The sequence below is a fragment of the Triplophysa rosa genome, linkage group LG7, assembly GCF_024868665.1.
Source record: "Triplophysa rosa linkage group LG7, Trosa_1v2, whole genome shotgun sequence".
Lineage (NCBI taxonomy): Eukaryota > Metazoa > Chordata > Actinopteri > Cypriniformes > Nemacheilidae > Triplophysa > Triplophysa rosa.
The window spans coordinates 16,844,816-16,968,617 of NC_079896.1; the positions used below are offsets into that span (position 1 = coordinate 16,844,816).

Consider the following 123,802-nt stretch of genomic DNA (forward strand, 5'->3'; position numbering starts at 1 on the left):
TCAGTGTAATGTAAACGCAATCCAGACAGTTTATATACATTTACCGGTACGATTTAACAGAAAACCCCGCCCGCTATCATTATTCTCTCGTCTGGCTGAAACCTGTCAGACTGCGGAGCAGCTGACAAATGCAGCGGAAAGTTTACTCTTGCTCCCGAACGTTTCACAGTCGTTCATTTTCCCACAAAATTATCATGGATACTTTAACCTACAGAGGATTTATGTCAAATCACACGAGATGTTTTACTTGACCACTTCAGCTGTATCATCGCTGTATTTGTGACTGCCATGAATGGCGTTGACTCGCGCACACACAGCGCCTGCTTAAAACGCATTATTTGTTTATTTTCATGTCACAGACACGAATGGCAACACTATATCAGCTTGTTTCTAACATACGTGTGTGTGTTTACTGTAGCCTATACGGCGTAATCAACTCTCCGGTTCCCCGAGGTCTGCTGCCGCTTGTGTCTCGTACGGCTCTCACTAAATCCTTGGTGTTTCGAGTCTGACGTCATCACCCAAACGTGTTTTTTCATCCATTTTAACAATCATAGGTAGTTTAGATGGTTAGAGTAAGGTTAGAGTTAGGGTGTGGGTTAGGGTAAAGGTTTAGTAAGACTTGAAACACCAAAGATTTAGTCAAAACCAACAAGCCACGCCCACGGATCTGACTCGAAAGTACCGTCCCCGGAAAACAGATTAAGCGGCAGACGGGAAGCTTGAAACGGAGCTCTGAGTACACGTATATCGTTTACACACAGAAACAAGATTGTATTGTTGCTAATAGCTGATGTCAGTAAACACGATATTTAGGGCGCAGACCAAAGAAACGACGCGCTGTCACTTTCAGCCGAACCAACCCAAATACACGAGAACGATGTAAGTGGTCGCTTTTGATCATAGGAACTTCGGCCTACTTATGTGATTATTTTATGTGTCCAGACATGAATAAACAAATGATGTGATTAAAAACAAAGTTAGAGTCTGTGTGTGCGCGCGCGGTATAGTGAAACCCGCCACAGCTCAAGTACAAAAGCTTGTGTCATTTTACAAACGTCCTCTGCTTATACTTTCACATATAAGATCATTAATCGTTTTAACCATGGTTTACTTCCCACCGCTGCCTCGAGTTCAACATGGCTGCGTATCAAATCTGTAACATGCTCATCCTCCCCGTAAACGCGCTGTGTCCTGATTGTCTGAAGATCCGATCTGCTTGTTCGGATCACCGAGATCGCATGTTAATGCAAAGTGTAAACGCACCCTAAGATTGCAGCAGCTCCAGATTGGATACAGCATCACTTCAGATGACATAGATGATATAGATGGACATACAAAACTGCCGAATATGTAGGAGCTGATAGCCTCGTGGGCAGTGCTCCGACACATGGCGTGGTTGTGCTATGAGCGACCCGAGTTCGATTCCCGGCTTGTGGTACTTTCCCGATCCCACCCCCTTCTTTCTCCCACTTCGCTATACTGTACTAATAAAGGCAAAAAACCTGCCAAATATTGTATTACTATGTATTGTATTATTGTACTACCTATGAAAGTGTAAGTTTGCTGATTGTCAATCCACTTTGTATTGTTACAATAATGGCCGTAAATGGACAACGTTTACCCTTATTTTTTTAGTTACTTACTGAGATATTCCCATTTACTTGTCCACAAAAAATGTCGGATATGGGTTGAAACTCTGCAAACTTAACCTATAATAATATTGCCTGTTTACCTGAACATTACGTAAACACATGTGTGTTGTCTTTCAGGTATAAATTCGAATGAACTTTTATTTTGAAGAGACTCTTAATTTGAAGGGTTTTGTCTCGACGAAACGTTCCTGGTTCTCGGGTTGTTTTTGGTCAGTAGTTGAGGAGGCTAGCCGGATTTACTCAGACACATTTCTGTGTTCTACTGCATGTATTCAACACTGTAAACGCCACAGAGGCAACATCGTAAGTGAATAATTTCGTAGTTACATTCATTAGTTAGCGATAAAAAATATTACTTATATGACGAAGGCATTTGATTTATTTGCATTTAAAAACGTTTTATTTTCACTTATTTACATGAGAAAGGCACGTTACAGAGCTAAATGGTAATTTTTATAGTTTTCTTTGTTACAGTTTTCACTCTGACCTTGTAAAAGAAGAAAAAGAGCCACAGTAAAGAGCATCTAAAGCTTACTACGTCTCGAGTCTTCATTTAGACGAAGAGTTTAGCTAGTTGTATAGCTGCAGTTGCTACACTGCAGTGAGGACATCATAGTGAAAAGACGTTAAAAGGCTGGCGTCATACATCGTGCTAAGATGGAAGCTAAACGAAGTGACAAGATTTCCGTGGCTAGTAAAAGAAGTTTGCGGTCATCCGCAGCATCCACTAGCTCATTAACACGTGCACGAGCCAAAGTGGAGGCAGCTAGAACACGTCTTGCATTTGCTGAACAAGAAGCTAAAGCTAAAATAGAAAGAGCTGCTAAGGAAGCAGATCACCAAAGAGAAAAGGCTGACAGAGAAGCTACATATCAGCTGGAAAAAACAAAGAAGGATGCTGAGCTAGAAGCGCTCACTATTCGCAGAGAGGCAGCAATAGCCGAAGCGGAAGCAGCAGTGTGGGAAGCGGCAGACGCTACAGAAAATTACGTGGTGTTAAATGAAGTAGGCCCATCAGAAGAGGATAAAATGGAACGGACAGTAGAATACATTACATCTCACTTCAACCCTCAATCATATAAAGGCCACCTTTCTACTGACTCCCCAGCTCAAGCAGCCATTAAAGCTAGCCAGTCACCAAATCAGCCTCCCGGTGTGTACATCCCGCCATCAGTCAAGAAAGAAAATCAGGCTCCGCGTGGAGAATCTGAGCCACACCAACTCGAACAGGTCGACACAGCCCTTCTATCCCCAGGGTGCACCAACAGCTTCCCACAGTGGACCCACGACTGAACACCTGGCACAGTACTTAGCTCGTCGGGACCTGGTGAGTTCAAGTTTATATCAGTTTGACGATCAGCCTGAACAATATCGTGCTTGGCAGTCATCGTACAACAGTGCCACTCAAGGGCTAGGCCTCACAGCTACCGAGGAATTGGACTTAATGACAAAATGGCTTGGTAGAGAATCCAGCAACCATGTCAAACGTCAACGGTCAGTGTACATAACTAACCCATTCATAGCACTTATGAAGGTCTGGGAACGCCTCCAGGAATGTTATGCAGCACCTGAAATAATTGAAAAGGCTCTCTTCGAACGGCTTGATAATTTCCCAAGAGTTTCAGGAAAAGAACAGGTGAAGCTACGAGAACTACCAGACTTGTTAATGGAAGTGCAGTGTGCCAAGGAGGACGACTACCTCCCAGCTCTCTCCTATCTGGATACTGCACACGTCATTGAACCCATAGTTGCAAAACTGCCCTATGGGCTTCAAGAAAAATGGATTTCAGTCGGTTCAAAGCATAAGGAATAAAATAGGGGACAGTTTCCACCATTTGAATTCTTCAGCAAGTTTGTGTGCAGTGAAGCTCGTAAAAGAAACGACACTAGCTTTGCTATTCCATGAACTAGTAGCTTGCCCGCAAGGTCTGAAAAAACCTTCTTCAAAGGCACAAAGTACCCTATTTCGGTCCACAAGACAGACGTCGCCTCAACAAGCCCAAGCATAAACAAAGGTGTCAGCGACCTGAACAAAAGCTGCCCAATACATGGCAAGCCACATCCTCTCAAGCGCTGCAAAGCCTTCAGGGCCAAAACGCTGGAGGAAAGAAGGGCCTTTCTCAAAGAAAAAGGAATCTGCTTTAAGTGTTGTGGTTCAACTACTCACCTCGCTAAGGACTGTCCTAACGCAGTTAAGTGTTTGGAGTGCGATAGCACCTGGCACGACTCTGCCATGCACCCTGGACCCGCACCTCAAGTCAAAACCCCCTCAACTCCACCACACAACGGAGGAAGAAAGCAGCATCATTAAAGCGGTTGTTAACTGAAGCTGCACCAAGGTCTGCGGCACAGGAAACATCAGCTGGTCATGTTCCAAGATTTGCCTTGCGAAACTATATCCTAAAGGTCAACCAGACAAAGCTATCAAGGCCTACGTCATCCTGGACGACCGAAGCAACCGGTCGCTGACAAGGTCCAGCCTTTTCGAGCTGTTTAACATCGAGCGCAAACCGTACTCTTACTATCTAAAGACATGCTCTGGAATAGTGGAAACATATGGGCGCAGGGCTGAAGACTTTGTGGTCGAGTCACTCGATGGAACGATCATGATCCCTCTCCCACCACTTATTGAGTGCAACGATATACCCAACAATCGGTGCGAAATCCCAACCCCAAATGCAGCTCGTCATCATCCACATCTTGTCAAGGTAGCAGAGCACATCCCAGAGGTCGACCCTACTGCTGAGATCCTCCTGTTGCTGGGTAGAGATATAATAAGAGTACACAAAGTTCGGGACCAAGTCAATGGCCCCCACAATGCCCCTTTTGCCCAACGTTTAGACTTAGGATGGGTGCTAGTTGGAGAAGTCTGCTTGGGGAATGCACATAAGCCAACAGTCAACATCTACAAGACAACTGTGCTCGACAATGGCCGGCCCTTCCTACTCAAACCCTGTACAAGCTTTTTGCACATCAAAGAAAAGTTTCATCATGGCAGAGAGGCAAGAGACAGGTTTTCAGAGACTAGCAAGTCTGCAGAAGAAACGTTGGGGCAGACTGTTTTCAGTCACACCGAACAGAACCACAAGCTGGCATCTTCAATCGAAGACGACATCTTTCTGAAACTAATGGACAAAGAAGTCTATAGAAATGAGTCAAATAGCTGGGTAGCTCCTCTCCCATTTAAGCAACCTAGACAACGCTTGTCTAACAACCGAGAACAAGCAGTCAGGCGCTTCGCATCACTCCAACATAGCTTGAATAAGAAGCCGGAGATGCAACAACAATATGTAGCTTTCATGGGGAAAATGTTGGAGAACGACCATGCAGAGGCAGCTCCACTACTAGGAGAGAATGAAGAATGCTGGTACCTGCCGACCTTTGGAGTGTACCATCCTCGAAAACCTGACCAAATAAGGGTGGTATTTGACTCAAGTGCCAAACACTTAGGTGTGTCTCTCAACGATGTACTCCTTACAGGTCCTGACCTCAACAATTCTCTCCTCGGAGTTTTGATGCGGTTCCGGAAGGAAAAGGTGGCTATCGTGGCAGACATACAGCAGATGTTTCACTGCTTTTTGGTGCGAGAGGACCACAGAAACTATCTGAGATTCCTGTGGTACAAGGACAACGATACAACAAAAGAAATCGTAGACTACAGGATGAAAGTTAATGTTTTCGGCAACAGCCCATCCCCTGCTGTGGCCATCTATGGACTCAGAAGAGCAATCAGAGAGGGCGCACAAGAACATGGGACCGACACAGTTGACTTTGTGGAGCGCCACTTCTATGTGGACGACGGCCTTCATTCTGTGTCGACTGATGCTGAAGCTATCGACCTGTTAAGCAGAACACAGACATCACTGGCCGAATCAAACCTCAGGCTCCACAAGTTTGCCTCAAACAGCCAAGCAGTCCTGGAAGCTTTTCCATCTGAAGACTGTGCTACAATCGCGAAAGGTGTGGACTTAGGTGGAGAAGCTGCACCCGCTCAACGCAGCCTGGGTCTCCTGTGGGAGATAGCAAGCGACACATTCACCTTCTCTGTGGCAAACAACATCAAGCCATTTACTCGCTGTGGTGTCCTCTCCATGGTCAATAGTGTTTTTGACCCCTTGGGTTTCCTGGCCCCCGTCACAATCCAAGGCAGACTCCTCCTCCGGGAACTCACCGACGAGCTGTCTGAGTGGGATGTTCCGCTACCCGAAGATAAATTCAGCAAATGGAAAGCTTGGCAGGACTCGCTTCAGGAGCTGAGACACCTTCACGTACCACGGGCATACACAGCAGCTTCGCTAGCAAAGGCAGTGCATACAGAGCTCTGTGTGTTTTCTGATGCTTCGATCAAAGCCATCGGAGCCGTGGCGTACTTGAAGGCTGTACCAGAAGATGGACAAACTCACATTGGATTTGTCATGGCCAAGTCAAAACTTGCACCTCAGTCGGAACCAACTATCCCAAGACTCGAACTTTGCGCGGCAGTCTTAGCAGTGGAAATGGCAGACCTGATTCACGACGAACTAAATTTGAAGCTGGATTACACAAAGTTTTACACCGACAGCAAAGTGGTCCTTGGCTATATCTATAATGAATCCAGACGATTCTATGTCTACGTCCATAATAGAGCGCATTCGCCAAACCACAAAACCTGAACAATGGCAGTATGTGCGCACAGAAGATAATTCTGCCGACCATGCATCAAGGTCTATCTCTGCCTCATTCCTGGCACAGACAACATGGTTAAAAGGACCTAACTTCTTGCTCAACCCTCTCGACAAACCAGATCCAGTTCGGTCATTCGACTTGGTCAAACCAGAACTGGACACAGATATCCGTGTACAAGTGAGAAGCTATGCCACAAAGCTGCAAGAGAAAAGCCTTAGCACAGAACGCTTTCTAAGATTCTCCAGCTTCGACAGTCTTGTTCAAGCTATAGCACTCCTCATTCACATTGTGAGGTCCTTTAAGCTCTCTAAAAACACGGACAAGTGTAAGGGGTGGCATAAGTGTGATCTGTCTCGTACCCCAGATGAACTATCGTTAGCAAAGGAAGTCATCATTGCAGCTGTTCAGAGGAGAGCATTCTCAAAGGAATTTGAAACTTTGAACGCAAATAAGTCAGTCTCTCCAAACAGCAGCCTTCATCGCCTCAGTCCAACCTTGCAGAACAATCTCATCTGCGTTGGAGGCCGACTGAAGAACGCTAACCTGGACATTGGAGAGAAGAACCCCATAATCCTCCCAAAGGATAACCACATTTCCCTGTTGCTCGTCAGACACCATCACGCTGAGGTCAAACATCAAGGCCGTCACCTGACGGAAGGAGCTGTCAGAGCGGCAGGACTATGGCTCTTGGGAGGAAAAATGCTCATCAATTCAGTCTTACACAAATGTATAACCTGCCGCAAACTAAGAGGCAAAATGCAAGAGCAACGCATGGCAAATTTGCCTCAAGAATGCCTCCAAACTTGCCCTCCCTTCACATATGTGGGATTGGATGTCTTTGGACCCTGGTGCATTACCACCAGACGAACAAGAGGAGGACAAGCTGAGAGCAAGCGGTGGGCTATATTGTTCTCCTGTATGAGCTCCAGAGCCGTGCACATTGAGGTCATTGAGTCAATGGACACCTCAAGCTGTATTAATGCTCTCAGGTGTCTCTTTGCCATAAGAGGACCTGCCAAACAACTACTATCTGACCGCGGCACAAACTTCATGGGAGCATGCAGGGAACTGGGAATGAGTGCTGTTCAGAGGTATCTAAAACTACAAGGGTGCTCATGGGAATTCAACCCTCCTCACGCCTCACAAATGGGTGGTTCTTGGGAACGACTAATTGGGGTGGCCCGAAGAATCCTGGACTCAATGTTTCTTGAACAGCACACTCGGTTGACCCACGAGGTTTTGTGCACGCTAATGGCGGAAGTGACAGCTATTATAAATGCAAGGCCACTAATTCCAGTTTCAAACGATCCTGAAGATCCTTTCATTCTGTCACCATCAATGCTCCTAACCCAAAAAACTGGAGTTCCACCTCCACCAGGAGACTTCACAGATAAAGACCTCCTCACCAAGCAGTGGAGACAAGTACAATCTCTTGCCAACAAATTCTGGAATCGTTGGAGTCAAGAGTATCTGCCAACCTTGCAGCGTCACAAGAAATGGACCAAATCCCACAAAAACCTGCAAGTGGGAGATATCGTCCTTCTCAAACACAGCGAAGCCACCCGCAACAACTGGCCCATGGCTATGATCACAAAGGCCTTCTCTGGAGATGACGGAAGGGTGAGGAAGGTGGAATTGAGGACCACAGATCAGGGACTTTCAAAAACTTTCTTCAGGCCAGTCTCACAAGTTGTCTTACTTCTTACCAAAGACTGATGTACACAGACTCTCATAATTCTTAGGAGTCAATTAATGACCTCGCAGAGGTCAGACGGGGAGTGTGTTGTCTTTCAGGTATAAATTCGAATGAACTTTTATTTTGAAGAGACTCTTAATTTGAAGGGTTTTGTCTCGACGAAAGGTTCCTGGTTCTCGGGTTGTTTTTGTTCAGTAGTTGAGGAGGCTAGCCGGATTTACTCAGACACATTTCTGTGTTCTACTGCATGTATTCAACACTGTAAACGCCACAGAGGCAACGTCGTAAGTGAATAATTTCATAGTTACATTCATTAGTTAGCGATAAAAAATATTACTTATATGACGAAGGCATTTGATTTATTTGCATTTAAAAACATTTTATTTTCACTTATTTACATGAGAAAGGCACGTTACAGAGCTAAATGGTAATTTTTAGTTTTCTTTGTTACAGTTTTCACTCTGACCTTGTAAAAGAAGAAAAAGAGCCACAGTAAAGAGCATCTAAAGCTTACTACGTCTCGAGTCTTCATTTAGAGTAAGAGTTTAGCTAGTTGTATAGCTGCAGTTGCTACACTGCAGTGAGGACATCATAACATGCCTTGTATTGTCTTAGAGCTATTATGATATGAACATCACTTTGTTGTTTCTCAGTGAGTCACAGCCACCTCTGGCTGATTAAAGGATATATTTTTTTATTGTAACATTGAAACATGCATTTTTAAGATGCTTTGAAATTATATGCATTGTTAAGCTCTATGCCCTTACCACAGCTATCCTGAGTTTTACTATGATAACACTGCAACCATGTAATCATATTTTTTTCTTTTTTCAAATCAAGGTTTTAAAAATGGTTCTGATGCTTTTGAAACCATGGTGAAAGTCTGTATAGGTTTTCTATATGTTGTAGTAATGTCATGGTTTTGCTACAACAATCAATCATTGCAGTCATTACTGCAAATGCTGTAAAAAAAAAACATGGATAACTTCCATAAAACGATGAGCAAAAAGCCAGTGGCCCGCAGGTGGTTCCCGCCGGTGGACCGCCAACTTTGCCACCGGTGGCCCGCCACTGGTCCACCAGCCTTATGTTAGCTGGGCAACGTCATATGCCTCCTCGGTCTCACGCATGCGCGCTTTGGTCAGACCAATGCACGGTACGTCTGACCAAAGCACGCATGCGCATGTGCATTGGTTTCTACCGACCATTCGGAAGCTCTTGAAAGCCATTCATATACGGGTGAACGCTTAAAAACCACGAGCAGCTCCGTGAATGACATAAATCCAGAATTAGACCCTCGAATAGAAAACAATATTTGCCCAGCTTCTTTGTGAAGAAAAGAGAAAAAATCACATTAAAACAATATAATGAAATCGCTTGTGTTTGGCATCACACTTAAAACCAGCGTAGGTCCACGCAGAAAAAAAGATTCCGTGCTTTTTGAAATGTAACCGGCTGGAAACCCAATGAATTCGTTATTTGAAAATGTTTGTCTGTAACATTTTCGCCGGTTTGAAATCCACATAAGGTAGGCTATTAACATGTGCCATTGCATTTCTTCAAAACCTCGAAATTAGGATCTCTTCTGAATGCCATCCACATAAGGGTGGCCGGCTGAAAAGCATCGTAAAGAATTCGAATGTTTAAATAAACGCATTTGCCCAGGCAGCTATTTATTTTAAAGGACTGATGTCGGCTTTAAACATGCCGGGACGTTGTTCAGATATAATTTCTTAACTGGGAATGTACATTCATTTAAGGAACCGAACTTCCACATAACGAAAGGTACGCCTACATCTCACGCATGCGCGCTTTGGTCAGGCCTATGCACGGGACGTCTGACCAAAGCGCGCATGGCATGTGCATTAGTTTCGTCCGACCATGCGGGAGCTCTAGAAAGCCATTCATACACGCGTGTCCGCTTAAAAACACTGATCAGCTCCGTGAATGACTTAAAACCAAAATTAGACACACGAACAGAAAAAAATCACATTAAAACAATATAATGAAATCGTCTGTGTTTGGCATCACGCTTAAGACCAGCGTAGGTCCACGCAGAAAAAAGATTCTGTGCTTTTTGAAATGTAACCGGCTGGAAACCCAATGAATTCGTTATTTGAAAATATTTGTCCGTTCACCCAGCTAACATTTTGGCCAGTTTGAAATCCACAATTGCTAGGCTATTAACATGTGCCATTGCATTTCTTCAAAACCTCGAAATTAGGATCTCCTCTGAATGCCATCCACATAAGGGTGGCCGGCTGAAAAGCATCGCAAAGAATTCAAATTTTTAAATAAACGCATTTGCCCACACTGTTAAAAAAATGTAATTTTACAGGTAATGGTCTGTATTATTTTACAGAATTTTTCCTTTTTTCCATTAAAAGGTTAATGCATGTTATTTTACAGATTTTTGTTGTACTAAAAAATACTACTTATTAAATTATAGTTAATTTCCTGTAATTTTAAATTACAGAAATATTATGTTTTTTTAAAAGCAATTTAGAGTATTTTTACAATTCCCAAAATGCAATGAAGTAAAAATTGACGGATCTTCTCTGTAAAAAAATATGTAAAATTGCAACTGCTTTGTAATTAAATGCAGTTGAAGGTCATTATATATTTAGGGTATTTTAGAGGTCAACTGGTAATTCAGACACAAATGTAATTTATTTTGACATTTATTTTTGTTCTCACCTAAACAACATACAACTTTGCATTTTGACAACTTAAATATAGTAAACTGTAGTAAAACTGCTAGATCCTATTACGTTTTGAAACTTTGCCTAACATATTAAATATTAAAATAAAGTATTTACGTGTGCAACGGTTATCGATTCACTATAGCTAATACAACATACAGTATTTTAACAATTTGTAATAATTGCTGTAATATATTAAAGTACGGCAGTATTTGTAATTTAAACAACAATATTGTAATTAATCTGCAATCAAATGTATAACTCTCCTTCTGGGCATATATATTTTAGTTGCGTAAGACTTCCATCATCCAATCAGAGGCTGCGAATTTAAATTTGGCGCACTTGCGTCCTAACGGCTGTGAGTGGCGGTACTAGTGCGAGCAGCAGAGCCAGAGCGGGAGTTTTCAAACTCCAGTGGATTCCTATGGTAGCCAGGCACGCACCGCGGGAAACATCTCTTGAGAACAGCAGTGAGCAGTAGCGTGCGAGTGACAGTGAAGAAATTTCTTCCGCTCCGATGTAAATATATGACATGTAGGCTACATTTAAAGCGCCAATACTTTTGAAACTGTGAGGAAAACAACGCACCACTGATCCTCCGGCCAACCCCTCGTGACCGCTACCCGCTCAAAGAGACCAAGGAAGGCCTCGGGATCATCCTGTGGGCCCATTTTCTGGAGGACCAGGTCGGCGCGAGGCCCCGTCCGAACCTCCCGATGTACCCAGCTCCGGAACGACTCACGGTCCTCTTGCTGAGCCAGGAGGACCGCCTGAAAACGTACATCCTGGTCCTCCCTGAGCTGCAGCAACGCTCTGTGTTGTTCCTGATGGAGGACCGCGAGTGACGAAATCACCTCCGCAAACGGCGAACCGGACAGACCAGACCCCCCGGCCGCGGCACCCCTACTTCCTTCCATCCCGGGTTTCGGCACCAGTGTAACAAGACTTCAAGGGAACCGGAAGGAAGAGGCTGGAATCAGGGTAGAGCTGACGACTATGAACTTTATTACCAACAAATATCACAAGCGCTATACGCGCTTAAATCAAAACACCCTCACTTGAGGGCAAGAACAGTCTTTTTATGGTCAGAGCTTCCCGCTCACAATCCTCCGCTCACTCGCTCGAATCCTCTCGTCTCCAGCCATCAGCTCCGGTCTCTCTTCCCGACTGTCTCTGCCTTGCTGCTTTTAAGCCTCTCCACGCCAGTTACTGGAACAAGGCACAGGTGTTCATTATTTGTGCGAGCGCCACTCACTCACCGCTCGTCTCCTCACTCTCTCTCCTGCTGCAGACTTCGCTGAACCACGCCCACCTTGCCACAGCCCCATTGCGGGAAGTTTTTCTTTTGCATTTTGTTACAATTAGTCCTGTCTGTGTTTTCCCCCATCGTGGGTGTTTTGTTTGGTTTTATTAAAGTCTTTGTGTTAACCCCTTCATTGCCGCTGCCTGCATTTGGGTTCTTCTTTTATGCCAGTTCGTGACACTATGCCTCTCATACACTCTACTGTTGGTTAAAGCTGTATAACTCCTTACTTAGGCTTATAATGACCCTTAATAGGCTTTGTCCATTATTTACCTATGAGAGTCCCATTAAATAAGTTACGAATGTACATGCCACACGTAACACTTTTGGCACGGCTCCCATAAGTAGCTAATGGACACACCATTTTTAAGCTTCTGGAGCACAACTGTGAGCCTTAATGCACGTCATAGTGAAGGGCTGTTCCTCTTATACACTCTACTGTTGGTTTAAGCTGGATAAATCATTGCCAAAGCAAACGAGACCACTGACAGGGGTCTTACTCTGTCTACCTAATTTTGGGCCCTTCCAGTGAATCGCAGATGTGAGAAAACATGGTGTAGATGCACACCGCGCTTTTATGTGCACGTTCGACCCGAAAAGTCAAAGAAAATGGCTTTGGGCTGTTTAAGCGTGTGTCACACAGCCGCTGGGCTCAAATGAGGCAGTCAGCTCCGAGACGGGGTCCCCCGGGGCGTCGGGTGGCGTCCGGGTCTTCGGGCAGGCTTCGGGGGCGTCGGGCAGGCCTCCCTCAAGTTTAGGCTGCAAGGGGGATGCGCAGGCGTTCTGTGGATGGAGGCGTGGCCAGCGGGAATCCCCGCCCAAAATAGGTTACAAGGGGTAGGTTAGAACGCGTAGGCTTCTCGTGTACGTCGGGGTCCGGAGCCGGCCCGTAGGCTGCAAGGGGGTTGCTTAGGCGCTCTTTGGGAGGCCCGGTCGCAACCTGATCGGCGCGCGTGGCTTAGGGTGGGACCGTACGTCGAGTCGCCCCCTCGTGGTTCTGCCCAAGAGAGCGCCTAACCCTTCGTTCCGTGACTCAAAAATTAGGCACTTTGGGCATTTTTCTGGGGTCCCCCGGGCGTCGCCGCCGCCCCATGACGCTTCCGTTCGATCGCGGGCGCTCTCCCCTTCGTTTCGGCACTGCCGGGCGACCTGGGAAAAATTTGGGGTCGTCGGCGCGCAGCGTCCATAACTAGCCGTCCGGCGCGTGTCAACTAAGTTACACAATACGTTTGATGGCCTTAGGCATGCTAGGTTACAATAAACCTGTGGAACTGCATGCATAGAAGACCCTAGTTGATCAATTGCTCTATGAGAGGTTGGATCTCTCGGGTTGATCTCTGCAGACATCTGGCACATGACTCGCACACCATCAGCAGATATGTCTTTCCACTCTTGTTTTTGGACAAACGGAGGATGCGGTCGGCGGGATAGAGCATCCGCGTCAATGTTCTGATCTCCTGACCGGAACTTGAGATTGAAGTCGTAATTGGACAAAGCAGCAAGCCAACGGTGACCCGTAGCGTCCAGTTTGGCAGAGGTCAACACATAGGTCAACGGATTGTTGTCGGTCCGCACTTCGAACTTCACTCCATACAGGTAGTCATGCAGCTTTTCAACAACAGCCCACTTCAAAGCTAGGAACTCTAGTTTGTGTGCGGGGTAATGTCGCTCGGATGGGGTTAAGCTTCGACTGATAAAAGCAACTGGTCTCAGACCTTCACCTTGGTCCTGGTATAGCACTCTGCCCAGAACTTCTTGGCTGGCGTCCACATGAAGTACATAGGGAAGCTGTGGGTAGGAAAACGCCAGTACAGGAGCTTGAGTGAGTCTCCGCTTCAGTTCCTCAAAGGCTGCTTCACACTTCCCATCCCATCTGCTACCGAATGGCTCCGACGGGTTTAAGTAGGTGTGATTCTTCTTCACCTTGTATTTCTTTGCTGCCGGTGGGTAACCAGACAAGAGTTGATTCAACGGGTAAGCTACTTTGGAATAGTCTCTCATGAAACGTCGGTAATAACCACAGCAGCCAAGGAATGACCGTAGAGCAGCCACTGTGTTTGGTCTGAGCCACGTAGTTACAGCCTCGGTCTTCTCTGGGTCTGTGGACACTCCAGCTTGAGATACAATATGGCCTACGTAGGTTACTGATGGTTGGCAAAACTGGCATTTATCCAGCGATAGCTTGAGACCTTCGTCCTTCAAATGATCGACCACCTTTAGCAATCTTGCCTCGTGCTCTTCAAGCGTCGCCCCAAACACGATTAGGTCGTCAAGGTAGACTAAGACTTCCAGCAGGTTCATATCTCCAACGGTCTGTTCCATTAGCCTCTGGAAAGTCGCTGGAGCGCCTGACACTCCCTGCGGCATCCTCTCGAATTGGTAGAACCCCACTGGGCAGATGAAAGCCGTTTTCACTTTGTCACTCTCCTTCATGGGTACCTGGTAAAATCCACTCCGAAGATCTAAGACGCTAAACCACTTGCTTCCATTTAAACAGGCCAGCGCATCTTCGACCCTCGGTACTGTGTACTGATCAGGAACAGTGCGGCGATTTAAAGTCCTGTAGTCCACACACATCCTTATCTTTCCATTCTTCTTCTTCACCACCACTATGGGTGAGGCGTAAGGGCTTCGTGACTCAGTGATGATCCCAGCATCTTTAAGCTGTGTCAGGTGCTGTCTCAATGCTTCTACATCAGCCGGCGCCAGTCAGCGAGATCGCTCTCGGAAAGGCTTGTCTTCCATGGTCTTGATAGCGTGGTGCGTACCTTTACAGCATCCTACGTCGAACTCACTGCGTTCCATCAGCTTACTCACTAGTCTTCCTTTCCAGCTCTCAGGGACAGGTGAGTCTCCAAAGTTGAAGGAAGATGGGGTCAGTTTCCCTGCAAACTCAGTGCCAGTCTCTCTCTTCACAACAGGCGAAGACATCATGTCGACTGGGAACAATTTGGCGATCGGCGTTCCTCTGGTCAAAGTGATTTCTCGTGCCGACACATTCCTGACCAACACTGTGATTCTTTTGGACAACACACTATCATTCGGCTGCAACTCTGGTCTGACGAGAAGTCCTTCTGGGAATCTTGGCTCCTCTGCAAGTTCGCTAGGAGAATCTACCAGAATGGCCTGGGCACTTGCCATTTGCGGACACTTCGGCACACCCGTAACTCTAACTACTCCTCCAGGTTGTAGGGTAACTGGGTTCGGTTGGAGAAACCACACGGTGCCTCGCTTGTGATCAACATCCTCTGGTGGGTACTCAGGCAACTCGTCGAAAGCCTTTTTGAAAGCAGGATGAATGTGCATGGTGCGAACAAATTTATCTCCACTCTTCTCTCTACAGCGACTAGACTAAGCAGTCTCATCACGGTGGGCGTGTTTGTGCCAACAAGAAGGGAGGTTTCACATCTTACTACGGGATCGGGACACACCAACACAAGGGCATCGATGGTCTCAGCAACTCCAAGGTCAGCCTCCAAGAACTCCAGCTTGAGCGATAGGTAGCCATCGTAAGGATAATCAGTGGAACTGAGGCCCCATATCTGCAAGGCATCGATGGATGTCAATGGCAGGTGCTTCAAATATCTGTCATAAAAGGATCTGTATAGCAAGGTCACTTGAGAACCGGTATCGAGGACAGCTTTGGCATAGATGCCTTCAATCTGTACTGGTACAGCAGAACTTGGGCCGACTAAACCTTCAGGTATAGCGTTCTTCCCCTTTCCATCCGATGTAATGCACTTGGTGGAACGTGTTTTCACCACCGGGATACCAGGCCGTTCCTTTACTGGTTCCCGCGGTAGTTTCCCGACTTTGTCTGTTTAATGAGGCGCTTGTTGACTCTCTTCAGGTTTTCTTCACCTCTGCACTCCCTCTTAAAATGTCCGTCCTCTCCACATCTGTAGCAGAAGAGTACAGGCCTGTCTCCAGCATTGGCAGTTTTCTGTGAGGTATCGTTCCTCCGATATCCGACTTTAGTTTGGAATTCAGGCTGTGAGTTCTGAACATCCAGCTGTGGAGATAAGGTTGCAGCTCTCAGATTGATCATTTCAGCTTTCATTACACTGATGTCTTTTCTCAACTTTTCCAATTCAGGATCATCGCTGGTCTCAGGAACAGGCTTGAAGACAGGATAGAAGGTTTTAGACGCCACTGCGCTCTTAACATCGTTCCGGCTTTGGAGCATGTCCTCTTCCTCCCTTACCTCTTTCAATAGGTCGTTGAAGGTAGGCGGTTCACGCAATTTATGTGTCATGCGAATACGAAGGGCGACCATGTCATGCGGCAGTGCACCTCTCACAATTTGTTCAATACGAAGTTTGTTCATTTCAGCTAGCGGCACTCCACCTTTCCTGAACACACAGTGTAGCAGTTTATCCAGTCTCAACAAGTAAGCAGACAAATTCTCACCTTCCCATTGAAATGTGTGTCGAAACTTAACTAGGAGGTCAGCTGAACTTTCAGTGGTGCCAAAAGCAGTTTCCAAAGCTCTCATGTAGTCATGGGCTGTAGCGATGGGGTTTTGCACTTTCAGGAACCTCAGTATGTCAGCAGCAGGGCCCTTTAAGCTTTCCACAATCCTTTGCTTCTTCACACTGTCACTGCATTGCCACTCTTCAAGTAAGTGCACTGTCTGTTCTGCCCATGCATCGTACTCTTCTTCTCCACTGGGAGTGGGCTTCACACCAGAGAACATGCGTAGCTTCCTGTAACTCTGAGTGTCAGCAGGTGCGGCATTACATTTCTCCACTAGAGCACTGATGGCATTGACCAGAGCAGTATTTGCGTCAAGAGGCGAGGGATTTACATGAGACATGGATTTTCCCTCGTTTCAGAAATGACATCAACTTGGCTTCGAATCCTTCGACTTCTGCAGAGACAGAAAGCACATGAGCAGGCCAAGAGCTAACCCCTCCAGTAGACCTTACATACTCTGGTATAGTTTGCTTAGAAAGGTCAGTGGACGATTGAATTAGAACAAACTGAGTTTTGGAAGCTACATCCTGACAGCGATCAACTATCTTAGCATTACCAAAAGCTTTAACTGAATTCAGAGCTTGAATTAGATCATCATCTGTAGTGTTTGGATCAACATTGCTTATCACTACTGCCTTATTTCACGCTATTTGCTTAATTTTGCACCAAGCCTCAAACTCAACGGTATCCATTTCCGTTTACAACAGGGGAGGAAACAACTTCAGCCTACAAAAACATAGACTATCCCGGACGAGCCCCCAAATGTAACCCTTTTACCATCGGCTCGAAATGAATAATGCCTCGAACAATAACGATTCGAGCATTAAGCACTTATTGACTCTCTTTCCTCAATATGGCGAAGGGAACACCTCAATGTTAAATTAATCAGTCTAGGGTATGATTATGATTCACGCTTTGTCACTCTTTATGAGAGCTAAGGGGTATTCGACTCTGACCCATTAAATTAGTACAGCAATTAAGTAATGCTAACTCACATAGATTCAGAGCAATGTAGGCAAAGTAAACATACACACCATTTGTAAACTTGCGCATTTATATTTAAAACACAAAACATAAACAGTTGTTTGTAAAATAACTAAAAGGTTGCACAAATAGAAAACCAAACCCCGGGGTAAAACAGTATTTAGGGTACCTCTTACAATTTAACGGTCTCTTAAACACACACAGCTTGCAAGCTAAACCGTTGGCGCTCGTGTTTGTTGGAGCTCAATATTCACAATACTCTCTTTCCGGAGAGCGTGTGAACACAATCCTACCACTTCCGTAGTAAACGGTGACTCGGTTGTAATCCACAATGTCGTCAGACTGCAGCTGTATAGATGAATTGTCTCCTGGAAAACCGGTGTCCTCTCGTAGAGCCAGGCTTGTGTGTGTGTGCGTTGGGCCTCCGTGCGAGCTAAGCTAACTCGGCTAAACATGAGCTATACGGGCCAAAGTCTCGGCACAGTTCAAAGTCTGCTTTTTCCACTCAACACTTTAAGAATGTCGGCGCATAACAAAATCTCTGTCCATAAAGAGTAGGCTAGACGCGAGTTAAACTCTCTTTGAGAGAAAAATCCTCGGCAACGTCTCGCTCGCGGTGAAACGCCATCTTCTTTTCTCTCTACAGTCCCAAGAGGGTTTTCGTTCTCGCATGATCTCTCCAACGTAAACTTTATTTAAACCCAAGTTACTGACCTCAACTAAATGCACTGGTACTGCGAATTATGATAGAATATAAGCATTTTAAAACATATTACATCCATAAACCCATTCTCAGTAAGCATTTGTCAATTAAAATATTCAGTACACACGAACATTAACGCATCAATATAAACACAGTCTTCAAAGAAATATGAAAGGGGAAAAACCCACAACAATGTCTAAAACAGAAAACACAATTGAAAAATAATGACAATCCCTGATAAATTCTGATAGTAATAATGAGTCTAACCATTATGAATTTATCCAGGTTGTTACACACGTCCAAAGGAAAAGTGACCATGAAAGCTAAGGGAATAACCCTGAACGCTAAAAATTCTCAAGCCATCCGATTAGACACTCTGATTGGTCTGGTTGACAGCTATGCGACTTCGCGTGACAGCTCGCGATACCTCATGGCCCATACCGAAAACATTGTGAGGGATAAAAAGCATCTCACGTTGCACAACAAGTCAGTCGTTAAAAGGTTCAAGGTGGTGTATGATAAACGGAGACTTTTGACCGATTTCACCACGGTACCTTATGGCTACTGACCCCAGGGGCATGCGGGATGTTTCTGATTTTGATTTCAGACTTCAGCATCCGTTCTCATGCGTGATCAGCGGTCCATCCAATTCAGGAAAGTCTTATTTTGTAAAACTTTTGTTGGAAAATGCTGCTAATGTGATTTCTAAAAAGGTTGAGCACGTTGTTTTTCTGTACGATTGTTGGCAACCTCTGTATGATGAACTGCTTAAATTGTACAATATTAAATTTGTCAAAGGAATACCACAGAGTCTGAATGACGATCATTTACTGCCTGCTGATAAGACATGTCTTCTGATAATCGATGATATGATGCAAGAGGCCAGTGTAAACAAGGAAATTCAAAAGGTTTTTACGCAGTATGTACATCATCGTAATCTCAGAGCTGTTTACATTGTTCAGAATCTATTTGTTCAAGGGAAATCTAGCAGGACCATTAGCTTAAACACCAATTATTTGATTTTGTTTAAAAAACCCCGCGACGCCAACCAGGTGGCCGTGCTAGGTCGTCAAATGTATCCTGGAAATGCAAAGTACTTTATGGAGTGTTATCACGACGCGACCAGTCAACCTTTTGGATATTTATTGATAGACTATAAACCAAAAACTCCCGAACAATATCGCCTCAGAACGGGGCTGCTTTCCGACCGCCAGGTGGTTTGCTGCACAGCCAGTACTCTTTTATGGTAAAAAATTTTATGTAAATACAGGCGTTTTTAACTCTGGTGATTTCTATTTGCTGTCATTTTACGCTGCTGTGCGTGTCAAACATGCAATGCACAGTAATGTAGATTCCCAAGCTCTATTGCTGGGCTATTCTGGTTCATGTTGGAGTGTTCAGGGTCATACGTAAGGTGGTGCTATATGCTGTTGTTTAGCTAATCATAAAATGTCTCTTGTATGCTGTGTTTCTAGAAGATGTTAAAAGCAAAATCCCTGTTTCCACAGACTAATTCTACTTCAGGGTGATGGAGCACCACCTCAGGTTGTCCCACGTGCAATATCAGGATAATATAAAGCAGAGTTTTTTATTTATAAGCCCATGAAATGTCTCTTATACGTTGTTTTTCTACACATTTAGACAGATATTCCGATGCTGGAGTAATACTATAAGAGCTCGTACTTTGGGTGAACAGAAGATAACACTGGACAACACTGGAGACTGACCCTTGCACTGATAGTTGCAGGTATTAGTCGGTTGCTCAAAATGAGATCAGACAATTGCTGTATCCCAATCCGCATACTCTCCGTCCTAAATAGTCTTTGAAAGTAGAATTAGTATGTCCCAAAATGTTATCTAGTCAACAACGGCCAATTCCGCTTCCTGTTAGTATGTCCCATTGCGTGCATATTGTTTTGCTACACAGTAAAAAAATATATACTTTTCCATTACAAAAACAATACATACTTTTTTGCATAGCATAAGTAGGTGAATCGGGACGCAGCAAATAACAGTGATTTGATGAGTGTATATTCAGAATCAGAAAGAGCTTTATTGCCAAGGAATTTGTCTTAGTCACAGAAGCTTCCAGTGCACATACAGGTTAAAAAAGTGACAAGGCACATGTAACAAAACGTAAAAAATAAATATGTGAGAGACAATACACATTTGACAGAAAGGACAATATTAGACAAAAGGACAATAGGCAGTATATTGGATGTACAGATGTGCAATATACAAATTATACTGTTATGTACAAGTTATGCAGAGGATTGTGGATAGCTGAATATTATATCAACAACATATGTATAATAAATACGAGTATATAGTTGTGTATTGCACGTGTTTTTATTGCACAGTAGAGCATTTAACTGTTCAAGAGGTAGATGGCCTGAGGGAAGAAACTTTTCCTATGTCTGACTGTTTTGGTGCTCAGTGCTCTGTAGCACCGACCAGACGGCAGCAGTTCAAAAAGAAAGTGTGCGGGGTTTTGCCCCGCACAAGAAATTTTGCGAGTTCTTTTACTCACTCTGGATGAGTACAGTTCTTGTAGATTGGGGAGGTTTGTGCCAGTGATTCGCTCAGCAGTCCGGACTATCCGTTGTAGTCTTCAAAGGTCAGTTTTTGCAGCTGAGCCGAACCAGACAGTTATAGAAGTGCAGAGGACGGATTCAATGACAGCTGAGTAGAACTGTAAGAGCAACTCCTGTGGTAGGTTGAAGTTCCTCAGCTGGTGAAGGAAGTACAGCCTATGCTGGGCCTTTTTGACAATAGAGTCAATGTGAATGTCCCACTTCAGGTCCTGTGAGATGGTGGTGCCCAGAAACCTGAATGACTCTACTGCGGCCACAGTGCTGTTCATGATGCTGAGTGGGGGGAGTGCCGAGGTGTTTCTCCTAAAGTCCACTATCATCTCCACTGTTTTTAAGGTGTTTAGCTCCAAGTTGTTATGACTGCACCAGACAGCCAGTTGCTCAACCTCATTTCTGTAAGCAGACTCGTCACCGTCCTGGATGAGGCCAATAACTGTAGTGTCATCTGCGAACTTCAGGAGCTTGACAGTAGAGGTGCAGTCGTTGGTGTACAGGGAGAAGAGCAGTGGGGAGAGCACACATCCCTGGGGGGCACCAGTGCTGATGTTGGATGTGAATTTACAAATTCTAACTAGATGTTGCCTGTCTGTCAGAAAGCTGGTGATCCATTGACAGACAGAACTAGGAACAGAGAGCTGGTTTAGTTTGGTCTGGAGGGGTGTTGGGACGATTGTGTTAAAGCCTGAACTGAAGTCCACAAACAGGATCCTTGCATAATTCCCTGGTCTGTCCAGATGTTGTAGGGTATAATGCAGTCACATGTTGACTGCATCATCCACAGACCCGTTTGCTCGGTAAGCAAAAGTGTTGATGGTTGTGTAGAGAGGTGGTCAGTGTGGGGTGTGAGACCGGGGGTTTCAAATCTACAGTAAAACTCATTCAGGTCATCATCAAGCTGTTGATTTGCCTCAGTGCTGGGGGATGGTGTCTTGTAGTTTGTAATGTCTTTCAGGCCTTTCCACACCGAGACAGGGTCGTTTGCTGAAAACTGGTTTTCCAGCATTTTAGTGTAGCTCTTCTTAGCTACTCTAATTTCCTTTATCAGTGTGTTCTTGGCCTGATTGTTCAAGATTCTGTCCCCACTCCTGTAGGCATCCTCTTTGGCCTGGCGAAGCTGTCTGAGTTTAGGTGTGAACCATGGTTTGTCGTTGTTGTATGTTAAATATGTCCTGGTAGGAATGCACATGTCCTCACAGAAACTGATGTATGATGTTACAGTCTCTGTCAGCTCGTCCAGATCAGTGGCAGCAGCTTCAAAAATACTCCAATCAGTGCAGTCGAAGCAGGTTTTTAAGGCCCGCTCTGCTTCGTTGGTCCATCTCTTTACAGTCCTTACTACTGGCTTAGCAGATTTAAGTTTTTGTCTGTATGTTGGGAGAAGATGAACCAGGCAGTGGTCAGAGAGTCCTAAAGCTGCTCTGGGGACAGAGCGATATGCATCCTTTATTGTGGTACAGCAGTGGTCCAAAATATTACTGTCTCTGGTGGGGCATGTAATGTGTTTTGACAGTTCACGTGTGAGTTTTGCTTTAGTAAAGTCTCCGAGAATGATTATAACAGAGTCAGGGTGTTGTTGTTCTGTGTCTGCGATCTGATCAGCCAGCTGTTAAAGCGCAGCGCTCACGTGTGCTTGCGAAGGGAATGTAAACACTTACGAGAACGAACAAGGAAAACGTCTCTGGTTACTTGGCTGTAAACCTGTTCCCTGAAAAAGCGGGAATGAGATGCTGCGTTTCAAATGCTATGGGAGAACGTTCTTTGTTCGACCGGTTGTGAAGCACGTGTGTCAAACAAGCCAAGAATTGGCTTTAAATAACCTCGGCAGGTGACGTGGCTTATTACACTCACCTGCAGGTTATAAATATGCGTGAAAGCGGACGCGTCTTCAGGTTCCAACTTTGTCTGAAAGGACGTCCGGACACGCCTACAGTGCGGCATTGAGGTGCAGCATCTCGTTCCCGCTTTTTCAGGGAACAGGGTAACAGCCAAGTAACCCGAGACGTTCCCTATCAAAAGCTACACTCGATGCTGCGTTTCAAACGCTATGGGAACGAGAAAACCAACGCCGCCACACTGGAAGTGTCTGGACACCCCCAAGGTTGTGTGGTGTGTGTGCACAAGCCGAGAGGCGGTCTCAGAAGTGAGTCTGGGATGTAGACCCCAGGATGCATGCGCCTGGAGTAGCATGGACATCCAGACTATAAAATCTCACAAATGTGTGCAGAGAGGACCGGCCTGCCACATCACACACTTGCTGCAAGGGGACACCTCTTGCTAAGGTCATAGAAGATGAAACCCTCCTTGTTGAATGAGCTCTGACTCCTAGAGGTGAAGCAGATGCACGGTGGAGAATGGAACTTTAGGCAGATAACTCGGGTGAGGATGCAGAATAGCTTTGACCATCCCAGGGGCAAAAATTAAACAGGAGGGCGAGGTTGAGAGCGCCTGCAAATCTCTAATTCTCTTAAGAGAAGTGATCGCCGTTAGAAAAACCATCTTAAGGGTCAGAAACCTGACAGGTGCTGACTCCATAGGTTCGAAAGGGGCGCCAACCAGGCCCTCGAGCACTTTTGATAAGTCCCATGAAGGGACTATCTGTCTAGAAGGAGGCCTCATCCGCCTCGCTCCACGAATAAAGCGGGTGACTAAAGGGTGTTTTCCCACAGAAACCCCATCAATCATGGCATGGCAGGCCGAAATGGCGGCCACATAAACCCTGAGAGTACTGGGGCTTGTTCCTGAGGACAGTTTCTCTTTCAGAAACTCCAACACTGAAACAATCTGGCAGTGAATTGGGTCTGCATGGTGTGCCATGCACCATCTGTCAAAAACACTCCATCTAAGGGCGTAGCTCCTTCTAGTGGAGGGAGCCCTAGCACTTAGAATAGTCTCTACTACATCGGGCGGAAGCCCAACACCTCTCAGCTGGTACCCTTCAGGGGCCAGACATGAAGATTTCAGAGCTCGGGACGGGGATGAAGTATTGTCCCGTGCCCTTGAGACAAGAGATCCCTCCTGAATGGGATCACCCATGGCGAGTTGTCGAGAAGGGATACTAGGTCCGAGAACCAGACTCTGGTTGGCCAACGGGGAGCTACCAATAGGAGGCGAGACCCCTGTTGACGGACCTTCGCCAGGACTCCCGGGAGCAGAGCTATCGGAGGATATGCGTAAAGACGCAGTCTGGGCCATGTATGGGCCATCTCGTCCAGACCCAGAGGAGCTGGATGAGTCAGAGAGAAGTAGAGGGGACATTGTGCTGTCTCCTGCGTAGCAAAGAGGTCCACCTCTGCTTCGTAAAATCTTTCCCATATTTGTCTGACTATCTCTGGGTGGAGTCTCCACTCCCCGTTCGTCACAGCTTGTCTGTACAGCAAGTCTGCTCCCACATTCATATGCCCTGGGATGTGAATCGCTCTGAGGGACAGGAATTTGCCCTCTGCCCAAGGCAGGATCTGCTGGGCCAATTTGATCAGGTGGCGCGACCGCAAACCACCCTGGTGATTTATGTACAAGTAGCCTCGTAACTCTGGGAGGAAGTATTTCAGGGCCCGGAATACAGCCATCATCTCGAGGTAATTGACGTGCCAATTGTTCTCCAAGCGCTTCAGGTGCATCATTTGTAAAATTAATAAATCTCTGTTAAAATCGAGAAGTTGACCTCTCCAGACCCCCTGGGCTGGATGGCCATCTAAGACCGCGCCCCAGCCCGCGAGGGAAGAGTCTGTCATTAGCATCTTGCGACGACAACACGGACCAAGAGTGGGACCTAAAGTCAGAAACCGAGGTTTGAACCACACAGAAAGGGTGCGAAGCCCCTGGCGCGTCACCCTTATCTGCCTCTGGGGGTTGGCCCTTGGATGAAACCCCCTGGCTCTGAGCTAAAACGGTCTCATATGCAGGAGGCCCAGAGGTATCACTGTGGAAGCCACCGCCATGAGACCTAGATTTCTTTGAAAGTGATTGTAACAAAGTTCAATGTAGGGAAGGAAGGAGGCGGGAACCGGCGAACATTCATAAAATAAACTTTTAATCGTGAAAGTAAATAAACAATAATAAAACAGGCCGGCAGCCCCTCACGGCCGACTGCCGGCCAAACAAACTGACTCCACTTAACTTCCGGGCCCGGGTCCTCTCTCCTCGGCAGTCCCGTCGCTCGTCCTCTTATGCTCCCTAGCTCCCCGTGAGGCATGCGGGACCAGTGCGCGTACAGCTGATACTCATAATCACTCACGCCACCGGCCCCGCCTTCCTGCCCCACGGCTCTCGTCCCGCCTTCCTCGCTACAGTGATGAAGTGACTTTCCGGCCTAGCCTGATGCTCCTCAGGGTGCTCAGGATGGATTCGACGCGTGCTGGAGACAGTTGTGCCTGCATCGCGGTTGAGTCCCATATTATCCCTTAATACGTTGGATTTTGCGTAGGGGAGAGAACGCTGTTTGTGGCATTGAGTCTTAACCCCCGAGAGCTTTGAGATGAGCTAGGATGACATCCCGATGTCGAAGCGCTAGCTCCCGAGACTGAGCTAAAACCAGCCAGTCATCTATGTAATTCAAAATGCAGATGCCCTGGAGTCGCAGAGGAGCCAGAGCTGCATCCATGCATTTTGTGTATGTGCGGGGTGACAAGGCAAGGCTGAATGGAAGAACCCGATACTGGTACGTTTCGCCGCCGAAAGCAAACCTCAGGAATTTCCTGTGTTGTGGCAGGATCTCTATATGAAAGTATGCAACTTTCAGATCGATCGTCACGAACCAGTCGTGCAACTGAATTTGAGACACAATCATCTTGATTGTCAACATTTTGAATTTGTGCGTCTTCAAGTAGCGGTTTAATCCGCAAAGATCTAGAATCGGACGCAACCCCCCATCCCTCTTGGGAACTAGAAAATACTGGCTGTACTAGCCTGTCTCTCTGTCGAGTAGGAGAACGCGTTCTATGGCTCCTTTGTCCAGCAGAGCTTGTAATTCTTGTGCCAACAGATGCGCTCGCTCCGGTTGCATGGAAGTTGAAACTACGCCGTTGAAACGCGGAGGGCAATATGCAAATTGAATCCTGTAGCCCACAGTCCTTTCTACCCATGGAGAGATACCTGGCAGTAGTTTCCATGCTGCCAGCTTCTCTGAAAGAGGTATAAATGTCGACACTTTGACACTTGTTGGGGGGGATGCCAAATGCCCGACGTCCTGAGGTCTGGCAGGAGACGACCGAACATTTAGCATTCTTTTTGAAACCGCTAATCCCCGAAATGCCAGTGGAGGTGGAGATTGCAAAGCGGCCCTGTGAGGGTGCCGAAGAGGAACCTCTAATTTCACTTGGAATTTTACGCACCCCTCCCCGGGGGGGCACACCCCACAGTCCCAGGCACACATGTCTCAGTATCTCTTCTTTTTGGCACAGATGAAGCGCCTCAGGTCCGGCCCTCCCGAGGCGGCCTGAGGGGCGTGGTGGCCCGCTCCCCTGCCTCTGATTCGCCACACTCTCCCTGATGGCCTCGCGCCTCAGGTAGACCGGACCCACCGGAGACCGTGTGCCTGGTCGGGACTGGGCTGGTCCGGAGTGGGTGGCCGACACTCCAGACGCTTGAGCACGTCGGGGGAGATACCTCACAAATGCCTCCTCGTGGCGTTTCACCTCCTGGAACCTGGTGACCACGGAGTTCACCGCATCGCCAAACAGTCCGGAAGGCGAGATCGGGGCATCAAGGAGGAACGCCCGGTCCCTGTCCTTGATGGGCTTATAAATAAAAAACTCTGCTTTATATTGTCCTGATATTGCATGTGGGACAACCTGAGGTGGTGCTCTATCACCCTGAAGTAGAATGAGTCTGTGGAAACAGAGAGATTTCTTTTAAGATCTGCCTAAACTTGTAAAAAAAACTATGTTTAATAGACATTTCATGGGCTTATAAATAAAAAACTCTACTTTATATTGTCCCGATATTGCACGTGGGACAACCTGATGTGGTGCTCTATCACCCCGAAGTACAATGAGTCTGTGGAAACAGGGATTTTGCTTTTAACATCCTCTAGAAACACAGCGTACAAGAGACATTTTATGATTATTTAAACAACAGCATATATAGCACCACCTTACGTATGACCCTGAACACTCTAACATGAACCAGAATAGCCCAGAAATAGATCTTGGGAATCTACATCATTGTGCATTGCATGTTTGACACGCACAGCAGCATAAAATGACAGCACATAGAAATCACCAGAGTTAAAAAAGCCTGTATTTACATTTACATTTTTAAGAGCTGTTTGCACTTGTTTAGAATGTATGGAATAACATTTTAATTCCTTTGTTTATTCAAAGAAGTGCTCCCTTATGGACACGGAGTGATAGCAAAGAGCTTTATCACAAATGACCTTTCTAAACATATTTTGCACATTTCTCATGGTGTGAGCACTCATATATTCAAGCGGATCAGAAATTATGAATCTGTAATAATAACTACACATGACAAAGCCACATTTGACCAAGTTATATTTTATTAAGTTGCACTTTCACCATTGTGTTGTTTCCAAGCTTAGAAACATATCGAATTCCGTTTTGACCTCCGGTCATGTGAGCAGATATGGCAGTTCGTATAATTAAGTAACAATTTAGCAAACACCTAAAATACACAAACTGGTGATTTAAAAAGAAACCGCGTTCTCTCACGCTTTTACCGTAATGCCTAGTATATGCGCGCACAACAAAACCGCGTGAGGGCTGACATGACCGTCGTTTTCAAAGTGGAGGCTGGCCTGACCGCAGTTTCTCTTGGAACGTTATTCATCTCATCGCCATCATCACATCATATCATCTAACTCTGAACACTTATGAGAAGTTTCCTTTATTATTGACCATCTTTAATATGCTAAGACTGCTAGGGTGTTTATGATGTTTATTTCTATTTGGCTGTTATATATATGCACTGGGTAATAAAACACAAAATAGATTATTTGTTTGATTAAGTGGGTTTATTCAGTTATCGTCAAACTTCTGTTGAACCCCCTCAGAGTAATATCTTAACGAAAAGGAGGTATTACACGTTATTATCCAAATCGGAAAGTTTCATGAAAAATGATAAAATACCACTTTCCTTCTCTGCTGAGAAATTTAAATCAACAAGCTTCTGTTAACATACACAGCCACCTAATTAACAACCCGGCTACTTGTTTATAAAGAATTAAAAGATAGACTTACTTGTCGCCGTGGTGTGGCGTTGCCTTGATATGCTATTCTTCTAACATGTGTTTCCTCCGTGAATCTATCCCATCCAAACTGCTAGTGCATGAGATCTTGTGATTGGTTGTCAAGCCAGCCAATCAGAATTTAGCAGTCTCATTGCCGATTGTCTGGAATTATGACACACTGTAACAATTGGTTGCGTTGAGCGAGCGAGCTGATGGATCACACGGATACAACGTGCTCGGAGGGGAGAACAAGTTTTATCTTCACGAAAATTAATTGGTGCGCATGCGATGTGCCCTTTTATGTGCACAAAATGTGATTTTGTGCACGCATAATTGTGGCACAATTCTAACGCCATAGTACATAGTTACCAAAACTTACACACTAAATTCAGTTTACTTAAGCAGTTCTTTGCGGTCGTAATCTAAAGAGTTACCGACGAATGTTTCGTCATTCCGGTTTTGTTATAAACATAGTTTGTTTGTTTATTTATTTATAACAGGGACAATGCATATTAATAAACATTAGGCCTACTGTAAATATGCCAGAGTTAGCTAAAAGGCTATTTTTCACTTGCAGTCCCTAGACAGATGGTAAAAGTCAGCCTAAAAGAGAGTCAAATTACATATTTACATAACAATATAGCAATTACAATACAATACAATACATTGAAAAAAAAGGACTATGAGCTAAAATGTACAATAAAAACACAACAGACCAACAATCATCAGACATATACAAGAACACATAGCCTACCCACACACAGCAAGAAGCCAGCAGAGGGCAGCGAAAGCAAATCTATAGTAAACTAATGTTAACAGCTCTGATTATCAACGAGCCATTTCTTTAACTAGATCTTAAATGTACTATGTGTTTAGATTTCTGATGTTTATGGGTGTGCGGTTCCACTCAGTAGCAGCTGGAACACAAAAAGCAGTTTGGCCAAATACACTTTTCCTAAAGGGAATAATACAATCTCCCCTCGCTGCACCTCTGGTTCTGCTATGATGAGCTGTTCGGATGTTGACAAACTGATGGAGAGGAGGGGATGATAAACCGTGAATAATTTTATAAACAAGACATAGATTTGAATATTTTAAATCTATATTATCAGTTAGGACTGATAACGAGAACGGACAGAGAACAGAGAAACGATTGTGCAAGAGCTTTATGGCTGTATTTCCAGACTTTGACATTCGATGATTATGCACAGTTTTTAAGGAAAATATATTTAGTATTTATTTACACTGTGTTTTGCAGTTATCGTATTTGATGCTGTCCCTATTCAGTCGGATCATCTCCTCATGCGCTCATAGTGTGATGGTGAGATAGCGCTGTTTAAATATTTCGATTAAATTTTTATTTAAGATTTGAGTTGGATTTTACAAGGTGCGTGAAACAATTATCACTCAATACAAGCGCAAATAACTCTGCAGATATAATCTTCATGATAATGTGGATCTTTAATGGATATGAGGTCAATTTAAATGTGTGTGAGGCATTAATGCTTATAATCGTTTTATCACACTTACTTTCTGCAATCTAAGTTCACCAACTCACCATTTGTGTCGCCCCTTTGTCTTCAGAATGTGCGTACGCATGGGTCAGAGTTTGCTTACAGGTGCACACGTTCTCCCGTTAAGTTTGCTTTTAATAGATCACAACCTTGGAAAGTGGCGTGCGCACGTTTCAAGACCCATTTTGTGTGTACTCAACTTTTATAAATGAGACCCCAGCTGTTTCCTCACAAAAGAGATTTATTCAGTTTAGTGAAGCTACTCTTCCATTGACATCCATTAACAAAAAAACTTCCTCTGGTCTCCTTTCCTGCGTACCAGCGTTAGCAATAGTCGTTTTTGGCAAATGGTTGTAGGCTTTCCTTTCAAAAGGGCTTTGGTTTAGTCGATAAAACACATCCGCAAAGGAGACACTTTTTAAAATCCTTTATTATGATTTATGATTAACAACAAAAAGACAATAACAATATTCAGCCTTTGTAGTGAATTGTACCCCATAAATTCCCACATATGGTCCGCTCCAGATACGTCTTCAGGAGGTAATCACCATGTCCCAGCAACGTCGTCACGTCGAAAATGGGAATCACAAAGTTACGTCGCAGGAATGTTATTTGGTACCTCTTGGCAACGAATATGACTAGGTACGTCGTCACAATATAACGGTGTTAGCTGGCAAGTCAGCCATTAGCATCCCTCCCCATTCCACTCCCCATCCCCCGTGAACTGAGAAGTGGAATCTGTTTTTTGTGCTTGTCATTTAAACGCAGGTCAATACATTTTGTTACACTTTAATATGTTTAGTATTCAGGACAGTTAAAGGGATACTTCATCCAAAAATGAAAATTCTGTCATTTACTCACTTTCGAGTGAGTGTTCTAATGAACAAAGAGAAAGATATTTGGAAGAATTCTTATAATCAGACAGATTTTACCCCCCATTGACTCCTATAGTAGGAAGAAATACCTTATATGTTTTGTGTTCCACAGAACAAAAAAATATATTTTAATGAATGTAGGACAGCAAACAGTTCTGGGGCACTTTTGACTACTATGGGAGTCAATGGGGGGATCTGTCTGGTTATAAGCATTCTTCCAAATATCTTTCTCTGTGGTCATCAGAACAAAGAAATTTATACAGATTTTGAACAACTCAAATGTGAGTAAATGAAAGGGTAAAGTATCCCTTTAATTGCATATTTAGGCAAATATGATCATTTTTCGTGCATGAAGCACAGCATGTATCCTCGCTCTCTAATAATGATGTTAAGTTACGTTCTTGTCTATAGTTCACTCTCTCCTGTCCGCGTTCAATAATAATAATAATAATAATGCGTCACATTCGCCCTCACTTATTGGCTGAAAGACTGTTTTTACAGCTGTCACGTTTATACATTCATTTCTGGTTTAGCTGTTTGTCACCAGTCGCACCCGTGCTGAGCAGGCCTCAAACCAGCAATCGGTCAGGCATGGGAGATTGGTACTGTAACATGAAGCTCCGCTTGATTCTACACAGGCAAATTGACATAGTTGCTGCAAACTGCCCATTCCTGTTTATATGTCACTCTGCAACACGAAGCAGAAACTCATAATTTCTTCATATTTCCAGTGTGTTGTTTGTAATATCCACCATGTGTGCTGTAATAAAGTACCAATAGTTAAAACATACCCTTAGTTGCTTATTTATGGGTGCGTTGTTATTACAAAAAAAATCTCCTAACCATAATATTGCTGTCATAGTAGATCATACATACCATTTAATTTTGAAATCGTTACCCCTTAGCTTTAAAATATTTACAGTAATAAATTAAATTTTCCTTACTATTACCCCTTTATTCCCCAAACTTTGCACATTGTTCCCCTGCACCTACAGATATGTTCAAGTTCAAGTTTATTTATAGAGCACATTTAAGCATGGACCAGGCCAACCAAAGTGCTGTACAAATTGACAATAATTTTTCACACCAAATATAAAAGTTAAAACAATAATAAAGACTATAATAATAAAAAATTATAAAACGTGTTAAAAGCCAAGAAGAAGAGATGGGTTTTTAAGGAGGCTTTGAACTCAAATAAGGTGGAAGCCGATCCAATGTGAGTTGATAAGTTGTTCCAAAGAGTGGGACCGGCTACTTCGAAAGCTCTGGATCCCCTAGTCTTTAGACAAGTTCTGGGTATCTGGAGGAGAAATTTGCCCTTGTAAATCAGATAAATACAGGGGAGCAATATTGTTTAATGATTTGTAGACAATAGCAGCAATTTGAACTCGTTTCTATAATGAATCGGTAACCAATGCAACGATCTCAGGAGAGGAATGACATGATTAAATTTCTTGCATCCTTTTAAAAATCTGGCAGCCGCGTTTTGGACTATTTGTAGACGTGAGATTTTGATATGCCAAAGTAAAGGGCATTACAATAGTCCAGTCATGATGTGATAAAGGCATGGATCGCAACCTCTAAAGAGTGAAAGAGAAATTGCTTGACTTTCAAAAGAGAGTGAAGACAGAAAAAACTAGAGGCTACGACAGTACTAATATGTTTATCAAATACCACACCCAGATTTCGAACTTGGGGAGAGAAAAAGAGAGTTAGGAACTCAAGGTTCTGCTGGTTGATTGTACCAAGTTCAGAGGGGCTAAAAACAATGACTTCATATGTACTGTAGAGGTACATTATTATTACAATTAGTTACAGTGTAAATTCTGTTTAATTATGCAGTAATATTGCGGGTCGTAATCTAAAGCATTTCCCACATACAACAACAAAATATTTTAGTACATACACTAATAATGCTGTAAAAACTACAGAAATTTGTAACTGTAAAATGATCAAATCCTTACTGTAGAACCTGTATACAGCAGGTTGCTGTAGATCTGCAAAGCATTGTGGGAAAATTTTGGTGGCGGGAAAAATTCTACAGTAAATATGTTTATGCTGCGAATCATTATACAGTAATTTTTAACAGATTTTTTTGTCCGCACAAATCGGAAGAAACTCGACAGATTCTTCAAAATCTTGACTTCAGCAAAGTATTTTTTTGTAATTTTTATCATTATTTGTTGCTATTATTGTTTATTTGGTGGAGTTTCCTCTTGTCAAGTTATCTGTGCGTTGTATACGAGTGCGCTGGGAGAGATAGCGAGAGAACAACACAGACATGAGCTGGTATGATAGCGTGTGCATAAAATAAACGTTTTGCTCATATAATGATATATTTTCTTATCTGGCAATATTTTATTGATAACATCTTCAGTTTGGCAAAGGATTCATGCAGCTGGATAAAAAAAAAACGGAATTGTGTAACTTACAGTAAATACAGTTGTGCTCAAAAGTTTACACACCCCTTGCAAAGATTGTGGAGGACCTGGGTGATGGTTTTGAAGATCAGTGGACAGTCTAATGACTCATGACAAACAAGAAGCCCTTAAACAATATGACTAAACATAAAAACTGTCATTGATTTTTTAGGTAACATCATACAGTATTAAGAATCAGGGGCGTGCAAACTTTTGCCCTGGGCTATTTTTAGAAATTCTGTTATTATTCTTTAGTGAAATAACTTGCTCAGGGCAGGACTAAATTAAAAATAAACCTTAATTTTCAAAAATCCTCTTATTTTTCCAAAAGTTTCAGCTTTTTCCAGATTCTGCAAGGGGTGTGTAAACTTTTGAGCACAACTGTACATTTATCCTGTGAATCATTATACAGTAATTTTTAACAGATTTTTTATCAGTACAAATCTGAAGAGACTCCACATATACAAGTATTATTTGTTTCCATTATTGTTCATTTAGAGCAGTTTCCTCTTGTCAAGTTGTCTGTGCGTTGTATCTTTACGAGTGCTCTGGCTGCTGGGAGAGATGGCGACAGAACAACAGGACAGGGAGCTTAGCTGGTAAGCTAGCGTGTGCACATTAGTACAAAAATAAATGCTTCGCGCATATAATTATATATTTTCTCATCTGGCAAGATTTGATTGATAACATCCTCAGTTTGGCGAAGGAGTAATGCTTTTGGATAAAAAATAATCCGGAATTGTGTCCGTGTGTATGTAATGTGTGTGTTTGTGCGTAGCCATTGTGAAGGAAACCGATAAGTTAATGAAGTGTGCTGAGCTGCAAGAAAACGCAATAACAGCAAGACATTTAAAGAGTTTTAATGATTAGACATTTTATATTCTTTATCACAGGGCAAGCTGCAGCAACCAATGTCTGAGAATAACGTGGGCTTTGTGCAAAAAATGCCCTCAAAATTCAACATAAAAGGCAAAAAATGCCCTTGAATAATACAACTAAAAGTGTTATAACGGTTACGATTAAAATGAAATGTGAATAAAGTGTCTCATTACATCTGATCACTGTGCATATTTCTTTTACATGTGTTATTTACAGCGGTGAGGCTTACAACCTGTCATAGTCTCGGAGTCGGCGCATGAACATAATGGCCAATCAGAAGTTTACATGAGTCACTGCTTTCTTATAAAAACAACAGGTTGCAGATACGATGCAAGTCAGATTCATTTATTATAATGGAAGTTTGATGCAAGTCAGATTCATTTATTATAATGGAAGTTTAATGCAGTCAACTTCATTATAACACAAGATTATAACTGCAGTCATTTACTTTTTCAGTTATGAGTTTTTAAGTATTGTTTATTCCCAGTTTGAAAAAAAATGTTTTTTGCTACTAAAAGAAGATGTATTAATGCAAAAACCGCAATATCACCCATGAACTATTTGTATTATATTAATAATAATATTCTATTATTTGACAATAATCATGATTAAAATATCAACAGTAACATTAAGATGTTTTTAATATTTCAGTCCACAGTAAAGAGTGCCCGTTTCTTATATTTATTACATGTGATATGCTCCTCTAACTCAGTTTAAAGACAGCTTCAGCCTTAAACTTTATTTTTTTGTCTTTTATCTTTTCATAATGTATACACATACATTTAAAATGACATTAATCTTTATTGAGTTGTGGTGTAAATACAGTTAAATACAGATAGTCTGTGTAATAAGCCAGATGCAGCTTCTGCAGAATGAATATAATGAGTCTATGTCTTTTGTCTTTTACTGCAAGGAAGACTTCAGTCCAAGAGGATGACTCCAGTTCAGGAAAAACATACAGGACCAGAGTCAGTTACAAATAATGCTTTTTTCAATGATATATTGTATAGATCTAACAATGTAGTTTTTTTTATTATAAACATGTAATGTATATTATATGATTTTAAAATGATTGTGCTTTATACATTTCTAATTTTAATTTTACAAAATAAAAAATATATTTACAAAATAAATAATGTTTACATGTTTACAATCTATTTTTATGCCTTCATGCATTGTCACATGAGAAATGTTGTAAGTCAATAAATGTCACTTTTGTGGTAAAAGTGGTGTCTATTTCACAGTACACAAAAATGAATGCAGTAATGCATGTTACACTAGTGCTATAATTGCTGTGATAAAGAACACAGCATTCTAATACTCTAATTGCAATTACAGAACTGTGATTATTACTGTAAAAAAGAATTACAGTATTTAATAGTTACTGTGATTAAACTTACAGTCAGCATACTGTGGAATGTTTTACAGCAACTTACTTGCCAATTGCTCTAAGCAAGTTGCTGTAAAATTCACAGTATTCTTTTTACAGTGTAGGCTATTTTTTCCGATCAATAAGATTTAAGAGCTTGAAAAAACAAATCTCATTAAACTAAAAAAAAATATTTCACACTAAAAAGCCTCTGCTCTGCGTGGACACAAAGAATGCGTTCATAAATGTATTGCGAGAGTTGTTTAACTGATGTATATAACGGATAAGAAATATATTTTAATCATCGAAAAGCAAGAAACAAGTTTACATCGCCTGTCCCACAGTCATGTAGACCGCTAACCATTTTCTTTATACTTGTTTACATGTAATGTTAGACAAAAACTCTAATAAGTCATACTGTATATATTCAACATGAAAACACTGGGTGTTGATTAAGGAAGTTATTTAAAACACGCAAATAACAGAATATCCAATTTATTTACAATCCAGTGGGCATTACAAACAAATTATCCAAAGCTAACGAACATAGTGGTGCATTTTATAACGATTAACGTAATGTAAACTTAACTCTTGTAGCACACATTTGATTTTTCTAGTATACAGTATAGGTTTTATAGATAAATATGTTGAAACGAACCTTGTTTCTCCAAAAACATCCACCATGTTAGTGTAAAAACCGTTACCTCAGACTCTACCTGAAGCAAATTCAAACTACCCTTCCTCCTGTACTCATGCGCTGAATTCATTTGACTCGGGTGCTGGGTAATCACATTGACCCGGCGGTTGGATTACACAAACTACCCAAGGTTTAGAAAACAACCCTGAGTTTGGCTATAAAAAATAACCCAGCATTTTTTACTAGTTGAGTACATTCGACCCAGGTGCTGGGTTATCATAATGACCCAGCCACTAACCCTGCAGTAAGGGTACACAAAATTAACCAGAAAACTACCCAAGGCTTAAAAAACAACCCGACTAAACAACCCAAAAGGTTAAATCCAGCGTTGGGGTATAAAGAACCCAGCATTTTTAGAGTAATAATCTCCATTCTCTTAGACTTCACTACTTGACCTTTCTCTGTATGTAATGTATTCATTCTATTACTGCACATTATCGGTGCATGCAGGGGCGGATTAAGGTGGTCAGGGGCCCATTAAGGTGGTCAGGGGCCCCTAGGATGTTTTTTGGGTGAGGCCTCCCTTAGGTCCCATTCACGCTTGGTTTAGTTCTGAACAGGGCACAGTTTGCATGAAAAATCGCTAATGTAAAAGCTGTCACGCAAACTCAGCTGCGCATGCGCGATAACAATGTATTAACTTTCATAAAACACATAAGAGATTATAGCGTTGGTAATTTACATTGGATTTGAGCAAGAGTGAGCCTGAATGGTTTTGCGCGTTGAATCAGAGCTGCAAATGAATGGTAATACGATGTTTCCAGATTTAAAAATAGTCCTGATAAATAGTCTGTTTGCAAGCAGCAGAAAGCTCTGTAAGCAAACATACAGTAAGACCAAGTGTTGTTTACTCCGCGCATAATAGTATCAAGTGAATAAAAAACAATATATTTACCCATGTACTGTTTACCATCAAGTGTCATGCATGTTCGTGATGAACTAAGATGAATGAAAACGCACCAGGGTTCAATAGAATCAAGCCGAGACACCAAACCAACGCGTCGGGAACAATCGCACTCGGATACACACACATTGAGACGGCAAATACTAGTGTTTCCTCTACATTCCTGGTTACTTTTCAACGGCAAACACCACGAGAGCGCAAGCTCCAGTTTTATGCAAGTATACGCAAAATATGAACGGCCCTGAAAAACGCCTCAGTAAGGATATTTCCTGAGACACAAACCACTGTGCATTACATAAACTGTGTATAAAACAAAGCCAGTTGTTTCAACCGCAGCACTGATGTTAGCCAATGCGAGCTGCCAGTCCTCCTGCTGCTAACTTTGTCACGTTGTTCTTTTAACCTTTGTATTTTCCGTTTTTGTGCTCCACTATTGTACTTTCTTTCTGACATTTTGCTACTATGCCATCTAGCAATAGCAGTGACGTAAATGAAAATGATTGACATGATTTCACCAGCAGCTGATTGGACAGATGTGACCCAAATGTCACATCTATCCAATCACTGGCTTATTTTTTTGTTATATTTCTTATGGGCCAATGTGGGTCTATTTTTTGTTCATGCTGAAGTAAATTTAAAATAAAAAAATCTGGCCAATCAGAGGCCCCTAAACAGGTGAGGCCCCTAGGCTGCAACCTAGGCAAGCCTGTGCGTTAATCCGCGCCTGGGTGCATGCTAGTGATGCGCGTCGTCTCATAACGCGCAGGTCGGGTTGGGGCAGGTAAGTAAATTGTCACTTTATTTGCGAGGTGGGTCATTAAAAACAAAATAAAAAACATGTAACCTAACTGCAGGGTTAGTGGCTGGGTCATTATGATAACCCAGCACCTTCCCTATAGCCTATATGAAATATTTGGGAATATATATATTTTTATATTTTCATATTTTATTAGGTTCTTTGATAAGGTTACAATACGTAGGTCTACGTAACTTGCATGATGTCCTCAAACCGAACACGTCACGAAAGCGCCAAGCAGCTCCCGCCGCCAGCCACAACAACAAAACAAATGGAGAAATGAAAGTGAAGATGGAAGACGAGGTGCGGGAGAAATTAAGGTTGGGAATTTACATAATTAAAATAAAATTAGGTCAAGCTGCTAAATCTAATGTTTTGGACCGGTTCTCATAAATAGTTGCAGCAGGAGACAACAGCAGTATCGGCTACGTGAAGTGCAAGTTTCTATGGTTCATAAGCATATGTTGTTGCCAGTTTACAGAGCGATGGAATCTAATAGCTGTTTCCAAGCACTTTTAGGCTGAAATAAAGCCTGTTTTCATTTACATTAAAATGCCTAGTATGTCTATTTAATGGTCACGGCCCGGGTGCTGAAAAAAAAACCCGACCCGCGCATCACTAGTGCATGCCACACTCCTGGTAACGGTATTATTGCTAATTCTGCACGTTACACTCACATTCTTAAACAATTTTCTCTTTTTTTAAGCGAGGGGGATAGGCATGTCTGGTTCAATATGATATACAGTGAGGGAAATAATTATTTGATCCCCTGCTGATTTTGTAAGTTTGCCTGCTTACAAAGAAATGAAGGGTCTATAATTTTTATGGTAGGTCTATATTAACTAATAGAGACAGAATATTAAAAAAAATCAGGGGCATTTTTTTATATAGAGGTTATAAATTGATTTGCATTTCAGTCAGTGAAATAAATATTTGATCCCCTACCAACTAGCAAGTTTTCTGGCTCCACAGATTGGTTATGTGCCTATATGGACCACAGATTAGTCCTGTCACTTTAAGAAAGTACTCATAAATCAGCTTGTTATGTATATAAAAGATGCCTGCCAACAGAATCTGTATCTTCCATTTCAACCTCTCCACCACCATGGTCCAGACCAAATAGGTTTTAAAGGATGTCAGGGATAAGATTATAGACCTGCACAAACCTTGAATAGGCAACAAACAGAAGCTTGGTGAGAAGGAGACAACTGTTGGTGCCATTATTTAGAAATAGAAGAAATACAAAATAACTATCAAATGCCCTTGGTCTGGAGCTCCCTGCAAGATTTCCCCAATGGAGTAAAGATGATCATGAGAAAGGTTAAAGATCAGCCCAGAACTACACGGAAGAACCTTGTTAATGATTTGAAGACAGTTGGGACCACAGTTAGCAAGCAAACTATTGGTAACGCGCTATGCCACAATAGATTGAAATCCTGAAGCACCCGCAAGGTCCTCCTGCCCAAGAAGGCCCGCCTGGCTCGTCTGAAGTTTGACAATGAACATCAAAATGATTCAGAAAAGGCTTTGGCGAAAGTGCTGGCACTGCTGTGAGACCAAAATTGACTCCTGTTTTTGGAGGGAGAGAAATGCTGACTATGACCCCAAGAAAAACCATCCCTACAGAGAAGCACAGTGTTGGAAACATTATGCTTTAGGGTTTTTTTATCTCTGCTACGGGTACAGGATGACTTCACCACATTGAGGGGCTGAGGAACGGGCCCATGTACCGTAAAATCTTGGACGAGAACCTCCTCCCCTTAACTAGATCACTGAAGATGGGTCGTGGATGTGCCTTTAACATGACAAAGACCCAAAACATATTGCCAAGGCAACCAAAGAGTGGCTTAAGGAGAAGCACATTAAATGTCCTAGCCAGTCTCTAGACCCTAGTCCTATAGAAAATCTGTGGAGGCTAAAACTCCAATTTGCTGAGCGACAGCCAAGAAACCTTAAAGATTGACAGAGGAGTGGACTAAAATGTATCCTGACATATGTGCAAACCTGGTGACCAACTATCAAAAATGTCTTACCTCTGTGCTTGCCAACAAGGGTTTCTCCACAAAGTACAAAGTTATGTTTTGCTCGGGGATCAAATACTTATTTCACTGACTGAAATGCAAATCAATTTATAACCTTTATATAACATTTTTCCCCTGATTTTTTTTAATATTCCGTCTCTATCAGTTAAAATAAACCCACCATAAAAAATTATAGACCCTTCATTTCTTTGTAAGCAGGCAAACTTATAAAATCAGCAGGGGATCAAATAATTATTTCCCTCACTGTATATTATTTATTAGATGAATTGACAAAACGTCCCATAGTATCACAAAATATCATTTTAGTGGATTACACTTTTTCTATGGAGACAATAAAATTTGCAATTATTCCATGTATAATCAAACATATGCTATATAGTTCTTTTTTTTATTTCTCCATTTTCTTGTAAAGCTGTTTTGAAATTATGCAAAATTATAAATAGCACTATATAAATGAATTCGTATAAACATAAATAAAACACTTTTGTTAGTATTAGTTATTTTAGTTGTATTAGTTATTTTAGGTTAAAACCCCCCTGCAACATAGAAAAAGTTATTTTATGGCTGGAAAAAAATCTGAAAAGAACAACTGCATTTTGCTTTTATAGATGAACATTCTATAGTCCTTCGTTGAGACATTTAAAAAATGAACCCATTCTTCAAAAAATACCCCTCCATATAATTTTTATTTCACAGAATACTAAACAAACTCAAATGCAGTTTAAGAGTAAAACATAAGGAATGTAATTTTGGTGATTTACATTGTTTATATATTCTTTTGCACAAAACGGAAACATTAAATTGTTCAAGCTAAGCTTCTTTTGAAAAATTTTGCACTTCAGTTTTAAAAGTTGGGTAACACTTCCTTACATTTTCGCTTATGACAAATATACTCCAATAATCATGCTTCCAGTAGAACAAGTGACATCTGTATAGTATTGTAATTGTCAATTTAAATAGACAAAGCAAAAATTCACTGATGCTTCACAGAATATTAAAAGACAAAAATCCCATACAATCCCAAAGCAACAAACAAAAAATTACTGTATGGCCCTTTTTCATGACACACCAAAAACGGACAGGTTTATAACAAACACAAACAAAAAATGTAATCCTGCATTTCCAAACTAAACCAGGGTGCTTGGATCTTACATTGATAGGACAAAGCTTCTGCACTTTACAGCATTAATCCATGAATCTATAATGCAGACCTTCTAATGATGTTCATTCACTTAACTTACTAACCTGGTATCTGAAATGGGGAAATAATCAAGTATAAATTACTAATTGTCGACTACAGTCCAAGGGTGTCCAAACCTGTGCCCTGCTGAGTTTGGGCTTGTTTGATTTCATGCAGCGCTACTGAGACCATTCAGACATCACAGTACAATACGAGAGAGCCAAGAGCTTTGTTAACTTTGAATTGCTCTCACCGTACTTTGATATCATGTGCCAATCGGTTTGCGTGGCACTGCATGAAGTCAAACAAGCTCTTTAGCTCCAACGCTAATAAAAAACACCTGCCTAAGTAATCCTGAGGACCTTGATTAGCTGGTTTAGGTGTGTTTGATTAGGGTTGGAGCTGATATCTGTAGGACACTGGCATCCAGGAGCTGGACTGGACAACCTTGCTTTAATTCAGTGGTTTTCAATCCATGTCCTGGGGACCTACCGCTCTGCATATTTTGTATGTCTCTCTTATCAGACACACAGACAGTTCAGTTCATGGAGCTCTGACCTTATGAGCTTATTGTCAGAGTTAAACATGTTATATGAGGGAGACAAACAAAATGTGCAGAGCCATTTAAAAAAGAAAAGAGGTCGAGTCCATGGGTCTGGAATGTCGGTCCTAGAGAGTCCTGCAGAGTTTAGCTCTAGCCCTAATCCAACACACCTGAACAAGGCTACAGGTAGTGTTGTTTTTGGCGGCCTGTTTTAATTTTAGTTTTAGTCTAGTCTGTGTCAAGCTGTCATTTTAGTTTTTATTAGTTTTAGTCACGTTCATACTCTTTTTAGTCTAGTCTAGTTTGTCAATGAAAATTTTATTGTGGTCTCTTTTTAGTAATGCAATTCTATTTAACCCAGTCAATATAGTATAAGTACCTAGTCGTATAGACCTTTTTCCTATACAAATTTTCTTTTTCTTGCTGTGTGACTATTAAAATCAAAGTATTTGTAATTACCCAGACTGATTTTACGTCCAATATCCTTTATAAATAAAACAAATGGAAGTGATTTCGCAAGTCAACTGGAAGGTTAAATTTGCCAGCATTCCAAAGAACCAACAGGAAAAGAGTAACTGCCCTCAGTGCCCTGTAGTAGCATACAGAATGCAGTAAATTAATGCAGACTTTTTTTGCACATAGCACTGGAGCTAGAGAGGTTTAAAGTTTGGGAGTACAGGCCAAACAGTAGGAGCACAAGTATAAATTGTCGGTTGTCATCATAAAAAAAAAAAGTGCAGTTCATCATGAAAAGGCAGGTAACTGACAAAAGACATTCATGTTACACACAGATGGAAAAATTAGGGCCATATAATTTTTACACTACCTAAATTTGTTTTAATTTTTCTAATATGTGTTTTTCCTTTTTTACTATACAATAGTGGTATATTTGTCCACATAAATTACTGTAGTATACTATAGTATTTACTATAGTAAACTGCAGTACAATTCTTCGATACTATCGTGTTTTTGAACTTTACTATAGTATACAGTGCTTATCAATTTACTACAAGGGCACTACAATTTTCAATAGCAAATACTATAGTTCACTAAAGTGTTCAATTTAACTGGACTTTTATTTTGACGGGTCTTTGGGAAGACGCTTGAGTTTTTGTGTTTGCCGTTAGCTTCACTCAAACAGTAAACGCTCGTAAAATAAACTCTCAGAGAAACTATGGAGATGAAGTTAATTTGTTCATATCCTCATACAGTGCAGATGCAGATAAATCCTCGACCATCACTCGTGTTGTATGTTAAACTGTGCACATAATTCACTCAGACATGCAGAACAGCCAGATGACATTTAAATAACAGGATTCAGCTCCGCATCTAGGTTAAAGCATCAGACGAAATAACATTATAACACTTCGTCTCGTCTCGTTTTGGTCAACGAAAATGAAGAGACATTTTAGCATAGTTTTTATTTTGTAAACCACATTTAGTCTCGTTTTTATTCGTCAACAATATTGCATTATACATTTAATTATAGTCATCTACACATGACCAGCATCTACGTTGCTTCTCGTCTCGTTTTCATCACGTGATAAAGGTTCGTTGACGACGATATTTAGTCATAATTTTCGTTGACGAAAGCAACACAAGCTACAGGCAGTTGAGTTTTTTTCCAAAATGGAGCCAAACTCTGCAGGGACTTCAGCTCTGTACAACTAATGTGCAGGCCCTTGGTCTAGTCCATTGCTGAGAGTGAACTAAATTAAAATTATTTACATTTGTCACACTAATTGTCAAGGAATACTCAACATGAACAAATGAGTGTTGTTCTTAAGTCACAACACATTCTAAGCCATACTTGTAAAGCACAAACTAAACCACTGATAATGTAACTGATGATCTAACAAAGCAGCAGTCAGTCTATATCATTCTTTTGCAATCTTTTAATTTCATTGCTTCATACACCACAACATTCCAAAACGTTTCCAAAACACTGGTGTAATCATATGGTAGCAGAACCTTCTACCTTTTCATTGTTGATCATTTTAGTAAAGAAATCAAAGCTGGTATATGGGATGTGTACTCTGGCCCAGCAGTAGAGACTGATGAAATGTGATTTAAAGTGTGGGAGGCTTGAGACCATACTTTTTGGCCACTTCTGTCTGGGCATAAGCAGCATCGCAGAGGGAGTAGAGATGGGCCATCTCCATCTCTGACTTAGCTAAGTTGATGGCCTTGTTGAACATATCTATAGCCTTGTCCAGATTGCCTCTGTGAAGACAAGTCAAGTGTTTTTTTTAAAGTACACTTCTAACAATTTCTTTCCAATCGTAAAACATAATATACATAATATAATAATCAATAACTGAGCAGGAATAGCATTAAAAGTTATTAAACCTAGGGCCCTATGAAATCCCTTTTCTCCAAAGTTTTTTCCATTTTAATGTTTAATTATTGTAGTATTTTTAACTACTACTGTTTACTACTACAAACCCGATTCCAAAAAAGTTGGGACACTGTACAAATTGTGAATAAAAAAGGAATGCAATAATTTACGAATCTCATAAACTTATATTTTATTCACAATAGAATATAGATAACATATCAAATGTTGAAAGTGAGACATTTTGAAATGTCATGCCAAATATTGGCTCATTTTGGATTTCATGAGAGCTACACATTCCAAAAATGTTGGGACAGGTAGCAATAAGAGGCCGGAAAAGTTAAATGTACATATAAGGAACAGCTGGAGGACCAATTTGCAACTTATTAGGTCAATTGGCAACATGATTGGGTATAAAAAGAGCCTGGCAGAGTGGCAGTGTCTCTCAGAAGTCAAGATGGGCAGAGGATCACCAATTCCCCCAATGCTGCGGCGAAAAATAGTGGAGCAATATCATAAAGGAGTTTCTCAGAGAAAAATTGCAAAGAGTTTGAAGTTATCATCATCTACAGTGCATAATATCATCCAAAGATTCAGAGAATCTGGAACAATCTCTGTGCGTAAGGGTCAAGGCCGGAAAACCATACTGGATGCCCGTGATCTTCGGGCCCTTAGACGGCACTGCATCACATACAGGAATGCTACTGTAATGGAAATCACAACATGGGCTCAGGAATACTTCCAGAAAACATTGTCGGTGAACACAATCCACCGTGCCATTCGCCGTTGCCGGCTAAAACTCTATAGGTCAAAAAAGAAGCCATATCTAAACATGATCCAGAAGCGCAGGCGTTTTCTCTGGGCCAAGGCTCATTTAAAATGGACTGTGGCAAAGTGGAAAACTGTTCTGTGGTCAGACGAATCAAAATTTGAAGTTCTTTTTGGAAAACTGGGACGCCATGTCATCCGGACTAAAGAGGACAAGGACAACCCAAGTTGTTATCAGCGCTCAGTTCAGAAGCCTGCATCTCTGATGGTATGGGGTTGCATGAGTGCGTGTGGCATGGGCAGCTTACACATCTGGAAAGGCACCATCAATGCTGAAAGGTATATCCAAGTTCTAGAACAACATATGCTCCCATCCAGACGTCGTCTCTTTCAGGGAAGACCTTGCATTTTCCAACATGACAATGCCAGACCACATACTGCATCAATTACAACATCATGGCTGCGTAGAAGAAGGATCCGGGTACTGAAATGGCCAGCCTGCAGTCCAGATCTTTCACCCATAGAAAACATTTGGCGCATCATAAAGAGGAAGATGCGACAAAGAAGACCTAAGACAGTCGAGCAACTAGAAGCCTGTATTAGACAAGAATGGGACAACATTCCTATTCCTAAACTTGAGCAACTTGTCTCCTCAGTCCCCAGACGTTTGCAGACTGTTATAAAAAGAAGAGGGGATGCCACACAGTGGTAAACATGGCCTTGTCCCAACTTTTTTGAGATGTGTTGATGCCATGAAATTTAAAATCAACTTATTTTCCCCTTAAAATGATACATTCTCTCAGTTTAAACATTTGATATGTCATCTATGTTGTATTCTGAATAAAATGAAATTTGAAACTTCCACATCATTGCATTCTGTTTTTATTCACAATTTGTACAGTGTCCCAACTTTTTTGGAATCGGGTTTGTATATGTTAACTACTATATTTACTTCTAACTTCTAACTTACTCAAGTAAACAATATAGTCATATTCGTTTTTTTAACTAGCAATTTTCATGATCTGTGACTTTTATCTTAAAGGGTCATTGCAAAGACCTTTTCAGTGCATTTACTAGCTCAAATGAAATTAAGCTGCTCTCACAGCTATTTTGAAGATGCAATTTATGTATTCCAGTTAATTAAACTGTTACACATTCAGTACATCAAACTGTGCCACTTATTCACTCGGCAGAGCAAGGACATTACATATTACAGCTGAATAATTATTGTCATTTTATTTTTATAGCACAATCTGAATTTTATTAGCTATTCAGTGCTACATTGCCGAAAAATTGACTATTTGATGATTCCATGCCATTTAGCTTTATACAGCAAATTCAATTTGTATGCCTGGATCCCTCGATTCTGTCTGCATTTTTCACATTGCAGAAATTATAGGGCCCTAGGAAGTAAATTCTGGCCTTCACAAACCTCTGCACTTCAATGGTTCCCATAGTTTCGTAAGCAAAATCACATTTGTTATCAATTTCAATGGCTTTGCTAATAAGTTCAAGGCCCATTTCAAGATCCTGTTTCCACTGGAGCTGCAGCAGACTGCTTGTAGAAAAACACACAGATGTAGAAAAACACACAGATGCTTAAAAACATATGATTAGGATCATTTCAGTAAAACACACTTCTTTAAACCACAAGAGGCAAAAACTAACCCTTTGTGGACATATGTTGTTGCATTGTCAGGCTCTAGTTCAATACATTTGTCATACATCTCATCTGCTTTACCAAACTGTTGCTGGTCAGTTAGTGCCTACCAAACGAAAACGAAAAAGGATGCAACACATTAAATGTCAATAGATGATTTTTAACCTAAAATTATATTGAGTTAGCAATACCTGTGCATACAGAGCGTAACCCTCAGCACACTTTGGAAACCTCCTAATAACATCCTCAAACCCATCCATGGCTTTTTGAACTTGGGATGGGTTGTTTCCAGTGTAGGCCTGTCTGTACTATAAGAAAACAATTTGGAAAAATGTGTAAATGTCTTAATTACTATTGAAAACCAAAACAACCTTATATGAGCAGGACTGAAACAGAGCCAGAGCAAGGTTTTGATCTGGTGGTTCTCACCAATGCAAAGCACTTCTGAGCTTGGGCAAGTGCAGAGTCTGGTCGAAGTTTTATACACTCATCAAAATCTCCCACAGCCTCCTCTACCTGATCCAGCAGAATCTTCAGCTTCAAAATAAAAACAAGCAGAGTTTGTTAACAAGATACTCATAATGCAGAATTTTTTCTACAGACATCACATTGTAAACATTGTAAGAAATGAATACCGTACACCTCTGCTAACACGAGCACTATACATAGAGAAAACAAAGCATAATTTTTGTACAATTACTTGCCTGTCAGTTGAATTTGTAACAAAACATTTTTTTTTGTTTACATATTGTTTATTACTGCATAATATAATTCATTAAAATAATAAAGTAAAGTATTTTTATTTTTAAATATTTTTATTTTTCAAGTTGATTTTAAAATGCCTACATTTTCCTTTATATTTCATAATTGAGGCTTTCTTTAAAAATGTATAAAAATCTTGTCTCGTTCACGTCAACCCAGTCTGCATATGCATTTGGCATACAAGCGACTTACATTGCATTATACTATACGTTGTTTCTTAGTATGTGCAATCCCCTGGGATCGAACTCATGACCTTAGTATTGTTAGCACCATGCTCTAACCACTGAGCCACAGGAAAGCTTATCGAAATTGCAAATTCCAGAGCTTGCATTTTTCACAAAACCCTGAATAGCCGACTTCCAGTTGGGCGGAGCATATGACATGAACGAAAGTTGTTTGATTCAGTAAGATTTACATGTGTATCGAGATTCATATTCCTATGTGGAAATATGCATGATATATGGACCACCAGATTCCTTAATGCGTGCCAATATTCAAGAGTTTTTGAGCATGTTAGCGCCCAAAAAGTCCCAATTGTTTAAAGAATAAGAAGAAATACAGCTGCAAGCAGCTATGAGAGCCCAAGCCATTTACATTTAGTCATTTAGCAAACGCTTTTATCCAAAGCGACTTACAAAGGAGGTAAACAATAGAAGCAATTGGAACAACATAAGGACAACAATGCACAAGTGCAATAAAGACTGGTCTCAGTTAGCCTACCACAGTATGCGAAACCAAGTCTTTTTTTATAAATAAAAAAGTAGAAAAGAAGAAATAGAACGCCGTACTAATGGGTCAAGATGGCTACAGAATCTGCTGATCTTGTAGCAACAGGCAAATCATACCACAATCGTGGAGCAGATCCAGAGAAGGTACGTGAGATTGATTTTTTCCTTTTTTGGGATGGCATCACAAGACTTTGTTTGTTTGCACAGCGCAGGGATGTGCCGGGTACATAACGGGCTGCCAAACCAGTAGTGGTTTTGTAGGCCAAGAGCAGAGCTTTGAATTCAATGCGAGCGACTATAGGGAGCCAATGTAACCTGACGAAGAGAGGAGTGACGTTCGCTCTCTTCGGCTCATTGAAGACCACTCTTGCTGCTGCATTCTGGATCATCTATAGATGTTCTGTTGTACAAGCTGGAAGTCCAGTCAGTAAAGCATTGTAATAGTCCATTCTCGACAGTACAAGAGCCTGGACTAGGACTTGCGTAGCATGCTTGGATAGGAAATGTGTAATTTTCCTAATGTTGTAGAGGACACTTCCAGTTATGGCGCGCAGCCGTTAAGACGCACGAGGAGGGCTCACTGCTTAATTTCTGTGGAAAAATTCTTTCAAAAGACCCAAATTTGTATGTAATAATTTGAAATCTAACATAAAGAACTACGGGACGAAATGCCGCCAAAATCTGTTAAACCGGGACAACAAGCAAAGCCTCCGACACAAGTTGATGGAAAAAAGCTAGCGCAGGCTAGCAAACAAGTGGATGAGGTACAGATCGTTGCTAGTGCGGCTACAAACGACGACATTTTAGGTGCAATCTGCTCTTTGAGGGCGGACTTTTCTAAACAAACCACCAACATGCTAGATGCTATAAAGGGCATAAAATCCGATTCAGTGGCTCATTCCAAAAGAATAGGGGAGGCCGAGGAGAGAATCACTCAAACCGAAGAAGACGTCACATCTCTCCAGCACAAAGTTAAAGAACTCGAAGGAATAACACTCTCTCTATGCAATAAAGTACAAGATCTGGAAGATCATGGAAGACGATCAAACTTGAGGCTGGTGGGCCTACCCGAAAAAACAGAGGGCTCCGATGTTTGCGCTTTCCTTGAACATTGGCTCCCAAAACTTTTGAAAGACACTTTCAACTGCGTGCCTGTTATCGAGCGAGCACACCGGATCGGACAAATTAACCCTAACCGCCCGACAGCCCCGCGACCGATCGTGATGAAGTTCTTGAACTACAAGGATAAAGAGAAATCTTTGAGAGCAGCAAGGAGGCTTAAAGAACTATGGGATGAAGGACAACGAATCAGCCTGTTCCCGGATCTATCATCGGAGACTCGCCAGCGACAACGCCAATTTGACGGAGTAAAGGCACAGCTCAGAGACAAGGGGATCCGTTACGGCATGATTTACCCTGCGAACCTGATAGTAACACACGCTGAACGATGCCACATCTTTAAAGCAGTCCCTGAGGTATAAGACTTTATCCGATCAATACATGATACTGGATGAACATTGTAATGCAAAAAGGGAATGGCGAACTTAGCTCCTAAGTGTGATGTGCAGTGAAGCAAAGGTAATGCTTAACGAAGTACGTAACTATATAAAAGTTGTGAATCAGGCTGCACTATAAAAGCCCTAGAAGCTCTTGCCAGTTTGAATAGCGTTCCAAAATGTTATTTTTTCTACTTAGTAAATAATGGGTTTAATATGTTAGTGTATGAAAAGTGAAAGTACACGGTTCAGTATGTTCCACTATATGAGCGAAAGTTAAAACAGTTAAAGTTCGTGTCCATTCTAGATTAATAATGGGCAGTGAGCCCAGTGAGAATATAATAAACAAAGGCCTGCAAAGTTTGCTCCATGTTATGGATCAAAGGTTGTTCGTAACTGAAGTTTGTTCTCTTGGGGTATATTCACGCTTCTCGATAGGGAGAATGCATAGTGGGATGTTCTTTATTGTTTGCATTTATGGCTTTGTTGATATTGGTGTTTCCTTTTTTTAATATTATTTTTATTGTCTTTTCAGTCGCAGCAATATATACAGGACAAAGTAAAGTAATTAATGATTAAAAATTCAGAGATCAAAATAAGTAGTTGGAATATAAGAGGGCTGAATAATCTTGTAAAACTTAAACAAGTATTGGGTAGACTGAAACAAATGAAATCAAATAATGTTTTCTTACAAGAAACACATCTGGTAAAAGATGATACCATTAGAGTTACTAAGCGATGGCCGGGACAAGTTTACTATGCCTCTTTCACCTCTTGAGCTAGAGGAGTCATGATACTTATTCATAAATCAATCCCATTTCAGTTAAGAACACAATATGTAGATCTTTTAGGGAGGTATATAATTCTCAATGGTACAATTTTAACAACACAAATTAATCTAATAAATATATATGCACCCAATGAAGACGACCCCAATTTCTATCAGAATTTGTTTCTTGAATATCTTCACACAGTGGGCACTACATAATAGGAGGAGACTACAACTGTGTACTGAACCCAGTATAAGACCGCTCTATAGGAACAGGCAATACTCATCAACAGTCTAAAAAGGTCATGAAAAGTATATGGTAGATTTGAATTTAAAGGAACAATATGGCATTTTTAGGAGGATCTATTGACAGAAATGCAATATAATATACAAAACTATTTCTTCAGAGGTGTATAAAGACCTTACGTAATGAAAAGTTATGTTTGTAATACCTTAGAATAAGCTGTTTATATCTACATACAGAGCGGGCCTACATACATTGAATTCGCCACCATGTTTCGTACAGCAGCCCTAAATGGACAAACAACTGTACAATGCGCGTTTCCTCTTCCTCTCCGCTGCGGTATCGTGGTGAAACGGATCGTGGGATGATCCTCTACGGTTCAGAACGCATGTGACCCACGGATTAACTGAAAGTTTATTCATCACTCAGTAAAAGAGTAAAACGCGCTCTCGCTCGCTCTCCAGTTTCAGCTCCAACGCGCTCTCGCACTCTCTCTCCAGTATCTGGACGAGTACAATATTAAAGCGGTACCAGATAAACCGCTTTATATATATATAAATAAATGCTGCATGGAGGTCGAGCAGGTATAATTTAGCGTTACTACAGTTATACTACGCTTTCAACGTTGTTCTATCATGTACTGTCACACTTACTTTACGTATCGTTTATGATAAGCCCGACAGCATGTGAGGGCAGCGTCAATAAATACAGTTAGTACTGTACGCTGTACCTCTATTGTTAGCAACATTACCAATATAGCGCGATAACAAGGCCATTAAGAGTGGCAATTTTGAAAGACTAATCAGCAACAATATGAGGTGTGATACTGCTTCTGCTGGATATGAGGACTGGGCACGAAGTGTTGGTATTGCTCCCTGTTTCAGTAGCAACCTCGTTGAAAGTCCAGCGTTGTACTGGCCCTAATTCGTGAAGCAGTCCGGCGTGAAATGATTGGCGGAAACGTGAAATACTTTACCGATTCTCAGCGGGACATTGCCTTCATAAATGAAATTTAACCATGCGGTTCTCTATAACTCAGCTTGCGGGAGTCTATGCTGGTCGGTACATCTTAATACAGAACAACTGTAGTGCCTCCAGTGACGATCTAACAAGCGACTGTTGTACTTCCCACATGGGGCTGTGTCTAAGCAAATAGGGCAGATCGTCACCACTGCTGGGTGGGCTTTGCCGTTGAGTGACGACATTAACGGCAGAATTCAAATCTTTGCTTTTACCGACAGGGCTTTTAATTACGCAAATTATTAAAAAAGGAGTGAGGACATTTTTTACATTTTAGACTGCTTGTTTACAGACACTGTGGACATGTATTAATGTTTTAACACATTATAAAAGTTAATTTTGCAAAATATGCGCCCTTTAAGGTTAAACAACATTGAATTGCTGCGTTTTTATTTTTTATTTTTTTTAGTTACTACCGGGTATTTTAGTTATATTTTATGTATCATGTTATGTTAATTAATACCCTGTATGGTGTTTTTGTCTTGATGTTGGAAAAAAACAATAAAAATAGGTGTGAAAAAATAAATGTTGTAGAGGATGAATCTACAGGACCGGATGGTGCTGGCAACATGATCCGTGAAGTTTAGGTGATCATCAATTACCACTCCCATGTTTCTGGCCATCCTGGAAGGTGTAATGGTTGATGAACCTAGTTGAATTGAGAGGTTATGACGAATATTTGGGTCAGCCGAAATCACGAGCAGCTTAGTTTTTACAAAGTTCAGCTGCAGGTGATGGTCCTTCATCCAGAGTGAGATGTCACTGAGGCATGCTGAGATGCGTGCAGAAACAGTCGGATCGTCAGGCTGAAATGGCAAGTGTAGTTGAGTGTCATCCTAATAGCAGTGATAGGAAATAGCCATGTTTCTGAATGACAGAACCTAGAGATGTCATGTATATGGAAAAGAGTAGCGGTCCAAGAACTGAGCCCTGAGGCACCCCTGTACTGAGTTGATGGGACTCAACCTCTCTACGATACTCTAAATTACCTACCTGAGTGGTAAGACTTGAACCACTGTAGCACCATTTCAGAGACACCAATAGCCATGTGGTGTTTAACAGTGTCAAAAGCGGCAGATGGATTCAGTAGGATGAGTACAGATGATTAAGAGGCTGCCCTTGCCAGTCTCAGGGCTCCAATGACTGAGAGCAGTGAGGTCTCGATGGAATGACTGTTCTTGAAACCAGACTGGTTGCTGTCCAGGAGGTTGTTCTGTGTGAGAAAAGAGGAGAGCTGGTTAAATACAACATGCTCTAGAGTTTTGGCAATGAAGGGGAGGAGAGATACTGGTCTGCAGTTTCCTAATAGTGCAAGATTAAGAGTGGGTTTCTTCAATAGCGAGGTAATACGGGCCTCTTTGAAAGCTGTGTGAAAAGTTCCAATGGTGAGAGAAGAGTTGATAATGTGGGTCAGAGCAGGGACAACTGATGGGGAGAAGGAGGGTGGGCATGGGATCTTGCAGGCAGGTGGTCGGGTGGGATAGAAGCAATGACCTTGGAAATGTCAGCTTCAGATAGGAGATAGAAAGAGGGGAGTGAGCATGTTTCTGTGGCGCAGAGAACTGACTGCTAATAGTGGCAAGTTTTCTTTATAAAAAAAGCAAAATCATAAGCCGTTAAGTCCAATGAAGGTGGGGGGGGAGGCGGACAAAGAAGAGCAGAGAAGGTTTTAAAGAGAGTACGAGTCAGGCGAGTTGTTGATGTACTGAGTTTTAGCAGAAGAGACATCAGCAGAGAAAGAAAAGAGGAGAGACTGATAGAGGCAGAGGTCAGTAGGATCTCATGATTTGCGGCACTTTCTCTCAGCAGACTTGAACCTGGCACGATGCTCACGGAGAACATCGGATAACCAGGGGGTGGAGGGGGTTGCAAGGGCTGGTCTAGATGTAAGACAGCATAAGCTGTCTAGACAGGATGTTAGTGTGGAGCATAGAGTGTCAGTGGCGCTGTTAGTATTCAATGAAGAGAGCAGCTCAGCGGGAGGAAGCGTGGAGGAGACCGCAGAGGATAAGCGGGAGGGAGAGTGTGTGCGTAGGTTGCAACGGGATGCTACCAGTGGGGAAGCGTGTGTTGTATCAGGATGAGTCAGATGAGTGCAGCAGGGTGACCTGGGTCTGATGAGTGGAGCAGCAGTAGCATGCGTAGATATAAACTAGTTGATTACCAGACTTTGGGGTTGCTGAAGTCGGGTTGTAGTCGGGTTGTATAAATCGGCAGCCTGTGGTTTGTCAAGGTGGATGTTGAAATCTCCATGTACCACCACAGTAGTACCACAGAAGTACATCCAACTCCTCCAAGAAATGTCCAAGCTGACCTGGGGAACAATAGGTAACTACCACATGAATTTTAACAGTGTGGATGATAGTAACAGCATGTGACTCAAAGGAGCTGTTTGAATTTCCAATCATTGGGGATAAGTAGATCGGTTCCTCCACCCCTCCCTGATATGCGTGGGGTGTGGGAGAAAGTGTAGTTATTGGAGAGGGCGGCACTGTCCTTTGGCTTGATCCAGGTTTCAGTAAGTGCTAGAAAAGAAAGACCAGAATGTTTAGCAATAGCTGTAATGAAATCTGCTTTGTTTACAGCAGATTGGCAGTTCCATAAACCAATACGAAAGGTAATTGGGGTAGTTGTGGATCCCGAAAGAGTGCACCATCCCAGTGGCATCCGGAAACAGTGCACAGCAGCCACATGCATTTACAATAACTCTCTGGCAGTCTGGTTTTAAGGGTTAAAGCCCTGTTTTAACAATCTAATAGCCCTTTTCCACCAAGGCAGTTTCCGTGCTGGTTCGGAGCCAGAGCCTTGTTCCAAATCGTTTTTTTGTCTTTCCACATGCAAAGCACCAGCTCCGAACCAGAAAAAGTGGTTCTTATCTAGCACCGAAACATTGCTGGGCTAGAAGTAAGAACTGCTTGCGTCAGGTGCTGGGGGCTGGGTTACCGTGACCACTGACGAACACTGACCGCCATTTTTGAAATTCAATTAAATTCAATTCATGATGGACGCGAAAGAAAAGCAACACTGGTTTGAGGAAGAAACAAACTGTTTTATTGCACTCTGGTCCTCTAGAGATGTACGCTCGCAAATCCATGAACATCACAAGCAACGCAACGTCTGCCATTGTTGATGGTGTTTTAAGTTTGGCGCTACCGCGCTAACGTTGCTGGGAAAGATGAGACGTAGTCAGTCACGTATGACCTCGCTCACTTGTGGCTCTCTAACCCGTGGAAAAGCAAACCGGTTCTTAGCAGGTTCACCAGTGGAACCAGCTCTGAACCAGCAATAGCACTAGCTCCGAACCAGCACCCGGTTCATTTTGGTGGAAAAGGGGTATTAGTGCATGGTCAGAAGCGCATGGTGCAGGTGCACTTTTGGTGTGTCAGAATCCACATTTGCTAGTTTAACAGCAGAAAAATGGTTTCTGTGCCCGGTGCATGGTCCAAAAGGGTTGTACCTATTCTGTAATGACTGGTGGTAGTTTTCTTTGGGTGTAATGTGCACCACAATCTCATTCCTCACATGCTTCAATTATATTACAATACAGTTGTACAGTTGCACTTGCACCATGGCGGATTCGCTACTTACATGGCGGAATTTGCAAGAGCAAAGACTGAACACTTCTCCAGATAAGAAATCGATCTGCTTGTGTGAGAGGTTAAAGCGTGCGAGCAGACCATCTATGGGATAGGCGGATTCCATCAAAGCCCAATGCACATTTGTGACACTGTCACACAATACACATGTTAACCGCTCTATGTTATTATTTTATGTATATTACAGTTTTAAAGGGGTCATATGGCATGAACACATGTTTTTCTGTGTCTTTGGTGTGTTGTAAGTTGCCCATGCATGTATTAGACACGTAAAATTGCAAAAATTAAAGTGTCAAAACAAAAGATGCATTCTATCTAAAAGCAAATGCGAACCCAGACCTGCCTGAAACGCCTCGTGTAACCACAACCCCACAAATCCACATCAGTTCGTGGTATGAGTTGACTAAGACCTCCCAAATGATACGCAAGTCAGTACTGTCAGTACAATTGCTTTGGAACCTGATGTTCCAAATATGGTAAGCGGCATTACATTTCCGCCACATGCTTGCAGTATTCGACCAATCACTACGCACTGGTTAACTGGCCAATCATAGCACACCTCACTTTTCAGAGCAATGAGCTTTGTTAAAAAATCTGCGGGGCAAAGAGGATATACAAACAAACACGGTATGTGGAAAATACAGCATTTTTTAACCTTAAATCGTGTATACACATTGCATTATATCTCAAACAAAGGATTATATTCATTTTAGCCGTGTCATATGACTCCTTTAATAGGTTTTACATGTTGTCTTAGCCATTTTATATTTGTGTTTTTTATTTTAAATGGGCTTCGTTCAGCAAAATGTTTTTTTAAACGGAAACGGTGGCACGTTGAACACTTGATTGTGGAAAGCTGCGTGCTGAACTGTTTGAACTTAAGAACATTGTTTTAAAACTGGATAAGGATTTTAAAGACCATTCAAAGTCATCTTAACCGTGAAGAATCTTAGAGAGGCTGTGGATTTTAAATTCTGTAAGCTGGAGGAATCCATGAAGGATGCTGTCGCCACACTGGAGAGAAAGGTGGTTGAGATTTTTAAAAGGAGAGACGTGAAGTGGGCAAAACGGCTGGAGAAAAATGTTCCAGAAGTTTCAGAAGCCACCGACTCTCCTCCTGCATTGCCTGCCAGCCCAGTGCCTCCCCCGATCTCTCCTGGTATTCCTCCTGCCAACGGTCACACGACCTCAACCACTTCATGGACAGACAATAGAGCAACGGACTGAGAGCACGGGGCCAGAATACCAGCAAGGCCCGTCTTCACCTCCATCTTCTCTGTCCTCCCCTTCTCCAGAGACTCCCTGAGCAGAGCGCAGGTGGGTGATGGCGTACTCCAGGGACTGCCCATCTCTCCACCCTCCACCCACCACCCAGACCAGCAACATCAGCGTGAGGAGCCACCAGGGCCAGCTGTATTGTCACATCCAGAGGGAGGATGGCCAGGGCAAGATACAACTCCTCATCCCTCAAGCCCTGGCTCAGCCGACGATCCAGCACCTCCATTACAGGACTGAGGAGAAACATCATGGACATCTGAAAACTCTCCTCAGGGTTCTGGAGGTCACCTGGTGGCATACAATCCGCAAGGACATCTGGGTATTCGTCAAGAGCTGCCAATCATGTGGTGTGGAGAACATAGTCATCAAGCCCAAAATGCTGTCATCAACCCCAAACACAGACCACTACCACAGCCTCATCACCAATGTTCATCATCAGCTGTCACCAATTACCAACAGACCGTCAAGCCGGAAAGGAGGAAGTACCAGGGGGAGTGGGCGTGCCAGCAGACCCCGGGAGGAAAGGTGCCGTCTGCATAGGGACACCCAGGCTGATACTGGATTCCACCTCTCTTTCATATTTCCACAGAATCCTCAGACTAGTGTCTCTGTGGGAGGGCCTAGTTTTACCACATTTATTACAAAGACATCTTAACCCCTTTGAAATCCACCGTACCGCTGGCGCCACACTGCATGTTTATGGGTTAACTTTGTGACATTAAAAAAACTCACGAAACAAAAAGCTAAACATGACACATATCTTTGGAAAGCTGAGATTCTTGTGATTCAAATAATGTAAACCATTTAGGGGAACGATCAACACAGAAGGTACAATCAGTGTCTTTGTCAGACCACCAACAATCAAATAAACAATGACTAAACTGACGGAACTCACCTATGAAGCCTCCCGATTGCCCAATGATTCATAAAATTTCCACAAAAACGGTGTTGTTACACTGTAAAGGCTCCAGTCGATCTAATTCAATGAAATATTTAGCCCAAAAAACATTTATATATCCATAAACATCCATGGAATGTGGTAGTGTCGTTTCAAGTTAGCCGAAAGAGCAATCAAATCTTCAATGTTTTCTGCGGTGTAGCTTCTTTTCTATTGTAAACAATACGGATTTGTTGATGTCAAAATGGCCGCTGACCCCTGCACTTTGAATTGACACCTCATTTGAACCAATAGGTGAATCTAAGGGGTGTCATTAGGCATCAATAGCCAAGGAGCGACCTGGATGACCAATGACACCGCCCTCAATTTGATGGACAACAGATCGATCTAATCGCATCAGAATTTGCACATGACTGTCTTGTATGATAGCCAATGAGCTTCTGAAAAGATTAATATGCAGCTTTAGTGGGAAGATTCAATCTATCATGCAAAAAAGTCTGTGCGCAAATATTTGTGCGGTAATTTATATGGGTCTAATAAAACTCCCGTCCATAACTGATTACTGGAGAGAAAGTCATCTGTACAGCTTGCCGTTCCCTAAAACGCTTCTTACCGGAAAGAAGTTTCTCAGGATCTGCCACTCCCTTCACCTCAGTAGCTTGGTGGATGATGCTGCTAACGAGCAGAGAAGAGGTACCTCAGAATTTGATCGTCTTTGCAAAATCAAGCCACTATACAGTGAGATTAGGGATGCATGCAAAATAAACTATCACCCTGGCCAGGAAATTTCAATTGATGAGCGGATGGTTGCCTCTAAAGCGCGTATCGGGATTAAACAGTTCATGAAAAATAAGCCTTGTCGCTGGGGTTATAAACTTTTCGTACTGGCGGACTCGAGCAATGGGTACACATGGGACTTTTTTGTGTATGAAGGAAAGCTGCAGGGAAACAGTGGGAAAGGACTCAGTTATGAGTCAGTAATGGAGCTTGTTGACACACAGTTGCTTGGCACGGGTTACAAGCTCTTTGTTGACAATTTTTATACAAGTCCCTCCCTTTTCTGTGATCTCCTTCAAAAGAGGATCTGGGCATGCGGAACGATACGCACAAACAGAATTGGTTTTCCAAAAACCAAAATAAACACTCTGGTTTCGAAATCTTTGCGTGGGAGCATACGGTGGATCAGAAAGGACTCCCTCCTCTTTGTGCAATGGCGAGACACAAGGGATGTTTTTATGTGCACAACACTCCACACAGCCCATGGGGGGGACACTGTTCAGAGAAGAGTGAAAGATGCAGATGGGCACTGGGTTTTGAAGAACATCTCTGTTCCACCAGCAGTGAAGGAGTACAACCGGTATGTATTATATAATCAACAATCTTTTATGCTATTTGAACTTAAATCAAATATGTGGCTCAGTGTTGCTTTTTCTTCCTATACAGGTTCATGGGTAGAGTGGATCTTTCAGATTCGCTGATCAATTATTACAAAGTCATCCACAAGACCCAGAGGTGGTATAAGACATTGTTTTATCACTTTATGGACATTGCTATTGTGAATGCGTTCTTGCTTTACAAGGATCTTACCAAAGGTAAAGGAGAGGTACCCATGCACCAAAAGGCATTCAGAGAGACACTTGTTGAGGAGCTGGCAGCAGCAGCAAAAATTCCTGCTCCATCGTCCACTCCACGCAGCAAACATCACAAGCCTGTGCATATCACTGCACATAGCACCATGGGTCGTCTGAGGTGCAGACAGTGCCAAGCAAAGACACCAGTGAAGTGCTCCTCCTGTGACATACTGTTGTGCTTTGTGCCAAATCGTGATTGTTACAATGAGTGGCATGATGCCAATAACTTGTAAAATATAATTGTAAAATGTGTAAATAGTTATAGTCTTACATATTGACTTATATATGGTTTTATATAAGGTCTTCATTGATAGATAGATATATGTGGTCTTATGTTAACTTTTAATACCATAGCACTTGTTTTGTATCTGTACACACTATAACTTGTTTATGCTTCAGTTACTATGTGTCAGCAATTACTGACAGTGAATCTGGATGAGAGATTGAATAGCACTTAGTGTAACCTTTCACTGGTGCCCAAAATTATGACTGTACAATAAAGCATTCAAAAACAGCAGCATTTTATGTGTTAACATTCAATGTGCTTAAAAGGGGTCATTTGGAGTCACCAAATGGCCTTTTTTGGGAAGCGCCTAGATATAAACTTAGAAAATTAGTGTTTTTACATACACTTATCTAAGGTATTGTTATCAAATTTGAAACTACGCTTGCTAAGGCTTCGTTCTGTGATCCCAATGTGTCTTCAAGCTAATACCTCCCAGTTGTAGTCATCTGCAGGCATTTTTTAACAAAAAAAATTTAGGCGGAATATACTTATTTCCCTTTTCAATGTGTTCAAAGTTCTATTACTCAATACCAGTAAGACTTACAGTGATTCTGACTGTTAATGAACAAACCTCAAAGTGTCTCCTTTCAAAATATGCACAAACCATACATGTACTCCAAAGGGTTAAAGAACAGAATACAGTTTACTTTGGGCATGCCTTTTTTAGGCGTTTTAGGTTAATTTTACAGGAATGCTAAGGGGTTAAAGAACACATACAAGAGGACACCCACAAGATGCACAATGGTGGATAGTACCTTCAAGGGACTAGTTCCTTACCTGGAGCGGTAGGCTAGGTGGGGACTATGTGAAACTGTCACACATGACACGTTTTAACCACTCTATATATATTATTATTTTATGTGTATTAGAGTTTTAATAGGTTTTACACATTGTCGTGGCCATTTTATTCCTGTTTTATATGTGTATGTCTTTAATTATACCTGGTCTGTCTGTCATGTGACCAGGCAGTATGGCACATGGGGTTAGCTTAGTTTTGCTCACAAATGTTTGGATTGAGGAGTTCTCTTTTATCGTGGACTACCATTCCAGCACTACCAACTGGATTTGTATTATCACTTTGGATTGTTAATACACCGGTGGACACTTTTGGACTTTTAACCAGTGCTCGAATTGAGTCAAGTCTTATGGGGGTCCCATCATTTAACTCGGTTTTAATATCACAAAATCTAATCTGACCCTATTTTAACTTTTGTAACCCATCTTAAAAAAATTATTGTTACACCTTTCTTTTTTATTATTTAGCAAATTATATATGCGTGTGTATGCAGTTGGTTACCCGCCTATATGTGCATTTCCTAACGTGTCCCTCATGTTGTGTAAAAAATATTTTACCCCAAAATACTAGTTAATGTTATAGGATTGGACTGAAATTTGTTGACTTTTTTCACAAATACTATAACATCTCACAAAAGAATGTACTTTTTTGTTGCTTTTTGTGTTTTTTCCCCACCTTGTTGCACTTGTGGTGTTCCCAGGTCAAAATGACCCACCTACCAAAGAGAGTTTATAAATCACATGTTATGCAATTTTATCACCAAATAGTGGATTCAATCTTTTTGTCAACTTGTTTTCTTTCATTAAGGACTGGTTTTATGTTTCTTTTTCAAACGGATTAATCGTAGGCCTAGTTAATATGAGTTTATCTACCAAAGAGAGCATACGAAACAGAGAGAAGCCTAATCCATCAATTCTTGTCCCAATAAAGACTTAACTTTAATTCATGACTTTTATTTAATTCATGTAATGCATGTTCGGAATAAAAGAGCTGAATCTTTGTCTATTTATTTACATTCCACGGAATAGAAAAATCTCTTACGGGTTTACATTTTATTTCGTCATTCCGCCCAGCCCTACCTGTCATTACTGTCATTACAACCCATAAATCACCGGTATCACGTAGAACGCCACGTAACACTAATAATCTGCGCACTCTTTCAGCATCCACAACTACCTCAATTACATTTCTCATTGGTTTCTGGAACTGCCAATCTGCTGTAACAAAGCAGATTTCATCACAGCTATTGCTAAACATTCTGGTCTTTCTCTTTTAGCACTTACTGAAACCTGGATCAAGCCAGAGGACAGTGCCACACCGGCTGCCCTCTCTAATAACTACGCTTTCTCCCACAGCCCATGCATATCAGGAAGGGGTGAAGGAACCGGTCTACTTATCCCTAACGACTGGAAATTCAAACAGCTGGCACCCTCATGTGACAACATCTCCTTCGAGTCACATGCTGTTACTGTCATCCACCTTGTTAAAACTCATGTTGTAGTTATCTATTGTCCCCCAGGTCAGCTTGGACATTTATTTGACGAGTTGGTTACCCTTCTGTCATCCTTCCCCAAGGATGGTACTCCTCTGGTGGTACTTGGAGACTTCAACATCCACCTTGAAAAACCACAGGCTGCTGACTTCAACAACCTGACTGCGTCGTTTGACCTCAAGCGAGTCCCCACTTCAGCAACCCATAAGTCTGGTAATCAACTAGATCTAGATCTTGACCTAACTTCTCCAGACACTACACACACGCTTCCCCACTGGTCACATTCCGGCGCTACCTACGAACACTCTCTCCCTCCTGCTTATCCTCTGCCGTCTCCACCATGCTCCCTCCCTCTGAACAGCTCTCTCTCTTGGACACTAGCAGCCCCACCGACATTCTTTGCTCCACACTAATCTCCTGCTTAGACAACTTATGCCCTCTTACATCTAGGCCATCTCGTGCATCCCTTTCTGCCCCCTGGTTATCTGATGTTCTCCGTGAGCATCGCGCCACGCTCAGGTCTGCTGAGAGAAAGTGGCGCAAATCTAAAGAACCTACTGACCTCGGTCTCTATCAGTCTCTCCTCTCTTCTTTCTCTGCTGATGTCTCCTCTGCGAAAACCCAGTACTACCACGCTAAAATCAACAACTCCCCTGACTCTCGTACTCTCTTTAAAACTTTCTCTGCCCGCCTGCCCCCTCACCTTTATCGGACTTAACAGCTGATGATTTTGCTTCTTTCTTCAATGCAATGCCCGCGTGCGCTGTTCTTACTTGATTGCCAAACGGGAACAACTCGTGCGCTGGTTTTAAACCCTCATGCACATTGCAATTCCTGCAAAGAAAAGCCCGAGCCATGCATATCACAAGCTCTTGTGCGCGGAAAACTCAAACCCTGCACATTACAAACTTTCTCTGGCATGAGGAAAAGCCTTATCTGCATGCAAGGAAAGCAATGAATCGCATGAAGAAATGTGCAATGCGCGTTTGTAATGTTAATTTAATCCGATATGTCTGAGTATCGTTGATACACGATGGTATCGTCAATCGGAACAACCCTATCTTGAACGTGTTGTATGTAACCAGCTCTCATCCTTTCTCACCCAGAACAACCTCCTGGACAGCAACCAGTCTGGTTTCAAGAGTGGTCATTCCACTGAGACTGCGCTGCTCTGTCATTGAAGCCCTGAGACTGGCAGGAGCCACCCTCGAACTCATCTGTACTTATCCTACTGGATCTATCTGCCGCCTTTGACACAGTTAACCACCACATCCTCCTGCCAACCCTCAAGGCTATGGGTGTCTCTGGAATGGTGCTACAATGGTTCAGGTCTTACCTCTCAGGTAGGTCATTTAGAGTATCCAGGAGAGGTGAGGTCTCCGAGTCCCAACATCTCGATACAGGGGTGCCTCGGGGTTCAGTGCTTGGACCGTTGCTCTTTTCTGTATACATGACATCCCTAGTGTTGAGTTCTGTCGTTGTTAATGTTCTCAATTGATCATGTGACCTTGTTTCTGGAGTGGGCGGAGTGACACACCTGTGTGCAATCCTAAATAAATGGCCATTGTTCATTCTCGTGTGATGTGTGCAAGTAGGCGAAACGAATCTCTGACTATCTGTGTGATATGTTATATCCTCCGTTATGAGAACCAGCATTTCTAGCTCGTTTGGGGAATGGCTGCGCCAACACCTACTGTAGGCGCTGTCATTCGGAAACATGGCTTTTCCTATCACTGCTGTGCGGATGATACACAACTCCACCTGTCATTTCAGCCTGACGATCCGACTGTTTCTGCATGCATTTCCTCTGGATGAATGACCATCACCTGCAGCTGAACCTTGCTAAAACAGAACTGCTTGTAATCCCAGGCCGACACAAAAATTCATCACAACTTCTCCATTCAACTGGGCTCATCAACCATCACATCTTCCAGAACGGCCAGAAACCTGGGAGTGGTGATCGATGATCAGCTAAACTTCACAAATCATGTTGCCAGCACCACCCGTTCCTGTAGAGTCCTCCTCTACAATATTAGGAAATTTAGACCTTTCCTATGCGAGCATGGTACGCAAGTCCTAGTCCAGGCTCTTGTTCTGTCCAGACTGGACTACTGCAATGCGCTACTGGCTGGACTTCCAGCTTGCACAACCAAACCTCTACAGATGATCCAGAATGCAGCGGCAAGAGTAGTCTTCAATGAACCGAAGAGAGCACACGTCACTCCTCTCTTCATTAAGTTACATTGGCTCCCTATAGTCACTCGCATCAAATTCAAGACTCTGCTCCTGGCCTACAAGACCACCACTGATTTGGCAGCCCTTATCTTCACTCGCTAATGCAGACTTATGTACCTGCCAGATCCATATGCTCTGCAATTGAACGACGTCTTGTGGTGCCATCCCAAAAAGGTAAAAAAAATCTCTCTCCTGTACCTTCTCTGGATCGGTTCCACATTTGTGGAATGATCTGCACGCTGCTACAAGATCAGCAGATTCTGTAGCCATCTTTAAGAATCGGCTGAAAACACATCTCTTCCGTCAGCACCTGACCGATCAGTTCTGACCATCTCTTTTCTACTCTTTCAAAAAAAAAAAACACTTAGCTTTGTCTACTGTGGTAGGCTATATGAGACCAGTTTTATTGCACTTATGCTTTTTGTTGTCCTTATGTTGTTCCAATTGCTTCCATGGTTAACCTCATTTGTAAGTTGCTTTGGATAAAACCGTCTGCTAAATGACATTTACATTTACAATGTAATGTAATTTTTTTTAACGTGCTCAGTGCCGGCGTTCGACTGGGTGCCCAGAACTGAACTTGGGACAGAACACTGCACCTGCAGCGGGCGTTTTCAGCCTAGCTGGTGTTTTCAGCAGCGTAAAAGTGCCTCGGTGGACACAGCCCCTAAGGGAACATACAGTAGGACCAAGTGTTTGTTATGCGCTGCGCATAACAGCATAAAGTGAATAAAAAAACAATATATTGACTCACGGTGTGAGTGAAGCAAGTTGAGAGTTCAAACAAGCAAAAATGCACTGCATGTGCACAGGTGAGGTTTTCCGTCTGGTTTATTTATTCATAAAAACAGTTGAAAAGCAAATGTTCATGGTACGATAATCGAGCATGTCTGTATCACGGTATAACATCTAGCCGGTATAACGTTGCAACCCTACAATATGACATATTATTGTAGGCCAAACCGGAAGTTAGCGCCACACTGGTTCCCTTGACTGAAAGCCTATTCATTTTTCCCTACAGACTTTTGGAACGTCACAAAAAATAAGATTTGTGATTAACAAAGGTTTATGATACTTACACATTGTCTTTCAAGACAAATTAACACAACGTAATTTTTGAAGCCTAAATACAATTGCCTGAAGTAAAAAGCTAACATGAGGCTATAAACAGACTACTACATTACAGTCGCGTCACCATCACCATGCCTCCAACAACTTTTTTAAACATAATTATAAACGTGTTGCCTGGTAAGTAATTACTCCGTGATTGAATCTCCCATCCATGTTTTTTAGAGATTTGTACCCATGTTGCATTATTTATGAGATATATATGAAGACTATTGTTCCAAAATGAGATGAAAATTCAAAAATCATGTTTTTTATTATGTTATCATGTTTTTATTGTGTTTGTTAGCTGTATTTTATTTAGTTAGTATGGCTTAAATGAAAATAAACCAACTGCAGTTTGATTGATATTAATTGGAATGCACAATAAGAAAACATGATTTTTGAAAATCATTCTCTCATTCAAAGTTCTCTCATTTTGGAACCAAACTCTTCATATATAGATGTTGTCGCTTTTAGCAACTTGTAGCACCCACCATTATTAAAACACAATTTTAAAATCTCAAGCGGGTTAAACGTGTTGTGATTTAGGTCACAGATTAAAATGTAAACATATTTAGAGGCTTTGTTAACCACAGATCTTATTTCAGGCAATTTACCAAAAACCCATTCCAAAAACCTGTAGATCAGTGTTTCCCAATCCTGGTCCTGGAGTACCCCAACACTGCTCATTATTTATGTCACTAATATGACACACTCATCTTAGGTCTTGGAATCATTACTAACAAGCTGATTTCACGAGTTCACCTGTGCAGATAATAAAGATAGCAGTGGTAGTAAAGGTATGCGTATTTGGCGTGCTGTCCGGGGAGCGGGCTCCGTGCTCGCCATTTCCTTCCAAACCAGGTACGCTCTCTCCACCCAATAGGGGCGAGTGTGCCGAGCTCGGAAACAGCCGAACCCAGAACTCACCCTCCCGAGTCCTGCTAGATATTCAAGTTCGGGGAGAGGAGCCGGGGAGGTGGAGGGATGTTTAATCCTTTAGAGACGGCTTCAGGTAAGATTCCTAGTCTATTTATGTGCTGGTTCGTTTGAGCTGATAGGGTAGAGTTGTGATTGCTGATAGTGAACCAGCCGGACTTAATTATATACTCCGGCTTCTCCCGAATTTTGTTAATAAAACAATTTCACGAGTTCACCTGTGCAGATAATAAAGATAGCAGGGGTAGTAAAGGTATGCGTATTTGGCGTGCTGTCCGGGGAGCGGGTTCCGAGCTCGCCGGTTTCTTCCGAACCCGGTACGCTCACTCTCCCCAATAGGGGCAAGTGCGCCGAGCTCGGAAACGGCCGAACCCAGAAGTCACCCCACAAAGCGCATGTAAATGCTGGACAGCAGCCGGGTAGCGCATACACACCAGAACGCTATACTTGAGGCTTCCTGGATGGTGGCTTGCGTTCGCCAAGGGGCCTGTGGGTCATGCAGAACCTGATGGTACAGGTGTTGCTGTGGCCGCTGGATTTGTGGAGCTCCTGCAAGTTGGGGGTCTGCTGTGTTCGTGGATCGAGATCCTGCGGGGTGGCTGATGCCATTAAGTTGTTGATTTATTATTGCCGAGTCTTCTGGGGGGGGGTTGGAAGGGAATTTTGCCTGCTGTGGCAGAGCACGAGTTGGAAGCACGGGCGATACTGGCTGTGGCGATACTGGCTTCATAGTGCATGGTGTCTGCTGCGGCAAAGATTGGGTGGGAAGCACGGGCCCCTGCAGGATCGGTGACTGCGGCGATACTGGCTTTATGATGCATGGTGTCTGCTGCGGCAGAGATTGGGTTGGGAGTGCGGGCCCCTGCGGGGCGGTCGCTGCGGCGATACTGGCTTTGTGATGCATAGTGTCTGCTGCGGCAGAGCTCGAGTTGGAAGCAAGGGCCCCTGCGGCGATACTGGCTTCTTTGCTTGGGGGGAAGACGTTCTGCAGTGGCAGAGTGAGGGATGAAGCACAGCCCCCTGTGGGGTGGTCGCGTGTTGCGATGCTGGCTTCTGGGGAAAGGGATGGGGGAAAGGAAGCATGCGGGGAAGAACATTGTGCTTGGGGCAAAGGAAAGACGTTCTGCTGTGGCAGAGTGAGGGATGAAGCACTTGCTTCTGGGGAAGGGGTAAGGGAAACATGCGAGGGAATCTACTTGGGGGAAGGGAAGACGTTCTGCAGCGGCAGAGTGAGGGATGAAGCATGGGCCCCTGCGGGGGCTGACGCTCAATGCGATGCTGGCTTCTGGGGAAGGGGATGGGGTAAAGGGAACATGCGAGGGAATCTACTTAGGGGAAGGGAAGACGTTCTGCAGCGGCAGAGTGAGGGATGAAGCACGGGCCACTGCGGGGGCTGTCGCTCAATGCGATGCTGGCTTCTGGGGAAGGGGATGGGGTAAAGGGAACATGCGAGGGAATCTACTTGGGGGAAGGAAAGACGTTCTGTTGCGGCAGAGTTAGGGATGAAGCACTTGCTTCTGGGGAAGTGGGAAAGGAAAGCATGTGGGGAAAATTACTTAGGGGAAGGTAAGACATTCTGCAGAGGCAGAGTGAGGGATGAAGCACGGGCCCCTGCGGGGGCTGTCGCGTGTTGCGATGCTGGCTTCTTGGGGGTTGGTGTCTGCTGCGGCTGAGCGCGATATGGAAGCCGGGCTCCTCTGAGTTGGAGTGGTGTAGCGATGCTGCTGCTTGCTTGCTGGGGAAGCTTGTTAGATGGTTGATGATTGGTGCTAAATGATTCGGATGACGAGGGTCCTGTGTGCTTCCCTGATGAGGGCGCGGTCAGTCCGGATGTAACTTTTGAAAGCGTCTGAAGACCAACGGCCTAGCGTTTGGATCTGGGACTGTGAGAGGCCCTTTTGGGCGGCCGTGGTTGCCGCGCCGATGCAAAATGAATGGCTGGAGAATAGATCTACTGGAATGCCTGAGTGGCGCAAAAAGGATTTTAGGTGTTTTTGGAACCAGAAGCTTGTAGCAGGGTGATTTAGGTCCATCTACGAAGAGAGGGTCGGATGGAGATTTGGCCTGTGATGTTCTGAAGCGGAGGTATGCTACTAGGGTTTGGAATGGCTGGATTGAGGATTGAAGCTTGAAGATATATATGAAATGACCTCTTCTGGCCTGATCGGTCTTGCGTTGTTTAATTAAAATCGAGATGGTTTCAGAATCGAGCACTGACAAATCCGAAATAGTGGGGTTAACTGAGGGGTTGAAATTGGACGTAGTGGTGAATTCTGATCCTCTGAGAAATCCAAAGAACGCCAGGATGAACATGGCATCGAGTGTGTGCGCGGTATGCTTGGTGTGGTAGCCTCTGCGGAGAATTGAGATACATTTGGTCAGAACTTCTAAGGTGATAGGTTGTCTGGCATCTCGGTGGGTGGGTTGGGCTCTCTGGGTGTCCTTGATGAGCATAGATGTTTGAGAACTGGCTATGGCTTGGGAGGGTGCATTGTAAATTAATTTTGTAAAAAAATTGAATCCCGCTCAGATAACCTTTCATGGAACTTGCTTGGAGATGTTTGATTGTGTTGAGGAAAGAGATGAATGATGGGATGGAGAGGAGAGAGAAATCTGGGAAGGGAATGTTGTATGTATTATGAAATGCTTTGAAGTTTCTCCATGCCGTGAGGTATCAAAGTAGGGTTCTGTGGGAGACGGCTTGAATGATTGCACTCAAGGATGCATCTATTAGAGTTTTAAGGGGGTGGTTTAATTGAATGTCAATTCCGAATAGGGAGGGACAGGCGTAGGTATTGGGTCTGCTTTCGGTGCCAACAGCCTGAATTTCTGAAATGAGAAACGGGAAAGGGCATCAGCTATCTGGTTTTTCACTCCTGGGACGTGCTTGGCCGTCAGAATGAACTGATCGCACACAGAAGTCCAAATTAGGCGTCTGAGAAAAGGCATTAAGGCGGGTGAATGTGAGCGGCCTTTATTAATGCAATGTACCGTTGCTTCGTTGTTGCAATGGATCATGATGCTGGAGGCGGACCATTCTTTCCCCCATAAATGGGCCACTAACGGGAATAGCTCGAAAAGTGCTGATCACGCGAGGGACTGCGGTAAACTTGTGAGCTGGGGGGGCCATGTAGACGTGACCCAGCGACCTTGGTAATATCCCCCAAAACCGAAGGAAGGAGCTGCGTCAGTAAATAAGCGTGTGTTGATGGGGAGAGAGATCATGTCGTTGTAAAAAAGAGAGATACCATTCCATTGTTTGAGGAATTTAATCCATAGACTGAGCTCGTCGCGGCATGAGCTGTCTAGGTGGATTAAATCCTCCAGAGCGTGAGCGGAGGATGCGAGGGAGATGCGAAACGAAAGGGCGACCTTGCGGGATGATGCGCATCGCAAAGTTCAGGTGGCCGAGAATTGATAATAGCTCTCGTTTAGAACAATGCGGTGTGTCTATGAGTGAGGAAGCGATCAAAATTGTCCTATCGATTTTTTTTTTCTTGGGCAAGGAAGCTTGGAACTTTAGTGTATCCAACTTAATGCCTAGGAATTCGATGGACGTGCTGGGTCCCGAAGTTTTTTCGGGTGCGAGAGGGACGCTGAGCTTTGAGAATACTTCTTGGACTTTGGAAAGATGTGCGGCAGGGACAGATTCTGCCGGCGAGACTATTAGAAAATCGTCTAGTAGGTGGATGAGGTAAGGAATGGCATAGTTGTTAGAGAGAATCTAACAGATTGCCTCTGACAACATGTCAAAAATCTTTGGACTGCTTCTGCATCCGAAGGTGAGGCAGACGGAACAGGAACATTTTTCATGCCAACAAATGCAGAAGAGGTGCCAAAAGTCTGGGTGTATCGGCATTATTTTGAAAGCGGACGTGATGTCGACTCTAGCCAGCCAGGCACCGTGCCCGGCCGTTTTGATAAGCGTAATAGCTTGCTCGACGTCTTGATAATGTAACAAGAATTCTTCGAGCGGGATTAGACTATTAATGCTTGGAAAGGGGGAACCGTGTGGGGATGAAAGATCGAATATTAAGCGCTTTTTTCGAAAATCTTCGCGTGGCTACGCCGATGGGACTGATGCGAAAAATTGAAAATGGTGGGGCGGTAAAGGGGCCGATCATGAATTTATCGTCAATCTCTTTTTTGATCAGGCGATCGACGATGTCGGGCTCTGCGAGCGCAGAACAGAGATTAGGGCATATGATGCTGTGAGAAAGGGAGCTCGCGATGCCGGGACTAAAACCTTTTAGAAGACCAGACAGAATGTATTCTGTAAAGGCATGATCGGGGTGGTTCCGTAGTTCGGAGGATAAATGCGACAAATTGACAGGAGTCGATAAATAATTATGAGATTGTTTATTAACTTTTTTTGCATACAGGGCAAACCAAACGGGCGTGGGCAGCTCCACAATAATTGCATAAGTGAAGGAAGCAGCATCGTTGTCTCGTGCAACGGTCCGAGTTGAAGTTTCTGCAAGCTTCGTGCTCTTGTGTCTTGGTACCCCCAGCAGGCGCGGAACATGAGCAGAGATGGGGGGAGGCGAAGCCTGGCGATGGGAAAAGGCGGGGGTGACGAGGGGACAAGCTGTGGTGCTGTGTGCCACTGAGCGACACACGGCGCAAGACAGATTCTGGTATCCCAAAAACACCCTATTGTGACCCTATCAGTGTCCAGTGCGCCCCAGTATGAGCACTGGTTCCACTGAGCTACCCTTATTGCACATTTTGCAAAAAACAATTTATGGTATGTGTAAAAATGTGTCCCCCCCGTAAGAAAGCGTGAGCTCCGCGACTATGGCAAGATAGTCACCGAGCTCACGCCTCCTATGAGGGAAACTAGTGCAAATAACTTCGATGTAACGTGAGAAAGCAACAGTGAATTCCGTAAAGGACAAAATGTGGGGATGACTATGGGGTGTGTCTTTTACGGTAAATGAGAGGTCGCCGTGCGTGATCTGGCACTTGACTGACAGGGGTGCGAGTGGTGACAATAAATGAAATAAATCTACGTCCGCACCTGCTAATATCTGCATCCTGATGTTGGTGGATACGGGGGGAGGTTCCAGAAACGGAGCGTTGGAGGGCATCGGCATGGAAGTAGCTGATGCCAATGAATGCAGGGGGCGAGTTTGTGCCTGAAAAATGAGGGTGGGAAACGCATCCGCTGGAGTGGCTAGCTGAAGCGGCCTCGCTTCAGGGTGGGGGCTTGAGTGAGAGGTGGAGTGCCGATGGAGTGGTGGAAATTTCCTGAAGCCGCTGTTGGAGGCCAACTCGGGTTGTACTGGCGGTTGCAGTACATGGGTGCATTGAAAGCTCATCTGCACCTCCGAGCTGGAAATCGGCGGGTGTCTGCAGCTGCTCGACTGGGTTTTTCAAGCAGCTGTCACTGACTGGGAGATTAAAAAAACAAACCATGGCATCGCAATTGTGACTGACAATGCGCGTAATATGGAAGTGGCTGTGCGCGAGGCAGGATTGGACCGCACATCAAGTGCTTTGCACACACGATAAACCTTGCTACCCAGGCTGGCCTCGGTGTTGCGCGTGTCACTCGGTTGCTTGGGCGGGTGAGACGAGTAACAGCTTTTTTTCACCGGATTTCAAAGCTGCCGCGTTATTCATGTCCAAGCAGAAGCTGCTACAACTGCCACCACACAAATTAATCATGGACATTACCATACGATGGAATAGCACTTTAGATATGCTGGTTCGTTACCTGGAGCAGCAAGCTGCCATATCAGCAGCTCACACCAGCCCTGAGATGAGACAAAACGCCCGTAACATTGGTACACTGGACAGCAGCGATATCTTGAATGCCGAAGACCTTGTGAAGCTGCTGAATCCTTTGAAGACAGCCACCACAGTCTTATGTGAGGAGAAGAGCCCCACAGTGTCTCTCATTGTGCTACTGAAGAGCATGATTGAACAAAGCATGGCACAAAATGACGGCGATTCCCCCACCGTGGCCGACACAAAGAGAGCAATCCTCAGTAATATTTCAGGGAGATACAGTGGAGATGCATACAACCTTCTGTTAGAGAGCACTGCGCTGGACCCAAGATTCCAGACTCTACCACAACTAGACCATAACCAACGCGAGTCTGTCTTCCTGAGGGTGCAGAAAAAGGCGGAACAATTGCAGCAAAATCAGGTATAAATCAATTTGAATTGCTTTACTCCTTTTGTAAGTGTGAAAGTGTGTGTGAATTTTTTTCCTACTAGATTTATGTTCCCAAGTACCAACTGAAAATGTTTAATGCAAAGTGTGTGTGTGTTAGAAACATGACAGCATCAGAGTGGGTGTGTTTGTGTTGCAGGGACTGCTTTGCTGCTTAAGGTTAAAGCCAGTGTTTCTGCTGTTTAAAGACTACAGGTGAGAAGAGTACAGAGAGGAGAGAAGAGGCAGCAGCTCACTGTTCCACACATGGGGGAGAGGGGGGTCTGGGAGTCGAGTCAGAAGTAGTGTTGTTTTTGGCGGCCTGTTTTAATTTTAGTTTAGTCATTGTGTCAAGCTGTCATTTTAGTTTTTATTAGTTTTAGTCACGTTCATACTCTTTTAAGTCTAGTCTAGTTTTAGTCGACGAAAACTGATGACATTTTAGTCTAGTTTTAGTCGACGAAAACTGATGACATTTTAGTCTAGTTTTAGTCGACGAAAACTGATGACATTTTAGTCTAGTTTTAGTCGACGAAAACTGATGACATTTAAGTCTAGTTTTAGTCGACGAAAACTGATGACATTTACTCTAGTTTTAGTCAATGAAAATTGTATTTTAGTCTCTTTTTAGTAATGCAATTCTATTTAACCCAGTCAATATAGTATAAGTACCTAGTAGTATAGATGAAACCAAAATTTTCTTTTAGCCAAACCCATTTCAAACAAGGTTATCTTATTATATTATTGTTACCTTATAGACTCAAGAATACATCCATTCCAGACACGGAAGATGCTCTGATTTGAATTTAAGGCCATCGGTAGGGGTGGGAATCTCTAGGCACGTCATGATGCGATTCTATTACGATTCAGAGGGCTGCGATGTGATGATAAAACGATTCTCGATGCATCTTTTTTCTATACAAATTTTCTTTTTCTTGCTGTGTGACTATTCAAATCAAAGTATTTGTAATTACCCAGACTGATTTTATTTCCAATATCCTTTATTAATAAATTAATAAAACAAATGGAAGTGATTTCGCAAGTCAACTGGAAGGTTACATTTGCCAGCATTGCAAAGAACCAACAGGAAAAGAGTGACTGCCCTCAGTGCCCTGTAGTAGCATACAGAATGCAGTAAATTAATGCAGACTTTCTTTGCACATAGCACTGGAGCTAGAGAGGTTTAAAGTTTGGTAGTACAGGCCAAACAGTAGGAGCACAAGTATAAATTGTCGGTTGTCATCATTTAAAAAAAATGATGCAAGTGCAGTTCATCATGAAAAGGCAGGTAACTGACAAAAGACATTCATGTTACATACAGATGGGTAAATTAGGGCCATATAATTTTTACACTATCTAAATTTGTTTAAATTTTTCTAATTTGTGTTTTTCCTTTTTTACTATACAATAGTGGTTATTTGTCCACATAAATTACTGTAGTATACTATAGTATTTTACTATAGTAAACTGCAGTAAAAAACTTTACTATAGTATACAGTGTTTATCAATTTACTACAAGGGCACTACAATTTTCAATAGCAAGTACTATAGTTCACTAAAGTATTTTTTGTCTGAGTGTTCAATTTAACGGGACTTTTATTTTGACGGGTCTTTGGGGAGACGCTTCAGTTTTTGTGTTTGCTGTTAGCTTCACTCAAACAGTAAACGCTTGTAAAATGAACTCTCAGAGCAAGTGTGGAGATGAAGTTCATGTGTTCATATCCTCATACAGTGCAGACGCAGATAAATCCTCGACCATCACTCGTGTTGTATGTTAAACTGTGCACATAATTCACTCAGAACAGCCAGATGACATTTAAACAACAGGATTCCGCTCCGCGTCTAGGTTAAAGCATCAGACGAAATAACGTTATAACATTTCGTCTCGTCTCGTTTTGGTCAACGAAAATGAAGAGTCATTTTAGCATAGTTTTTATTTTGTAAGCCACATTTAGTCTCGTTTTTATTCGTCAACAATATTGCATTATACATTTAATTATAGTCATCGTCACATGACCAGCATTTACGTTGCGTCTCGTCTCGTTTTCGTCATGTGATAAAGGTTCGTTGACGACCATATTTAGTCATAATTTTCGTTGACGAAAGCAACACTAGTCAGAAGAGACAGAACCTGCTTCCAAGAAGACAGCGCTTGAGGATCTACTAGGGGACTCTTTCTCTAAGACAGAAAAGTCCAGCAGAGGGATTGAGAAGGAAATTGATCTCTACAGAAGAGAGGCCTCTATCCCACTCAGTTGCTGCCCTCTGAAGTGGTGGAGAGAAAACAGCTCTAAATATCCTTTGCTATCTCCATTTGCCAAAGCATACCTTTCCATCCCTGCTACCTCTGTTCCAAGTGAGCGTTTTTTTTCAACTGCAGGAGACATAGTTACTGGCCAAAGGTCTCAACTGCTGCCAGAAATCATCGACATGCTTATATTCTTGAAAAAGAACATGACCATATCTTAGGCTGTTCTGTGTAGTTCATTTATCTCTTTTTCATGCGTGAAGAAAAAATTTGTTTCTGTTTGCACTTTTAGTTTTGAGAGAGCAGTACTTTGATTTAGGGATGTGCACGAATATTTGAACATTCGAATATTCGATCCGCAATAACTATTCGAATATTAAAAATGCTATTCGAATATTCCTATTTTTCATAAGAATAAAACTGCGTCACCACAAGGTTAAGTTACCGTTACAGAAGACCTTAGAGTCAGGTCTTATTTAACGCTTCTTCACTTCTTCTGTAATGATTTTTTAACATACAGAAAATATAAAAAATCATTTGTATGTGTTCCTAAATCTTTGTTCACTCAGATTGCAAGCTCGTTTAAATATTTTAAGTTTACACACTGGATGCCCAGATCGCGTTTTATGCTCGGCTCACATCACCATATTAAAATGTTTCAAAACTGGTGAGCCACAGAATTCGTTAACATTACATTAGGTATAAAAATATCAATGTAATATTAAATGATTAACAATCATTCATTTATTACCATTACTTGTTTGCAGCGGTTGTTCTTATTAAATTCATATTCGTTCATTAAAAATATATTAAGTAATGCTAATTTCAACAACTTGAAACACGAAAATGTACATTTCACTGCAACAAATGTTAATGAATTTGGCCTTAACATAAGACTGGCACATTTTTACATACCTAAAAGTAAGAATTTTCCTTCTAGAAGTTCAAATAGGGTCGTCGCCTTCAAGTTACAGCCTGTAAATAAATTTGCAAGGATGCTTTTTTCGTTTGTTTTAAAACGCGCTTTAATTCCTTACCTTAGTTGAAATAAATAGGCCTACCTTTTTTATTGATGCAAATCCATTGCAAAGCTAAACAAGACAGACACTGACCGTGAACGACAAAGAAAAAAATATTTATATAAAGATGACGGTCACGTAATCAGGGAATCAAGCACTATGGCTCCGTCTTTGTTGCGGGGTATTTTTTATGATCTTAACAGTCGGCATGAGATATCAAGCCCATTTACTTAATTTATTATCAACATAATAAACAATAAAGCCAGATATTCTTGTCATTCTTGTCATAGATCTGGGTTTTGTTTCCGGGAGTTAGAGAAGAGCAGTGCGTTTTTCTCCGCTGTCGGCTTGTTAACCGTCGGCTTGTTGAACAGACTTTCACCAGAGTAAAATAGACCTATATGCTTGTTTTTCTTATCAAGAACATGTAAAACAAAATAAACAAGATAACCATATATCACAGACTGTCGATATACGTTGCATTCGTTCATTTTGTTAAGTCTGTTTTCTGCAGTTTTTATGTATTTTTCTATTTTTTCAACATAAAAAACGATATACAGGATATAATATTAATGCATTATGAATATTTAATGATAATTATAAGCTTGATGTGAAATTGTGACTAAATAAAAACGTAACAAATTACGTCATTATTAACTTAATTTAAATAAACCAATATTCGAATATTCATTTTTTATGAGCTCAAATATTCGAATATGAAATTATTGAAAAATGCCCATCCCTACATTGATTATGGATATACTTACTTTTTGCATTTAAATTGTTATTTCTGTTATTTATATATTTATTTTATTTATATTGTTTATAATTATTTTATCTTTGATTTGTGGAAAGGAGTTAGATTTCTCATGTGAAATCGTACAGGTCGGTAGCAAAACATTTTGCAGTGTTTGCATGTCCTTTACTGCATAGAATTAATTAAAATAGAAGAAAATTAACATTCATTACAAGTTGATTTCAAAATGCACCTAAATTGTTTTGCATTTTGCGATTTTCAGTTGAATAAAATACTATTTTCCATTCATATATTTCATCATTGAGGATTTCTTAAAAATAGTGTAAAAATCTCTTCTCGTTCTCGTGAACCCAATCTCGTGTCTCGTCTCGTGGTGTAAGCGTCTCGTCACACCCCTACCGAACATGCTTTTTTTTGCTATTTTCGGTTGCCGAACATTTGTTGCATCCCTAAATATTAGTGTTCCTGCTAATATTTGAATTGTTCTTTCATACAGAAATTAACATGAAAGACTGCTAACTTTCAATGTTTTTGTTGTTAAGATGATTGAAAAAAGGAAAAATAAAAGTGCAGCCTATGAGGTATACAAATTAAAAGACGATTCTGCATATCGGGACCCGGGCAAATGCAAATAATTGATATCCGTATCGGTTATAAAAAAAATCATATCGGTAAAATATTGTGTTTTTAGTACCTTAAACCGAATAAACGCACTATATTACACCAAATACACACAATAATAAATACACTTTAAGTAAGGCATTACCAATTTTTGTTTTGAAATTTGATTACTAATTACAAATGGGAACAAAATTATGCAAAAGCTTGTGTAACTCAGACATGAAGGTATGCACCAAGCTTAAAATCATGGACATTTTAGGCAGAACGCTAGCGTATATGAAGCTTTGTAAAGACCTGTCCCCTGTGGTGGAAGACATCTGCATTACGAGGGTCCATCACTGCAGCCATATTGAAATCCTGGGTTGAGAGCTGGGGTTGCTGCTGCTGCATGTACATGCTTCCACGTTTAATTAGCGCATTGGCACGCAACTGAAAACACAACAAAAAAAAGTTCAGCAACTTATTTTTTTTCTGGAATGACTGCATCAGTTAAAAACAAACAATAAATGTAGGTATGAGGTAGACTACACAAGATGAGGAGTGGACTACACAAAATGAGTAGCAAACTACCACAAGCTAAATTGAAACATGGTTAACAGCTCATATACATTTCATTGACAGTAGTTCAGTTACCTTGACACTGGCATCATCCATGTTGATGACACGGTCAAGGTCAGGCTGCGCAGCAGATGCATTGCCAATCAGCAGGTAGAAGGTGGCTCTTAACAAAAGAGCTTCAGCTGTGTACCTGCCTCTAGACTCTACCTCCTTTGTGCACTCACTGATGATCTTATCATAGTTCTCCTCATCCATATACTGTTTAGCCTTTAGGTAACCCGAGCTGAGAAAACAATAGCTTAAATAGTAATTTCCATTGTTTAGGTAGGAGATCATTTTGATCCAAATCATCCAAATGTATTAATATGGAACAACGAATACAGAACTGCTGTCATACAAAATTTCGAGTACAAACTAGAACATGAGCTAGAACTGGATTTTGTTTATTGCAATTTATGAATCCAAATTTATGAGAAAAATAATTATGTCTTGTCACCTTTCTGTGACCTCTGCAGCTTCACCCTCTTTGTCTTTATCCTCATCCTTCTTCTCGCCCTTCTGATAGGGCTGTGAGATTATATCATCAGTAAATGAGCTAAAATAGGACTTGATGAACTGAGGAGATGGCATAAGAGGCTCCCGATTCTAAGAAAAAAGTAAGCAAACACAAGAGAGGAGGGAGGCAATAGGAAGGCAACAATACAGTTAACCCACGGTTCAATACGTACTTCGGTTTATACCCAAGGTTTTTGGTTCGGTTCTGATGGCTTGGCACATTGAAAGTGTTTTTTTTTCATTATTCTATGCTTATGTGACAGGAACAATAAGAAGTTAAGATTTTTTTTATTGCAGTTCTCTTTATTTTACTAGACTTGTATTTGATTCTCTTTAAGAAAAAATCTAATTGTACAATTCCTGGTGTATTGATTTGAATAATATAAATAAAGATATATTACAGATTTACATTGGCAGCTCACAAAAGTTCTTTCTTTATTATTCATCAACATGCCAGTAAAATAAGCTTCTTGAAGAGGTTTAGCCCATCAGTGTATTTAAAATAACGTGAAGCAAACTTGCAATTGTTGTAATTGTAGTCAACAGACAGACATGCGGTGCGCATTTAACACTACAAACACTACTGTTCAATGGGCAAGGCCAAAGATAATTAACAATATGCGCCACTGCCATTACAATAAATGGGGAGAAATGCAAAGCGCAACGTGACCACTTGAAAAAAATGATTTAAGCGCAATTTAAACTTAACAAACCAAAGTTAGGGTACCGTTCATTGTCAGGTTTAATTACTGATCGGAAATATGCCATTTAATAATTTTTGTCTGCGATTTTAGAAATATCTGCCTGTTGTCTCGTTATGACGCAAATAGCTGCCCGAAAGGCCGCCAAGTGGAAAGACTTTCGTTAAAAGGACTTTGGCACAGCACTGTAGACGCTCTCTCTGCATGTGCTGGGTGAGCAACGCGAACGTGCTGCTTTCGTATGCAGTGTAAAACAGATGAAATACATTCTTGATTTGCCAAATTCGGGCATTATTACTTTGGTACAAAGGGCATACAATAAAGCCGATAGGTTCCGGTGCTTCCGATGGCCAGCCTACATCTGTTTTTCAGCATATAACCGCAAATTGCTTAAGCTGCAGCCTCGCTTCACCATTCGACTCATGTGATATCTGTCGCCAGCATCGCATTTTACGCATTGTTATTAGATATTTACTCATCGGGAGGCATTTATCTTTCCCAAACATACATACAGACAAACACGGACAGAGCTAGTCCATAATAAAACTAATAAAAAGGACGGCAATTATTTAAACGCAAAACAAGAAAACCGCAATTCACATACGCATATTGAATCGTGGAGGTCGTACAGAACGGTTCAATTTTATATTGAGAATTGTGGCATCCCTAGAGAACAATAAAGTGAAAGATACTATAGCAGGTTGCATTTAAATGAGTTCCTACTAAAGCTTGAGATTGCTGCCTCGTTCTCACCTTGTATTTATCTTTTGCCTTCTCTTTTCCCAGCTGTTTTAACACCTTATCTGCCAGAAGCATGCTCTGCTGGTTCTGGAAAGCTTCCAAAATACACACTGCAGTCACATCTGCAAAAAGCATATTAATAACAATTTGATAACAGCCACTGTGATAGTTCAACATGCTGTATTGCATGTGTTCCACTCAATATACAGGTGCTGGTCATATAATTAGAATATCATCAAAAAGTTGATTTATTTCACTAATTCCATTCAAAAAGTGAAACTTGTATATTATATTCATTCATTACACACAGATTGATATATTTCAAATGTTTATTTCTTTTAATTTCATGATTATAACTGACAACTAATGAAAATCCCAAATTCAGTATCTCAGAAAATTAGAATATTACTTAAGACCAATACAAAGAAAGGATTTTTAGAAATCTTGGCCAACTGAAAAGTATGTGCAGCACTCAATACTTAGTTGGGGCTCCTTTTGCCTGAATTACTGCAGCAATGCGGCGTGGCATGGAGTCGATCAGTCTGTGGCACTGCTCAGGTGTTATGAGAGCCCAGGTTGCTCAGATAGTGGCCTTCAGCTCTTCTGCATTGTTGGGTCTGGAATATCGCATCTTCCTCTTCACAATACCCCATAAATTTTCTATGGGGTTAAGGTCAGGCGAGTATGCTGGCCAATTAAGAACAGGGATACCATGGTCCTTAAACCAGGTACTGGTAGATTTGGCACTGTGTGCAGGTGCCAAGGCCTGTTGGAAAATGAAATCTGCATCTCCATAAAGTTGGTCAGCAGCAGGAAGCATCAAAAGCGTCTCGCCTGGGCTAAAGACAAAAAGGACTGGACTGCTGCTGAGTGGTCCAAAGTTATGTTCTCTGATGAAAGTAAATTTTGCATTTCCTTTGGAAATCAGGGTCCCAGAGTCTGGAGGAAGAGAGGAGAGGAATCCAGAATCCACAGAATCCACGTTGCTTGAGGTCCAGTGTAAAGTTTCCACAGTCAGTGATGGTTTGGGGTGCCATGTCATCTGCTGGTGTTGGTCCACTGTGTTTTCTGAGGTCCAAGGTCAACGCAGCCGTATACCAGGAAGTTTTAGAGCACTTCATGCTTCCTGCTGCTGACCAACTTTATGGAGATGCAGATTTCATTTTCCAACAGGACTTGGCACCTGCACACTGTGCCAAAGCTACCAGTACCTGGTTTAAGGACCATGGAATCCCTGTTCTTAATTGGCCAGCAAACTCGACTGACCTTAACCCCATAGAAAATCTATGGGGTATTGTGAAGAGGAAGATGCGATATGCCAGACCCAACAATGCAGAAGAGCTGAAGGCCACTATCAGAGCAACCTGGGATCTCATAACACCTGAGCAGTGCCACAGACTGATCGACTCCATGCCACGCCACATTGCTGCAGTAATTCAGGCAAAAGGAGCCCCAACTAAGTATTGAGTGCTGCACATGCTCATACTTTTCATGTTCATACTTTTCAGTTGGCCAAGATTTCTAAAAATCCTTTCTTTGTATTGGTCTTAAGTAATATTCTAATTTTCTGAGATACTGAATTTGGGATGTTCATTAGTTGTCAGTTATAATCATCAAATTAAAAGAAATAAACATTTGAAATATATCAGTCTGTGTGTAATGAATAAATATAATATACAAGTTTCACTTTTTGAATGGAATTAGTGAAATAAATCAACTTTTTGATGATATACTAATTATATGACCAGCACCTGTATAATAAAAAACCTGACATTATTAACATATGAAGTACAAAGGCTTTTATAGGACTTTAAGTATAAGCCAAAATAGAGGAATAAAAACAACAAAAATGGTCAATATTTAACACTGAGTTTAAAGGGATAGTTCACCCAAAAATGAAAATTCTGTCATCATTTACTCACCCTCATGTAATTTCATACCTGTATAAATTATATTATAGATATTAGATATTTGGAAGAATATCAGCAATTTTCACTTCTGGGACATCATTGACTACCATAGTAGGAGAAATTAAATGGTAGTCAAAGGTTCCTCAGAACTGATTGTTTTCACAAATTCTTCAAAATATCTAATTTTGTGTACAACAGAACACAATATTTTTATCTACTATGTTAGTGAATGATGTCCCAGAACTGAAAATTGCTATTATTCTTCCAAATATATTTCTTTGTGTTGAACAGAACAAATACATGTATACAGCTTTGGAACAACTTGAGGGCAAGTAAATAAAGGCAGAATTTTCATTTTTGGGTGAACTATTCCTTTAAATCCAAGCAGATGAGAACAAGTCAATTCAGCAATAACTTTAACCTTCGAGGCACTCTTTCTTGTTATCCAGTTTTTCAAGTGCTTTGGCACGCCTAAAAAGTGCTTTAACATAGCGAGGATTCAGCTCCACTGCCCAAGAGCAGTCCTGTATGACCTCGGTCCATTTCATCTAAAACAAACAAATAAACAGTTTGGTCACACTTTAGAATATGGACCAAGTCTCACTCATAACTATTAACTAGGACTTCTGCATCAATAAACTCCTAATTACAGATTATAAGATCTTTTTTAGGTTTAGGCATTGGGTATGATTAAGGGATGTAGAATAAGGTAATGCAGAATAAGGCATTAATATGTGCTTTATACATCCTAACATACAACCAATATGCATGTTAATAAGCAAGTAGTTAATGATACTCAGAAACAAATGTTTAGTATAATGCAATGTAAGTCGCTTTGGATAAAAGCGTCTGCCAAATGCATAAATGTAATGTAAATGTAATGATGAATTTGTGTATGTTAATATACAGTATCTCACAAAGTGAGTAGACCACTCACATTTTAGTAAATATTTTATTATATCTTTTCATGTGATAACACTGAAGAAATGACACTTTGCTACAATGTAAAGTAGTGAGTGTACAGCTTGTATAACAGTGTAAATTTGTTGTCCCCTCAAAATAACTCAACACACAGCCATTAATGTCTAAACCGCTGGTAACAAGAGTGAGTACACCCCTAAGTGAAAATGTCCAAATTGGGCCCAAAGTGTCAATATTTTGTGTGGCCACCATTATTTTCCAGCACTGCCTTAAACCTCTTGGGCATGGAGTTCACCAGAGCTTCACAAGTTGCCACTGGAGTCCTCTTCCACTCCTCCATGACGACATCACGGAGCTGGGGGATATTAGAGACCTTGCATTCCTCCACCTTCCGTTTGAGGATGCCCCACAGATGCTCAATAGGATTTAGGTCTTCACCTTTACCCTCAGCTTCTTTAGCAAGGCAGTGGTCGTCTTGGAGGTGTGTTTGGGGTCGTTATGTTAGAATTCTGCCCTGCGGCCCAGTCTCCGAAGGAAGGGGATCATGCTCTGCTTCAGTATGTCACAGTACATGTTGGCATTCATGGTTCCCTCAATGAACTGTAGCTCCCCCAGTGCCGGCAGCACTCATGCAGCCCCAGACCATGACACTCCCACCACCATGCTAGACTGTAGGCAAGACACACTTGTCTTTGTACTTCTCACCTGGTTGCCGCCACACACGCTTGACACCATCTGAACTAAATAAGTTTATCTTGGTCTCATCAGATCACACGACATGGTTCCAGTAATCCATGTCCTTAGTCTGCCCGTCTTCAGCAAACTGTTTGCGGGCTTTCTTGTACATCATCTTTAGAAGAGGCTTCCTTCTGGGACAACAGCCATGCAGACCAATTTGAGGCAGTGTGCGGCGTATGGTCTGAGCACTGACAGGCTGATCCCCCACCCCTTCAAGCTCTGCAGCAATGCTGGCAGCACTTTTACATCTATTTCCCAAAGACAACCTCTGGATATGACGCTGAGCACGTGCACACAACTTCTTTGGTTGACCATGGTGAGGCCTGTTCTGAGTGGAACCTGTCCTGTTAAACCGCTGTATGGTCTTGGCCAGCGTGCTGCAGCTCAGTTTCAGGGTCTTGGCAATCTTCTTATAGCCTAGGCCATCTTTATGTAGAGCAACGCTTATTTTTTTCAGATACTCAGAGTTATTTGCCATGAGGTGCCATGTTGAACTTCCAGTGACCAGTATGAGAGAGTGACAGCGCTAACACCAAATTCAACACATCTGCTTCCCATTCACACCTGAGATCTTGTAACACTAACCAATCACATGACACCGGGGAGGGAAAATGGCTAATTGGGCCCAATTTGGACATTTTCACTTAGGGGTGTACTCACTTTTGTTGCCAGCGGATTAGACATTAATGGCTGTGTGTGGAGTTATTTTGAGGGGACAGCAAATTTACACTGTTAAACAAGGTGTACACTCACTACTTTACATTGTAGCAAAGTGTCATTTCTTCAGTGTTGTCACATGAAAAGATATGTGAGTGGTGTGTACTCATCTCTTCCGGGTGAACGCTGGCGCTACTGGCTGCCGCTGCTCAGGGAGGAAATCTTGAACTTTTTTGCTCTTTTAGTATCTGTAAATGCTTATGCACTTACGAAAACTTATGCACTAATAAATACTGTTTTAAGAGTCATTTTGTGTGCTCGCGCTGTTTCACTGGATTTGCACACTGGTTGATCTGCGTGTTAACGCTTTGTACGGCCAACGCTATTGATCTGCCTGCCGGTCTGCCTGCCGGTTACTGACCTGCTCTTTGGGCTGTCACGATAATTAAATATAGTCTCATCGCGATTGTTTGACCTCATCGTGATGGTTTCAGATCATCGCAATTATTGCACATCTCTATAGAAAACACTAGGGGGAGCTGTAGTGCATCTGCATATTGCATATTTTATTGTATACATTGTAACTAAAGCATGGTAATACTTGTAAAATGTACCACCACAACACAATCACTTTAAAAAAAAAACTAAACATATACCATAAAAATAACCTGCAGTACAATTTAATATTATTTCAGTGTGAAAACCGGCCTACCAAAATCTCATTAACATAGAAGTAAACTTTTATTGTAGTCTTGCAAGTGAGAAAAAAACAGACTAGAAGCTTTTCTATGACTGATAGCATTTTAATGGTGGCTTCAATTCACTCCTGATCAATTTACTTAATTTACAAGTATTTGGCGGTTGTATTATTGACAGGTAAAAGCCTAAACCTTAAGTCTGATCACCCAATTTTTTCCTATGTATTTCCAAGAAAAAGAACATGGGTCTGGGTCGTCCTTTCTGCGGTATACCATTCTGCAGTATGGAGGATGCTCCAGTATTCGGCTGCGGAACTTGTCCAGCTCCGCTCGCATGTTTTTAATCTTCCGCCAGCTCTTCATCTTCCCTCTGATATTGTCTACATAACATGTCGGAAATATATTCATCGCGATCTCGGCGGAACTATAACATTGATGGTTCATCTCAAATACGGTCTTTCTGGTCATCTAAACCACGCTCTGCTAGGAGGCTCACACTCCCCCAGGATATGGTTGTGTTTGTAAATCCCATCCTACGGGACGGGGTGGGGGGCTAGCAATACTCCACAAAGAGAAACTAAAAGTGTGTCAGTTGACTTTGCCTATGTACTCTTTTTTTTATTTATCGCCCTGAAAATCAATGGAGCAATTCCTACCATCCTCACTACTGTCTATCGCCCTCCAAAGAGCAATAATGTTTTCTTAACTGAACTTTCTCAGCTTTTGACCCATCTATACTCTCTGTCTCCAAATGTTATTATGCTGAGCGATTTTAACATTCATATAGACAATGTCAGCAATGCATATACAAGTGAATTTGTATTATGTTTGGATGGTTTTGGTTTGCAGCAATTTAACGCATTGCCTACTCATTCTAGAGGTCATATTATCGATCTTGTCTGCTGCTCTGGTATAATACTTAATAATTGCACTGTTTCTGACTTGTCTATATCAGACCACATGCTGGTGTCATTTTATGCCAAACTGGCCGTTTTTAAGGTAAAACCGTATTGCCCATCACATTTCGAAATATTAAGAACATTGATGTCCCTACTCTTGCTGGTGAATTTGCAATCTTCTCTGGTAAATCAGACTTCTCTACTGTTGATGAACTGGTCTCATACTACAATAATGGACTGAACATGATCTTAGATGAATTCGCACCTATGAAAATTCGAACTGTTTAATTTGTACATTCTGCTCCTTGGTTTACATCTGAACTGTGTGAACTTAAGACCAAAGGCCGAAGATTAGAATGCTTATATGCTAGGTCTGGTCTTACGGTTCATAAAGAAATGAATTGCCGAACATAGTCAGATTTTGATTTAGATAGTGCTTCCTTGTAAACCTGAATATTACTCAAACATTATTGGAGCTGACAATGGGAAATCCAGGGGCTCGTTTCAGAAAGGAGGTTTAGTGAAAACTCTGAGTATATTAACCCTGAAATAAGGGGACTCTGGGTTGTCCGTTTCAGAATGTGAGGTATGCCAAACCCGAGAAAGCTGGGTAACTCAAGCCTGTTTCTAAAAGAGAGGTCACTTATACTCAGAGTCAGTAACTGTAGTAACTTACTCTGTGAACCTAACCTGGTAGGGAGCAGGTTTTCTTTGGTAAACCCAGAGTTTCTTTCCATATCCTCCCCTATTTAAAGCGCAAGTGGTGTAACTCATTCATTCATTCATTCGTTAATACAGTCATTCATGGCCAGTGTTGGGTGTATCTAGTTACTAAGTAATTAGTTATTGTAATTGAATTACTTTTCCCTTGAAAAAGTAAAGTAAGGGATTACTCTTATTTTTCTGAAATTTAATTACAGCTACTTTTCTACATTAATTTGATGTATGAAAACTACATTAATTTGATGTATGAAAACTACATTAATTTGATGTATGAAAACTACATTAATTTGATGTATGAAAGTGTAATTTATGCGTGTGCAATAGTGGAATTGACATCAAAATTCAAAGTCTAACTTTAAAATCCTTGCTTTAATGTGTAATTCTCACATTTGTAATACTTTGGTCAGTTAATAAGTGTACTTTATGTAGTTTAATATTTATTTAAATGAATTAAAGAGCCCTTTCATGCCTATCTTTGAATCACTTAACTAATCAAGGTTGATATAGGAAATAGAAAGTAATTAGTAATAAGTAACTAAATACTTTTTGGAGAGAGTAATTTGTACAGTAATCTAATTACACTATTGAATATGTAATTAGTAACTAGTAATTAATTACTTTTTGAGAGTAACTTACCCAACACTGTTCATGGCACACATTTTGATCACACATAGACCATCTCAGTGACTATTGTCATATGTGCTTTTATAGAGGATCCTGCATGTGAAGAGGCTACATTCATTCATAGGGATGTTCTTTAATTTCAGGAGGGAAATTTTGTAATTTCCCTGTTCATTTTTATTAAAACTGTACCATTTTTCTTTACAGTGTATTAGATATATCAAAACATATCTCATGCATCCATACACCAATAACATCAGCCATTGTGCGTGTATTACATCAGAGCAGATTATTTCCCTTACATGCCCTCACAATTGGTAGTTTTCTATGGAGGATAAGAAATTACTTAATAAAGTTTATTTATAAATAAAGTGCATGAATAAATTAATTAATAAATACAGACGAATGCAAAAATAAAGTGATAAAGGTAATAAACAAATCATTTAGACATGCAGCCATTCCTGCCCAAAACTGCTCTGAGCAGGATTCGAACTGGTGATCAGTCTTACACGAGAGACTGACACACTATTTATGTGGAGTGAGAACATGAGATTTTTTTATTATTTCTGTCGTTTAATTTATTTACTGATTAATTTGTTTGTTTATTGGTCCATTAAATTTTTTATCAATTTAAACTTAAGTCATTTTCAGCACATGAGTAAATCAACTGTATGCATAGGAGAAAGTGTGCCTCGCTCTCAAGCGCTTTCTGCCACCATGTTGCTGTTTTGGTGCCGTTGCCATAGTAAATCGTAATATCAGAGCTCCATTGATCATGGCTTGACGTAGTTGTGGTGTACGCGCTTAACTCAAGGTAAGTCTACCCAGAGTTGATAGAACGATCTCAAATCAGCTGTTCTGAAACAAAAAACTCAAAGTTTCGCATCTCAGTGCATGTTAATCAACTCAGAGTTCACATTTATACACAGTGTTGGTTGAACCTCCTTATTGAAACGGGCCCCAAGTCTCTTTTCTCAGTTGTAAACAATATTTTGAGACCCCTGGATCCTTAGCCATTTGATGGTTATTCCAATGACCTATGCGATCGCTTTATGACCTTTTTTGAGTCAAAGGTTAGAAATATTCATCAACAATTACTCACTAGTACCCCTAGCCATGAGTCAAGTCAATTCATTTTTCATCCACCTCCTCAATCTGTGCTTTCTACCTTTACACTACCTACTACCACTGAGATAATGTGCCTGATAAGTAAATCTAAATCTTCGACATGTCAACTTGACCCCTACTTCCTTAGTTAAAGTTTGTTTACCAGCTCTTACTCAGTTGCCATTGATCACTAAAATTGTCCATTCTTCACTTGTCTCTTGTTCTGTACCTTCATAGTACAGAGTAGGGCTGCAACTAACGATTATTTTAATTGTCGACTAATCTAACGATTATTGTTATTTTTTAATCTAATAAAGTTTTTTTTTGGATTAATCCTTTGGAAAACTTTGCAAATAAACAATAAGTTCTAGTATTTTCTTACATTATAAAGCAAATCATACTTTTTACTCCACTACATTTTATAAATAAATATTGTTGTTTTAACATTTTAATCCGTGTTTACATTAAAATCACCATCTTCTTTTAATTAAGTAGTTTTAATTTTAAAAGTAAAAATAATACAGATTTTTTATGTGCTTAAGTACTGTATTAAAGGTAAAAAAAAAAGTTTTATTGCACTTATGCTTTTTGTTGTCCTTATGTTGTTCCAATTGCTTCCATTGTTTCCCTCATCTGTACGTCGCTTTGGATAAAAGCGTCTGCTAAATGACTAAATGTAAAAACATTAAAAAATGTGTATATAATATACTAGAGCATGATATATGCTCTGTATTTTTTCCCTCCAAGTAATATCCGACTCTATTTTCAGTCTCATAATGTAATTGAGTAAAAGTAAAATACTACTATCTGTCTCTGTTTATTGTACAAAACTATCACCGTATAAAAGCCTCTAATGCAGAGTGGCGTTAAAGCGAGCCCGCGCACCCGGAACTCAGAATGATGCGCTTAATGCATTCGCTTCGTTATTTACAGTTATGCGCATCCCGGACGCACAATGATGCGCTTAAAGCACCTACTCATTCTGAAGTCCCGGGGATCATTTTGCTCCCCAAATTAAATAATAGTTAGAACACAATGAGAAGAGATGATATGTTACATGTTTAACACATAGTGCGTTGAATCAATCCGACAGTATACAGTTAAATCAGAGGTTTAAAAATAGTTATTTCGTATGAAGACGCAACATATTCAGACCGCTTCCAGTGCTTCTAATAAGCTAAGCTATACTCAGCGAGTAACGTTAACTCACAGTCTCTAGCAAAATACATTTTAAACAAAACCATAGACTATCATCTTGTCATTATGAAGAATAATGAAAACATTGGAACCGTACACCGTACACACGCATGCTGACAGTGGAGATTGACAGACAGCACCAGCGGAGGTCAGAGTTTCTTAATTATGCTATATTGGTTTATTCCTCGCATAAAGCTATCGAATGACAAAAAGTGCATTGGTGGTTTCATGATAGTCAGTCCTTTTTGAAGCTTAAGAGTAATTTATGCAGGGTCACAATCTGCAAAGGTTCACATACACTAACTTACACTAGTACAATAGCGTTAATGTAAATCATCAATGTAAAGCGTAGTTTTACATTACAAAAAAGTAAATTACAAAAAAGTAATTTATTATGAAAGTCTACATTTACGTTCCCCTCTCCGTCCGTTTGTGATTGCGTGTCCATGCTGTGATGATCGCATTCCGGGGGTAACGTTAGGGGGAATTCCTCCGTCCATTCACTAACTTACTGCGTCCAGTCGACGTAATCGACGACGTCGACGCGTCGTTGCAGCACTAGTACAGAGACTGCTCTTGTTAGAATTACCAATGATCTGCTGCTGGCAGCTGACTCTGGGTTATTGACTATACTTGAGTGCAGCCTTTGATACTATCTCTCATAAAATACTCCTGCATAGGTTAGCTTCTATTGGGATTACGGGTACGCCTGTCTTGGTTTAATTCATATCTTTCTGGTCGCACTCAGCTCGTTCAGTTAAAGAGTTTTAGATCAAGAACATCTACAGTCACCACTGGTGTTCCCCAGGGCTCTGTTCTGGGCCCTCTTCTGTTCATTATTTATATACTCCCTCTCGGTTACATCTTAAGGAAGTATGTTATCCACTTTCACTGTTATGCGGACGACACCCAACTCTACCTGTCAGCCAAACCCACCGGTTCTTTTCCTCCACCTTTTCTGTCCAGTTGTCTAGCCGAAATTAAAGATTGGCTTTCATATAATTTCCAGAATTTAAATTGTGACAAAACTGAGGTCTTACTAGTTGGTACGCAATCTGTTGTGTCTAAATCTAACGATTTTTCCTTGCACATTGACAATAATTTAATCCTTCCTTCCTCACATGTCAAAAGCTTGGGTGTTATCTTGGATACCACATTATCCTTTGAAACTCATATTAATAATGTTACGCGGACAGCATACTTCCATTCACGTAATATTTATCGTCTCCGTTCTTCTCTCTCCACCGACAACACAGCAGTTCTTATACATGCATTAGTCACCTCACGTATAGACTATTGTAATGCCCTTCTCACTGGTGCTTCTTCAAAATTGTTACTTAAGCTCCAGTTGGTTCAGAATTCTGCAGCTTGTGTCCTCACTAGAACACTTTCGATTGCTCATATCTCACCTGTTCCCCAGCAATTGCACTGGCTTCCAGTTAAGTTTCGAGTTGATTTTAAGATCTTATTACTCACAAGGCACTACATCATCTTGCACCCCAATATCTCACTGAACTTCTCTGTGTCAACACCCCTGCACGTGGTCTCAGATCTTCATCTTCACTTTCTCTCGTGGTATCTCAGATTCGATTAACTACCATGGGTGCTAGATCTTTTAGCTATGCTGCCCCCTGCCTATGGAACTTCATTCCTTTAAATATCCGAAACAGCACTGTCTGCAGACTTTTAAAACGCATCTTTTTACCCAGGCTTTTTTATAACATGTTTTACAGAATTCTTATTGCAATTTATTTGTGTATGCTGAGTGTTTGTTACATGGTTTGTCCTGTGCAGTGAACTGTATATATATATATTATTTTTTGTCTTCGATGTTCTTATTTTTCTCTTTGATGGCTGTGAGGTGACCTCGGGTGTTTTGAAAGGCGCCATCAAATAAAATGCATTATTATTATTACTTCTGTGAGATACTGTATATGCATGTTAATAAGCAAGTAGTTAATGATGATTTTGTGTACCTTTATTTATAGTATAACCAACAGTTTATATAGGTAACTTTTGTATATGATATTATGAATTATGTAAGGTAGACAAACCTGTTGTTCATAGGCTGCAGCTCTGTTTTGGTAGAAGGTAGACAGATCTGCCTTATGTTCTTTGGGACATAGGCTGATGGCTTCTGTGTAGCACTGGATAGCCTGCTCGTATTTGCCAGCCTTGAAATACTTGTTGCCCTTATTCTTAGCAGACTGTGCTTGGTCAAGAGGGCTCTGGATGGAGAGACACAAAGGGAAATTTCAAGCTGTATAATTCAGACCTACAAACTTAGAAGAGGTGAAAAAGGTGACACACATACAACTGAATTTTTACATTCAATTTATGCATTCTGGCACACACTGATAAGAAAGACAATATTTGCTTCAACTGACACACTAGCCACAATTTGCTGGTCAAAATGTATTGGCCTGCACAAGTTTTTTAAATGCACCAAATGACATCTACTGTAGCAGCAGCTTATCACATGACGTATGACCAAGGTATAGCTCATGCGCTAATATTAAACACACAATTGTTATTTTGCGACTTTCAAATACTTTCAAACTTAAAAAAAAATGCTTTACTACCATTACAGTTATATACTGTATATCTAGCAAACAACAATGATGTTAACACACAACCATGGTCGGCATTATCATTCAATAAAGAGGTGGTACAACAGTGTTTCATGCATTCTGACTTATTTACAATGTTAAACTTGCTGGCTTCTTATGCTTGACATGGTCAGCTTGTCAAAAAACGAGTTGGACATATGACAGTATCTCTGTGCTCAATACACTCCCCCAAGGTTCGTATAGGTTTCTGGAAGTTTTTTTTATCATGAAATTCCCTTTTCTTTCTCCAGAAAAAGCACGCACACTCGTCAACTATCGAGAGCGAGATAAAGAGCACACCCACGCATCAACCATCAAGAGTGAGAGAAAGAGCATGCCCACGCATCAACCAGCGAAAGCTGTTGAAAGACCACGCCCATCAATGTGCTCCTTCGTTCAAAGTTCAGCTGTGTTTGTTTGTTCACTGCATTTTGGTGAGGAATGTTATATAAACAGTGGACATAACGCCGGATTTGTAGATCATTTGAAACTGATAGATGGAGAGGAGAGAGAGAGAGGAAATAACTCGCCACTGAGCCTGTTGTAAACAGCCTATATATCATTTTTGTACACTTTAAATTCAAGGCACACATTCCCCTCGAAATGACCTCATTTTAAATGAAAGATGAAAGGATTTGTTTGAAGATTCACTTTAGACTTACTGACCAGGGGAATTACAGAAACATCTGTTTTGTACACTGTAAAACTTTGCTGTAATTTCGCAGCAGGTTTGCCAGTAACTTACTGTAGATTTAATGTACAATTTTGTTTTAAGCATAAACTTACCTAGTTTATGTATTTTTCTTTCATAAAACAAGACTAAATATATTGGGTCACGTTTCTTGTTATGTAAATGTATCGTAATTTTAGAAGTTTTAAATATTTTTACAGAAAACAAGAGAAAAATGCTTAGGAAGAATGTCATTTTTTACAGTGTTGCTGTGCAACAGTCTCTTCTTGCTCATTTTGAATCTCAAAAGTCAAAGTGTTTCCGTTTTGATTAAAGTAATTGAAAACAGTACTAATTGGAAAGTATATTAAGTAGTAATTAATAGGGCTGGGTAAAAAATATTGATTCTTCGATTTTAATCGATCTTCAATTTAATGAAACAATATCGATTCGGGAAATCCCGAATCGATTCTTAATGCGTGTGCTTTAGTTCAAGGATATCTGTATTTCGCCTATCTTCCTTAAGATGTCGCAATCACTCGTGCTGATACATTTAAAACAAAACAAATTCAAATAAAAAGTGGGAGAGGGGGACGGATCATGGCGGAAGCTCACGGTAGCCAATGGACCCCAGAGCCGGCTAAATTAAAGTCTGATGTGTGGAAGCACTTAATGTTTAAAAGCAATGACGGCAAAGGTGAAGTCGACAAAACAACTGTCGTTTGAAAGTTGTGCCCGCAAGAGCTACGATTTTGCAACAACACAACAAACCTACGAAACCACCTGTCAAGATGTCACCCTGACGTGATATCTGGTTCATGCGATTCTGGACAGCAACGGCTAGACATTGCTTTTGCCTGCAAATTACAGTCAGATTCACCTCACACTAAGAAAATAACTAACGCTATAGTAATGCTGATTTGCAAGGATTTACGCCCAAACGCCATAGTCGAGAAAGAGGGCTTTCACAATCTTATCAATGTTTTGGAGCCGAGATACGCAATGGTGACACGCAAGGAGAGTTTCAGTTCCAAGAATATATACTTAAATGTGGATTCCATGCCTGCAAAACTAGCATTTTAATCTAAGTACTGATAACTAATCGATATTGAATCGAATCGAAATTGAATCGAAACCATATAAATAAGAATCGAATCGCCAATTTTGTCGCAAAACCCAGCCCTAATAGTTACCATGCTAGGCACTATTCTCATAACGAATTGAGTGTAAGTTAGTGATTGCACCTATTACACAAAGCACAACACCTGATCGTGAGTGTTTACGAAAATATAACTATAGAAAAGTATTATTTTCGTTGGTTACTTAACACATTCACGGCCATGCGTTGTGTTTTGGGTGACTGCAAATGTGCTATGTAGCCAACGTTAGCACGCTAGCTGCTATGTAGCTAGCACGCTTTGCGCTAACGGCTAACAACCAGCTGCTACCTTAATAAATAATAGTATATAGGGCTGCACGATTCTTGCTAAAATGTGAATCACGATTTTTCTCCATGCAAATTGAGATTAGGGCTGTCACGATTATGAAATTTGATTGACGATTAATTGTCTAATAAATCATTGCGATTATGGCGATTAATTGTCTGTTTTAGGGCTTTGACGATTATGACGATTAATTGTCTGTTTTTGAGCTTTGACATTTAATTCTCATACATTTTTGATTCAGCGATTGAAACAACCATATTGTTCTGAATATAAGACTGTGTTTTTTTCTTGGAAATACATCGGAAAAAATTGGGTCATCATATATTTAAGGTTTAGGCTTTTACCTGACTACAATAAAATTTAACTTGTGTGTTAGTGAAATTTTGGTAGACTGGTTTTCACACTGAGATTTGCTTAAATAATATCAAATTGTACTGCAGGTAATTTGTATATGGTTGAGTTTTTTTTAAGTGATTGTGTTGTGGTGGTACATTTTACAAGTATTACCATGCTTAAGTAGCAATATATACACTAAAATATGCAATATGCAGATGCACTACAGCTCCCCCTAGTGTCTCCTATAGAGATGTGCAATAATCGCGATGATCTGAAACCATCGCGATGAGATCAAACAATATCTGTCAAACATATATGTGCTGCTTCTGCTGCTCACTGAACAGAGAAAATGCAGAGAGAGACATTTTTCCTCTCACTGAAAGCTATATTTATCCAAATAGATGCTATTTTATGAGGGAAAAACTCTGTTAAGACGGCACCACTGCGCGCCTGTGTGTGTGTGTGTGCATATGCACCTCGAGTCTCTGATGACCTGCACGCGCGTTTTGCAAAACTGACCAGGCATTTGAGAGTAAGATAATGAATAGGAAACACACGTCCCTTCGCGATAGCCTACCTCCTGCCTCTCACGATCACGTTCAGTCCATTAACGATCACATTCTGATGAAAGGAAATTATAAACAGGGAATTACAAATCAACATTATTGTAATCCGTCAAAATTACAGATTGCCTTAAGATTTTTCCATCACTGATAAAAAGAGAATTTTTGGATAACGCGATCTCTGCAGCTGAGTGCGCTTGAGCTGCGGAACTGTCCCGCTCTCTCTTAGCGCTAGCTAACTTTGAAAACTACTCACACTCCTTTACGTGACTAACCTTCAAATGTCTGATGAGGTTGGTGATGTTAAAAGGTTTTGGGTGTGTACCGCCTATAGGAATTTGCTTGGTACACACGTTGCAAATTGCTAATGTATTGTCTTTTTCACACACCTTGTAGAATTGCAAGACCGGTGAAGCCATTTTCGTAAAACATAAAAAAGGTCACGTTGCAGATTGCTAATGTATTGACTTTTTCACACACATTGTAGAATTGCCAGACCGGTGAAACCATTTTCGTAGTGCATAAAAAAAGGTCTCGCGCATTTTGCGTCATCTGATATGCTTTTCTGGATCGGCCATTTTAGAGACCGCCGATCATACTTCCCAAACTGATTATCGGCCGATTGTGATCAGCGACCGATCAATCGGAGCACCTCTAAAGTATACTACAGTTGATCAATTTAGCATGTTAAACGGTGCAACACATTCACTCATACAGCCGCATCACGGAAATCATAGGGCTCTAGATATAGGCTATTTAACTCAATGCAGCCGGAAAACGAGTTTCAATCACAAAATAGACTAAAACTAAGTAAATTAGCAGTGCGCCATCGATTAACATCACACACAAACAAGCAAAAGGACAAACACACTTCACACAAACAACCCGCTCTGTCTGATGCACTTGCAAAACTGTATCGCACTCATGAGACCTCGCAGAACATCGAGAGTGATTCGAAAGCATCTTGCGGTGCTTCAAACTAGCCGGGCTTCCATCCAAACTTGCAGTCACGTGACTTTTTGGAGTAATTTATTCAGCAAATGCGTTTCCATCTTACATTATTTGCATTATACCTTTTTCGCAAAAATGAAAAACCACCTCAAGTGATCGTAACATTTTTTTCGTGAATTAAGGGTTTTTAATTCGAAATTTGGCGTTTCCATCACTCGTTTCTGATGCGAAACTTAAAAATGCGAAAAAAACCAGACTCATGGAAACCCACTCTGTGCAGCGCTGAACGATGCCAAACGCACCTCTTGTTTTAGACGACAGACAAGATCATGATCCTCGTGATTCCGTTGAAAAGATCGATCGCGATTTAAGATTGTCAGAAGATTTGTTTTATACTGGACAGTTTCTTTCAAGGAAACTGTCCCAGACGATCATAGATATCATCAATACAGCCCTTATTACCAAATAAAGTCATCTCAGTTTTATCTTCATTCAATTGAAGGAAGTTATTAGTAGGGCTGCAACTAACGATTATTTTAATTGTCGACTAATCTAACAATTTTTTTTCGATTAGTCGACTAACCTAACGGTTTTTTTTATCTAATAAAGATTTTTTGGATTACTTTATTAATCCTTTGGCAAACTTTACAAATAAACAATACGTTCTAGTATTTTCTTACATTATAAAGCAAATCATACTTTTTACTCCACTACATCTTATAAATAAATATTGTTGTTTTAACATTTTAATCCGTGTCTACATTAAAATCACTATCTTCTTTTAATTAAGTAGTTTTAATTTTAAAAGTAAAAAAGACTGATTTTTTATGTACTTAAGTACTGTATTAAAGGTAAAAAATAAAATAAACTTAGCTCTGTATACTGTGGTAGGCTACATGAGACCAGTTTTTCCAATTGCTTCCATTGTTTCCCTCATCTGTAGGTCGCTTTGGATAAAAGCATCTGCTAAATGACTAAATGTAAATACATTTAAAAATGTGTTTATGAAATACTAGAGCATGATATATGCTCTATATTTTTTTCCTCCAAGTAATATCCGACTCTATTTTCAGTCTCATAATGTAATTGAGTAAAAGTAAAAACACTACTATCTGTCTCTGTTTATTGTACAAAACTAGCACCGTATAAAAGACTCTAATGCAGAGTGGCGTTAAAGCAAGCCTGCGCACCCTGAACTCAGAATAATGCGCTTAATACATTCGCTTCGTTATTTACAGTTATGCGCATGCGCATCCCAGACGCACAATGATGCGCTTAAAGCACCTACTCTTTCTGAAGTCCAGGAACATTTTGCTCCCCAAAGTAAATAATAGTTAGAACACAACGAGAAGAGATGATATGTTACATGTTTAACACAGTGTGTTGCATCAAGCCAACAGTTTACAGTTAAATCAGACCGCTAAAATATTCAGACCGCTTCTAGTGCTTCGAATAAGCTAAGCTACACTCAGCGAGTAACGTTAACTCAGAGTCTCTAGCAAAATACATTTTAAACAAAACCATAGACTATCATCTTGTCATTATGAAGAATAATGAAAACATTGGAATATCTTGGAAAGTGTAGCGTCCTGACCGTCACCGTACACACGCATACTAACTGTAGATTGACAGACAGCACCAGCGGAGGTCAGAGTTTCTTAATTATGCTATATTGGTTTATTCCTCGCATAAAGCTATTGAATGACACTTACACTAGTAAAATAGCGTTCATGTAAATCATTATGTAAAGCGTGGGGGGAATTCCTCCGTCCATTCACTAACTTACTGCGTCCGAGGCTCTCGATCGCTGTTTGTCGGGTTTATTATACTTTCTCTTGTTCTGCTGATTAACTTACACACGCCCGGAAACAGAAACTGCTATTACAGCAGATAAACGTAAATAATACAACACGTCGATGCATTTCACGCACATCGACGCGTCGTTGCAGCCCTAGTTATTAGCCAGCCAACACTTGACCTCTGTCAGACGTTCACGCAGAGATTTCAAAGCGCATTCATCACCCTGTTTCAATGGTAGGGATGCACGGAATGACAGAATATGCTGTTACCGCAGAATAAAATGTCAACCGTAAGAGATTTTTCTATTCCGTTTATTCTGTGGAATGTAAATAAGTAGGCGTGGTTAACTCAGAGCTCTGCAAATTGGGAGTTATGATGAAAAAACATGTGAATTAATGAACCCATAACAAAGACCACATTCACACTGCTACCAAAATCCGATTTTTTTTGCTCATATGCGACCCAGATCTGTTTACTGCATGACAGTGTAGCGGTTTTAGCTAACGTTATTATATTGATGAGCAAAGCTCAACAAATATGGTTCTCCACCAGATCTTTCAAGATCATATCCATGAAATGAGTTATTTAAAGCATCAATTTCAGTCAAGGAATTAGTTTAGTTTAGTGATCAAATATACATATTTTACGGTCTCTGATTAGTAATATAAAGCATAACAATACTTGTATGCATTCGTCCAGCAAATGCCTCAATGATATTATATACTTTACATTATCTCATGGCCATAAGTAACGTGACTTTACCAAACAGGATTTAGAGCAAAGGTAGCGTAAATCGAAACACAGTACAAGGGAACAAGTCTGTGAGCGTGAATACAGAAAACCCATCACAATGAATATATATGGTTGTTTATTAAACTCTACTCTACATGATAACAAAAACAATGACGATCGCATAAAACAAACAAATACATGAAACACAAATGCGCTTGGAAGCGCGGAGGGAGAAAGAGTGAGAAGAGAGAGAGAGAGAGAGAGAGAGAGAGAGAGAGAGAGAGAGGGCATGCCATGGCAGCGATTTCTGAACACCAATAAAAATCATCTTTAACAAAGTGGCACAGACTTAACGCAGCTATTCTATAGCTCAGGTCTCAGCTATTCTGAGACCGGAGGAAGACACGAAGCCGGAAGAGAAGAGAGGACGAAAAGACAAGAGGAGGTTTTCAGAGCACGCTCGATATTTAACCTCATGAGAGGGCATGCCCACCTGAGTTTGAATCGACCAATCAGAGTTGAGCAGGGAAGAGGTTCTTTGTCCACTCAACAGCTAATTTGCATCTTTATGACCTCCTGGCAACTTTACAAAATATCATTCCCAATTATAACATAATGAAAAGAAAGTGTTCTATGGTCACACAATGTATATATACAATGAGGAATTGTAAAGACAAACATTTAGATATAAAAAATGGACAGGTTTGAATTGCAACAAGTCATGATTCATTCAGATGGAACGCATACAAACAAAGCCTGAATTAAACTTGTATATCTAACGGTGACAGACTATTTAAAATGGCACGAGCACCAACACAACCTAGATAGTTAGATATACAGTATATATAGAAAAGGAGAGTTTAATCACATAAGTTCCTATTGTCAGGGACATTTCTCTGGTTAGCCTCAGATGTTAAGTTAGAGATGAGACAGAGACTTCTCACCAATTCTTTGAAGCATTGGGGTTGTAAATATCCAACACAGAGACTTCTCACCAATTCTTTGAAGCATTGGGGTTGTAAATATCCAACAGAGAGACAAAATGTTATCAAAACTCTAAAACCAGACCCCTGGAGCCAGGTTTTTGCTATGGTCTTTTGATGATGATAGCAAAAGAAACCAGGACAAAAGGGAGTGGGGGTTGCTGGCTCGTCTTTCAATGACTCCGACCATTTGGTTTATGCTAGATTCTCTACAACAGTGTGAACAGGACTAACCACATGGAATCCGATCTTTTATAATCTGACCTGAGCCACTTCCATATGTGGTCCTAAATCATATACAGGTCTGATGTTTCGCAATGCGACCTCAGTCTGAACTAGGGGTGGGAATCGCAGGGTACCTCCCGATATGATTCGATACGCGATACAGGGCTCACGATACGATAATATCACAATGCACCGATTCTGCGATAATCGATATATTGCTTGGCAATTCTATAACAATACATCACGACATCTGTAAATGAAAGGAAAAAAGGATCTATTAGATGAGCATTTTTAGTGTGTTGCGANCCATTCAGTAACTTGTGTAGGTTACTTCAGACTGGAGCGGGCGGTCTGACAGTAGCCCCGCCAATGGCGACATCCTTTGACATCATAAAGTGGTCGCGTGCATAGAAGAATAATAATAAGAAAAAGAAAACTAACGGATACAATACATTTTGACCATTTAGTTTATGCAATAGTTAAAATATGGGCTAAATAAATAGAAGAAATACAAAAAGCTATGTTCGGTGTTCGGCCACGTGTTTCATTTTTATCCAGCTTTGGCCAAGAATTAGACTAATGTTATAGGCATCTATAGTTACTAGGGCTGGGTAAAAAATATTGATTCTTCGATTTTAATCAATCCTCAATTTAATGAAACAATATCGATTCGGGAAATCGATCCTTAATGCATGTGCTTTAGTTCAAGGATATCTGTATTTCGCGTATGTTCCTTAAGATGTCGCAATCACTCGTGCTGATACATTTAAAACAAAACAAATTCAAATAAAAAGTGGGAGAGGGGGACGGATCATGGCGGAAGCTCACGGTAGCCAATGGACCCCAGAGCCGGCTAAATTAAAGTCTGATGTGTGGAAGCACTTAATGTTTAAAAGCAATGACGGCAAAGGTGAAGTCGACAAAACAACTGTCGTTTGAAAGTTGTGCCCGCAAGAGCTACGATTTTGCAACAACACAACAAACCTACGAAACCACCTGTCAAGATGTCACCCTGACGTGATATCTGGTTCATGCGATTCTGGACAGCAACGGCTAGACATTGCTTTTGCCTGCAAATTACAGTCAGATTCACCTCACACTAAGAAAATAACTAACGCTATAGTAATGCTGATTTGCAAGGATTTACGCCCAAACGCCATAGTCGAGAAAGAGGGCTTTCACAATCTTATCAATGTTTTGGAGCCGAGATACGCAATGGTGACACGCAAGGAGAGTTTCAGTTCCAAGAATATATACTTAAATGTGGATTCCATGCCTGCAAAACTAGCATTTTAATCTAAGTACTGATAACTAATCGATATTGAATCGAATCGAAATTGAATCGAAACCATATAAATAAGAATCGAATCGCCAATTTTGTCGCAAAACCCAGCCCTAATAGTTACCATGCTAGGCACTATTCTCATAACGAATTGAGTGTAAGTTAGTGATTGCACCTATTACACAAAGCACAACACCTGATCGTGAGTGTTTACGAAAATATAACTATAGAAAAGTATTATTTTCGTTGGTTACTTAACACATTCACGGCCATGCGTTGTGTTTTGGGTGACTGCAAATGTGCTATGTAGCCAACGTTAGCACGCTAGCTGCTATGTAGCTAGCACGCTTTGCGCTAACGGCTAACAACCAGCTGCTACCTTAATAAATAATAGTATATAGGGCTGCACGATTCTTGCTAAAATGTGAATCACGATTTTTCTCCATGCAAATTGAGATTAGGGCTGTCACGATTATGAAATTTGATTGACGATTAATTGTCTAATAAATCATTGCGATTATGGCGATTAATTGTCTGTTTTAGGGCTTTGACGATTATGACGATTAATTGTCTGTTTTTGAGCTTTGACATTTAATTCTCATACATTTTTGATTCAGCGATTGAAACAACCATATTGTTCTGAATATAAGACTGTGTTTTTTTCTTGGAAATACATCGGAAAAAATTGGGTCATCATATATTTAAGGTTTAGGCTTTTACCTGACTACAATAAAATTTAACTTGTGTGTTAGTGAAATTTTGGTAGACTGGTTTTCACACTGAGATTTGCTTAAATAATATCAAATTGTACTGCAGGTAATTTGTATATGGTTGAGTTTTTTTTAAGTGATTGTGTTGTGGTGGTACATTTTACAAGTATTACCATGCTTAAGTAGCAATATATACACTAAAATATGCAATATGCAGATGCACTACAGCTCCCCCTAGTGTCTCCTATAGAGATGTGCAATAATCGCGATGATCTGAAACCATCGCGATGAGATCAAACAATATCTGTCAAACATATATGTGCTGCTTCTGCTGCTCACTGAACAGAGAAAATGCAGAGAGAGACATTTTTCCTCTCACTGAAAGCTATATTTATCCAAATAGATGCTATTTTATGAGGGAAAAACTCTGTTAAGACGGCACCACTGCGCGCCTGTGTGTGTGTGTGTGCATATGCACCTCGAGTCTCTGATGACCTGCACGCGCGTTTTGCAAAACTGACCAGGCATTTGAGAGTAAGATAATGAATAGGAAACACACGTCCCTTCGCGATAGCCTACCTCCTGCCTCTCACGATCACGTTCAGTCCATTAACGATCACATTCTGATGAAAGGAAATTATAAACAGGGAATTACAAATCAACATTATTGTAATCCGTCAAAATTACAGATTGCCTTAAGATTTTTCCATCACTGATAAAAAGAGAATTTTTGGATAACGCGATCTCTGCAGCTGAGTGCGCTTGAGCTGCGGAACTGTCCCGCTCTCTCTTAGCGCTAGCTAACTTTGAAAACTACTCACACTCCTTTACGTGACTAACCTTCAAATGTCTGATGAGGTTGGTGATGTTAAAAGGTTTTGGGTGTGTACCGCCTATAGGAATTTGCTTGGTACACACGTTGCAAATTGCTAATGTATTGTCTTTTTCACACACCTTGTAGAATTGCAAGACCGGTGAAGCCATTTTCGTAAAACATAAAAAAGGTCACGTTGCAGATTGCTAATGTATTGACTTTTTCACACACATTGTAGAATTGCCAGACCGGTGAAACCATTTTCGTAGTGCATAAAAAAAGGTCTCGCGCATTTTGCGTCATCTGATATGCTTTTCTGGATCGGCCATTTTAGAGACCGCCGATCATACTTCCCAAACTGATTATCGGCCGATTGTGATCAGCGACCGATCAATCGGAGCACCTCTAAAGTATACTACAGTTGATCAATTTAGCATGTTAAACGGTGCAACACATTCACTCATACAGCCGCATCACGGAAATCATAGGGCTCTAGATATAGGCTATTTAACTCAATGCAGCCGGAAAACGAGTTTCAATCACAAAATAGACTAAAACTAAGTAAATTAGCAGTGCGCCATCGATTAACATCACACACAAACAAGCAAAAGGACAAACACACTTCACACAAACAACCCGCTCTGTCTGATGCACTTGCAAAACTGTATCGCACTCATGAGACCTCGCAGAACATCGAGAGTGATTCGAAAGCATCTTGCGGTGCTTCAAACTAGCCGGGCTTCCATCCAAACTTGCAGTCACGTGACTTTTTGGAGTAATTTATTCAGCAAATGCGTTTCCATCTTACATTATTTGCATTATACCTTTTTCGCAAAAATGAAAAACCACCTCAAGTGATCGTAACATTTTTTTCGTGAATTAAGGGTTTTTAATTCGAAATTTGGCGTTTCCATCACTCGTTTCTGATGCGAAACTTAAAAATGCGAAAAAAACCAGACTCATGGAAACCCACTCTGTGCAGCGCTGAACGATGCCAAACGCACCTCTTGTTTTAGACGACAGACAAGATCATGATCCTCGTGATTCCGTTGAAAAGATCGATCGCGATTTAAGATTGTCAGAAGATTTGTTTTATACTGGACAGTTTCTTTCAAGGAAACTGTCCCAGACGATCATAGATATCATCAATACAGCCCTTATTACCAAATAAAGTCATCTCAGTTTTATCTTCATTCAATTGAAGGAAGTTATTAGTAGGGCTGCAACTAACGATTATTTTAATTGTCGACTAATCTAACAATTTTTTTTCGATTAGTCGACTAACCTAACGGTTTTTTTTATCTAATAAAGATTTTTTGGATTACTTTATTAATCCTTTGGCAAACTTTACAAATAAACAATACGTTCTAGTATTTTCTTACATTATAAAGCAAATCATACTTTTTACTCCACTACATCTTATAAATAAATATTGTTGTTTTAACATTTTAATCCGTGTCTACATTAAAATCACTATCTTCTTTTAATTAAGTAGTTTTAATTTTAAAAGTAAAAAAGACTGATTTTTTATGTACTTAAGTACTGTATTAAAGGTAAAAAATAAAATAAACTTAGCTCTGTATACTGTGGTAGGCTACATGAGACCAGTTTTTCCAATTGCTTCCATTGTTTCCCTCATCTGTAGGTCGCTTTGGATAAAAGCATCTGCTAAATGACTAAATGTAAATACATTTAAAAATGTGTTTATGAAATACTAGAGCATGATATATGCTCTCTATTTTTTTCCTCCAAGTAATATCCGACTCTATTTTCAGTCTCATAATGTAATTGAGTAAAAGTAAAAACACTACTATCTGTCTCTGTTTATTGTACAAAACTAGCACCGTATAAAAGACTCTAATGCAGAGTGGCGTTAAAGCAAGCCTGCGCACCCTGAACTCAGAATAATGCGCTTAATACATTCGCTTCGTTATTTACAGTTATGCGCATGCGCATCCCAGACGCACAATGATGCGCTTAAAGCACCTACTCTTTCTGAAGTCCCGGGGATCATTTTGCTCCCCAAAGTAAATAATAGTTAGAACACAACGAGAAGAGATGATATGTTACATGTTTAACACAGTGTGTTGCACCAATCAGAACAGTTTACAGTTAAATCAGACCGCTAAAATATTCAGACCGCTTCTAGTGCTTCGAATAAGCTAAGCTACACTCAGCGAGTAACGTTAACTCAGAGTCTCTAGCAAAATACATTTTAAACAAAACCATAGACTATCATCTTGTCATTATGAAGAATAATGAAAACATTGGAATATCTTGGAAAGTGTAGCGTCCTGACCGTCACCGTACACACGCATACTAACTGTAGATTGACAGACAGCACCAGCGGAGGTCAGAGTTTCTTAATTATGCTATATTGGTTTATTCCTCGCATAAAGCTATTGAATGACACTTACACTAGTAAAATAGCGTTCATGTAAATCATTATGTAAAGCGTGGGGGGAATTCCTCCGTCCATTCACTAACTTACTGCGTCCGAGGCTCTCGATCGCTGTTTGTCGGGTTTATTATACTTTCTCTTGTTCTGCTGATTAACTTACACACGCCCGGAAACAGAAACTGCTATTACAGCAGATAAACGTAAATAATACAACACGTCGATGCATTTCACGCACATCGACGCGTCGTTGCAGCCCTAGTTATTAGCCAGCCAACACTTGACCTCTGTCAGACGTTCACGCAGAGATTTCAAAGCGCATTCATCACCCTGTTTCAATGGTAGGGATGCACGGAATGACAGAATATGCTGTTACCGCAGAATAAAATGTCAACCGTAAGAGATTTTTCTATTCCGTTTATTCTGTGGAATGTAAATAAGTAGGCGTGGTTAACTCAGAGCTCTGCAAATTGGGAGTTATGATGAAAAAACATGTGAATTAATGAACCCATAACAAAGACCACATTCACACTGCTACCAAAATCCGATTTTTTTTGCTCATATGCGACCCAGATCTGTTTACTGCATGACAGTGTAGCGGTTTTAGCTAACGTTATTATATTGATGAGCAAAGCTCAACAAATATGGTTCTCCACCAGATCTTTCAAGATCATATCCATGAAATGAGTTATTTAAAGCATCAATTTCAGTCAAGGAATTAGTTTAGTTTAGTGATCAAATATACATATTTTACGGTCTCTGATTAGTAATATAAAGCATAACAATACTTGTATGCATTCGTCCAGCAAATGCCTCAATGATATTATATACTTTACATTATCTCATGGCCATAAGTAACGTGACTTTACCAAACAGGATTTAGAGCAAAGGTAGCGTAAATCGAAACACAGTACAAGGGAACAAGTCTGTGAGCGTGAATACAGAAAACCCATCACAATGAATATATATGGTTGTTTATTAAACTCTACTCTACATGATAACAAAAACAATGACGATCGCATAAAACAAACAAATACATGAAACACAAATGCGCTTGGAAGCGCGGAGGGAGAAAGAGTGAGAAGAGAGAGAGAGAGAGAGAGAGAGAGAGAGAGAGAGAGAGAGGGCATGCCATGGCAGCGATTTCTGAACACCAATAAAAATCATCTTTAACAAAGTGGCACAGACTTAACGCAGCTATTCTATAGCTCAGGTCTCAGCTATTCTGAGACCGGAGGAAGACACGAAGCCGGAAGAGAAGAGAGGACGAAAAGACAAGAGGAGGTTTTCAGAGCACGCTCGATATTTAACCTCATGAGAGGGCATGCCCACCTGAGTTTGAATCGACCAATCAGAGTTGAGCAGGGAAGAGGTTCTTTGTCCACTCAACAGCTAATTTGCATCTTTATGACCTCCTGGCAACTTTACAAAATATCATTCCCAATTATAACATAATGAAAAGAAAGTGTTCTATGGTCACACAATGTATATATACAATGAGGAATTGTAAAGACAAACATTTAGATATAAAAAATGGACAGGTTTGAATTGCAACAAGTCATGATTCATTCAGATGGAACGCATACAAACAAAGCCTGAATTAAACTTGTATATCTAACGGTGACAGACTATTTAAAATGGCACGAGCACCAACACAACCTAGATAGTTAGATATACAGTATATATAGAAAAGGAGAGTTTAATCACATAAGTTCCTATTGTCAGGGACATTTCTCTGGTTAGCCTCAGATGTTAAGTTAGAGATGAGACAGAGACTTCTCACCAATTCTTTGAAGCATTGGGGTTGTAAATATCCAACACAGAGACTTCTCACCAATTCTTTGAAGCATTGGGGTTGTAAATATCCAACAGAGAGACAAAATGTTATCAAAACTCTAAAACCAGACCCCTGGAGCCAGGTTTTTGCTATGGTCTTTTGATGATGATAGCAAAAGAAACCAGGACAAAAGGGAGTGGGGGTTGCTGGCTCGTCTTTCAATGACTCCGACCATTTGGTTTATGCTAGATTCTCTACAACAGTGTGAACAGGACTAACCACATGGAATCCGATCTTTTATAATCTGACCTGAGCCACTTCCATATGTGGTCCTAAATCATATACAGGTCTGATGTTTCGCAATGCGACCTCAGTCTGAACTAGGGGTGGGAATCGCAGGGTACCTCCCGATATGATTCGATACGCGATACAGGGCTCACGATACGATAATATCACAATGCACCGATTCTGCGATAATCGATATATTGCTTGGCAATTCTATAACAATACATCACGACATCTGTAAATGAAAGGAAAAAAGGATCTATTAGATGAGCATTTTTAGTGTGTTGCGACTCTCTGTCTTTAGGTTTGTTTATACTTGTATACTACTGCACTTGTCTTTGGACTGTGAGTCTCTGGTGACTCCACACGCGTCTCCCAAAACAGGGGTTTGCGGCACGTCACGTCAAAGCGCTCACGCTATGAGGATCATCGCGCATTTCAACACAAGTTTCGCCTCGGCTCGCTTAAAGTTTAACTTTATTAAAACTATTTACAGATTTACAAAACAATTTTGACTTCTGAAATACGTGAGAATGAGTTTTTTTAATATGCACACGCAGATACCTGCACCCCTGCACGAGCACTGCGGGGAGAGCACCGAGTTAACCACGCCTACTTAATTATAATCACTACGAAATCCAAAGTGCGCCCAAACTTTTGATTTAAAAGACGCTGGCGCATCTCTAATTTGTTGTTGGTCCGCCATTATGCTCGTATTTCTTCTCCGCTGTGAATTACAATTTCCGTTCATCTGACCATCCGTAATCTGGGAGCATCACCACAAGAAATATGTGGGTACTGCCGTTCTGGTAAGCACAGTGTAACAGTGCAGGTATGAATTTAGATATTTTGTATTTGAAAAAAAATCGATACTTTGTGCCAGAGTATCGATAACGTCTCGCGGGCTGAAATGTCGCGATAAATCGCCATATCGATTTTTTTCCCACCCCTAGTCTGAACGGTCATATCGGAATTCATTCAACTTTTGCATCATTGTAGATCGACATGCGTCACAATTCTGTGCTGATTTAAAGCTTCACACGCTATTCTGTTGACGGAAGTGCACTTTACAGCTCGGTTGCCAAACATTAAGCATCAGATTATAAACATAAGCCCTTGCACTGTCTACCGCACGTGAGCCGTTATAATAAGCAATTTTGCCACTGGATACAGCGCGATGCAATATGACAAACGCATTAATGGTGTCTATTGTCTTTTATCGCTTTGCATCCACCACTCGTGTGCGTGTTGACACGGTTGTAAAACAGAAGCTTTAGGTGTGTTCTACTCCATGCTGGGATGTGCAAACCAGCATGTGCACAGCCAAAGAGCGGACTGCTCCAGGAATCACGCTGCGAGAACAACCCGCTCAGCACCGCATAAAGTCAAACACACCCGCTGACTTGACCCTTGCTTATTTCTGTATGAAAACGTGCTGTGTGTTATGTGTTATTGTTGTTTTGCGCATGCGATTCAGTTTATAACCATCACCAGTTCACACTGGAGAATCTGATATTGGCCACATTTTAAAAATAGTGTGAACAGCCGAACAAAAAATCAGATCTGAGCAAAAAATCGGAAATGAGCATTAAGGCTTGCAGTGTGAACGTACTGAAAGTAACAAATCAAATACTCGTTTGACCATCTTTCAGTCTGTAGTTTTCAATTTGTCGCAATAAACAATGAGGTGTCACGCAAATCGCAAGTCCAGTACAGTGTACCAAAGGGCTCAGTCTAAGGGCCTCTGCTCTTCGCATTATACATGCTACCTCTAGGAGATATAATAAAGTGACACTGAGTTAGCTTTCACTGTTATGCTGATGATACTCAACTTTATATTTCCTCGAAGCCTCATGAAACACAGCAGTTCCACCAAATAATGAAATGCATAGGTGATATAAAAAACTGGGTGAGTAACAACTTTTTATTACTGAACTCGGACAAAACAGAAGTGTTACTTATTGGACCGAAAACCGCCATACGTAACAACCAAGAATACTGCTCAACTATTGACGGATGTTCCATAAAACCCTCATCGTCAGCTAAGAATTTTGGCGTTCTATTCGATAGTAATCTGTCATTTGAGAGCCACGTCGCCAACACCTTTAAAATTGCGTTTTTTTATTTTAAGAATATATCTCAACTACGTCATATGCTGTCAATGTAAAATGCAGAGAAGTTAATTCATGCATTCATGACATCAAGACAAGATTACTGGTGGTTGCCCTGCAGGCTTATTACAAAAACTCCAACTGGTCCAAAACACAGCAGCTCGAGTTCTTACACGTACAAAAAAGTATGAACATATTAGCCCAGTTCTGTCAACCTTGCACTGGTTACCTATAAAGCATTGCATTAACTTTAAAATCTTGCTTATTACCTATAAAGCCCTAAACTGCTCCTCAGTACTTGAGTGAACTTCTCTTGTATTACAGTCCTTCTTGTGCATTACGCTCTCAGGCATCCTGTCAGTTGGTAATACCTACTTGGAGTATCAAGAGAAGATTGATCGAAAATGTTTACCAGATTCCCATCACTTACAGAGTGAAGGTTTAGGTGGTTAACACCACGAACGGCAGACCGCCTTACAGGAACCATCCGCGAAGACTGGGACATCAAAACGGAAGACTGAAAGACCGGCACAAGATATGAAAATCTCATGTTCACCTCCGCGATCTCCGCCACGGAGAACGGTGGACTGATAAACGGAAACCTCCCAATTTTCTTTGATCTCACGAGGCCCCCAGTGTGCTTCCCACGTTTCCTTCGACATTTCCTCCACAAGCACAGACAACCAGGCAGGTAACAAACCTTCCTCAGCGAGCTGGCACAGGCACATACCAGTTATACGGATACCAGTCTACTCTGGTATCGCGAAACAAACTATCGGAAACCGCCAACTGGATATTCAATAAAGTTAGGCGATCATACACCAGAGGGGAGCAAACAGAGCACGTAATAAAACAAACAAGGATCAAAAATACTAAAACAGGTAAGGACAGACTGTGACGGCAAGCCAGCAAACATCCTGGCGCCATCTTGGAAACATGTGAGCATCCGGCGCATGTGCGTAGTCTTTTATTGTATTAATGATAAAATATCAGAAATTGTATCATTTCTTTTAGCACTGAATTTATGTTCAAATGTAGACACCCTGCTACATTATTAAATCATTTATATATGCATGTATACATTTCATTCTACGAACTAAATTGGCCCCTAACAGAAAGGTTTGTAATACGAGTCCAATGGTGTAACCAGTTACACTATTTGACTTTTCGATTTAAAATCAAGTTTGACAGTCATAAATGGACACATGTAAACACATATGGCATTACATGGAATATTTCAAATGAAATTTTTAAAGTTAATACTCATTTTATAATGACTATGAATTTTTTATATATTGCTGGGGTCATACCATTTGACATGTATACCTAAGAATACCTCACCACACCCTAAAAATGTCAAATTATCTAACTTTTTAAAAAGAGTTTCTAACATTTGCATGCAGCTGTTAACGTCACCAGGGGCATGTTCAAGCTCAAACCGGTGTGCAACGTTTTGCTACGGTTTCCGCATTGAACAACATCATTCCTGGAAACGGTGTGCAACGGAGTTTGAGATACGTATTCTCTTGTTTGGTGGGTGTGTCAAAAATGTCAGCCCAACCAGCAGCAACATGTATATAACCCACGCCGGTATTAAAGAGACAGCTCGCACAATAGGTTCAAGTAAAGTCGTTTACAAATGTGTCCGCTGCAGCCCGTTATACGGTCAAGGCTCTAGAATGCGACCAAAATGCTCACAAATGCGATCATTTTTATAACGTGCGAGGTAAAATTTCATAGGGTCACATTGGTGCGAGTGCGTAAAACTAATTTTTGATTAGTGCAGGAAAGAGAACTCCCTCTGTCTCCAAACTAAAGTGTTTGACTTCATTCGGTGTTGCGCAGACCGAACAGCATAAAAGCATTGTGGGACAGAGTGCTCCATATGATTTTAAAACGCTCTCATGGAACATTGATGTCATATTCCGATCGTTCTGCGCAGCGCTTAATGAAGTCGAACACATTGGTTTCTGAACCGTCTCTCTCCCTCACACTTTAATCAAAAGCAAGGTCGGAAGACAGAATCCATGTTTCACGCAATCGGATAATATTTTTACCTGAATTGCAGCTGGGTGTGAATGTGCTCAAAAACATGTTGCCTTTTTTTCCATGACAAGTGTTCGTACATGCAGCTGAAATAAAGGAAATATCCTATCCAGTGAAATGTTTTCCTTGTGCACAGTGCACAGGACGGACATTAGCCTAGCCGAGCACTGACAAAAGCCAAAGATGGGGGTAGGGGTGTGTTTGTTTTGGTGATTTGAACATCAACAACGGCTAGAGAAACCGGACTTTAAACATGTATTTATACCGATTTCACCAGGCTGCGAAAATTCTTCAAAAAGAACACAAAGAATGGCCTTCTCAGCTGCCATAGTTGCAACTCTTGCGTCATCAGAACTAGGGATGCACCGAATGTTCGGCCACCGAAAATGTCGGTGCATCCCTAGTTTCACATATTCGGCCGAATATGTGAAGTGGCCGAATAAATTTTACCGAACATGACTCGTGATACGATCAAGCAGCAACCAGCGCAGAGAGAGAGAGAGAGAGAGAGAGAGAGAGAGAGAGAGAGAGAGAGAGACGGAGAGAGAGAGAGAGAGAGAGAGAGAGAGAGAGAGAGAGAGAGAGAGAGAGAGAGAGAGAGAGAGAGAGAGAGAGAGAGAGAGAGAGGGAGAGAGAGAGAGAGAGAGAGAGAGAGAGAGAGAGAGAGAGAGAGAGAGAGAGAGAGAGACAGAGACATGCGTGCGCTTTATTACTGCCGCAAACATTTTGGCAGTGTGTGTGTGTGTGTGTGCGTGTGTGGAGCATTTTAAAGTGTCAGAGAAAGACACAGCACGGGACTTGCCGCACGGAAGTAAATTTCCGAATGAAAGCGTCTTTACCGGTCGGCAGGGGCGTAGCAAGCTTTTCAAAAGTGCGGGGGATGGATGTGGTTTGTTAACAATAAAAACGATGAATACAATGACAGAAGGTTACAAAAGGTATAACATACAAGATATAAAAAGCTTCCCATTTAAATGAGTGATACTAGAAAAGTATAAAAACACACTCTGTGGTAAGCTTGATAGTGAAATGGGTCTGACAGGACTGTGACTGAGACTGATCAATTTTGCTTACTTGCGCCTTGAAAGGGGGAGATAAAAAAAACACACAAAAAAACACCCACACAAAGCTTTTTCTCTGGTGGTATAAATAATATAACAATTTACTGTTTTTAAACATTAAAATAATATACACTTTTCTTTCATAGTTCTTCAACAGGTATGCAAACAATGACATCATTTCTCACTTTTTTCTCCTCCACAGGTACAATCAAACACAACAGGTAAGTATCCACAAAACTATTCTAGTGTTGTCAAAAGTACCGGTACTTCGGGTCCAAGTCGGTACCTAAAAATAAAAAAGTTGTCGGTACCTAATTTTCATAAGACCCGGTACCACCGAGTACTGATGCTCTGTCTGACAGGTTGTCAGTCGGAAACTTTTTTACGCAATAAGACGTGATGAGCGGATATGAGCGGATAAGCGCGGCTCCGATCCACAAGAGAAATACTTCAGATTAAAGTCATATCACGAAGATACAGAAATACTTCAGATTAAAGTCATATCACGAAGAAAACGAACAGAGTTTTGTGGTGAAACGAGGAAGCATCCGGATTTAAGTTTACAAGTTCAAGTAAGTTTCAAATTCTGTTCGCGTTTGTTGTATCATATGTTAAATTTAAAGGTTACGTTAAAATAAACGTCCCTGTTTGCGTGTTAATTTGTTAGCGCCAATGCTAATCCAGTCAAGTGTCCTTATTAACCATTTAATGCTTTTATAACTGTAATGGGGTAAAAGAAATGGGAGGACAGGGTGGGGTTTACAGTACCTATTTTATATAGGCCTATCTGCAATCTATGTGCTAGAAAACTATCATACTAACTGTATTACTAGTAATGTGTCTTGGATAACTTTATTAGGTTTAAAAAGCCACATTTAAACTAAAGAAAAATATATCTGTTGCATTTATTATTTCAATATACAGTTACCTTAATGTAAGTAATCTTGTGTAAATGCAGTATAAAAACAGAGGTTTGTTTTAATATTGCTTATGCATGTTTGTTCAGTCAGTTGACTTACTGAAGTTTATTCTATTTGTCTTCTACAGCAGCAGACTGAGGAGGATGTTCATCAGCATCAGCAGAGAGCAAACAACAGTTTCAGCAACAATTAACTTATACTTCATGTTGTACAAAATGGCATTGCTTTCTATACATTTATATTAACAATGAGCTTTATTAATAAAATTGTTTCAATTAGCATGTACTGGTGTTTTGCTTTGGTACCGAAATTGGTACCGAGAACCGTGGAATTTTACTGGTATTGGTACCGACTACTGAAATTTTGGTACCGTGACAACACTACAGCTAATCAACAAACAATGCTCAAAATATCAAAATCAATTGCACTGGCAATAAACCCATAAATACACTGCTTAACAATGACAATTTGTCCCTCCTCCTCGTCAATTCCCTGCCTTCTTCATCACAGTTACTTTATACATTGCATTCCACATACATAACCGAATTTAGCTAGCTGCTGAACAATATCCCAATTAGCAATTAGCATTAGTCCAAAAAACGAAATATAATACAGAAGACACTCGACATGTCAACAAAACAAACTGAACATCTTCCCAAACACATATCAAGCTTATTTAAAAACCTCGAAAGCATAAACACTCATTCAAAGTACCTAGAAAAGGGAGATGTAAATAACCATAACCATTAGTTCCCACCTCCTCAGCACGAGCTGAACGATAAATCTAACACACCAAGAGAGGCGGGACTTAAGGCAGAACAGCCAATCATCAGCTGGTCACACTCAAAGCCGGTGTCATGTTTGAGAGGGAGGGGAGAGGAGGCAGCCGCAGCAAGCGCAGACACAGAGCGGCCAGAGAAATGGAGGAGCGACTGCTGTAAGGCGTTTGTGCAACACTGTGGAAAAACTGCAGAAAAAGTGCGGGTGTTGAACCCTCTCACCGGGAAAAGTCCCCACGGGTGCGACGCCCCCGCCTGTCGGTAACTTTACTTCAGACGGATGCGGGCTGTCTGACAGTAGCCCCGCCGCTCGCGACATCTTTTGACATCATACAGTCGTTGCGTGCACACAGTTCCCTGTACTAAACAACTTGTCAAAGTATGTTCTGTGCACCTTCTGAGAGAACAGTGACAGTCAGCTTTTGTCGGCGGAGTTTGGAGGAGAGACGTGAACCGAAATGGTTGTCAGTCAGCATCCGTCAGAATTGCTTGCATTGGATGTTTTTTTTTCTCAAATCATTTTGCAATGTAGCCTATAATAATCCAACAGTTTTAGTTTATTCGTATTTTTAGCTTATGGCCTAATGTGGAATGACAGTTTTTAATTAACTGTTTTGTTGTAGGGGTACAGAGTAACTTACATGACATTATTTTAGCAGTCAGTTATAGGCCTAATTAATATAGGCTATTCATGAAGGGAGAGGGCTCAATTTTTTGTTTGAATTTACTTTGTTTTGCTCAATTTTATATTAAGTTGTATTGTATTTTATTGAAAAACAAGACAAAATATAAAAAGCACATTTTGACTATTCAGTTTGTGCAATAGTGAAAAAATGGCTTAATAAATAGAAGAAATGCAAAAATCCATGTTTGGTGTTCGGTATTATTCGGCCTTCGGCCAAGTGTTTCACATCATGTTCGGCTTCGGCCAAGAATTTTAGTTTCGGTGCATCCCTAATCAGAACAGGGTGTTCAACGCACCACCGTTTCAGTTTAAAAAGCTTTTTGCAACGTTTTGTCGGGGCTGAACCCAACCCAGGGGTTCCTCTCTGTGATCTCATTTCCTGTCACGTCTTCTTGCACAACATTAACAAAATTGCTCCATGAATGGTTTTTACACCACGCTGACATTTCATGAATATGACTTGACTGACATGATATCCCAAATTAATTATACTATTTAGAACAATGGTGTTCCGCTCACTTTTATTTACTTTTAAATAGAACTAATGTACGATTATGCCAAGCTAGCTTAAAGGGGTCATATGGCGGAAATACGTGTTTTTCTGTGTCTTTGGTGTGTTATAAGTTGCCCATGCATGTATTAGACACGTAAAATTGCTAAAATTAAAGTGTCGGAACAAAAGATGTATTTATCTAAAGGCGAATGCAAACCCAGACCTGCCTGAAACACCTCGTGTAACCACACTAGGGCTGCAACTAATGATTATTTTGATAGTCGATTAGTTGGACAATTATTTTTTCGATTAATCGATTAATCTGATAACATGTAATTACATCTTTTGCTTATAATAAGTAAATCAGATATGGGAAAAGTATACACAACTGAACTCATTAGCCTTCTCCCAAAATGTTGTGAATGTCTCCATAATTAACACACCTGGTGAGTTGATTCAGGTGTGTCATATTAGAAGCAACTGACAATAGTCTCTCCAAAAACGTGGGAGCGAGAGGAAGGTCGGCCAAGGAAATAATTTTTTTGTGCCACGAAAAGTGAGATATTTGTCATTCAAATGTAGTGAAGTACAGTAAAAAGTAAACAGAAAAAGTAATACTTCAGTACAAATACTCAAAAAGTGTACTTAAGTACAGTACTCAAGAAAATGTACTTCGTTACCCACCTCTGAACTAAATAAACCACCAAATCAGGGTATTTAGCCTATTATGTACTTTGCAAAGTGCAAACACAACAAATTGGGTTTTACTAATATAATCTTTAATTTTGTCATTTAAAACACCTCTCCTCTTTAAACTTTAAAACTGCGCAGCTTGAAGAGATGCATGCAGAACACGTCGGACTTTAAAACTGCGCACCTCGCGCTGTACGGAGAGACGCATGAACCGAGAGACACGTCTGACTTTAAACTGCGCAACTTGTCCCGCACGGAGACGCATCCACGGAGAGACACGTGTTACTTTCAAACTGCGCACCTCGTGCAGCACGGAGAGACACGTGTGACTTTAAAACTGCGCAGCTCATGCTGCACGGAAGGACACATCTAAAATGGTCATTTTAAAAGGGAAGAAGACGCGCTTGATTTGTAACTGCGCAGCTCGCAAGTGACGTCACAGACCAACTAATCGATAATGAAATTCGTTGACAACGAATTGCATTATCGATTTTATCAATTAGTTGTTGCAGCCCTAAACCACACCCCGACGAATGTACGTCACTTCGTAACATGATTTGACTTAAGACCGACCAAATATAAACGCAAGTGAGGTGGGCGTACTTTTAAATCTCATTGTATCGTCACCGCCTCAGCCATGTCGCACGAGGAGTAGGGCTGTCACGATTATGAAATTTGATTGACGATTAATTGTCTAATAAATCATTGCGATTATGGCGATTAATTGTCTGTTTTAGGGCTTTGGCGATTATGGCGATTAATTGTCTGTTTTTGAGCTTTGACATTTAATTCTCATTCATTTTTGATTCAGCGATTGAAACGACCATATTGTTCTGAATACAAGACTATGTTTTTTTCATGGAAATACATCGGAAAAAATTGGGTCATCATATATTTAAGGTTTAGGCTTTTACCTGTCAATAATACAACCACCAAATACTTGTAAATGAAGTAAATTGATCAGGTGTGAATTGAAGCCACCATTAAAATTTGATTTCAAATTTTTTCTCACTTGCAAGACTACAGTAAAATTTTACTTGTGTGTTAATGAAATTTTGGTAGACTGGTTTTCACACTGAGATTTGCTTAAATAATATTAAATTATACTGCAGGTAATTTGTATATGTTTTTTTTTTTTTTAAGTGATTGTGTTGTGGTGGTACATTTTACAAGTATTACCATGCTTTAGTAACAATATATACACTAAAATATGCAATATGCAGATGCACTACAGCTCCCCCTAGTGTCTTCTATAGAGATGTGCGATAATTGCGATGATCCGAAATCATCGCGATGAGGTCAAACAATCGCGATGAGACGATTATTTAATAATCGTGACAGCCCTAACGAGGAGACGCTGTGTGTTTTGTTGCGAAAAGAAAGACTCTTTGTTTGCCCTGCCAAAAGATGAGACAACTAAAAACTAATGGTTACATTTTATTTACAACACTGTTCCAGAAAAGTACAATCCGAATGTTCAAGTTTGTGCAGCGCATTTCACAGATGATCGCTTCATGAACGGAGAGATCAAGGCCTGTGTTCTGCCAATTTATGCATCCCTATCAAATTTTGCTACCTCCATAAAAATCAGGACTAACCCCTCCCCCAACCCAACCCTTACACCTAAATAACCCCTCCCCCAACCCAATCACAACACGAGGGTAGCACAAATTCCAACCATTAAAACTTCGCTGGCGCTTCAGATTCGCAACCTGCAAGTATATTTTTATTGTAAAAGACTTTGTTACGGACTAACGCGAGTTGAGTTTGTCATGTGTTTGCGATCTGCAAATGCAGACACGCGCGCAACGTGAAAAAAGACAACATAAGTCCTAATTATCAGTAATAATGTTCCCACTAGAGGCAACAAATGTCGTGTTTATAATGTCTTTTTATATTTAGTATTTATTTTGGGTTTATTGTCTTTGTTGAGTCGCGACGAGACGTGGCATAACACTGGTTGATCAAGAAGGGCAAAGCGCTTGTGTTATTTATACCAGTGGTTCCCAACCTGGGGTCGAGCTGACATGCTTTGAGGTTAAATAAAGCTGCATAAAATGTTCCACTAATCATTTTAAATAAAAATGTTTTTGTATGTTTTAAAAAAATCACGTGCTTACAATGCCAAGATAATGCAGTCAAAAATGGTTATATCTTGTATAAAATAATTATTAAAACAATTTCGGCTCCATCGGCAGACATTCACACGGGGCTTCGCGGTAGCTGGAAGCACTGTCATTGGCTGTTCTCACTATGAGACTCACATGAGAAACGTCCTCTGTCAGGCGTCTATGGAGGACTAAACCTGCAAAAATTATAAATAAATGAATGTATAAATAAATAAATAAATATATAAACGAATAAATGTAATAATATGAAAATAAATACAGGAATGAATGGTTTGATAAAACAAAATAATTCGTTTTAGCTATTATTGATCTTAGCTTTAACTTTTCTTTTCATTTTTTAAATTGATTTATTATTTTTTGTGTCCATTTTTAATTATTTTTAATTATTATTATTTTTTTATTTTTAGATTATTTTATTTATCATTTCCTTTTATTTTTACATTTATTTATTTATACGTTTATTTATTTTTATATTTATTTATTATCGCATGTATTTATTTCCATTTTTATTTATTTATTCTTGTATTTATTCTTACTTTTCTGTGTCTTGTATGATAATTAGATGGGTTGGTCTTGCCTACTATTGGTTCAGCGTAGATTGAAGCGTTTGATCGATTACTCTTGACTTGTTTTGGACTAACGTCACGTCACTCACTGATCGTTTGCTTCGTGTATAACGTTTATGGCGTGCGCACAATTAGCTAGAGAGTTACAGCATTTAGCCAATGAAGTCGATAACCATGCATCAAATGACTATGTGTCATTCAGATTAGATGCATTTATTGAGGATTTATTACAGATTGACAAATGACAAAATTCTTCAAAATCTGTGCGAGTCAGGGGGTGCTAAGGTGGTGACCAAGTTCCGGTTACAGGTCCTCTGCCAAAGAGGTGCATGAACGACCTCAGCAGATTCGTCGATTCTGAAAGCACAAGACGACTTGATATTAAGATGTCTAATAAACACAGACTTTCTTGTTACATGATTTTGACATTCTTGTTAAGATTGCAAATTATTGGTATGATCGCCCGTAACGGCTGAAGCGAGGTGAAAAAATAAATAAAGCGATTTGACACGGGATTCGTACCCATACAATAAAGCGAGGCAGCGTGTCACTACGGTAACAATCACACTAAGCTATTTCGCAATGCTAGCTGCTGCGGATCTTTGCAATAATATCAAGATGTCACACAACAATATGCAGCTGGATGAATCAAGGGAATATGCCCGTTTTAACTTGTGACCTCTGTGTTATTTATCTCTTATGGAATGTAGTTTACGAGTACCGTTTAGTAACCACGTCTTTTTAGAAGGAATGGTTTCCATTTGATGGCCCCTGTAGTGAAAGAACGATGCTCATTACTACCGTGTTAACTTGTGACTTAAGTTCACTATGTCTCAATTCATTTACATTATGTTACATCATGTTACATTAAATCTTTACGCTTTTTCTAACCGAAAGGCTGCTTATAACTATCACTTTGACAAAGCGTTAGCTTGCGACTTCGGTTTACAAGCTCATCTGTGTAGTTAAACCTTATTACATTTTGTGCTTTATGATTTTCACCAGTTGAACTGTAACACTACCATAGCACCCTCTGACTCGCACAGACTTTGAATGTGCTGCAAAGAGGCTAACAACCGAGGGAGAACTTTGTCATTTATCTCGCCGTCAATCTGTAATAAATCATCAATAAGTGCATCTAATCTGAATGACACATAGTCATTTGATGCATGGTTATCGACTTCATTGGCTAAATGCTGTAACTCTCTAGCTAATTGTGCGCCCGCCATAGTTACTTAACGTTATACACGAAGCAAACGATCAGTGAGTGACGTGACGTTAGTCCAAAACAAGTCAAGAGTAATCGATCGAACGCTTCAATCTACGCTGAACCAATAGTAGGCAAGACCAACCCATCTAATTATCATACAAGACACAGAAAAGTAAGAATAAATACAAGAATAAATAAATAAAAGTGGAAATAAATACATGCGATAATAAATAAATATAAAAATAAATAAACGTATAAATAAATAAATGTAAAAATAAAAGGAAAGGATAAATAAAATAATCTAAAAATAAAAAATAATAATAATTAAAAATAATTAAAAATGGACACAAAAAATAATAAATCAATTTAAAAAATGAAAAGAAAAGTTAAAGCTAAGATCAATAATAGCTAAAACGAATTATTTTGTTTTATCAAACCATTCATTCCTGTATTTATTTTCATATTATTACATTTATATATTTATTTATTTATACATTCATTTATTTATAATTTTTGCAGGTTTAGTCCTCCATAGGCGTCAACGTTCGTGTTAACATAAAAACCAAAAGGAAAAATAGCAGAGAAACGTAAATGCGGTGATTCTTCGTCAAAAATAAAGGAAAAGGTTTAGACGCTATGACAAAACCTTATTGCAATTTTTCACGCATGAAACGATTTTAATGTGGATATACACTCATTATATAGACAGGACACTGTCAACACAAGCAATATGAAGCGAATGTTTGTGATGAACCTGCCCGACTGCTGCTTCGCACTGCACAACACTATAATGTCTTAGAAATATGCTTGTTTTTTAAATATATCAATAGATGTTCAACAATTCTGCACGATTATACATGAACGTTGAATAAATTACCATTATGTAGAGTTATCAAAGTAAGAATAACAGACATTTATGTTTGACAACTCAGGTTTTAACACTTTAATTTTGAAACTCATTAGCTAAATTGCTACCCAGGCTAGTCTGTACCCTTGTCCTTGAAAGGAGTATACGGTGGATTTAAAATGTAAAATAAACATTTACGTGAATTAATAACAGGTCAAAATAAAGTAATGTGCTGGATTAAGGAAAGAGTGAATACATCTTTACATTTTGGCGTATTACCATGCTCTCCAGTCCCACACTGCTCGTGCCTTGCTGACCATGAACAGGGCTAGCGCTGCCTTCGGGAGTTTTCCTTTCTCCGTTTGTTTTCGCTTGCTTGTCTCTGCCGCGTCTTCGCCTCCAGAGGTACACAGCTCCAACGCCAAAGACTACTGGAGTCCCTACCATAAGTGCCAGCTGCCATCGGGAAAGTCCACTGCATGACTGAGGTTCTATAGGCTTCGACGCAGCCATCATCCAGCGACACGATGCTGCAGCAACAATCAGTTCCCTAGCAAACCAACTGAAGCTGCATTTTTAGGACCGCAGTCCCAGGACGTATTTCTAGGACCCTAGGTTTTTAGTGACAACGCCACCTACCGAATTAGAGGACCAGTGACAAGTAGTGATGGGCGTTTTTGAAACGTGGGCTGAAAGGGATACTTCACCCAAAAATGAAAATTCTGTCATAATTTACTCACCTTCGAGATGTTCCAAATCTGTACAAATTTCTTTGTTCTGATTAATACAAAGATATTTGGAAGAATGCTTATAACCAAACATATCTTGCCACCCATTGACTCCAAAAGTAGGACAAAAAACTTTCTGTATTCTGTTTAACACAAAAGAAGACATTTTGAAGAATGTAGGACAGCAAACAGTTCTGGGGCAGTTTTATGTAATATGTTCAATATTAAATCTATGATAATGCCGTAAGTAAGGGTGCGTTTACACTTGGCATTAACATGCGATCTCGGTGATCCGAACAAGCAGATCGGATCTTCAGACAATCAGGACACAGCGCGTTTACACTTGTCAACAAGTGGCTTCCACATCTGGATAACTGATCGGATCTCTATAGTTTCCCGCCCATTATTTTAATAAGCCTGCAATTTAAAAATAGCCCCGGTGCGGGGAGATTTCACACAACACGTATAACGGGGACGATGAGCATGTTACAGATTTGATACGCAGCCATGTTGAACTCGAGGCAGCGGTGGGAAGTAAACCGCGGTTAAAACGATTAATGATCTTATATGTGAAAGTATAAGCAGAGGACGTTTGTAAAATGACACAAGCTTTTGTACTTGAGCTGTGGCGGGTTTCACTAGCGCGCGCATACACACAGAGACTCTAACGGTGTTTTTAAACACATCATTTGTTTATTCATGTCACAGACACATAAAATAATCACATAAGTAGGCCGAAGTTCCTATGATCAAAAGCGACCACATACATCGTTCTCGTCTATTTGGGTTGGTTCGGCTGAAAGTGACAGCGCGTCGTTTCTTTGGTCTGCGCCCTAAATAGCGTGCTTACTGACATCAGCTATTAGCAACACTATAAAATCTTGTTTCTGTGTGTAAATGATATACGGTGTATTCAGAGCTCCGTTTCAAGCTGCCCGTCTGCCGCTTAATCTGTTTTCCGGGGACGGTACTTTCGAGTCAGATCCGTGGGCGTGGCTTGTTGGTTTTGACTAAATCTTTGGTGTTTCAAGTCTTACGAAACCTTTACCCTAACCCTACTCTAACCATCTAAACTACCTATGATTGTTAAAATTGATGAAAAAACACGTTTGGGTGATGACGTCAGACTCGAAACACCAAGGATTTAGTGAGAGCCGTACGAGACACAAGCGGCAGCAGCCCTCGGGGAACCGGAGAGTTGATTACGCCGTATAGGCTACAGTAAACACACACACGTATGTTAGAAACAAGCTGGTATAGTGTTGCCATTCGTGTCTGTGACATGAAAATAAACAAATGATGCGTTTTAAGCTGGCGCTGTGTGTGCGAGTCAACGCCATTCATGGCAGTCACAAATACAGCGATGATACAGCTGAAGTGGTCTAGTAAAACATCTTGTGTGATTTGACATAAATCCTCTGTAGGTTAAAGTATCCATGATAATTTCGTGGGAAAATGACGACTGTGCAACCTTCGGAAGCAAGAGTAAACGTTCCCCTGCATCGGTTTCGGACAGACGAGAGAATAATGATAGCGGGCGGGGTTTTCTGTGAAATTGTACCGGTAAATGTAGATAAACTGTCTGGATTGCGTTTACATTACACTGAGATCCGATCACAATGCGTCCTCGACTACCACTGGATCAGGACACGCTGATCGGATGACATTCCAATCAGAAGCGCGTTTACACTTATCTTTTCAATGTGTATGTGGACAACATCCAGATACAGGTCGCATGTTAATGCCAAGTGTAAACGCACCCTAAGTCCTTCCTGTCGCAACTTTCGCTACTCTGCCTTCTCTAAAAAAGTAACATTTTATCATAGTAAAATCTACATATCGTGCCCAACGAAAGTATTGTTTGGTGTGAAGCCATCAACGCATGCCCAGTATAGATGCAGATTAGATAAAGCTAGTTTAACTTGAAGTCGGTAGTTTGTCCGGATACTCCCGTATTTAATATTTCATTTATATGCATGTTAAATCCTTGTTTTTTCTTTAAGAGCTCTTTCACACAGCGTTTTAAGTCTTATTGTTATGTTGTCAATGCTATTTATTTCGCTGTGTTATCATCCTTGTGTTTATCACTTTGGGCTGCTTTGCTGTATTAAGATAAGGTATATAAATACGTTTTCCTTAAAGCTAAATGTTTTAGATAAATATCATAAAATCATTACCAGTTGTTACATTTAATTTATTTAAATTGTTTAATATAATTTCAACATGTTTAGTGGTGTACACAGCCAGTATGAAAAATAATATTTTAATAACAAGAAAAAGTATAATAAAAATGTTACATACATACAATGTTTAAAATAAAAGTATATATATTTATTGTGTTTGACTATCTTGTATACTGTTGAGTGTAAGCAAAACTGAGTCAAGTAATGCACTCAATGCACTGCCACTTCCGCGTATACACTCAGGGGGAAAACACATCCGCTGCCCCACCGGAAACCATTCATCTCTACCTAGAGCTGTGAACATGACAGAGGAGAAGATGAATATTTGTACTGGCTGCTTACACAAAGTTCGCCGGATTACAATAAATGATGTTCGTCAGCATTGTGAGACTGTCAGCTGCTCCCCTGTCAAGTAAAATAAACCATACGTTTAAAAATACATGGACAGCTTGGATGCTATTGCTATTAGCATGTAGCACGTAACGTTTTTTTTTATTGCTTAACAAGAATCGTTTGCCGGTTCGATTCCGAGGGCCGGCGGGTAACGACTGAGGTGCCCTTGAGGCACCTTACCCCTACTTGCTACCCGGGCGCTGCAGTGATAGCTGCCCATTGCTCCGGGTGTACGTGTGTTCACCACTTGCTGTGCGTGTGTTCACTACTCTCTGGATGGGTTAAAAGCAGAGGTCACATTTCGGGTATGGGTCACCATATCTGACTAATAGGCAGAGGTGGGTAGAGTAGCCAAAATCTTTACTCAAGTAAAAGTACAAGTAACTAGAGAAATTGTTACTCAAGTAAAAGTAAAAGTCACTATTTTAAAAATTAGTTGAGTAAAAGTAAAAAAGTACGCAATGAAAAAACTACTCAAGTGGCTAGTTACACAGTTACTTTGTATCTGATTATATAGGCCTACTACATAAAATTAATATTAACGCCAATATTTTAATATTACATTTTAATCAATATTTTTAATTATCATAAGCAGATATCTTTGCAATATACTAGAGAGACTAAAGAATAGACAAACACAGAAGAGACAAGCATTTCTGTACATTTCATCTAGTCCTGATGTGAATGTAGTTTAAACAACTTATTTAGAATAATAGACCGTGTCAAACTAAAGCATGAACTAAACTCAGAGCATCTAGAACATCTGCAGTGCTCTCTTAAATGAAATACACATTTTTGAACAAAGCTCATGTTTTCGAGTGTTGTGTCACGTGTGTGTTGTGAATCGCTCTTACTTGTAAACAAACAGTAAACAGTGAATCCATCAACAAGTTTTCTTCCTTCTGTTCTTCAAATGTATATTTCTGCAAGCCCACGTCTCTGTGTCTGACAGGTAACGCGCATGTTGCTGTGTCTGACGAACAGGTCGCGCGGGTGCGCACTTATGGCAGGCATTTATCATTGCTGGCAAACAATATGACACATTTTCAGTTTTGATTGTATAGATATAGATTAATATCCACTTCATCCAACGCTCTTTGTGTTCTGCGTGCTCTTAAGTTTCGCGCTACGAGGAGTGAGTAATCCTGCTTCAGATGATTCAGATCGTGCTGCGAACTGAACAAATCATTTGAACTGATTCATTAGCCTATTCAAATGGTTTTGTCCATTGTTCAATTAATGCTTTCAAAAGAATCGACTCAAAAGAATCGATCACTCGGGAATGCCCGTAAAAAGAGACGACAACCTTGAAATAAACAACGC

General features: G+C 40.9%; 2 protein-coding genes across 2 annotated transcripts; both read right to left on the bottom strand.

The window, feature by feature from the left end:
- Positions 1 to 15,805: 15,805 nt before the first annotated feature.
- On the bottom strand, positions 15,806 to 16,837 carry LOC130556696 (paraneoplastic antigen Ma1-like). The gene has a single exon (XM_057337936.1). It carries the CDS (start codon positions 16,835 to 16,837, stop codon positions 15,806 to 15,808), a length of 1,032 nt encoding a protein of 343 aa, XP_057193919.1.
- A 26,227-nt stretch (positions 16,838 to 43,064) lies between these two features.
- Positions 43,065 to 119,744, bottom strand: tomm70a (translocase of outer mitochondrial membrane 70 homolog A (S. cerevisiae)). The gene is made up of 12 exons (XM_057338104.1): positions 119,455 to 119,744; positions 90,110 to 90,283; positions 80,916 to 81,042; positions 78,597 to 78,706; positions 77,084 to 77,232; positions 76,663 to 76,870; positions 76,324 to 76,458; positions 46,377 to 46,484; positions 46,139 to 46,255; positions 45,956 to 46,053; positions 45,720 to 45,842; positions 43,065 to 43,407 (listed from the first exon to the last, which is right to left on the bottom strand). Exons 1-12 carry the CDS (start codon positions 119,689 to 119,691, stop codon positions 43,254 to 43,256), a joined length of 1,740 nt encoding a protein of 579 aa, XP_057194087.1. The 5' UTR covers positions 119,692 to 119,744; the 3' UTR covers positions 43,065 to 43,253.
- Between the last annotated feature and the right edge of the window lie 4,058 nt (positions 119,745 to 123,802).

Excerpts from the sequence above, each read along its gene's own strand:
- tomm70a (XM_057338104.1), bottom strand. The coding sequence starts at position 119,691 with ATGATGGCTGCGTCGAAGCCTATAGAACCTCAGTCATGCAGTGGACTT. Across the intron at positions 46,256-46,376 it reads CTCAGAAGTGCTTTGCATTG|TACAGACAGGCCTACACTGG; the intron begins GTGAGAACCACC and ends GTTTTCTTATAG. Across the intron at positions 45,843-45,955 it reads ACAACATATGTCCACAAAGG|TCTGCTGCAGCTCCAGTGGA; the intron begins GTTAGTTTTTGC and ends TTCTACAAGCAG.
- LOC130556696 (XM_057337936.1), bottom strand. The coding sequence starts at position 16,837 with ATGTCTCATGTAAATCCCTCGCCTCTTGACGCAAATACTGCTCTGGTC.